At 32.7% G+C, this 142,379-nt stretch overlaps 8 protein-coding genes, 1 long non-coding RNA gene and 1 pseudogene across 9 annotated transcripts; 6 read left to right on the top strand and 4 right to left on the bottom strand.

Annotated features, from left to right (window-relative positions):
* Positions 1-6,014: 6,014 nt before the first annotated feature.
* LOC134695597 (lipopolysaccharide-induced tumor necrosis factor-alpha factor homolog) lies at positions 6,015-11,229 on the bottom strand. The gene is made up of 3 exons (XM_063556875.1): positions 10,993-11,229; positions 6,980-7,172; positions 6,015-6,396 (listed from the first exon to the last, which is right to left on the bottom strand). The coding sequence occupies exons 1-3, from the start codon at positions 11,057-11,059 to the stop codon at positions 6,285-6,287; spliced, it is 372 nt and encodes a 123-aa protein (XP_063412945.1). The 5' UTR covers positions 11,060-11,229; the 3' UTR covers positions 6,015-6,284.
* Positions 11,230-13,532: 2,303 nt separating this feature from the next.
* On the bottom strand, positions 13,533-17,812 carry LOC134695596 (LITAF domain-containing protein-like). The gene is made up of 3 exons (XM_063556874.1): positions 17,595-17,812; positions 15,619-15,814; positions 13,533-14,559 (listed from the first exon to the last, which is right to left on the bottom strand). Exons 1-3 carry the CDS (start codon positions 17,659-17,661, stop codon positions 14,448-14,450), a joined length of 375 nt encoding a protein of 124 aa, XP_063412944.1. The 5' UTR covers positions 17,662-17,812; the 3' UTR covers positions 13,533-14,447.
* Positions 17,813-24,402: 6,590 nt separating this feature from the next.
* On the bottom strand, positions 24,403-32,804 carry LOC134695929 (cell death-inducing p53-target protein 1 homolog). Its single transcript, XM_063557421.1, has 3 exons — positions 32,526-32,804; positions 27,590-27,785; positions 24,403-24,647 (listed from the first exon to the last, which is right to left on the bottom strand). The coding sequence occupies exons 1-3, from the start codon at positions 32,689-32,691 to the stop codon at positions 24,539-24,541; spliced, it is 471 nt and encodes a 156-aa protein (XP_063413491.1). The 5' UTR covers positions 32,692-32,804; the 3' UTR covers positions 24,403-24,538.
* Positions 32,805-34,368: 1,564 nt separating this feature from the next.
* On the bottom strand, positions 34,369-42,041 carry LOC134695928 (cell death-inducing p53-target protein 1 homolog). Its single transcript, XM_063557420.1, has 3 exons — positions 41,650-42,041; positions 36,068-36,263; positions 34,369-34,620 (listed from the first exon to the last, which is right to left on the bottom strand). Exons 1-3 carry the CDS (start codon positions 41,921-41,923, stop codon positions 34,515-34,517), a joined length of 576 nt encoding a protein of 191 aa, XP_063413490.1. The 5' UTR covers positions 41,924-42,041; the 3' UTR covers positions 34,369-34,514.
* A 5,204-nt stretch (positions 42,042-47,245) lies between these two features.
* Positions 47,246-70,085, top strand: LOC134696234 (replication factor C subunit 3-like). Its single transcript, XM_063557918.1, has 8 exons — positions 47,246-47,407; positions 56,829-57,034; positions 61,627-61,724; positions 62,445-62,626; positions 63,260-63,396; positions 66,369-66,467; positions 68,374-68,443; positions 69,823-70,085. Exons 1-8 carry the CDS (start codon positions 47,321-47,323, stop codon positions 70,009-70,011), a joined length of 1,068 nt encoding a protein of 355 aa, XP_063413988.1. The 5' UTR covers positions 47,246-47,320; the 3' UTR covers positions 70,012-70,085.
* Positions 52,152-54,569, top strand: LOC134696443 (uncharacterized). Its single transcript, XR_010102948.1, has 3 exons — positions 52,152-52,684; positions 53,436-53,504; positions 54,265-54,569. It is a non-coding gene; the product is annotated as an uncharacterized LOC134696443 (long non-coding RNA).
* Positions 70,086-83,527: 13,442 nt separating the features above from the next.
* On the top strand, positions 83,528-84,696 carry LOC134697749 (cerebellin-2-like; annotated as a pseudogene).
* A 5,296-nt stretch (positions 84,697-89,992) lies between these two features.
* On the top strand, positions 89,993-101,339 carry LOC134696781 (uncharacterized). Its single transcript, XM_063558729.1, has 3 exons — positions 89,993-90,339; positions 94,348-94,488; positions 100,939-101,339. Exons 1-3 carry the CDS (start codon positions 90,099-90,101, stop codon positions 101,265-101,267), a joined length of 711 nt encoding a protein of 236 aa, XP_063414799.1. The 5' UTR covers positions 89,993-90,098; the 3' UTR covers positions 101,268-101,339.
* Positions 101,340-114,286: 12,947 nt separating this feature from the next.
* Positions 114,287-121,919, top strand: LOC134696496 (uncharacterized). The gene is made up of 3 exons (XM_063558327.1): positions 114,287-114,598; positions 119,197-119,337; positions 120,754-121,919. Exons 1-3 carry the CDS (start codon positions 114,349-114,351, stop codon positions 121,107-121,109), a joined length of 747 nt encoding a protein of 248 aa, XP_063414397.1. The 5' UTR covers positions 114,287-114,348; the 3' UTR covers positions 121,110-121,919.
* A 7,051-nt stretch (positions 121,920-128,970) lies between these two features.
* On the top strand, positions 128,971-139,768 carry LOC134696176 (uncharacterized). The gene is made up of 11 exons (XM_063557836.1): positions 128,971-129,091; positions 129,670-129,857; positions 130,979-131,113; positions 132,477-132,526; positions 133,630-133,734; positions 134,111-134,215; positions 135,817-135,921; positions 136,718-136,919; positions 137,411-137,500; positions 138,435-138,539; positions 139,439-139,768. Exons 1-11 carry the CDS (start codon positions 129,070-129,072, stop codon positions 139,712-139,714), a joined length of 1,383 nt encoding a protein of 460 aa, XP_063413906.1. The 5' UTR covers positions 128,971-129,069; the 3' UTR covers positions 139,715-139,768.
* Positions 139,769-142,379: the final 2,611 nt, after the last annotated feature.

The raw sequence follows: 142,379 nt of genomic DNA, 5'->3' as shown, positions 1-142,379 counted from the left end.
TACTTTTTGAATACCGATGGAGCGTGACAGAAACATGTGTATTCAGGTATACGAAGTTAACCATAAGTAAATAGTTGCTCATTTGTATGCATTGATGATGGTACACGTATACAATTTACAAGCCGTATGTTCTATTTCCAAACTTGTTTAACTAATGTTTTCTATAAATGCGGGAAAAAATAATAAGACCTTGACCTAAAAAGAATATTATTTGCGTATCTGTATTAAGAATGATTGGTATTGTTTTTATGGAACTATATGGGATAATGGTCAATCCCATGGAATTTTGCCCTGTCCCATGGGATATTGAAAATTAGATGTTTATATAAATCAAATTGCAGAAAAAATAGATTGGAAACAGAAAACCAATGAAATTATTAAATCCCATGTCATTCCGCACATTTTGGTTATATACACGACACTGTAGCTTTAATTTGAGGCGGCGCGGAAGAATTTGGAAATGAGTGTTTTGCAAATAAAAAGTTCCAGTGTTAATAGTTAACGACTCGGTCGGACTCATAAACTATGTGAGGAAAAGTTCATAGAAGCAACTTTGTCAAGTTTGTAGTATAAATTTAAATTGCAAAGACATATCGGTTTCAACGAAAAAACTATCTTTAGGTTTTAAAAAAATTAAGGATTTACAGTATAAACGATCAAGACGTGCAAACTCTTTCTATACAATTTGCATTTATTAAAAAAAAAAGTTCAAACACTTAATGTATAAATATTAGTGACGCATTTTCATGTGTTGTTCAATCTGTTCAACGGAATCAGGTATTATGCCTTTTGTGTTTCCTTGTTTTATTAGTCTTTTGTGCCTCTTTCTGTCATTGCCATTGATTATACCATGCTGCAGACAACTTTTTATAGCAGAACCGTTGAAAATTACAAAGTATTGACGTAACTTAACGAACGGAAAACCCCACACTGTAAAAAAAAAAAAAATAACTGAAAAAATCGCTCAGATGCACATAAGAGAGCGGCACGATCTTTGTACGTTACTGGAAAAGGTAGCCATATGATAACATTGGGAGGAACAGGGGTAGTAGGTCTTCTAGGGATATTTTTAAAAGAAACGCCCAAGACCCTGCCTACCAAGCCATCGTGTCAAATGACAGACCACATACCTTCCCTCCAAAAGAAACAAATTCTGCAGAACCTACCTAATTGATTGATTGCTTGAATTGTTCTTAAAATATGCATGAAATACTTGCTACTGAACGCCTAATCAAACGGCAACAATATAATCACCTTGGAACATTGTTTACTATTAAAGTAATGACATCAAAATTACCGTCCTCTTTGTTAAATGTTCATTAACACACACTTCCTTTTTGTTTGATTTGTAGCCACTTTTAATTTAATAAAATTTTGCAATATTTCAAGTATTTAAATACAAGGGAGGTTACAAATTGTGACTTTATTAGATATGTAATTTTTTTCATGGTTATCTCCCTTTCTACAAAAACGTCCCTTTACACGTTATCTTAACTTTATTTACATTGTAGGTGTTTTCAAGTTGTCTGACCTTTCAAACAAGTATTTATCTTGTATTAACAAACCTTTTATCTGTCGATTTCTGATTTTGATAACCAAATACTTCTTTTATTCAAATAGTTTTCATTTTCAGATGTTAAACGGGTGAACATACTTTTTTCATAAATTCGTGAAAAAAAGACAACAGAAAACTTGTTATCATTAAACATGTGGATCCTCATGACTAATTTAAGATTAAATTCCATTTACAGAAATGTAAATTTTCAATACGAGACGGATGCTGGTCTTCGTCGAAGGAAACATTGTTATATTCCGTTTAAACCTTATTTATCATTTTGAAATAAAATATGCTCTACGTTGTCATTTAAATTTCAATTCACTGCGTCCAACGTTTTTCACTGACCAATATATAAATGTCACTCTCAACAAAACAGTGCAAACATTTTTGAAAGCATGAAGACACTAGTTGGGCAGATAAGACGCGAAAATGTCCCTTTTAGTATAAAAGTTTTTTTTCACTGCGAGATGTGCTTATATGAAGAAATTACAAAGAAATTCCATATACTATAGTACTACCTCGTTGACAAGAATTTACAAATTATGGTATGGTGGTCAAATCAATATGGGATTTTTTTTTTAAATTGGGGTGAGTTAGTATACCAGCTGTGTTGTGTGTATGTATCCACACCCCTCCCTAATTTTTCACAATAAAAGAGTAATAGAAACATGTTGTCATTACAGGTCTTCTTCCGACCGGCAGTTAAACCCATGTAATTCGAATTTCAATTTTGGACCGAAATTTTGCCTTTCAACAGGCCAAAATTGTACCTCCTCCTCAACCATCCAAGTGTTGTTGTTGGTATTCTTGACATGCAGACAGCGTGGAACCTTTCTGCACAAGACATCGGATTTAACGTCCCTATTCTGAGAGCGCGTGGCTGCGTATTTGTACATCCAACACAGTCAAAATGAACGTACGTCAAATTTCACCGACCTTCAACCCAGACATCCCCTACTGCAGGTCCTATGTATTGTATTTTTTATTAGGTTTTTTTTCTGTTCCTGAACATGATGAAACAATTCTCAATGGAAGTTAAGATACGACCAATCAATCTATCTCGACCTCGAGGTCTTTTTTCAATTGTTATGATTCAATCTAATTTAAATTCATATCTAATAATCTAATAATAATGATCTATATTTTAATTAAATTGGCTAAGGATGGTCATATTGCTGTCTAATTGACATATAACCCATGCACAACCTTTTTAATGAGAAAATAAAATGTTTAAATAAACCCTAACTATGTATATGCAGGCTAGAAAAGCCAAATGTTGAAGTATTTTTAAAAATCCCAGTGTAAAAGATATTAGGTGCTGTGTCCTGATTATGCGCACCAAACCATGGCAGTATAATCAGTCCGTTGATTGTGGCCATTACTTGGCAGAAGCAGAAGCAGAATTAATGAAAATACACTTACTGAAGAATAAATAATGAGAAGATGATAAAATACTTTATTATAATCACATATAATTTTTTTTAATAAACAGTAAAAACATAAAAGAATAAAACTAATCAGATAACTTAGTACACAATAATAAAAGAAAATGAAAGATAAAAATAAATGGTAAAAGGCTTGATAACAACAAAACAAATAGTTTCAAGGCACTTACTATATTTCAACATCAAACCAAAGTCCATTGTATAGTTTAAAAATAGAATTCTAAATTTGATTAAAAGTAGGTTATAAGATCTTATAATTAAAAAGTGGGAAGAGAATTTAAAAATAAAATATTTTTCATTTTTGTTTCAGTTATAATTCACCAGATCCCCGTTTTGACTAAAATAGATTTATTTTTTACTACAACATATTTTGCTCAGATAATTTATATAAAATTTCGACAAATATTTTCCTTGAGATGTTGACAAAAACATGAAAATTTCAAGCAATTTGAACCACACAAATACTGGTATAATTTTATTGAACGTTTATCTGGTTTCAGTACATCAACAAAAACCTCATCCTTATGGCGTTCTAGTAAAATTTCTGGATCAATGAATAGAATGGGACTTTCAAAATGAGATTAAAGTGAACAATGAATTATATAATGTATATAACATTTAATTGCACATTAGTTATAAGGCATATATAGGTTAACAACAAAAGTTAAAAAATAGGCGTCCTCCTAGTATATCTTCCAAAAAATCTTGTTGTTTTGCTGGAGTTACTTCCACTTGTCAAGGATTTTTTTCCAAAGTATGAAATGTTTACAACTAAGGCAGCAACCATTTGATTTTCTTGGGGGGGGGGGGGGGGGGCTATGTTTTTTTTGGGGGAAAAAAGTTTGTTTCCAGTTTTTGGAGTAAAAAATAATTTGTTTGATTCTGAGAACAAAAAATTGTTTGTTTCACCCTCAGCTGCCACTATATGTAATGCTTAAATTGAAAGAAAAAAATTGTTTTCGACTTGTCGCGAAAAAAAAAGATTGTTTTTCAAATTTGTCCAGAAAAAAACAACATAGCCCCCCCCCCCCCCCCCCCCCCCAAAATCAAATGGTTTATACGACCGCAGAGGTTGAACCCTGAACGGTTGGGGCAAGTATGGACACAACATTCAAGCTGGATTCCACTCTAAATTTGGATTGTGATTAAATAGTTGACACAGCATAGGTTTCTGACACAGAATGAATGTATTCAAATGAACTTAAAATTTTTGTTTTCTCTTAGAGCAATTCACTATGCTGTTGAATATTAATCCTCTCAAAAAAATGTTTGAAGAAATTTTCTTTTTATTTATGAAATTTCAAATGAGAAAAATTGAACCCAATTTTTTATTCACATCCCCCTTTCCCTTATTCCAAAAATAAATTTCAATTAAAATATTCTAATGGAGTTTGCAACAATTACTACTCATTTAAATACATCATAAAATATTAAGATGTAAAAAAAACTGCTTGTTATCACTGAATGGTAAAGATTATTTAAATTTACCAGTTGGTAGTAAAAAGTGAATATACATTGTATATTGTATATAACAAAGATTTAAGTTGATTCTGGACAAAGAAAGATAACTCCAATTAAAAAAAATTATTGCAGATATTTCTTTCTTACTATACTGGACAAAGAAAGATAACTCTTAATTAAAAAAAAATTTGCTATTTCACAATATTGTGAAATTAGATATTTCCTGCCATTGCACAATACTGTGCAATTGAAATGACTTGCTATTGCACAATACTTAATATAATAATTTTAGATCCTGATTTTGACCAACTTGAAAACTGGGCCCATAATCAAAAATCTAAGTACATGTTTAGATTCAGCATATCAAAGAGGCCCAAGAATTTGAATTTTGTTAAAATCAAACTTAGTTTAATTTTGGACCCTTTGCACTTTAATTTAGACCAATTTTAAAACTGGGCCAAAAATTAAGAATCTACATACACAGTTAGATTTGGCATATCAAAGAACCCCAATTATTCAATTTTTGATGAAATCAAACAATGTTTAATTTTGGACCTCGATTTGGGCCAACTTGAAAACTGGGCCAATAATCAAAAATCTAAGTACATTTTTAGATTCAGCATATCAAAGAACCCCAAGGTTTCAATTTTTGTTAAAATCAAACTAAGTTTAATTTTGGACCCTTTGGACCTTAATGTAGACCAATTTGAAAACGGGACCAAAAATTAAGAATCTACATACACAGTTAGATTCGGCATATTAAAGAACCCCAATTATTCAATTTTGATGAAATCAAACAAAGTTTAATTTTGGACCCTTTGGGCCCCTTTTTCCTTAACTGTTGGGACCAAAACTCCCAAAATCAATACCAACCTTCCTTTTATAGTCATAAACCTTATGTTTAAATTTCATAGATTTCTATTTACTTATACTAACGCTATGGTTCGAAAACCAACAAAAATGCTTATTTGGGTCCCTTTTTGGCCCCTAATTCCTAAACTGTTGGGACCGAAACTCCCAAAATCAATACCAACCTTCCTTTTGTGGTCATAAACATTGTGTTTAAATTTCATTGATTTCTATTCACTTTAACTAAAGTTATTGTGCGAAAACCAAGAATAATGCTTATTTGGGCCCTTTTTTGGCCCCTAATTCCTAAACTGTTGAAACCAAAACTCCCAAAATCAATCCCAACCTTTCTTTTGTGGTCATAAACCTTGTGTCAAAATTTCATAGATTTCTATTAACTTAAACTAAAGTTATAGTGCGAAACCCAAGAAAATGCTTATTTGGGCCCTTTTTGGCCCCTTATTCCTAAAATGTTGGGACCAAAACTCCCAAAATCAATACCAGCCTTCCTTTTATGGTCATAAACCTTGTGTTAAAATTTCATAGATTTCTATTCACTTTTACTAAAGTTAGAGTGCGAAAACTAAAAGTATTCGGACGACGACGACGACGACGACGACGTGATAGCAATATACGACGAAAATTTTTTCAAAATTTGCGGTCGTATAAAAACTAAGTTCAAAGAACATTAAGGAGTAATATTTTTCATATGTCTGTTGATGGTTAAACTAATTCGTCTAGTTTATATTCTCAAAGTTGAAATTTTCAGACTGTCTTGCAGTATTTCCATAATCATCTTTATGCCCTTAAAATAAAATGTGTTAATAAAATAATTGCATATGTAGGTTTAAACTAACATCAATACGAAAAATTGTTAAAACATTATTGAAACTTTCATAATAACTTTTGTAAAATTTTAAAACATTTAAAATAGTAAGTTTGATCTCCAGCCACTTCCGGTTCTTCTGTCTCTACGACAATCTGTTGTACTTCCCCACCATTTGTTTACAGTTTGGACAAGTATGGACGACATCCTTGCAGGCGTCAATACAGAATGGAATCAGACAACATCCGAGCCATCCTCTGTAAAGATCAATAACAAATTTAAAAGTTGCCAACTTACCACACACATATAAAGAGACTTGTATATACTAAAAAAAAATATACTGCTGGAATTTATATTTCAGGTGCAGATACAAGAACTGTTATGTTACATATTTCGTTAATAACATGCATGAAATATTTTCCACTGGACGTTAAACAATCAACAATCAATATATGTTACATAATATTTATGTATAAATGTCAAAATTACAAATAAACTTCGATCAGATGGTGACACAGTTTTAAGTGGTGCTCAGTTTGTACAGAGATCTACTGTTGATTGTCGGAAAGAAAATTATTCTAAAATCCAACAATTTTAGCAAGTATCCTGTTTACGCAATCTATTACTTTAATTTGCTACTGGACCTAATCACTTTTTGCTCACAATTGCTCGCCCCTTTCACTAACACTAGATACAGTATGTCATACTCTCGCCGCTTCCTCCACTTTCGGAGCAGGTGCAAAAATAAAACCACTCTTGCTGGTATTGCGCATAAGACTGCATTACAGATCGAATGCAGTTGATTTATGACACTTACCTAAAGAAAAGACAATAACTTACCCAAACAGGCAGATAATGCCGACCGCCATCCACGTTAACATTCCAGTTTCATAATTGGTTGCTGTCATGATGTCCGCTTGACATGACTGACAATTCAGTCGTACTGGAACTTCCCGGAATGTCTGGCGAAGCAATACATGTGGTTGTTGTATTACAACGGTGGCTGCGGTCTGTTGACCGGGAGGTGCATAGGCTAAAACAATAAGAGATAGACTTGATTAATTACACAGGGCTTCCATCAAAATCTGCAAGATCAATGATCGACATGATCGAGGGTTTGGATGGGGTTAAATGATTAAAGAATAATGCCCTTAAAATGAAGATTAGAGAATAACGGTAAAAAAAATGAAGATTATAGAAATGCGTGGTCTTATTTTTTTAAGATTAGCGTACAAAGGGTTTAATTTTTTGAAGATTAGAGAAAAAAGGGGTGAAAATTAAATGTTTAAAGAATAACACCGAATAACACCCTCCCTTCCATCCAGACCCTCATCAATGGGATGTAATAAAGCTATACATAGAGCCTATATAGCTAGAGGACTCAAGTGCAGAATTCTTACAGTTTATATTTCGGTAATGATTTGAAGTGTATTTAAGGAATCCGATAAATCAGTGATTATTGAAACAGTATGATAGTCATTGCTTCTTTCAAGTGCTTAAAACTATACTTAAAAGAATGCATTGAAGTATGCCCTACTTCCACTAAAGGCATGGTCAATTTCTAGTCCGGTGACCCATTTTGACGGTCACTTCTAGCTATTGGGGACCTGAGCAAGCTCGTGGCATTTTGTTTTATTTGAAGAATCCGTGCAGTGTCAACCAAACTTCACTTTCCCATCTTTATTAATATCTTGTTGAAGCAAATAAATGACAGCAAAATAAAGGAACATAATTCCCATGAAACCATGGAGCATAGACGGCGGACAAACAGAGGCAATATCAAAGCCATTCAAATATATTCCCATAGGCCTGTGTGCAAACTACTTTTCAATCACATTTTGCATGTATTGGTCCAGGTTAACATTACATATATATGCAATTCGTAGTTCCAATTGTCACTCACATGGAAAACGTCAAATAAAAAGTCCAACCATCATTCTATAATGTAAATTCATTCCGATGATAAAACTGAACTTCGACAAATTAAATTTAATATCTCTCCTATACTCTTCATTGAGCTGTGACATTTCAGTCTCTCGAATAAACATGGGGTAGAAGATCCTTAAATGTAATCACCGGAGTCAAAATTTGGCCTTCATCAACGATCTGTACTAGTCACCGTGCCGTCTGTGCAAGACAAAAATCAGTAAGGCCAGTAAGCACGCAAAAAAATAGCATAAAGACATGAAAACACAAAAAAAGACCAAATTTCAACTAATAAATGAATCATGATTTTTCCAGACTATTACATTTTTCTATACACATCAAACCGATTTTACGTAAAGACGTCATAAACAGTATACCCGAAAATAAAATTTGGAATGTAAATGGGGAATGTGACAAAGAGACAACAACCTGACCATGCAAAAAAACAGAAAACAGTCAAAGCCCCCCACCCCACCCTCCCGCAAATAGGTTTTCAACTCAGCGAGAAAATTCCGCACCGAAAAGCATGACCTCCGGCTGTTGATTTCCTTCATTTTGGTGTTTTATGCCTATATCAACATGATCAAAATGTCAGCTACACCACTCCAGGGTTTTCATTGGTAGTATTTTAAATTTTCGGGGGCACTTTTCTCTAGCCTTATTATTGTTGCACTATATATATAGTTATCAAAGGTACCAGGATTATAATTTAGTACGCCAGACGCGCGTTTCGTCTTCATAAGACTCATCAGTGACGCTCATATCAAAATATTTATAAAGCCAAACTAGTACAAAGTTAAAGAGCATTGAGGATCCGAAATTCCAAAAAGTTGTGCACAATACTTTTTATAGTATTCTTTATATATCTCAGCACCCAATTTATATCTCTTATTAATATATTTGGCTCATTTATTCATTTCTCCAATCTTGGTAACTGTATCTCTCAAGTTTCTATAAACCCCATGACGTTTAAAAATCCTCATCAATTAACCCCTCAAATTATTGCGAGTCGAAGGTTATTAAACGAGCTTTAGTTTGCTTACTATAATAATGATGAAACTACGTGTAAAACTGTGTGACTTCATTATTTTGCGTGTTTCTTACTTCCTGACTTAGGTTTATATGACGCAGATAGACACGGTCTAATGATTTTTTATTTATTTTTTTCATTTTTAAAATTATCATGTTTATGTTTACGGGTGTGCCAAATTGGACATTTATAGGCGATTTAATTTCCCATTTTACCAAAATAGTTGACATTTAGGCCTATATATACACTTATATTTGTATTTATTAAAAAAGAAATTCCTTAATTTGGGACAATTCCACATAACAGTATAATAAAATCTGATTTTATAAAGGGTCCATAAAGGTACTACATGTACCGAGACCTCGACCGAGACGTAGGCCGTGTTCACATTGACCTAAATTCCGTGTTGTGTTAGTGTAACTCACACGTAAACTAAACACAATTGCGTTCCCATTGATAAAACTCAATGTTTACATGTAGTTTAAATCATGTTTTATCTACACACAGTCGATAGTCAATGTAGGCCTTGTGTAGGTTAAGTGTACACAAAACTAGACATTTAGGACATAATTTAAGTTTTACCGTGTATATATTTAAGGAGGAAACTATTTTGGAGTAAAATTGATATTTTTGATAATTATTAGTATTATAGTTCTTTACAGAAATTGTTGTCTAAATTTTACAGATTTTTTTTTGAAAAAAAAAATTAACGTACTTTATTAACCCCTGATCAAGACTCAAAGCAGCTTCATTGCAGAACCCATAAGGCAGCAACCAATTGATTTTCAAAATCAAGGGGGGGGGGGGGGGGGGGCTATTATAGTTGAGTATAAAACATAAAGGCAAAGGGGTTGGGGTAGTGAGCTATGGATTTTGTTTTTGAAACAAAAAATGTTTCCAGTGTATGGCCCTGAAAAAAAACATTTGTTTGTTTCACCCTCAGCTGCCACTATATATAATGCTTAAATTGATTTCGACTTGTCACCAAAATGTGTCCTGATAAAAATCAAAAGCCCACGCCAGCTACCCCCCCCCCCCCCCCCCCCCCCCCCCGCTCCGTCCCCAAAAAATGAAGTAAATAGTTGCTGCCTAATTTATTTGAAAAGGTCCTCCCGAATCGACTTGGCGAACACAGAAACATTCGCCACTGTTCTTTACTCAACCAACGATTCACGCATAAATGCATGACTAAAAAAGTGTGCGGTAAATGATATGTTTTTCTAGTATCTCAGATCCGTTAAATAACACTTAAAATAAATAAAAAAAAAACGTTGCCGTATTCCTTTACAAAATACTCCTTGGAGGAGAAGAAATACCATTTGCAACAATATTCAACACTATAATGTATGGGGAAACTCTTGATTCAGAATATTTTATTTTATCATCTGTATGACCATTTTTTTTTTTTATATAAAATTTGGGATCGGAATATTTCCATCCCCCCCTTTTGAAGTCAAATGGTTGTTTCCTTACCGCTAGAAAAATTGTCCAAAAATTTTGAATTCAGTTTTACGTAATGAACTTTTAAACGACATATAGTTTACAAGTGGGAACAAATCTTATGTACAGGTAGCTAAACAAGGTGTATAGATTTGAACAAATGTAATGTGAAACCAGTGTACACTTCACTAAACTAATTGTAAACATGTTTACTCTACACGGCGTTTGGTGTGAACACGGCCGTACACACAAATTGACAAAATGTCTACATTTAGTAGGTTTGTGTGGTTCTTTACATAATAAAGTTTCATACAGGTTTATATATAAATTTAAATGTTCCAAACAAACACACTTCGAATTCCTTTATCAGTGTGTTTACACAAAGAACCAAGGGCAGTAATCGATCCATATATCTTTAAATGTAAACAAATAACAAAAACTATTCAGTTAGACTTACCTGGTGGAGGTTGATTGTACTGAGGGGGTGGGGGTTGTTGTGCAGGGTATGGTGATCCTTTCTCCATGTCTTCTTCTAATCCGCTCTTTAAATATTTCAAAATGTAAATAAACGGGTGTTTCGCAACACTGTGACTGTAACGTAAAAGCAATATGTCGATTACCTGGAGTCAAGAACTAGGTCGCTACAGTTGAGACCTGTTGTCACTGCATCCTTGGCGCGTGTTAACATTTACGTTTTGTGTCTTGAATTTTGTGTGGCGAGCTTATGAATAGTACATTGAGGCTTCATACATGTGGGTTTATTCATGGATATTTACTCTGTGAAGTATTTGATGTTGAATTTTCCTTCCTTTGTATTTTACAATCAGTATGGCAATGCGGGATGTATAAATTAAGCGGTACGTAGCCACGTCTAATTAGACTGCACCTGTGCACACATCCCGAGGCACACATTTAAAGGAATGCCAAACATGAAAGAAACCTTGCAAAGACTCTTCAAAGGTTCGTGGTCCGATGGTCTATTGCAAGGCCAAATGATCATATCAAGTTATCAACCCTATTCGATCATGCACCAATAGTTAATTCACAATGCGGAGTCATGCTCTGAGAAGCCAGGATTTTGAAACGGAGAGGGTCAACACACAAGACATTTTAGCACTAGTAGGGAGTAGAACAAGTAAAAACCTGGATTAGCCATAAATGTTGCTGACACCTCAGTCCCCTATATATTTTGGATCAACAGACCTGGAATATCTGTCACTGAACATTGAACAGACAACAATTTGCCGATCTGTACTTTTATCTATGCGATTCTGTTGAGTATCATCAGACCATTGAACTGAACAAAGGCCGGAGTGGAATTCGACAAAACTTACATGCAATAAAATTGAGAATGGAAATTAAGAATGTGTCAAAAATGACCATAGAATAAAAAGCAGTTCAAGGTCACCATGAGTCTTCAACACAATGAGAAACACGTGCATGGGGCTTCAGTCAGACTCTATTACTAAAATGTGTACTAGCACAGTCAATGAATATGGACGTCGATCAGTGCTTTATTGCACATAATCGTTCCTGAGATGTGCAAGACCGGACCGATTTTCAATTTAATCGTTTTAACTAATTTGTTGAGAGAAGTCATTGCATTTAATGGACGTCAAGTTGATTACTTATTCCCTATTCGTTACCTATTCCCTATTCCCTATTCCCTATTCGTTACCTATTCCCTATTCCCTATTCGTTACCTATTCGTTACCTATTCCCTATTCGTAACCAATTCGTTACTTATTCCCTATTCCCTATCGTTACCCATTCGTTACTTATTCCCTATTCCTTATTCGTAACTTATTCGATTTTTAATATCCTTCCCCCTTTTTAATTGTTTATACTCTTATATCTGGTAATAATTCTAAATTTGTTGAGGTAAAATGATCTTTTTATGACCTATTTATATGTGTTTGTGCTCAACCGATCCTTTTACTTTATGTTCGATACTCATTTGTTCCTTATTTGATTTTTATACGTTCTACCTTTTAACTGCTTTATGTCCGTATGTTTGAAGATGGATCTTGGTTCGAAGGGATGAACTCACCGTGTTAGCGCTTGTATAAAAAAAGAAGATGTGGTATGATTGCCAATGAGACAACACCCCACAATAAACCAAAATGACACAGAAATTACCAACTATAGGTCACTGTACGGCCTTCAACAATGAGATGACATCCCTTCGAACCAACATCCATCTTCAAACATACGAACATAAAGCAGTTAAAAGGTGGAACGTATAAAAATCAAATAAGGAACAAATGAGTATCGAACATAAAGTAGAAGGATCGGTTGAGTACAAACACATATAAATAGGTCATAAAAAGATCATTTTACCTCAACAAATTTGGAACTATTACCAGATATAAAAGTATAAACAATTAAAAAGGGGGAAGGATATTAAAAATCGAATAAGTAACGAATAAGTTATAGGGAATAAGTAACGAATAGGTAACGATAGGGAATAATTAATGAATAGGTAACGAAAAGGGAATAGGGAATAAGTAACGAATAGGTAATAGCGAATAGGGAATAGGTAACGAATAGGGAATAGGGAATAAGTAACCAACTTGACGTCCATTTGCATTTATACATTCACTTTGTTCGTTAAAAAAATGGTATTATGTTAATTCTGTTTGTATTTGTGTATGTTTCCAGTGGCGGATCCAGGGGAGGGTTCCAGGGGTTGGAACCCCTTTTTTGGAGACGATCAATGCATTTGAATGGGGACATATAGTTGGACAGGGTCGGATCTAGTCATTTTAAAAAGGGGGTTCCTAACCCAGGACAAAAAGGGGGGGGGTCCAATTACATGTTCCCATCCAAATGCATTGATCGTCCAAACAAAAGGGGAGTTCAAACACCCCCCCTCTGGATCCGCGCCTGTTGGAATCCCCCTTTTGTCTTGGGTTGGGACACCCCCCCCCTTTTCAAATGGTTGGATCCGCCACTGTATTCACTTGACGAAACATTTTTGGTGTTGAAAAAATCCAATTCTGTCAATGATTTTTTATTTCCATTTATAATGCCTCTAGAACAAATAATACAAGCATAAGCCTGATAATATATATATAAAAAAACATCCATTGTTATTTAACACTTGAATTTTTAAATACAAATCTGAACATACAATTTTGTAAAAATAAATCATGTTTAATTGGGTAAGGCACATACAGGACTTTCGTTTGATTTTTCAGGAGGGTGAAAATGAATGCTCTGGCCTGGTTAGAGCTGAAATGAAATATGTTTTCCCACTCAAGATAAAAAAAAGAAATACTTGCAACACATAATATAGGATACAGTTGTATACAAAAATGTAAATAAGTTTTAAAAAAGGGCAGCAAAGTTCTTACATTTCACATGCACATTATCATATTACGAGTTTGTATCGAAATCATTTAAGAAATGAGAATGAAAATATATTTCATGATTTGAACACGTCGATTTGAAAGAACAAATAGAGAAATTTTCATAAAAACATTTACGAGAAAATAAAAATATTAATTGTAGAAGTTCTCGGAATGTTTGAAAATTAACCACAAAAGGGTCTGTTCGGCAAATACCTACCAATCAAATATTCTTAACTGATGTGATATGTTTTATTCAACATTCCGGCTTAATTCTCTCTCTATATACCACCCTCTCATATAAAAGAGAACTGAGAATAACATTAAGCAACTTATATAAACGTTACATTCCATGTTATATATAGTATATACACAATATAAAAAAATCCATGGAAGACCATGGGTTAAAAGCCTTTCTAACACTTTCTTAAAGTGTTAATGGTCATGGTCAATACACACTTGAGGAGGGCTACAAAATAAATATTTACATAAAGTTATATATATGTGATATGTAATGACAAGGTATTGAACCTCCAACACCGTTATTTGAACTTTGTATGTCTCATGACAATTTGCTATACTTTCCAACCACGTGGTTACAATTTGGACATGTGTGGACGACATCTTTACAGGCGTCTAAACAAAATGGAATCAGACAACATCCAAGCCATAACCTGAAAGAAAAAAAGAGAAATTTGACGTCATCATTTGTTCATACATTTAAGGTAGATTGATGGTATACCGCCATCTTGGATTGTACAATCACAGTACAAAATCGGTCTAGTTATTTGCCTAAATCTGCAAATTTGGAGACAGATTTGCAATTTAATTGTTAGAAGTTTTTTCTATTTAAAGAAAACTTGTTAATTAATTGTATTATACAAAATATTTTAACAAAATATCATTTTCTTTGGGTTTAAAATCATTTTTTTCAAATGAGCCATTAAAGGGGAGAAAACTCTTTTAGTACAAAACTTATACTGGGCTAATAGGGAAATTTTTTATATTTATTTGTATCAAGAAAACAAGTTCGGTGACACCATTTTTTCTTTTTATTTTCATGAACAAACTAACCAAATTTTGGCAATTTTCAACGACTCATAGCTTGAAAAATAGCACGGTGACCCATACTTTTTATTAAATTTTTGAAAAGAGCATAGTAAAATCTTCATTTTGGCAAATTATAAAAAAATTCGGTCTCAAAAAATATATACTGGTGATCTACCTTAAATCATTTGACACATAATTAACAGATTTTTTTCATTGTCTGCTATAAATAAGTCAACAGAAAACTGGTCTAAATGTTCCTGCAGGAACATTATTGCGTTTGGCTGGTCAATATACATGTATGTACGATTCTATTGCATTGGATATACCGTAGTCTCTGAACATGTATGAGTCATTTACTATAGTTTGATATAAAAAAAAAAAAAAAAGTTAATATCAAAAACACGCATGAAAAGTTGACTAATGGTACTGAGATTTCTTTGGAAGATAAACGATTCATACAAATTTACTTCAATCAACGCTTTTTACACCCAAATAAAGTTACAAAAAGAAGCATTCAAATCATAATTGAATTACGGTAAATAGAGCCCAAAATAAGAGAAAATATAACACCCAAACAAAAATAAAAATAATTAAAAATCAATAGACATATTAACAAGAAAACTTCAACCCAAATCGACCCCTAATTTATATGAATAATTGACTGTAAAATACAGTGTTCTTACCCGAACAGGCATATCATACCAGCCGCTAACCAGGTCAGCATTCCGATTTCAAATTGCGTTGCGGTCATGATATCAGCGCTACATGATGGACAAGTCACACGCACTGGTACCTCACGAAAGTTCTGCCGGAGCAAAACATTTGGCTGCTGTGTAACCACGACTGTGGCTTGAGACTGCTGACCAGGCGGTGCATAGGCTGAAAGCAAAATTATTCAATCTAATTAAAATATTGATCTCTGATTACGCTCTACTACAAAAAAAATTATACATGTAAAGTTATTTATAAAGATTAACACATAAGACTCCAAGGGTTGATTGGGGTATATAGAAATTTAATCATCACTTCCAACCGGAAAACAAACCTTCGCCCAAGTTATTCATCCGTCTGACTGCAAAATCTTGCAGTCATGTTCGGTTAGAATGGGAAAGTTACATCAGAGGACCCTTGCAAACACTGTTTGGGGTCAATGATGGCCCGTTGTAAGGTTATTTTTTTGGTCCCTCGCCAATTTACCCTAATTTTACAGTGACATACTAACTTTCGCACCAATGATCCACCTCGAAACTCTATTGTGACTTTTGTAACCAAGAAACCTTATTTCAAACAGTAAACAGCATTCCTATATATAGTATTTATTTTTTGCTTCTTTTAAGTTAACAGTTCCTTGTATTTGGCTTCACATTTAGACCATGTTTTATATTTAGCAAGGAATGACGTTTCTGTTTAAACAAATTCCAATTAATTTTTCATTTTGTATATGAACTCAATTTCAAAGGATTTATTTCCCTGAGACAGACTTGTTCCACAGGAGATTGTTTGTGATTGTTCTAGTACATTTATGAGTATATGGACTTGCTTACTATACCTAGAAACACATTTTACTTCTGGACTACTATTGTAATTTTGTTTATAGAAAATATTAAGGATCTCGTTAAAGCCTTATTATGCTTATTAACATACGAGTTAAAGTATTATGATTTTGAAGCAAAATCAGTCAACAGAACTATTTCGAACAGTAGCTTTTTTTTCAATTTCGGTTTTCAGGCTTTATAGAAGAATTTACTTTAAAAACAAACAAAAAAATATCAATAAAGAATAAGTACAAGGATTCACTCTTTTTGTGTTTTTTTTTTAATCTGTTTTGAGTGTGAGAACAGAATATTAAAGATAAACCATCTTATTAATAAATTCTTTTACACTGTATTAAAGTGTACAGTTACTTATAATATGTGTTACTCAATATTTCTTGATTCTACTTTTTAACTCTGTATATTATAGCTACTGACACACATAACATAACAGGTAACATGAGGTCGTACGCAAACAACCATTACAAAATACCTACATTCCAAGTAATAGTACATTTGCTACTTTCAGTTTTTCCTAATTGTTTATGATCAATATCCTACCATTTATAATTTATTCACTTTTGCTTAAAAGTTTAATAGATACAAAGTTTCAAGGACCAAAAAACACAGAATCAATAAACGGCTTTAATAAAGTTACAGAAAAAAAGTCACACCTTGTAAAATTAAAATAGATTTGCAATACATCCAGAAATAACCATGAAATTGATACTTGTTTTTGAAATACGATTTTTTTACAGAAAACACAAATATCATTCAATTTCGTCTTATTCAGACAAAGGCATGTACAAATGTATTAAGTGACATGCATAGCCCCGGACCATTTTTAAATTAACCATTGTACGGGTGTTAACGATATCGCCTCCAAATATGACAGTTTGATCAATATATATTTATACTTTTCTATGAGCTACGTAATACTATAATTAATTGTTAAAAAACACATGTCACTCAACTTTGAAGTTAAAATTCTTTTAAGACGGGTACGAATGCCTAGCCACGGACCCTTTAAAAACATTACATTATACGGGTGTTAAAGACATCACTTCAAAATATGACAGTTTGATCTATATATATTTATACTTTTCTATGTATTATTAACACCTTACCTGGTGGAGGTTGATTGTACTGTTGGGGTGGTGGCTGCTGTTGCGGGTACGGTGATCCTTTCTCCATATTTGAAGCTTTAATCCTAACTGTGATTCCCTTTTTTCCCGTCCTTTCAGTTTAAACAATAAAGCTTATCTTATCTCGACCGAGTTAGATGGTTACGTAGGTGCTACAGTAAAGGTCTGTTTAAAGTTCACGTATTAAATGTTTTGAAATGTTTGAGTGATTCACTTGATATGATTTTCACATGATTCCCCTTGAAAATACCCTCCTTTGTAGACATTTAAATTTAATATGTTTGTTGTTGATGATAAACTCCATTCTTAGAGTTGACTATTCATTTGTTGTGGGGGCATATAGGTTTTGTCTCGGAACAAACATTTCTGTATTATTTATTTCCAGATACTTTTTTTTAATCAAATGTAGGAACATTTCGAAATTTAATTCTAGTACATGTAATTATTTAAACCTTAGTTTTCAGTGGAAACAAAGTATCTTTTTATTTCCTTTTTGTAACAAATTTACCGTTAATAAGACCAGGGTATACTGACGGTTAGTTTTATCTGTTTTGTCTGTTGGTTTTGTCTATATACTGATAGTTAATTCTGTCTATATTCTGATAGTTGGTTCTGTCTATATACTGATAGTTGGTTCTGTCTATATACTGACCAGTGGCGGATCCAAAAGGGGGGGGGGGGTCCGGGGGTTGGAACTCCCCTTTTTTCTGGCTGATCAATGCATTTGAATGGGAGCATAATGTTGGACCCCCCCCCCTTTACTCTGGGTTGGGACCCCCCCCCCCTTTTTAAATGGCTGGATCCGCGCCTGCTGACTGTTTGTTCTATCTAAACACTGATAGTTGGTTATTTCTATATACTGATAGTTGGTTATTTCTTTATACTGATAGTTGGTTATTTCTATATACTGATAGTTGGTTATTTCTATATACTGACTGTTGGTTCTGTCTATATACTGACAGTTGGTTCTGTCTTTATACTAATAATTGGTTCTGTCTTTATACTACATGTTTGTTCTGTCTATGTACTGACTGTTGTTTCTGTCTATATACTGCCTGTTGGTTCTATATGTGCTGACTGTTGGTTCTGTCTATAAACTAACTGTTGGATCTGTCTATGTACTGACAATTTGTTTCATCTATATATACTGACTGTTTGGTTATGTTTTTAAACTAACTGTTTGTTTTGTCTATGTACTGAAAGTAAGTTCTGTTTGTATAGTGACTGTTGGTTCTGTCCATATACTGATAATTGTTTCTGTCTATGACAATTTGTTATATCTATATATACTGACTGTTGTATCTGTCTATTTACTGACAGTTGGTTCTGTCTGTATACTGACTGTTTGTTCTGTCTATATACTGACAGTTGGTTCTGTCTATATACTGACAATTGGTTCCTTCTATACTGACTGCTGCATCTTCTATATACTGACAGTTGGTTCTGTCTATATACTGGCTGTAAGTTCTGTCTATATTCTGACAGTTGGTTCTATCTGTATTCTGACTGTTGGTTCTTTCTATACGGATAATTAGTTCTGTCTATACTGATAGTTGGTGTTGTCTATACTGACAGTTGGTTCTGTCTTTACTGACAAATAAAGCTATGGAATGTTTAACTTCGTTCAGAATAGTCCTTTATTATTTGTCACTGTTTGTTTAGGCAAAAAAAGTCGTTCATTTATATATTGTTTTTTTTAGATACACTAATTAAGAAAAAGGTAAAATCTTATTTAAAACAAAATGTAACTATATTTACAGTTGGTTCTGTCTATACTAACAGTTGGTTCTGTTTATACAAACAGTAAGTTTTGTCAATACTGATTGTTTGTTCTATCTGTACTGATTGTTTGTTCTATCTATACCGATAGTTTGTTCTACCTGTACTAACTGTTGGGTCTATCTTGACTGACTTAGTTTTGTCTATATACTGACTGTTTGTTCTGTCTATATACTGAACTTGGTTCCATACGTGCTAACTGATGGTTCTATATACATAAAGACACATGGTTCTTTTTTACTTACTGTTGAATCTTCTATATATTGACAATTGTTTCTGTCTACATACTGACTTTTAGTTCAGTCTGTATACTGACTATTGGTTCTGTCTATTCTGATAGTTAGTTCTGTCTATTCTGATAGTTAGTTCTGTCTATTCTGATAGTTAGTTCTGTCTATTCTCATAGTTGGTTCTGTCTATTCTGATAATCGGTTCTGTCTATTCTGACAGTTAGTTCTGTCTATTCTGATAGTTAGTTCTGTCTATTCTGACAGTTAGTTCTGTCTTTTCTGACAGTTAGTTCTGTCTATTCTGACAGTTAGTTCTGTCTTTTCTGACAGTTAGTTCTGTCTATTCTGACAGTTGGTTTTGTCTATACTGTAGGTTAATTCTGTCTATACTAATAAAGCATTGAAATGTTTAATTTCGTTCCGAATAGTCCTTAAATATTGGCCACAACAAAGTCGTTCATTCATAAATTGGTTTTTTTTCAGAAACACCCATTAAGAAAAAGTATAAATCTTATTTTAAATAGAATGTAAAATGGTTCTGTCTATATTTACGGGTGGTTCTGTCTATACTAACAGTTAGTTCTGTCAATATTAACAGTTTGGGAACCTATACTGACTGTTGGGTCTAGTTTTACTGACTGTTTGGTATGTCTATATATATATATATATATATACAACTCGTCTAAACATCAACCCAACAATGTTAGATCTGTAAATTTGCTTTCGCAAATTATTGGTTCTTCCCTCGCCGGGATTCGAACCCATGCTACTGTGATATCGTGACACCAAATCGCCTGCACTGCAGCCGTCCCGCTAGACCGCACGACCACCTGGGCTCTCAAAAAAAGAGCATTCGGTGGGCATGTGTTACCTTTCCACGTCAGTTTTAATCTAGCGGCGTACTACAGTACATGATATATAAGGCATGAAGATGTTATTGTTACAGATCAGCTAAATTATCTATAGTAAAGGATCCTACAAATTAATGTAAGATACAGTCACAGAAAATAATTATATGCATAAGTACGTCTGAGTAAGTGACAACTCTACAACAGATGTATCCATCGGATCGCCATCAATGATGGTGATACATGGCTGTGTACATAATGTATATACAACTCGTCTAAACATCAACCCAACAATGTTAGATCTGTAAATTTGCTTTCGCAATATATATATATATATATATACAACTCGTCTAAACATCAACCCAACAATGTTAGATCTGTAAATTTGCTTTCGCAAATTTTTGGTTCTTCCCTCGCCGGGATTCGAACCCATGCTACTGTGATATAGTGACACCAAATCGCCTGCACTGCAGCCGTCCCGCTAGACCACACGACCACCTAGGCTCTCAAAAAAAAGAGCTCTCGGTGGGCATGTGTTACCTTTCCACGTCAGTTTTAATCTAGCGGCGTACTACAGTACATGATATATAAGGCATGAAGATGTTATTGTTACAGATCAGCTAAATTATCATATATATATATATATATATATATAGACCTGTAGGTGACCTTCTGCTGGTTTTTTTTCTATGGTCGGGCTGTTGTCTCTTTGATACATTCTCAATTTTATGTACAGCTGATTCAGTCTATACTTACAGTTCGATCTGTCTATACTTACAGTTCGATCTGTCTACATACTGATTGTTGGTTCTGTCTACTTACTTACTGTTGGTTCTGTCTATTTTCTGACTGTTGGTTCTGTCTATGTACTGACTTGGTTCTGTCTATGCTGACAGTTTTTTCTATATGTACTGACTTTTGGTTCTGTCTTTATACTGACAGTTTGTACTGTCTATGTACTGATAGTTGGTTCTGTCTATGTACTGATAGTTGGTTCTGTCTATGTACTGATAGTTGGTTCTGTCGATGTACTGATAGTTGGTGCTGTCCATTTACTGGCTGATGGTTCTGTCTATATACTGGCTATTGGTTCTATTTATATAATGACTGTAAGTTCAGTCTATATACTGACAGTTGATTCTATCTGTACTAACTGTTGGTTCCATCTCCGTCTATACTGAGAGTTGGTTCTGTCTATACTGACAGTTAATTCTGTCTTTACTGACCGTTAGTTCTGTCTATACTGATAGTTCGTTCGTCTATATACTGATACTTGGTTCTGTCAATAAACTTTGTTATACTATACTCATAGTTGGTTATGTATATGTACTGACAGTAGGTTCTGTCTATATACTGATAGTTGGTTATATCTGTAATGACAGTTGGATATGTCTCTATACTTACAGGTAGTTCTGTCTTTATACTGACTGTTGGTTCTGTCTATATACTTACTGTTGGTTCTGTCTATATACTGACTGTTGGTTCTGTCTATATACTGCCTGTTGGTTCTGTCTATATACTGCCTGTTGGTTCTGTCTTTATACTGACTGTTGGTTCTGTCTTTATACTGACTGTTGGTTCTGTCTTTATCCTGACTGTTGGTTCTGTCTATATACTGACTGTTGGTTCTGTCTATATACTGACTGTTGGTTCTGTCTATATATTGACTGTTGGTTCTGTCTATATACTGACTGTTGGTTCTGTCTATATACTGACTGTTGGTTCTGTCTTCATACTGACTGTTGGTTCTGTCTATATACTGACTGTTGGTTCTGTCTATATACTGACTGTTGGTTCTGTCTTTATACTGACTGTTGGTTCTGTCTATATACTGACTGTTGGTTCTGTCTATATACTGACTGTTGGTTCTGTCTATATATTGACTGTTGGTTCTGTCTTTATACTGACTGTTGGTTCTGTCTATATACTGACTGTTGGTTCTGTCTATATACTGACTGTTGGTTCTGTCTTTATACTGACAGTTGGTTCTGTCTATATACTTATACTGCTAGTTCTGTCTTTATACTGACAGTTGATTCTATCTATACTGACTGTTGGTTCTGTCTATGTACTGATTGTTTGTTCTGTCTATATACTGACAATTGGTTCTATCTATATATACTGACTGTTGGTTCTGTCTTTATACTGACAGTTGGTTCTGTCTTTATACTGATAGTTGGTTCTGTCTTTATACTGATAGTTGGTTCTATCTCTATAAAGACTGTTGGTTATGTCTATGTACTGACCACTGGTTATTTCTATATACTAACTGATGGTTCTGTCTATACTAATGTTTGGTTATGTTTATACTGACAAATTTAGCATTGAAATGTTTAACTTTGTTCCGAAAAGGCTTTAAATATTGGCCACTTGGTGTGTTAGCAAATAAAGTCGTTCATTCGTGTATTGTTTTACAGATACAAAAAAAAATAGGAAACGGTTAAGATACAAAAAAATAGGAAAATGTTAAGATACAAAAATTAAAATAAGAAAAGGTTAAGATACAAAAAAAAAGGAAAAGGTTAAATTTTATCAAAATGAAAGGTGACATGAAGTCAAAATTAAAATTGTTAAATAAACTGGTCTGCATGGATAAGTTTGTATATGCTAGTTTCAAATTTGTTTGCATTCATCTTCAGACTATATTATGCAGTGAACATGTTTTGTCAAATTTCTACGTTAGATGATAAGTTTGCAATGTTCTTCATCAACTTCGTACTTTATATGGCAATTTTAACGGTGTTGATGTTAGCGTTCCTGATAAGTCTTCTTTAGACGAAGTGCGCGTCTAGCGTACAGCTTACAAAATTTTTAGTTTTCTGGTTTTATATGATACAAGTTTATGATGAACCAAATAGCCTTTTATATAGGGGTTATTTTATACCTAATCATAACAAAATTATAATTAAAAAATAAATAATATTAAAATCAACAAAATATCATTTTATACCAAATAATAACACACAATAAAGAAGTACATAAAGAAATAAAAGGAGATAGAAACAAAAAGGGGTAAAATTATGCTTAGAAATTACATACTATGGACGTAAGGATACCATGTATTCAATCAATAAGTCTTAATTTAAATATTCATTTACATTTTAAAGTTGATAATTTTTGAATTGGTTGAACAAATACCTTTGTCGTCAACCTTATAATCATGGAAAATTGCCCAATTATTTAAAGTTATATTTTGTCAATGATATCTCTTTGTCTTATCTCAACCTCTTATGAACAAAAATAACAAAATGTAGATTTGAACTTAAAAAAACGTTTAATCTGACATGACATGCGGCATTTTATCACATGATGATTGAATAAGAAAAAGAACATTTAATGATCCAATTAAGAGCCATTTATAAGGCTTGATGTGCAGCATATGTATTATATTAACACACAAAACAATGCACTTTGATTTGTAAATTCAGCAAAAAGAAAAATATTTTTTCAACGTTGATATGAAATATTATTAAAATGATATGAACGGGTTTTACACTCTATAGCGTTATTTTTTTTCTTCCACTTTCAATATGGTAGTCTTACTAAGTTAGTGTAAAGACAGTATAAACTGAATGTACCATTGCATGTTCATCATTACATTAAATATCAGAAACTGCATTGCCATTATTTTTAACAACTCCTTCACATTGTCAGTAATAGAGCTACTTTATTTCTCAGTGGCGGATCTGGGGGGGTTATATATGATAAAATTTCGGTGCTATATTTTTACTGCTTGTATCACTGATGAATTGTTAATATATTGCTTAATATGTGCTTGATCAATTAAATTATGGATAGTAATCATCAGATATAATACAAATAGTATTACAGAGAAAATCAATAGGTACATATAAAAATAAGAAGATGTGGTATTGTCGCCACTGAGACAACTCTCCACAAGAGATACCAGTATATCTGATAGAAAATGCTACAAAATTATAATGCTTTTATTTATAGAAATGTCCATATACGTTAATATAAAAGCTTGTTAGCGGTCTTAATGTATGCTGTTCATTCATAATATATATAAATGCTCTGGTGTTGTTTTTAAGAAAAAATTTTTTTTTTATCACATTCTGCTGAACCTTCCCACCATATGATTACAGTTTGGACAAGTGTGAACAACATCCTTACAGCCGTCAACACAGAATGGAATCAGACAACATCCGAGCCATAACCTACAAGAAAAGACAGACAAATGATTGATTGTACAATGTTCATGCGCGGATTCAGGCAGGGGCGTGGCAGCTATCCGCCTTCCTAAAATTTGCAATACATGTGTTGTCCTCTGATTAATAAAGAACATTTCTATAAATTTACTTCAAATTTTGTTTTTGACTCGCTCAGCTCGTCGAAAATATAAGTTTGCATCCCCTAACTTGCTATTGTTAAGGTGTTACATATATAAAACTTAGTCTATATTGATAAATTTCAAAACAATTATTAATGTAAATTGAAATAATTTCCATACCTAAGGTACACAAACAGACTGTGTGCGGCCAATCTCAGTTTAATATTTTAATTCTCATTATGTGAGTATTGTTGGGGTTTTTTTGTTGGTTTTTTTTTTTCTTTTTTTTTCAGTTTTTCTCTCGCTTCAGACAAAATCGCAGAGTGCAAGACATAGCGATGATAATCCGGTGGCGGTAAATTTCGTCTGGCGTTTTATCGTCACCTAATTGTCATGGTTCAATTGTCAATACTATATTTTTGTGATTTATAACAAAAGAAGATGTGGTATGATTCCCAATGAGGCAACTGTCTACAAGAGATCAAAATGACACATACATTAACAACTATAGGTAACCGTACGGCCTTCAACAATGAGCAAATCCAAAACCGCATAGTCAGCTATAAAAGGCCCCAATATGACAGTGTAAAACAATTTAAAGGAGAAAACTTACGGCCTTATTTATATAAAAATTGAACGAAAAACAAATATGTAACACATTAACAAACGACAACCACTGAATTACAGGCGCCTGACTTGGGACAGGCACATATATAAACCCTCCCCTAACCTGGTACAGTGGTATAACAGTCGAACTATAAAAAGCAGCTGAAAAAGGCTTAACTCATCAGATGGACAAATTTTCGGGTCCGGTTAACAACACTTCCGTAAAAATGAGGATGTGCTATCCCGTTTGAAAAAAGTATTTTACAGGTACAACCAAACTTCAAAACCTAATCTTTATATCTATGGAAAAATTTCGTAAAGGTTTTAAGTTATCTATGGTAACGATATCCCTGGTTTAATAATTTACCAGTAATACATAGATTGCGTTCGTTAAAATCAAAAACGTCACAAGACACGGGCATAGCGAACGCGCTGTGAAATATAAACACCGTAAGATTGTGCCAAAGGCACCTCACCATCTAAAAATGGAAAATTAACAATAGGGAACGAAAAAACGTCCCTTTTGTCGTAAATTTTAGTATGGAGTTTCCCGTTTAAAACCTAAATATCTAAATCCAGGAAAGGACAGTTATTACCGTATAAATTTGATTCATTTAAAGTAAGTTCCTTGGGGTAAATTTCAGCAGTATATTGAGAAAATTCTTGATTATTTAACGAAAAAATATCATCAAGATAACGGTAAATGTTGTTGAATTTATCAATTAAATGCAATTTCGACGAGTCTTTACTGAGTTTAGTCACAAACTGATTCGTAACAGTACAAAAACAAATCTGCTATTAAAGGGCACAATTAGTGCACATGGGGATACCTACAACCTGTCGAATAACTTTGTTGCCGAAACGTACATAAATATTATCAAGAAGAAAATTAACAGCTTAAATGATCTCATCACACCTCCAGTAAGTATATCTAGCGTATTTACCTTTCTCATTAGAGGAGAAGGGTTTAAATGAGTTGCAGAAAATATATTTGCATTCAGCTTAACTAACCAAACGACCATTTCATTAAATAGGAAACCTTTGTTTAATAAGATAGTGTGGAAGTGTAGTGTAAAGAGTAGAAAAATCAAAACTGTCCACGGAATCAAAAGGACCATCAAAAGCACGTACTTTATCTAAAACATCCAAAGAATTTCTTACACTCCAAATATAGTTTATATACCACTATGTTCATATATTTTATTACAATAGTGTATGATAAGTTCTTTAATAGTAGTTAATGAACTTGTTAAAAGCACTGAAAGATTAGTTGTAGAACACTTACTAGAAGCCGAGATAAAACGATATTTAATTGGTTGCTTGTGTACATGTAGTTAAGGTAGCCAATACATAGTAGTGACCTTCAAATGTTCACAAGAAGCTTTGATGTGGTTGTGATATGTTTATGTACTATATGACTCTCTGTGGAGCGGATGGACTTGAATGTAGTTAAATTTTAGTCCACTATTGTGTGCAATGGCCAATAGTTCAATATGTCAAGGTGTATAGAATGAATGGAAGATGTACATATTTGTCTGACAGAGCTCATTTATCGTTCATTTGTCAATAAAATTGAGAATGGAAATGGGGAATGTGTCAAAGAGACAACAACCGACCAAAGAGCAGGCATGTTTAGTTTTCATTTTAAGTTATGTTTCTTGGATTTTATCCACAAAATAGTCCACTTTATATTTTGTGTATTGGTATAGTGTACATTTACATTTATAAGTCTGGCATGTATACATCTGGACCCTTTTTTGCAAAAGTGATCTTTGATTTTTTTTGGCTAGGTCTTGTGTCGATATCATCACAGATATATAGCTGATACAACACGATTGCCAGTGCTCATCACAGAGTATATAGCTGATACAACACGATTGCCAGTGATATATTAATACACATAGGCTCCGTGTACTTTTGAAAAATTGTGACCTGGAAGGAGATCGAGTTGTCTATAATTGGCAATCATACCACATCTTCTTATATCTATTTACTTTGAAAATTTCCTGTTGAAGTATTTTGATTACAGAACATATCTTACAAGACGAATCAGTGGCGTATCCAGAACTTTTCATAAAGGGGGGAGCGCTGACTGACCTAAAGGGGGGAAGGTGCTCCAGTCATGCTAAGTGATTCCCTATATACTAATAATCAACCAATTTCCCCATTTTCCCTGGATCCGCCGATGCGAATATGGTGCGTTATTCATTCAATATAGCATACCCAAATATACAGAGACAACCAGCCACTACCCAAGCCATCGTTCCTACTTCAAATGAAATGGCTGTCATTATATCTGCATTGCATGATGGACACGTCGTACGTACTGGCGAGTCTCTGTATGTTTGTTGTAACACTAAAGTCTGCGGCTGTCCAATCACAACTGTTGACGACTGTTGCTGCTGTCCACCACCATAAGCTGTGAATATATTAAAATGTACAAAACATGATTCTTAAAAATCTGTAATATTTAGGACTTTGTGTCGTGTCGTGTGTTTGTGTGTACAGTTAACCAATAACACATAATGAAAGCTCAATATAAAATTAGGAGATGTGATTTGATTGTCAATAAGCAATTATCAAAAGTTACCAAACCAAAGGCTGGTGAGGGTTTACACAACTATAGGTCACCATGTGGATTTCGACAATGACCAATATAACTATGCAACAGTGTCCAAAGAACGGTTAGAATGTACCCAACTATAGGTCACAATAAGGCCTTCGACAATGAACAATAACCAACAGTAAAAAGATGGCGAGGATGCACATAGCTATTGGTAACCATTAGGTCTTCAACAATGAGCAATGATGTACACACATATAGGTCACAGCGAGGCCTTCGACAACGATCAAACCCTATACCGTATACATTTAGGAGTATTGTTAAAACTTGTGACACAAGAAGAAGGCCATTTGTTGAGCCGAAATATTTGTCAACACGATTTTATAACAACATTTTCGTTTAATAACACCTTATATCAGTACCGTTGTGCAAATCTTTAGACTGATATATTTTTTTCCTTATCTGCATGCATAGTATCGCCTATTCTAGACGATCCGGTACATAGTAAATTACTAAATTTGCTGGTTGGTCCTTTTTATAGACTTTTATATATATATATATATATATACGAGTCTAAATTGAAAACTACGTTCAAACCTATGACTGCGTTGGATAAAAACCGCAATTTTTATACGTGTGCATGTCAAACAAATTTCGTTGTAGAAGGGTCTAAAAACAGCACAAACAACATTTTCCAAAAGACCAAAAGAGTGAAAAAGTATATTTAAACAAAACGCATTTGACTAACAGGTCGAACAACTGATGTTCTTTAACCCTGCTGACTGCCATTGGCGATTGCCAAATAAAATTGATCACAGGTTGTAACAAAATGGATCTTATTATAAATTTAATACGTCACAGAAAGAAAAAAAAAAATTGTTAACTTGTGGACAGGATGTTGTGCCACAAACATTCGGTGTCAATATTTCTTTAGTACACCATATCCGGATTTCGACAATAAATGTCTCTTCAGTGATGTTAGGGATCGAAACGGTATTTGGAAGGCCATATAAAAAGCACCCTCATTTTTAGAGAAAGTACCCTCATTTTTAGATTAACTCTTGAATTTTAAGAGTCAATATATAGGATGAACGGATCATATAAACCGGAGGGAAAATATGATACATGCCCAAACAAAAAATATAAACGAGTCTAAATTGAAAACTACGTTCAAACCTATGACTGCGTTGGATAAAAACCGCAATTTTTATACGTGTGCATGTCAAACAAATTTCGTTGTAGAAGGGTCTAAAAACAGCACAAACAACATTTTCCAAAAGACCAAAAGAGTGAAAAAGTATATTTAAACAAAACGCATTTGACTAACAGGTCGAACAACTGATGTTCTTTAACCCTGCTGACTGCCATTGGCGATTGCCAAATAAAATTGATCACAGGTTGTAACAAAATGGATCTTATTATAAATTTAATACGTCACAGAAAGAAAAAAAAAATTGTTAACTTGTGGACAGGATGTTGTGCCACAAACATTCGGTGTCAATATTTCTTTAGTACACCATATCCGGATTTCGACAATAAATGTCTCTTCAGTGATGTTAGGGATCGAAACGGTATTTGGAAGGCCATATAAAAAGCACCCTCATTTTTAGAGAAAGTACCCTCATTTTTAGATTAACTCTTGAATTTTAAGAGTCAATATATAGGATGAACGGATCATATAAACCGGAGGGAAAATATGATACATGCCCAAACAAAAAATATAAACGAGTCTAAATTGAAAACTACGTTCAAACCTATGACTGCGTTGGATAAAAACCGCAATTTTTATACGTGTGCATGTCAAACAAATTTCGTTGTAGAAGGGTCTAAAAACAGCACAAACAACATTTTCCAAAAGACCAAAAGAGTGAAAAAGTATATTTAAACAAAACGCATTTGACTAACAGGTCGAACAACTGATGTTCTTTAACCCTGCTGACTGCCATTGGCGATTGCCAAATAAAATTGATCACAGGTTGTAACAAAATGGATCTTATTATAAATTTAATACGTCACAGAAAGAAAAAAAAAATTGTTAACTTGTGGACAGGATGTTGTGCCACAAACATTCGGTGTCAATATTTCTTTAGTACACCATATCCGGATTTCGACAATAAATGTCTCTTCAGTGATGTTAGGGATTGAAACGGTATTTGGAAGGCCATATAAAAAGCACCCTCATTTTTAGAGAAAGTACCCTCATTTTTAGATTAACTCTTGAATTTTAAGAGTCAATATATAGGATGAACGGATCATATAAACCGGAGGGAAAATATGATACATGCCCAAACAAAAAATATAAACGAGTCTAAATTGAAAACTACGTTCAAACCTATGACTGCGTTGGATAAAAACCGCAATTTTTATACGTGTGCATGTCAAACAAATTTCGTTGTAGAAGGGTCTAAAAACAGCACAAACAACATTTTCCAAAAGACCAAAAGAGTGAAAAAGTATATTTAAACAAAACGCATTTGACTAACAGGTCGAACAACTGATGTTCTTTAACCCTGCTGACTGCCATTGGCGATTGCCAAATAAAATTGATCACAGGTTGTAACAAAATGGATCTTATTATAAATTTAATACGTCACAGAAAGAAAAAAAAAATTGTTAACTTGTGGACAGGATGTTGTGCCACAAACATTCGGTGTCAATATTTCTTTAGTACACCATATCCGGATTTCGACAATAAATGTCTCTTCAGTGATGTTAGGGATCGAAACGGTATTTGGAAGGCCATATAAAAAGCACCCTCATTTTTAGAGAAAGTACCCTCATTTTTAGATTAACTCTTGAATTTTAAGAGTCAATATATAGGATGAACGGATCATATAAACCGGAGGGAAAATATGATACATGCCCAAACAAAAAATATAAACGAGTCTAAATTGAAAACTACGTTCAAACCTATGACTGCGTTGGATAAAAACCGCAATTTTTATACGTGTGCATGTCAAACAAATTTCGTTGTAGAAGGGTCTAAAAACAGCACAAACAACATTTTCCAAAAGACCAAAAGAGTGAAAAAGTATATTTAAACAAAACGCATTTGACTAACAGGTCGAACAACTGATGTTCTTTAACCCTGCTGACTGCCATTGGCGATTGCCAAATAAAATTGATCACAGGTTGTAACAAAATGGATCTTATTATAAATTTAATACGTCACAGAAAGAAAAAAAAAATTGTTAACTTGTGGACAGGATGTTGTGCCACAAACATTCGGTGTCAATATTTCTTTAGTACACCATATCCGGATTTCGACAATAAATGTCTCTTCAGTGATGTTAGGGATCGAAACGGTATTTGGAAGGCCATATAAAAAGCACCCTCATTTTTAGAGAAAGTACCCTCATTTTTAGATTAACTCTTGAATTTTAAGAGTCAATATATAGGATGAACGGATCATATAAACCGGAGGGAAAATATGATACATGCCCAAACAAAAAATATAAACGAGTCTAAATTGAAAACTACGTTCAAACCTATGACTGCGTTGGATAAAAACCGCAATTTTTATACGTGTGCATGTCAAACAAATTTCGTTGTAGAAGGGTCTAAAAACAGCACAAACAACATTTTCCAAAAGACCAAAAGAGTGAAAAAGTATATTTAAACAAAACGCATTTGACTAACGGGTCGAACAACTGATGTTCTTTAACCCTGCTGACTGCCATTGGCGATTGCCAAATAAAATTGATCACAGGTTGTAACAAAATGGATCTTATTATAAATTTAATACGTCACAGAAAGAAAAAAAAAATTGTTAACTTGTGGACAGGATGTTGTGCGAATATATAGTGAATGACCATTTATTGCTTCTTGTTCAACAAGTAATGTGTCATTATGTAAAGTAATTGATTTTAAAGTTATAACACAGTCTTCATATAATTTCCTTTCTATATCGCATTAAATTTTTAATTCTTATGTAGCCATAATATATCATAATTATACTGTCAGCAATGGTGGTTAATTTTGGAGGTTTAAACTCATTATCATATGACGTACATTGTTCAGTTAGTTTTCCCCCATTGAATAAAGGAATAAGTTTAAGTTGGTCGGTATGGATCTCAAACGCACTTTTGCTTTTGAGTTCTTTTTATTTTTACAATGACACACTGTATTGCTTGATATCATATCTGTGTTTCGTTCATTGTTTTATGCATAAATCAGGCAGTTAGTTTTCTCATTTGAACTGTTTGAAATTTATTTGATTGCTGACGAGTATAAATGCGGTAAAGGTCTTGCTCATTGTTGAAAGAGGAACACAATTGTTCCATTCAATATATTGCATTAAACAGTGTCATATTTAATATTTTCATCTGAATGGTTGGGATGAACAGTATTTAAAACTTGAATATTTGATAAATTTCATGTCGACGAACCGACATAATACCTTTAATAAAGTGTATACAAGTAGATAAAAACAAATCCATGTCCCTATTTTTCACCTCTCAACATTTTTCTGTTGTTATAGTAGTACAAGTTTAATAAAACGGAAAACGAAACAATATACAATTCTAATTCAACATAACTGTACAAAATGGTTCAAAATATAAAAAAAAAAACAATATATAAAAGCTGACTTCTTACCTGGTGGCTGGCCATACTGTTGGGGCGGTTGACCATACTGTTGGGGCGGTTGACCATACTGCTGTGGTGGTTGACCATACTGTTGTGGAGGCTGACCATACTGCTGTGGAGGTTGACCGTACTGTTGTTGAGGCTGCGACTGTGGATATGGTGATCCCTTATCCATATTTATCAAGCCGGTTTAGATATAGATTGGGTCAAAGGAAATATGTCCGATTTAAAAACCAATGATTTGAAGTTGAAATGCTATCAACCGAGACTATACTATCATATTGTTCAAACAGAGTTTATTTGAATATAAATATAAGTCTGTTAGACTGTGACACAGCATTACGCAATAGACATATATGCAATACTGACAGGGGAGGATCCAGCAAGTTTTGAAAAACGGCTTTCAACCCAAGATAACTGTGTGTGCGTGCGCGGTTTTATTTTTATTGGGGGGGGGGGGGGTGCAACCATGCATATGTTTCTATTCAAAAGCAGTAATTCGAGTCGTTAAAATGTGGTTTAAACCTCTGGACCCTAGAACCGCCACTGCATACTGAGTTTTTACAATTTGACAAAACTATTGAAAGCAGCATGGTGAACTGTGCTTAATGAAAGAGTCACAATGTGTCTACTATAACACAGTGTTATACTAGTTTCGGATAGACATGCTAACAATATTAAAAAAACACAGCATGCATGGTTTCATTCAGTCTGATTGCAATACAGATTCATTTGACGTGAAGACTGGGACTATCATACCGTATATATGATGTCTCAGAATTGACTAAAAGAGCAGTTTCTAACACAACCATTTTTTGCGTATACTGATTTATATTTTTTTACCCTTGAAATTCAATTGTATAGATAATTTGAGATGATATAAATTCCAGTCAATTTATTCTTTGTTATAGATTTTGAATAATAAAAAAATTTAACAAACAAAGCACATTATATCATATTATTTTCATACGATGAATGCGGAGGATCATTTGTGCCATAGGCACTTTGAGATAGGACATTTTTTCCCCACCCCCTCCTTTTTTCGATGTTTTTGTTTGTATTTTAATTATATTGCATTTCTCTGTATTATGGATCTGTTTTCTGTTTTAACAAATTTATTTATTATAATATTGTATTTTTGAAATATATACACATGGAAAAAAGTATTGCAACACCAAATTGAAATTCAAAGAAAAAAAACACTCTTTACTTATTTGTGATATAATTTGTTGAAATAGAACTAGTTAAACATTATTTTAATATCACCTGAGTTTAATCAATAAATGTCGACTCGATAAGTTCTTATCTGAACATGCAGCTACTGTACTCGTAAACAGCAAAACAGATGTCTAATCTATATAAAAAAAAACGAGAAACGAGAAACACGTATAAATTACATAAACAATTGACAACTAGTGTACATCAAATTCCTGCAGAGGGATTAAACGTTTTAATGGATCCAAACTTCTCCCTTATTTTGAAACAATAGCATAACATCACAACTATGACAGCGTTTGCTGCACAACCAATCAACATGTGACTCAACAGAACAAATACAGAAACAGAAGACGCGAGTTTTTCTAAAAAAAAGTTCATTACAGTCTCTTTTTATACTCGGAATCTTATTACATGATAACATTTCGGTGCTATATTTAAACTGCTTGTGTCACTGATGAATTGTAAATAAATTGATTATGTGCTTGAGCAATTAAATTATGGGTAGTAATCATCAGACATAATACAAATGTTTTAACAGAGAAAATCAATAGGTTGTATATAAACTACTGAGTAGATGTGGCATGATAGACTGACAACTCTACACAAGAGATATATGTACAGGAAAACGTCTACAAAATTATAATTGCTTTTATTTAAAGAAATGTCCATATACGTTAATACAATTGTCTAAAAGCTTGCTAGCGCTCTTAATTTATACTGTTCATTCATATTATAAAATATAAATGCTCTGGTGCTGTGTTTTAAAACATTGTCATTTTATCACATTCTGTTGAACCTTCCCACCATATGGTTACAGTTTGGACAAGTGTGAACAACATCCTTACAGCCGTCAACACAGAATGGAATAAAACAACAAAGCCAAAATCTACAAAAAAAAAACAGGCAAATAAATGATTATACAATGTTAAGGGGTGGATTAAGACGGGGCCTGGTATGTGTGACGTTGTGCCCTCCTTAATTTTGAAAAAGGTATATGGGTTGTTCTTTGCTTAATAAAGAATATTTCTATAATTTTTCTTCAAAACTTTTGTATTTACTTTCTTCGCTCGGGGGAAATATACGGAAATATACGCTTTAGTCCCCTAATTTAAAATCCTTGATTAGACCCCAATGTTCAACCATGATATATGGTAAATCGGGTACATTTAACCAAATGCACTTTAGAAGTATGCAATGGTATTTAGATAGATTGGATACGATGTACCTTGAACGGCAAAGTAATTTATTTCAATGATTTTAATAATTGATTGAATAACTTCAATAAATGATTGAATAATTTTAATAATTGATTGAAAACAATTTATAGACAAATTTATTTTTCTCAATACTAAGATCTAAAACCACCTACCATTCATATATAAGTGAAGGACATAAATATATAAATATATAATAAGAATTAAAATATAAAACTGAGATAAGGCGCACACAGTCTGTTTGTGTACCTTGGGTATAGAATATATATATTTAACGGGGGTTTGAATTTCTGAGTTCAAAACATTTATCAATTTAAATTCAAATAATTTTCTATACCCAAGGTACACAAACAGACTGTGTGCGCCTTATCTCAGTTTTATATTTTAATTCTTATTATGTGAGTGCATGTTTTTGTTGTTGTTTTTTTTTTTTTTTTTAGTTTTTCAGTTTCTCTCTCGCTTCAGACAAACTCGCAGAAAGCGAGACTTAGCGATGATAATCCGGTGGCAGTGGTTTTCGTTTGGCGTTTTATCATGACCGAATTTTCATGGTTCAATTGTCAATACTATATTTTTGAGATCTAGTCCACTCTTATGTACTATGGCCAATACTTCAATATGCCAAGTGTATGATATGATTGGAAGATGTAAATATTTGTCTGACAGAGCTCATTAATCATGGTTCCTTTGTCAAGAAAATTGAGAATGGAAATGGGGAATGTGGCAAAGAGACAACAACCCGACAAAAGAGCAGACATGTTTAGTTTTCATGATACGTTCTGTTTCTCGGATACTATTCGGCACAAATAGTCCACTATACTTAGTGTATTGGAATGATGGTATGGTGTACATATAAGTCTGGCATGTTCATCTGGACCCCTTTTTTCAAAATGGATCTTTGAATTTTATTGTCGATACCATCACAGATATATAGCTGAAAGAGGCTTCGTGTATACTTTTGACAAATTGTGACTTTGATGAAGATCGAGTAAAATTGGCACTCATACCACATCTTTTTATATCTATTTACTTTGAAAATTTAATGCTGTAGCATTTTGTTGGTTGAACTTGTCTGACTAGTCGAATATGGTGTTTTATTATTCATTCAATATAGCATACCCAAATATACAGAGACATCCCGCCACTATCCAAGCCATCGTTCCTACTTCAAATGAAATGGCTGTCATTACATCTGCATTGCATGATGAACACGTCGTACGTACTGGTGAATCTCTGTATGTTTGTTGTAACACTAAAGTCTGCGGCTGTCCAACCACAACTGTTGACGTCTGTTGCTGCTGCCCACCACCGTAAGCTGTGAATATATTAAAATGTACAAAACATGAATCTGTAATATTTAGGATATTGTGTTGTATGTGTGCTTGTAATGGGGGTGATAGGAAATGAATTTCATTATCTGCTAGTATGTTGTAACCCTAATATTGCAAGAATTAGAAAAATGCATATACCAAGATATTATTTTTTTAATCCAACAGAGGACAAGCTCTTTGGTTTGCTATACTATTGTAATATAAAAGTACTCAATAATGTCGCATTATTTTTGCAAAAAATCATGAAGTATTTTTGATCAAAGAAACTGTCTAGTACTTACCTAATTCAAGTTGTGTGTTATAATCCAATTAATCATATTAATTAATTAAATATATATATATGTATGTATGTCATGCTATGTGAATTTGTTTTGATCGTTTAAATCACGTGTCAAACAACCGTATGTTACGGTGTGTTTGATGACCTATATTCAATTGACCTGTATATATGTTTATTTCAATTTTATTCTGTTATTATACAAATCTTATACCACTTCTGTCAAGCTGTATATTATGTATATCTGCCTCTTGTAACCGTGTAAACTGTCAGAGTGTACAATAAAATCTTGAAATCTTGAAATCTTGTAATGAAACAATGAAAGTTCAATATAAAAATAAGGAAATGTGGTATAATTGTCAATGAGCAGTAATCAACAGATACTAATAATGACAATGATGTACGCAACTATAGGTCACCATGAGGCCTTCGACAATGAGCAATAACCAACAGTTACCAAAGGATGGCAAGCATGTACATAAAATGTATGTCACAATGAGGTCTTCGACTATGAGGGATGATGAACACAATTATAGTTAATCATGACGCTACGGCAATGAGCAAATCCCATACCGTACAATCAGCTTCTCGTCTTTTGGTTTGTGATGCATTATTTTCTCATTTGCCATTATACCATCTCCTTATTTAAAAAATATATTTTATCTATAATGTTATAACGGAATATGTGCATATGTTTTTCCAATTCTGAGGTATATGGCATTTGGGATATTTAGTTCTATTTTAGAAATACAGTGTTTGCATTTTCGTACCTTTTTTTCGGTAAAAAATATCAATTAAGAAGATGACCAGGCCACACTTAAAAATGATGTAGGTTTGCTCAATTCCTTATCAAAGTTAAAGACAGTGGTTGGGTAGGTAGGTAGGTAGGCATTTTCTTTTTCTTATTTGAGCAGAGTAAAAGTGAACTGTTCTTTATTGTTTAGTCTAAATGTCCATCTAATTAAAACAAGAATGTGTCCCGATTTAACGATTTAACGATTTATTAGAAAACACTCAGACACATATAAACGTGTAACATGAGGTCAAATATATAATACAATATATGCAAACAACATGACAGAAGAACGATTAAACATATTTAAATCAATATATACAGCTCATTAGAACCAAACAGAGAGAATGATTATAAAGAAAAAGATATACAATATATATGGATCGATATGACATAAATCAAAGAAATACATTAACTTTTCTGATGAACAATGATAGCTTTTTGTATAGTTCAGTATTACAATAAGAGAGTAAACCTTCAAACTTGATAATGCTCGGGTGAGCTGTGTAGTACATAGGTATGTACTTGTTTCTTAATAAAACAATATTTTCATTTTTACATATAAACATAATATGGAATTCATCTCCAATACCATTTGTACATAAGTTACATGTTCTTTCTTCCCTTGGGATATTGAACCAACGACCAGTTTCTATAGGTAAATGTAAATTAGATGTACGCAGTTTGGTTAACCACGTTCGATTAAACTCACTAAGTCTCAATAAGTAATTTTCCAAACAAAACTGTTTTTTGAACATCGAATAAAAGAGGCCACGGGAGGAACTTTGTATATCACTATACCACTTTTGTATAAACTGATCACATAAAATTTGCTTCACAACAATTTTATCACAAAATGCATACTGGTTTTTAACAAGAGGCTCTCAAGAGCCTGAATCGCTCACCTTAATTTTTTTGGTTAAATCTCTCATCAGTGATTATTTTGGCTTTTCAATTTATTTAAATGTTCAGTTGATCTGTATCTATAATAGTATTCAAGATAATAACCAAAAACTGCAAAATTTCTTTAAAATCATCAATTCAGGGGCATTATACCTGAAAAACCAGTTACCCAATTCATCTGAAAATTACAGGACAGGTAGACCTTGAGCTAATAAATACTTTAACATATTGTCTTATTTGCTCTAAATGCTGGAGTTTTTGAGATATAAGCCAAAAACTGCATTTTACCCTGTGATCTTTTTTTAGCCATGACGGCCATGTTTTTTGACGAAATAGAAAATAAAGCACAAACTTTATTTTATACACCCTACTGATCATTCAGTTGAAGTTTGGTTGAATTTAGTTGAGTAGTTTTAGAGGAGAAGATTTTTTAAAGTTAGCAAATATGATGAACAAATTGTGAAAAATTGTCATTAAAGGACAATAACCCCTCAAGGGGTCAATTGACAATTTTGGTCATATTAACTTATTTGTAGATCTTACTTTGCTGATCATTTTTGGTGTTTACAGTTTATCTTTATCTATAATAATATTCAAGATAATGACCAAAAACTGCAAAATTTCCTTAAAATTACCAATTAAGTGGCAGCAACCCAACAATTGGTTGTTTGATTCATCTGAAAATTTCAGGGCTGATAGATATTGACCTAATGAACATTTTTACCACATGTCAGATTTGCTCTAAATGCTTTTGTTTTTGAGATATAAGCCAAAACTGCATTTGACCCCTATGTTCTATTTTAAGTAACGGCGGCCATGTTTTTTGACGGATCATAAATCAAAGCACACACTTTGTGCAGGATAATCTAAGGAACAATCATGCTAAGTTTCATTCAAATCCATTCAGTAGTTTCAGAGGAGAAGATGTTTGAAAAATTGTTAACGACGACAGACGACGACGACGACGGACGCCAAGTGATGAGAAAAGCTCACATGGCCTTTTAGGCCAGGTGAGCTAAAAATGTAACTCATCCCAACTTCATCAAAAATAGTTTCTACATATTTAATCCATTTGAAGGTATTTTTAGTTTTACTTTGTAAGGATAACATCAGTTGATATAAAATACTACTTAGTTTAGTATCATTTTGTACAAGTCTTGTCCAGAATGATACCATTCTAAGTTTAACTTTAATTTCGAGGGGAAATCTCCCAAGCTCACCTAAAACCATAAAATTTGGCGTAGTGTTCCTTACTTTGAGTACTCTTTTACAAAACTTCAAATGGATTTGCTCAATAGTTTTGAGGTTTTCGTACTATCCCCAGATTTCTGAACCATACAATAAAATTGGTTCTATCATCGAATCAAAAAGCTTTAATTGGATATCAACAGGTATAGACTCATTTCTGATAAGTTTATAAACACAAAACATTGCCTTTTCTGCTTGTTCTACAAGGTTTTTTTTTGTCTCAATAAATGTACCATTATATTTAAATATAACACCTAGGTAAGGGTATGTATCTACAATATCAAGAATATGACCTTGTAATGTAAAACTTAAATTGTGGTTTACTTTTCTTTTAGAAAAGATGATAACCTTGGTTTTATTTACATTTACTTGTAGTTTCCACAATGAACAATAAGACTGAAATACATCAAGTGCTTTTTGTAAACTATCTTTACTCTCTGCTAAGATAACTGTGTCATCAGCATATAATACAATGAAAATTTTATAAAAAATATGTAATTCACTTTCAAGTTTCTCTTTAACTAATTCTAAGGGAAGTCCATCAAGCTGACAAAAATAGTCTTCAAGATCATTTAAAAAGATCGAGAAGAGAAAAGGTGATAAATTCTCCCCCTGTCTAACAGGTCCCCTGTCTAACACCTGTTAGACATGGAAAGAATTCTGACTGAGAGTCATTAAATTGAACACAAGACTTAATGCCACTGTACATATTATACACAACTTTAAAACATTTCCCTTTGATTTCACTTTTTTGTAATTTTTTCCACAGCCCTGTACGCCAAACAGTATCGAATGCCTTTCTAAAATCCACAAATGTACAAAAGAGTTTCTTCCCAAAAGAAAAATACAGTTCAATAAGTGCATGTAATACAAAAATATTATCTTGTGTAGAATATCCCTTACGGAATCCAGTCTGGTTCTCAGATATAATATTCAGTTCATTAGAAAAAATATTCAGTCTAGTATTTAAAATGCATGTGAAAAGTTTCCCAAGGCAACTGATGAGCGTAATTGCTCTATAGTTATCAGGATCAATTTTACAACCCTTGTTTTTGAAAACTGGTTTAATAATACCAGAAGTCCAATTTTCAGGTATAATACCTGTATTCAAAATATGTCCCAAGTACACGGATGCACCCACACTATAATTTTCTATGTCCAGTGAACCGTGAAATTTGGGTAAAATCTCCGCTAATTTGGCATTAAAATTAGAAAGATCATCAATCTAATTAAAATATTGATCTCTGATTAGATCAATATTTTAATAACGTAATCAGAGATCAATATTTTAATTAGATTGGAAAGATCATATATCATAGGGAACATGTGTACTAAGTTTAGCCAATTAGTGCTTCTTGTTTGACTTCTTGTTCGACAAACATTTTTTCCTAATGCAAAGTAATGGATTTAAAAAATATAACTCATACAATTTCATTTCTTTGTAGTCAGAAATTTTACATTCTTTTATAACCATATATCATAATTATTGTTATCAATGGTGGTTTACTTAATTTGAAGGTTTAACTCATTATGACGTTCGCTGTTCAGTCATTTGTGTTCTCTTTAAATATTGTAAAGACAAAAGTTTAAGTTTGGTCAGTGTGGATCTCAATCGCGCTTTAGCTTTTGTGTGGTTGTTTTTTTCGTTAAAGAGACACAGTTTATTCACTTTGATTCTTTATATCATATTATTTTTTTTGTTCATTGTTTTGTATACAAATGAAGCCGTTAGTTTTCTCTTTTAAAATGTTTAACATTTGGTTTTTTTCGGGGCATTGTATCGCTGGCTATGTGGTACAGGTTTTGGGTCATTATTGAAGGAAGAACGACCTGGAACCATATGATATATTGTTTTGTGTACAGTGTCAACTATAATATTTTCATATAAAAGTCTTGGGTGAACAGTTATTTAAAATTTTAACATTTAACTAAACTTCATGTCGACCGACTTAATACCTTTAATAAAGCGTATACTAGTAGATAAAATTCTAAATTCATGTCCTTTTTCCACCTTTCAACAATTTACTGTCGTTATAGTAGTACACGTTTAATAAAACGGAAAACGAACCAATATACAATTCTATTGACATTAATGTAGAAAATTGTTCGAAAATTAAACAAAAATAACATATAAAAGCTGACTGTTTACCTGGTGGAGGCTGGCCGTACTGGTTTGGAGGTTGGACATGCTGTTGGGGTTGTTGACCATACTGCTGTGGCGGTTGGCCATGCTGCTGTGGCGGTTGACCATACTGCTGTGGAGGTTGACCATGCTGCTGTGGCGGTTGACCATACTGCTGTGGAGGCTGACCATACTGTTGTGGAGGCTGACCATACTGTTGTGGAGGCTGACCATACTGCTGTGGAGGTTGGCCGTACTGTTGTTGAGGCTGCGACTGTGGATTTGGTGATCCCTTATCCATATTTATTAAGTCGGTTTAGATATAGATTGTGTCAAACGAAATATATGTCCGATTTAAAAACCAATGATTTAAAGTTGTAATGCTATCAACCGAGACTATATACTATCATATTATTAATTCGTATATTTTAACAAATTTGATTCGTTTAAGGATAGTCACATGTTAAACTATATTTTCGAAGGTAGAGAGAAAACGGCGGATAGCAAAAAACATATTGACCTGCAAAACGCATATCGCACGGTTATTTTTAGAATATCTAAAAACCGATATACTTTGTGACGTCATGTAATGAATTTCAGGATATTGTTTAACGTTTTGAAACACATAATATCTGTGATCGATTATTTGACGAAAAAAATCTTCGAATATATAAGATATAAAAAAAGTAGTAAATGAAATAACAACTAATATGTTGTTATTGTCAAGGAGAAAATGTAATATCTATAAAATTCCAACAAAACTAAATGACGATTTTGATACAAATATGGTCGGAAATTAATATGTTTTAACAATATTATACAAATATAGCCTTTGTATGAGGTCGATACAAGGATATATCGACCCAAAGAAGTATATCGACCTCGGACTTCGTCCTCAGTCAATATACTTCTTTCAGGTCAATATATCCTTGTATCGACCTCATACAAAGGCTATATTTGTATAATATTGTTAAAACATAGTTTCTTTAAATATACGTCTGTTAGACTGTGACACAGTATAATGCAATACTGACAGGGGAGGATCCAGGCCATTTTTTTTTAAAAAACGGCTTCCAATCCGGGATAGCTGTGTGTGTGTGTGTGGTGAGGGACACAGGCACTTATCTCAGAAAAAAAAATCCTAGTGTTATATTATTGTATATATAAGTTTTTTTTCAGAGACAAATGTGCCTGTGGGGAGGGGGCAACCATATGTTCCTATTCAAAAGCAGTAATCGAAAAAAAAGGTGGCTCAAACCTCTGAACCCCTGGAACCGCAACTGCATACTGAGTCACAATGTGACTACTATAAAACAGTGTTAAAGTAGTCTCAGACTCGCATAGACATGACACTATTGGAAAACACAGCTTGGTTTCATTCAGTCGGATCTAATGCGATACGGATACATTTGTTTCTGTTTCTGTCTTATAGTCTGTGGTAAGTATGATGTCTTGTGTGCATCAATACGTGAGTGCGGTACTTGGTATGCCTTAGAATGTATATTTATCCCTTTTCTTACTGATGGTGTGATTCGTCCTTCTTTCTCTATTGATACCATATTATTCTCTATTTTATAGAACATCGCTAGTCTGGTTTCCTTTCTTCGTTGTTGCAGTGGTTTCCATTTTAGGTGGTCTATCATTTCTGTGACACTTGCAGTAGGTTTGTACTTATTTGTCACGTATCCTGCAGCTCTTCTTTGTATCTGTTCTATTTTGTAGATTGATTCTTTTGTTGCTGGGTCCCAAACAGATGCGGCATATTCTAATTGTGGTCTTACTAGTCCAATATTAGCTTGGCTTTTTAATTTTGTTGATGATATTCTGATGTTTCTCCTCAGGAATCCGAGTGTTTTATTTGCTTTGTCAGTTATCTGTTGTATGCATGTGTTGATCCCATTTTAGGTTGTTTTGAATGGTGAGACCAAAATATTTGACTGCCTGCACTTCTTCCAAATTATGACCATGGAGGTTGTATGAAGTTTGAATTGGTGTTTTCTTGTTTGTTACCCTCAATATGTTACATTTGTCGGGGTGGAATTTCATGCACCATAATTGTTCCCATTCAGCTAATTTATCAAGGTCTTCTTGTAAAAATGTTCCACTGTCTTTTGATGTTATTGTCAGGTAGACGATGGTATCATCTGCAAACAGGCGAACTGTAGCATTTAAATCTTCTTGCAGATCGTTGATGTAGTATAGAAGGACTGAGCCCCGTGGTACTCCTAAGTCAACAGGGACTGATGTTGAATTGCATCCTTCTAGTACAACAGTTTGTGTTCTTCCACTCAGCATGTTTTTTATCCACCTGTTTGTGTTGCCTTTTATTCCGTAAGTATGTAGTTTGTTTACTAGTAAACTGTGGTTGACCTTATCAAAGGCCTTAGCAAAGTACATTATCAGCACATCTGTTTGTTGTCCCATGTTCATGTTATTAGCTAGGTCGTCAATAAATTCGATGAGCTGAGTTTCACAGGACCTGCCTTTCCTGAAACCATGTTGAAATTTGTAAAGAATTTTGTTGTTTTCACCATGGGTCATAATTGATGATACAATTATATGTTCCAATACTTTACAGCAAATTGAGTGAGATTGGTCTGTAGTTTGAAGCAGTATACTTTTGGCCCTTCTTGTAGACCGGAGACACGTTAGCTGAACGCCAGTCATCTGGAACCACTCCAGTATCTAGGGATTTTGAAAACAATAACTATAGGAGAGGTGCTGTCTCACTGTGTAGTTTTTTGAGGATTCTAGGTGATATTCCATCCGGACCTGGTGATTTGTTTGGGTTCAAGTTTTTCAGTAGTTTGTCTATGCCCTCTGTTGTTATGGTTATGTTTTTCATAGTTGGTGATGTATTCTTAGTTTTCATTCGCTTAGATGATATACATTGATCTTTTGTGAAAGTGTCAGAGAATGCAGATTGAAATTGTGCATTAAGGATGTTGTTAACTTTTTCCGCTGGTTCAGTGAACAGTTTCCTTCTTTCATAAGTACTGTTATGCCAATCATTTCTTTCCCTATATGTTTAACAAAAGACCAGAATTTCTTCGATCCCTCAAATGGTTTCTCATCGTTTTGAGGAGTGATAATATCTTCGATGTATTGCCAATACGCATTACGTTGTTTTCTGTGTACATCTTTCTTTAGGGCTTTATATTCTTCTTTGACTTTAGGATCTTGTGATTTCTTCATTCTTTTGTAGAGTCGTTGTTGTCTTTTTGTCAGCTTTTTTTAGATTACTATTTATCCATGGGTGTTTATTTTTCTTCTTGGATTTTTTGTGGCATATGATCTTTTATTCCTTTGAGCAGAGCATTTTTTATTCTATATATACCCACATGTCATTTGCATTTATGATTTTAGATTTATACATTTGACTCAGTTGTTTATGTAGTGCTGTAAGGTCTTCTTTGAAACCTTCCCAATTTGCTTTCTTATAATGTGGTATGGGTCTTAAATTTCTTGTTCCTTAAATTTGATGGTATTCATGCCCATTCATGTCAAACTCTGTGAAGACCATATGTCATGGTCTGATATACCCGGGAGGACATCTACCCTCTGAACTAGACTTGGTGAATTAGTGAGAAAGAGATCTAGTGTATTTTTCATACGATGAATGTAGATGCTCATTTGTGTCATAGGCATATGCACTTTGGGAAAGGGCATTTTTAACCCCCTTTTCTTCAAACTAATTTTGTTTGTATCTTCAAGGATTTGTATAGTTAGATCTAACTATACAAATCCTTGGTATCTTTAATTATATCAATTTATTTGCAAAAATACACCCATATGGGTCAAGCAAACACAAATACAACATTTAATACAGACAGTGAAGAATTCCAAATATAAACATAAAAAAAACATAGTTATAAATGGTAATTAATGTAGCCTTTGATGGACATGGACCTCATTTTCGCAATTTTAATGATTGCTTTATAAAGTCACCAATTTCTGTCAAAAGCTCAGATTTAGGATTTAAAAGTTGTTTTAGCTTTAAAAGTGGTTGATAATTTGTAAAATCAGGATTTAAATTATTAATCTTTAAAAAATAAGTAATCTCTTAAAGTTGAGTTTAGTTTGCAGTATAGTAAAAAATGGTATTCATCATCAATTTTATTACAAAGTTTACATAACCTTTGATCTCTGGGTACATTTTTATATGGCAGTGGCTATTTGACCGGCACCGGCTAAATAGTAGATTTGCTATTTGACCGGCACCGGCAAAATAGCAAATTTGCTATTTAGCCGGCACTGAATAAAACTGTTCATTGATGTGATTTAGTAGAGAGTAAAAAAGCTTAATAATAATTTAAAATCATTTTATCACAATATCAAGCATTAAACATACAGAACAATCAAAAATAAAATATTGAAGATGTTTATAAATAAATAATTTATAACTTTATAATATTAGTTCAAAGCATGAAAACGCATTTGTATATGCATTACTAAATATAATTTTTTCTAAAATATTTATGAAAAAGATGTCCAAATCTGTGTAAAATCTATGGTCTAAATATCCTGCCACGCTATAAAAATAGTGTTATGTAAAACTATGTTCATCATAAAAAAGACAATATTAAAAGTTGCGAATGTGTTGGGTACCACCTTAAATACCAAAAAGACATTAGAACTTCAAGAACCATAGAGGTCGGGACTCCAAAAATTTGAAATGCTCTGAATAACATCTAATCTCTTTTTGGTATTCACCACCAGTAGCTTCGGATGAAAGACTAGCCATTTGCTGTGACATAATTTGTGTCTCCCTGTATTTCGTGCTTTAAGAAATTTCCTCACTCAGTGTAATGTGTTTAGTTCCTGTTTGCAGTGGCAACTTTTATCTTGTGCTAGACTGAAACAATTTCCAAAGGCAAAGATTTGGTTTTGTATCAATTGCAAATGTGAAATCATGTGTCTTTTTGAAATTCGTAGAAAACAACTTTTAATATTGTCTTTTTTATGATGTACGTAGTTTTACATAGTACTATTTTTATAGCGTAGCAGGATCTTTAAACCATAGATTTTACACAGATGTGCATCTTTTTAATAAATATTTTAGAAAAAAATATATTTAGTAATGTATATACAAATGTGATTTCATGCTTTTAATTAATGTTATAAAGTTATGAATTATTTATTTATGAACATCTTCAATATTTTATTTTTGATTGTACAGTATTTTAAATGCTTGATATTGTGAATAAGTTATTTTAAATTATTATTAAGCTTTTTTATTCTCTGCTATAAATCACATAAATGAACAGTTTTATTCAGTGCCGGCTAAATAGCAAATTTGCTATTTTGCCGGTGCCGGTCAAATAGCCACTGCCTTTTTATATCTTCCCATTTCAACTTCTAGGTTATGGTCACTAACCTATATTGCGTTTCGCTGTTTTATGACTCTGTTTTCTGTGTTAACAAATTTATTTAATATCATATTTTTTTAATTTATTTATTCGACAAATGCTAAAACCTGGGAACAGTATATCCTGCTAAACATTGACAGGAGATCCTCTATTATCCGGAATACTTTCATATTTATTCGGACATTGTTTTATGTTTACAGTTATTTCTTGAGATCGCTTATGCGTTTTTAAAATCATACAACTTACGTTTGCTCAAATTAATCTTTTACACCCAGAATATTGCGCGGGTTAAACTTGAAAAAGAAAACAGAAATCTAAGAGGTTTAAAAATGAGTCTTTGGGTTGACAAACACCGTCCAACTTCTCTGCATAAGCTTGACTTTCACAAAGAGCAAGCTGCTCATTTGAAGAAATTGGTAAGATTTATGAATTGATGGAATATGGGTTACACTAATGTCCTGACAATGTCCTGACAATGACCTGACAATGTCCTGACAGAAATGAAAATGCTTAATACTTTTTTTATTATTGGAAGGATTTACTTGAAATTTGGAATCAAGCAAGATGAGAACTTATATTTAATAAATAAAATTTTAAAAAAATAAAAAAATATTTTTAAGAGTTAGAAAACTTGACCTGACCAACTTGACTTTGAAACTACAAATGTCCTGACCGATATGAAACGGCTAAAAAATGTTTTATTATTGACAGGATAGACTTCAAATTCGATACCAAGGAAGATTAATACATTTGGTACAAAAATATAAGAAAAAATAAGAAAATAAATATTTTCAAGAGTTAGAAAACTTGACCTGACCAACTACGTACTCCCGTGACTAATGTCCTGACCGATGTAAAATGCTAATTACTTTTCTGTTATTTGAAGGTTCGACTTCAAATTTGATGTCAGGGGGAAGATTCTATCATTGAATACAGAGATATAAGAAAAAATATTAAAAAAACTTATTTTAAGTGTTAGAAAACTTGACCTGACCAGCGTCGACTCTGCACTGACTAATGTCCTGATCAATGTAGAAAATGTTAATTGCTTTTTTGTTATTGAAAGAATTGACTTAATTATAGATCCTTACCAAGGGAAATTATAATATTCATAATTAAAGTTTATGAAAAAAATGTTTGTTATTTTTTTAAATGTAAGAAAACTTGACCTGACCAGCTTGACCTTTATATCATGACGAATGTCCTGACCGTTCAATAACTTTTTTGTTATTGAAAGGGATATTATTAAATTTAATATCACTGAGAAAAGTGATATGTGATTAGAGATGCTGTAGATACTAAGTAAATGCACCTTTTCTACATTTAATATGAAAGGATTTTAAAGATGAACAGAATGCAATTAAGTCCAAAGACAGTGACATGAATAATTAAAATTTATTCACACATACATTAATTAAAATTAACACAAATTGTAGTGTTTACATAACTATATTATCTTATTTATTTCACTCATTTTTTGTTGTTTAGTTAAGGAGGGATTAAACATGTCAAATAACATAAACATACAAAAAAAAGGACAGGAAATGGGCTTCTTTTGATGTCAATATATTGTTTTTACAAGCATTCAAAGTAAAATTATGTTAGAATCACACAGAAATATAATTTTATCATGTCACTGTCTTTTACCTTTCTTATACACATATATTACGAATAATAAAAAGTGCATCCAAGTTCTTTCTCTACTATGTTTAAATAAAAAAAAGATCAATCTCATTTAAAGAATTTAGTATATTCTGTCTTTAGCGGCCTGTCTTTAGATAGAGAAATAAAAACCAGTAATATAATATTTGTCTTTTCTTCATAGTCAGAACATTGCAGGACAAGGTAAACATTGGTGAGGTCAAGTTTAAAATATTTTTTTTACATGCTTATACTAAGTGTTGTAATCTTCCCTGATACCTAACTTGGTAATATCCCAATAAATAACAAAAAGGTTATTGATATCTTTATAACGGTCAGGACATTCATCATGACAATTATCAAGTTGGTCAGGTCAAGTTTTCTAACATTTCAAAAAAATAAAAAAATAAAAAATTTCAGCGTTTTTTTTCTCTCATAAATTCCTATATTTATTGCTATCATCTTCCTTGGTAAGGAACTTGAGTCATTTTTTTTAATAATAAAAAGTTTTCTGCATCGGTCAGGACATTAGTCAGAGCAGTGTCAACGTTGGTCAGGTCAACTTTTTAACTCTTTAAATTATCTTTTTTAATCTTTTTTTTGCATCAATATATTTAGTATTATAATCTACCTTGACATCAAATTTGAAATCCATACATTAAAGAATAAAAAAGTTTTAGGCATTTTCTACATTGGTCAGGACATTAGTCATGGGAAATACGTAGTTGGTCAGGTCAAGTTTTCTAACACTTAAAATTAGTTTTTTAAATATTTTTTCTTATATCTCTGTATTCAATGTTAGAATCTTCCCTGACATCAAATTTGAAGTCGAACCTTCAAATTACAAAAAAGTAATTAGCATTTTACATCGGTCAGGACAATAGTCACGGGAGTACGTAGTTGGTCAGGTCAAGTTTTCTAACTCTTAAATATTTATTTTCTTATTTTTTCTTATATTTTTGTATCAAATGTATTAATCTTCCTTGATATCGAATTTGAAGTCTATCCTGTCAATAATAAAACATTTTTAGCCGTTTCATATTGGTCAGGACATTAGTAGTTTCAAAGTCAAGTTGGTCAGGTCAAGTTTTCTAACTCTTAAAAATATTTTTTTATTTTTTTTAAATTTTATTTATTAAATATAAGTTCTCATCTTGCTTGATTCCAAATTTCAAGTAAATCCTTCCAATAATAAAAAAGTATTAAGCATTTTCATTTCTGTCAGGACATTGTCAGGTCATTGTCAGGACATTGTCAGGACATTAGTGTAACCCATGGAATATTGCTTCTGGATATTGACAATTACATCTCGATCCCTACTCCCCCTCAATTTCTCATGTTCGTTGCCAACCCGTCCCTCAACAGCTAAAGGTTGCAATGTACATGTACTGTGTATACCAACCTATTTACATCATTATTCTATGATTACAAAAAAAATGTCCGAGATGACTCTGACGTCCAACGACTGTTTTGCCAGACAAACTGGGGTCATATTGAGGGCCCAAGCTTGTCCTATAAAACACCCACTGGATGTCAGAGTAATCTTGGACTCACAAAAATTATGCCTAAAAACATTATTTTACTATCTACTTTACGCACCATGAGCATGTGATGAGAGATTTTGAAGCCAGCAGGCTGTTAAAGATCTATTTCGTTTCCATCTTCACCATCAGATGTAGAAAATGTTGGCTTCTTTATCCAGTTACCGATTAGGGCACCAGCAATCCTCTGGCTCTGACTTACAGGTTCATACATGTATGATTGTACTGGCATAGTTTAACCTTGGGAATGTCTATCTGTTCACTTTCATCGTCTGTGAATCTATAGTCCGTAGCTGTGTATCACTGTATTGTCGTTCACATATTCAAGGCCGTGCTTGTTTGTTTACATAATGAGAGGACACGAATGACGTCACCAGCATTCCAGAACAAAGGGAGACAATCATGTTGCACTTTCCCCAATTAACCATGAAGTTACCTGTTTTATACATGTAGGTATTACGAGGACACACATACGACTACCAATATATTTTTTAGTATTTATTTTAAACAATTTATTAAAATATGAAACAAAGAAAGTTTTTAAAAACCTTTGCATTTCACCTTTAATTGACATGATTGACATCGACAAAATCTATAAATACGTATTCAAATGAGGTCCCGATTAAAATTCCAAGGCCCTGATCGAGTGTAATGTTTTGGGGTATACACGACGGAGAGACACGACTGGCATGACAAATAACATCAGCTTGCATTAAATAATTAAATAAAATACATATCTTCACCTATAAAGATTAAGATCAGAAATGAAATAATCAAGTATTCTCACAAATTAAACTTATACAGACAGGAAGCAAGACAATGCTTTTAAATATATACCTGTTTATTAAGATGGAATCCACCCAATTCAACGGCGTCACTGATAGCCGCAAAATAATATCCATGCGCCATTTGGCAACTTTTAATGCCTTCATTACAAACATTTTCTGCAATGAAATTATTCTTATAATAGTTCACTTACATCTCCATCAAAAGCACAGACGATAAAAAGCTATGCTTAACTTTTTAATCGGCACTTTTTCAAATGGGGAACATCAATTGTTTTGGGAAAATCGACGATCATTTAAGGTAATCTTCTTTATAATTATTGTTTTACATAACAAAAAGTGTGAAAAAAATGTCTAATTAATTAGTTATAAAGAATCTACCAGACCTGCCAGATCAGAGCAATGGCACTTTTTCAAAAAATCCCAGGGGGGGACCCAAATCCAGGGTGCTCACATAAGGCAGCTTAACTGCCTAAAAATCACGTAGAAATTAGAAATTTTCGTTTGCAAAATCTAATACATTTTGTTCTAGTGTTGGTAAGGTGAGCTGTTGTTATCTGTCTTGTTTCACTATGTTCCGTTGGTCCGCCCGTCCATCTGTCAATTCTTCACATTTCCATCGTCTTTACCAAGTTTGTCGGGGCTGGTGTTATGGAGTGTTAACATGGTTAAAGTCATTCTTAAGTGAACCAGATTTATTTCACATTATATATTGAAACCATGTACATTGGCTTAGACACATTGACGATCTACAAAAAAGGGTTATTTATTTTTGTGATGTTTTTGTATTTCTTTTTGTCACAACTACCAGCACAATGTCTTTCAAGGATTTGTTGAGATATTTATTACCTGATATTGCTATACATATGTACAATGTACATGTAGATCATTTTACAAAAAGTGCTGGTGTTTTGATTGTAGATTGGTTTGCATAGGAACATAGAATAAAATAAAATGTTCACATGATCTTCAGCTTCTGTTTTTAAGGCTGCAGCTTTGAAACTTTAGATTTATAAACTCATATTATATATGCAATATGAATTTCTTAGTGCGTAAGTTAGGGGTGTTAGGAGATTGTTGTGGATTTTTCTAATTTGTAGGAGACCTTGCCATCATAACTTGAAGGTTCTTCGCAGAACAGGAACATATTGTTTGACCTTTGTCTGTACATCCTTCAGTCGGGACAACATCCCTAATGCGCCTTGAAATGAGGAACTCAAAAGTCATGTGTAAAGAAAAAATCTCTGTGTAGTGATATTGGACATGTTTCTATTTTTAACAAATGACTGAACTTAATTATTTGTGGTGATTAAGAAAGTAGAGGAACATAGAATAAATGTGTAAAAACTATGGAGCTATTGAATGTGTTCAAAGTATCAAATTTTCAAAGAACTTATTGTGTTAAAAAGGGGATATTTTACCACAAGGAGCCGCATCACAAAAGGATGTTCGGGGTTTGCTAATTTACGGAAAAAGTAATCTCACTTCGTACCCCGAAAATTTAATCACATATGTGAAAATGTCACAGCTTCGAAACGAGCTATCATACATGTACATATCCAAGTTTACGATATGGACTGAGCTACAGGAAAAAACGTTACCATTATCGCCTATGGAAAAACAATTAAAGATATTGAGCCAATTTACAAAAAGATAAATCAGAAGTTTCCAGAGTGATCTATGGATGATTTCACCTTGTACACCCGGGAAAATTGTGAAAATGATGGTAAGTATTTTTTTATTTATACCTAGATATCCCAGATGATTTCAGATAACCATTATAGATAAATACCAGCAGATACTCAATGAATTTTTCGCTTTTAGAAAGCATTGCAGGCACGGGGCTGAACACTTTTTTTAGGCACAACTCTAACTTTGTTTACACCCCTGAGAGATCCGAAAGGAATTTGTTTATGAATTGAAAAAGGCATGAACTAACATAATAGTTTTATCTGTAAGTAAACATGACACAATACAGTCTTTGTTATGTAATTATCACTCCGGTTTACAGGAATAACTGATAATCAAGGGAGATAACACACTCCATACGAGTAAAGTGAAATACATCATCATCATGTGCTTTTATCCAATAATTTGACCCATGGTCAGTCAGTAGATATCATATGCAGTTAATAAACAGACAAACATGTACATGTATTAAAGAAATCATGAATTATTATTTGTAATGCACACTAGCAAATCACAAGATATTGTCTTTTCTCAGTGAAAAAGGGGGAGGGTCAACAAACCTTTCGAAAACAATATTGCTGCACCTTTTCAACTATTAAGTTAGTTAGCTACCACTCGTTGCTTCTAATATAAAAGATTTAAATGAAGGTTGATAAGCCACAAGGGAGAAGCATTTTTCTTTCTTTGCGATATAACGTTCAAGAATTTGATTTTTGCTCTCTCAATAATACTTATGTATTTAAACCAAATAATAACACAGCCTGAGTAATTTTTTTGTCTTATTTCAGTTCCAGACATATCATTACTTTTTAACCTGAGATGACAAACTAGAGGTTTTAAAAGGTCCTGAATAACTGGTAGGCATTTTGTTTTATTTGGCAAGCTCTAAATTGTTTATTTATGGTATTTATGCAATTCAAATTACAGTCGGTATGTTAAAAATATACTGATATGAAAACTGTTGCTATGGTCTTGGCATTAAATGAAAATGCTTGGTTACTGATCTTTTCGACTCCATATTTCAAGTTAAACCTTGCGGCAACTGTTCCTCATGTAACACTGCAAACTATAATTAGCATTATTTTGATATGTCGTTATTTAATGACGCCATATTACGTGTGATGTCACAACGTTTCCTTTAAAACCTCTTGCCGATATCTCACTGATAAAAGATTTTCACTGAAATACATGTAAAAAACATTTTTTCTCAAATACAATTATGTGAAAGAACAAGTTTTGAAAATTTGCACTTCATTGCACTCTAATTATATGATTCAAATGACTTTTACAGTAGTTTATAGTGGTTTCTACAGTATAAAATACCAGGTTTCCACTGGCTAGAATAATTTAGTATTTTGGTGTTTTTTTTATGAAATCTTCATTTTTGCATAATTTCTCTGTCAAATGCACTTTTAGGCACCAGAAAATTTTATTGAATGCCAACAGGGTCTGTGTGTTGTAATTTAAGGTTACATTCAGATGTTTTGTCCTTCTTTTGACTAGTGAAGGTATACTGTAAGAAATTAATTATGCATACACTTTGTATTCAAAATAAATAAATATAGCGATAAAAGTGTCATTGTCTTATAGTGCTGAAACAACTTTATTTTTTTTCAGAAATGGACAAAAATACACAGATTTATTCAGAATGTCATACCGATGAAGATCACATAAAAATATTTGGAAAAATCAGAACTATGGATTGCAATATGGGACAACATCCTAATGCGCCTTGAAATGAGGAACTCAAAAGTCACGTGTAAAGAAAAAATCTCTGTGTAGTGATATTGGACATGTTTCTATTTTTAACAAATGACTGAACTTAATTATTTGTGGTGATTAAGAAAGTAGAGGAACATAGAATAAATGTGTAAAAACTATGGAGCTATTGAATGTGTTCAAAGTATTAAATTTTCAAAGAACTTATTGTGTTAAAAAGGGGATATTTTACCACAAGGAGCCGCATCACAAAAGGATGTTCGGGGTTTGCTAATTTACGGAAAAAGTAATCTCACTTCGTACCCCGAAAATTTAATCACATATGTGAAAATGTCACAGCTTCGAAACGAGCTATCATACATATCCAAGTTTACGATATGGACTGAGCTACAGGAAAAAACGTTACCATTATCGCCTATGGAAAAACAATTAAAGATATTGAGCCAGTCAGTCACTAGTAATTGTAGATTGTTGTCAGGGTGAATTTAGTAGGTTTCTGTTTGAAACTTTAATTCTCGCTAATTTTCTAATTTTACCCAACAATAGTTCGAAATATGCTGGGAAGCGCTGAATTCTAGCTAGGGTACATATACAATGTAAGTGTTGTAAGTGTCAGGCCAAAATAAAAAACATGATTGTTTCCCCTCGCCCCCACCAGGTAAAAAATAAGCCCCCGAGTCAAAAAATTATTTGCCCCCAAAAAATCGGATTTTTTTTTATTCCTGAAAATAGTTCGTTTCCATTCCGACATTGGTTTTGATATTACCGGAAGTCTTCCCGGAACTCTCTCAAGTTATCTATCAATTTAGCGGAATGTATCGAGGGTAAACTGTCTGCTTGAAAAATGGGGGACAAGATCGCATTGTCGTCTTCTGTACGAATTAAGTACAAGGACGGGTCAAAGGTGTTACCCATTGTGGTAAATAAATTATACAGCTTTTCAAAAAGGTGCACATGGAACAACGTGTTGAACGATTTAACTACAGATGATGGTCACAACATAAATAAATGAGATGAAGTGACAGTTTCTGTGTCTGATAAGATGGCTAACGGTGTGACTTTTGAGCCCGATTTTGCTGAAGAAATATGAGTTGTTCATGATTTTGACAAGAGACTCAAATACGTCCAATTTGACATTATAAGGGACGCACCACCTTCAAATGACAATTCAATAATCAGACTACAGTAATCATGGTAATAGTAATGCACAAAATGCATTTGACGTCCTAATAATGAGAAAAGCTAATACTCAGGCAAACTGGAAAGTGCCTTCCAAACTTGATGAAACAGCAGCAAGATTTACTGGTAAATACATGTATGTTAAAATTATTTAAGGTAAGAATTTTCTTTATTTTCTTGAAGGCTTGAGATGGTGTATGGTTCATGTCATTATAAATAAACCTGCCCCACACCAACTCAATTTCTATCTACATCCCAAACTTTTGGCCTGGAAAATGGTGTTGAGTTTGGTGTGGGGCAGGTTAATTTATAATGACATGAACCATACACCATCTCAAGCCTTCAAGAAAATAAAAGAAAATTTTTACCTTATATAATTTTAACATACATGTATTTACCAGTAAATCTTGCTGCTGTTTCATCAAGTTTGGAAGGCACTTTCGAGTTTGCCTGAGTATTAGCTTTTCTCATTAGGATGTCAAATGCATTTTGTGCATTACTATTAGTCTGATTATTGTTTTTGTCATTTGAAGGTGGTGCATCCCTTATAATGTCAAATTTTACATGTATTAATATGTTATTAATAAAAGCTTTAATAACTGTCAAAACAGAAAGCAGTAAATATACACTTTAATGCTACATTAGTTTTATGCACTTAATGTGCATATTTTGAATAGTGCTTGAAAGCAAAAGGATTGATAATCTAAATAAATACACTCAAATTGAGCACTTACATGTACAACTGATACATGTACGTGGCCTCCAGTGGACAAGTCCAACCATCCATGACATCCAGTTGGAAAAAAAAATTACCTGCCTGCCTGGTCTGTTTACAAAGGGTAGACCCTAGGAGGGGAAACAGACATTCTTTTAAATGTGGCCTCATAATGGTATGATTACTCTTGAGGTTGGGGAAGTGTGACCTGATTGCTTCCCTTAGAAAATGTGGTAGATACTTAGTCAGCACTTAATACTGCCTTGTAACACAGAGGTCCAGAGTTTGAATCCAAGTAAACACAAAGTTGATATGGTCAATAAGTTAGTAGAAGAATGACTTGCTCTTCCAGGTAGGATCAACTTACAAATGTATAATGTATGTAAAGAAAAGAGTGCATAAACTAATAAAAGAAAGGCAGGGCAGAATAGGGTGAAATATATATAGAGATGACTACTAAAAAAAATACTAGACACATTACTTCATCCTACATGTAGCATCGCGCCCCACCAAAAAACAAATGTTGGTACATGAAGTTTTTAATTCCAAATACTATCTCTTTTTTCAGGTACAAGGAGGAGATTTTCCTCATTTATTGGTATATGGACCATCTGGTGCAGGGAAAAAGACCAGAATCATGTGTCTCCTGAGAGAGATGTATGGCTCTGGGGTGGAGAAACTGAGGATAGAAAACCACACCTTCACTACACCATCAAATAAAAAGATTGAAATATCAACTATCTCTAGTAACTACCATATAGAGGTCAACCCTAGGTAATATTACAGTAAAAGTTCTGCTGAACAGTACATAGATATAGGAAGATGTGGTGTGAGTGCCAATGAGACAACTCTCCATCCAAGTAACAATTTAAAAAGTAAACAATTATAGGTTAAAGTACGGCCTTCAACACGGAGCCTTGGCTCACACCGAACAACAAGCTATAAAGGGCCCCAAAATTACTAGTGTAAAACCATTCAAACGGGAAAACCAACAGTACATTTCAATTAAAAAAGAACAAAGAAAAGCAGAAATGTTGTGTCATTTTCCATATTAAATAAATGCATTTTTTTTAAATTTTGTCATATCTCAAGTAGATGTAGACAAACTATTACTGTAAATTCAGAAATTATTGCATGCATTTATTATTGCAATTTTGTAATATTTGACTAAAAGGCGATTTTTATTTTTGCGATATTGAGAAATATCCTGTTTTATTCATATAAAACAATTCATTTTAACCATGTCGCTTTTTCTCAATAATAAAAACATTGCAACAATTTCTAAATTTACAGTTTTCCCTTCATACATGATAAATTCAACAGATAGGTAAGGCACTTCAGCATGAAAATCTAAAAACATCTCCATACTTGGACAAGGTTTGACATTGTGAAGTTAAAAGTATTGAAGAAAAACTTTATAAAAGTAGCTACCTTCCACTATTGTGTGAAACTAACAACAAGAAGTACGGAACAAGTACCAAAATTGAATTCAGAATACTGTAAAATATAATATTAAAGGGAAAATAGAAGTATAAATCATCAATCCTTTAGGCCATAATAAAAAATAGGTTTGTTTGCCCAAATGCTACCTACCCAGAAAAAAGCTGCCTACGCAAATTCTTTTATTGTCCTGATTTGAAGAAGTTTTTTTTTAATCAGATAGGCATGAAGACTAATAAACACCCGATACTTCAATTTCCCTTTTTGAAAAAAAAATAAAAAATGCCTACCTACCTACCCACTGTCTCAACCTTTGGGTAGGGTTTGGGCAAACCAATTTTTTTTTTAATTGTGGCCTTACTCATAATTCTTTGAGAACTTCATTCTAATGATTGATATCACTTGTTTATACATTTTTTGGGATACGATTGCTGTCAAGCAATCTGTAGACTTTTACCGTTGACCCTATGATACACTCCCTCACGTCATTCGTTTTATTCTAAACATTCAGCAACATCTCAGATTCTTATGATTGTCTTGCTTTAAAAGGTAAAAACAAGCAAAACAATTGAACATAAACAACTTTCTTGTAATGTTTTACTCATAATCTTCATGTGTGATATTTTCCTTGACTTATATGCGTGTTTGTAACAATACGGAAAATCAGAATTAAACAGTATTTATATTTAGTGTTTTTATAAATTTAGAAACACGTCAGAGGGAATTCCCAAATTTTGATAACTGCGAGAGTTCTCTGAAAGCCGATCGATAATTCTATTTCTGTCACAAGAACTGAAGAGGAGTATTTCTATATTTTACCGTTATGAAACTGATATTTAATACTGTACTCTCATAAAGAAATGCAGAACCATCATATCATTTAATAAACGTTCTTGTCCCAAATCGCAAGTCGCGGATTGTTTATGTATTAATGCCCATGCGTGGTCTCACTAATTAGAGACAAAAAGAATTGTAGAGACAAAAAGCGTCAAGAAGCGACAAGAATAATAATACAAATGTATTAGCAACAAGAAACTATTTAGCGACAAGAAAACATTTTTTTATTTATATTACTTATTCGAAATAAATATTAAAAAAATATGCAAAAGAAAACAATTTCAACGACAGGAAAGTTAATTTTGATAGGGGAAAAATAAAATTCAGTTGCTACATTTATTTACATGATATTTTATAAGGTATCAAAGGAAGTATTACCTTTACCCTGTCGTTTTATGGTATTACTTTTACTTGTGTTTTAGAACAATAATATATTTTGTCTTTTTATTTGTTTTTAAAACTATTTTTGTACAATATATACTTCACTTGCAAAATGCATTATTTGTGCATAATTGTCCAGAAAATACATACACAAATTGTGAAATACAAATTAAGAACTGGAATCAAACAAGAGGAAAACATAATTAAAATGTGAATATTTTTCATCATTTTTATAGTGTATTGTCTCATTTATCATGTTTATGCATATAGATTGAAGATTAAAGGAAACTGATGACAATCTTGAGTTTTCAACAGGTGTTCACTATTCGGTACAATAATTGTATATTCTGGTAATTGATGAAGGTGTTAATGGATGTTATTGTAGCAATAAAACAAAGGACACGCACCTAGTTAATCTCATTTGTTGCTCTTAATTGTGTATTACCTTAGAGTGAAGCCACAGCTAATGTTGGTCCTATCAGAAAAAAAAATTGTACAGTTAGGAAGGAAATAATATGTCATGTTTTTGTTTTATTAAATCCTTCAAAAGGAAGGTGACAAATCTTTGTTTTTATTTTCATTTTATAGCGTTTACATTTCCTTTGCTCTTACACATGTTTAATTTCTTCATCTATCAATATGATAATAAAAAGTACACAATCTCTTCCTCAAAATTTTTTTTATTTCTTCATCTTTCAATGTAATCCTAAAAAAATATTTTGATGTATGTGATGACAAAATGTATTCTTGTCGCTAAATAGCTTCTTGTTGCTTTTTGTCACTTATATTATTTTTCTTCTTGTCCCTTCTTGACGCTTTTTGTCGCTAATTAGTGAGACCCCACATGCGTATAGTTTTCCTGATTTCAAGGGGTATCAGATTGAGTGTTTCCCCGCTTCATTGATTAATTTGAAACTCATGAGATTCTTTCTATGTCTGTCTGCGTATGGAGGGCTATTGTTGTTGCATAATTTTAAATCATATGCATAATTTAAATTAAAATAAATGTTTCATTGTAAAAATTACCTATAACCACCCTTCAGCAGAAATGGAATCTTCCATATTATCGTTTGGAGTTGTCTCCCTTTTCGAAGTATTCGTCAAGAAGAATTAACTCGTAAATGCCGATAAACGTCGTATTATATTAAGAACGATCTCAATGTAAACAGAGGAGTGTGTACGGAAAGGAGTCATGCCCTCTGACCCAAAGGAACTTCAATAATTAAAGAGTAAGAAATGGGGTTCCTCCTAAACTGGTCCGCCGTTCTATATATAGCTTCGCACCGAAGGTCAGTGTAGCGATAAGTGAACACAACAGGGGTCCAGTTTAGGGTTCCTCCTAGAATTACGGTGATAAGATATGGAAGCAAGTTAACTCGTACCACGGCATTGGAACCAAAAAAGTTAACTTGTACTACTGGGAAGTAGTACCATTCAGAAAAATATATTAAAAAATATGATGTTTTATGGGTTTCTGTTTGTAAACTTAATAGAAATAAAGTTGAATTACTTGAATATTACACAGGAGTTTAATGAAAACTTAGACAAAAATAAAGAATGTTTTAAAGCATTAATGTTTTAACTGATCTTTCAAACTAGAACATATGCGGATCCAGGCCCCCTCCCCCCCCCCCTTTTCGTGGAAAAAATTTGGTTGATTATAAAGGGAATCATTGAAGCATGACTGGAGCGGGCCCCCTCTTAGGTTAGTCAGCAGGCTCCCCCTTAGGAAAAGTTCTGGATCCGCCACTGTAGAACTTAATCCAGAGGAAAGTTAAAACATTGCTTTAACTGTACCTTATTAAAATTGAACATGTTGAATATATATATATCCAATTTAAGTTAATTAAAGCTGTAATCCATGATCACAAATTGAATGCTATGTTTACAATTGTTGAAAGCCATGTGCTTTTTTTGCGGGGGAAAATGCGGACCCCCTTAACAGGAATCACTTACATTTCATTGTTACATTTATTTATAGACAGTAAAAATAATTTTGGCAATCATTTGGACTAACTGCTAAGACTGAATCATTCATGAAAAATTTTCTTCGGGTGAAACTGTTTATACTTTAATTATCTACATCTGCCACAGTATTTTCTATCCAATATACAAGGAACATTAGCTACAAATTGGTCATTGTACTTTCAAATTATATACATTTTACAGACTTAAGAGGTATTGGGTGAAAGTAACGTATATCATGTATATTCATCATTTAACATCATTTGAATGCATTTAAATAAGTTGGTACGAGTGAGCAATGGTACGAGTTTGCATTGGTACAAGTTTTTTTTAGTGGTACGAGTTTACAATGGTACAGGATAACTATAATTTGATAAAACACAATAAGTACATGGCTCATACACTTGTAACGGGGATTGGCTATTCTTTAAGTTGAGTGACTATTCAGATTGTTACATTTTGCATGTGCAGTTGAATTAGTTTAGAGAATAATACTATCCAGCTGTACCAGAGTTACCAGCCAAAAATGCTTGAGACTCACGCATGTTCATGCTTTTTTGCGGCAGTATTCTTGGATCTATTTTTTTCCTCTTTGATCTTTTCAATTTTGGCCAAATCTCCTGCATTTGTTTAATGAAAATTTGGCAGAACTGCTATACATGTGTCAATGAAAACTATGGCAATCGTATCCCTCAGAGCATTCTGCTCTTTGATTAATGACATTTTGTTTGTTTGAATTCTAGTGATGTGGGAAACCAAGACAGAGTTGTTATACAGGAGTTGATCAAGACTGTTGCCCAAGTTAATCAACTAGAAACATCGACACAAAAAGATTTCAAAGGTTTGGAACAGGGCTGAAAAAAATCACTACTTACTTTGATTTATACCTTTCCAATTTCATGTTGTCATTTAAACATTCAAGATACAATAGATAGCATTTTAAGATAATTTGTGTGTTTTGTATGGAATGACGATAAGTATAAGGAGCTCTTTGGTCAAATATTTCGACAGAAATAAAGTTATTAAAAAAACAATCACAAAAAAAAACACTCAATGCAAGTAAACATTGAAAAAAGAAAATAAATTTAGTTGTCTGAGTTTTTTGCATTTAAAATGAGTTTAAATGGAAGGCATGAATATTACAATCAACTTGTATTACTTTATAAAAATGATGTGGAATGATTGCCAATGAGACAACTATTCACACAGGGTTCAAATGACATAGAATTCCGAAGTAAGCAAATATTGGTACCATACCGACTTCAATAATAAGCAAAACCCATACAGCACAGCAAGCTATAAAAATCACAAATATTTGTAAAGTATTTAATGGAAGTATTTATTAATGCATATTTTCTAGTTTTTGATGCAATTTAATAGTTTCTTTTCGTGAATACATGTATGGACTTTGATTTATAACTAAATCTTAATTACATCAAAAATCCTTCAAAACAAAAAAAGACTAAAAAAACTCACTGCTTCAGGAACAAGTATTTGTAGGTTACGAAATTTTATATTTGATTATTTTTCTGATGTTTTCTAAAATCTTTATTTTGAACAGTGGTCATATTGACAGAAGTTGACAGGTTGACTAAAGATGCCCAGCATGCATTGCGGCGAACCATGGAGAAGTACATGGCTACCTGTCGTCTGATACTATGTTGTAATTCTACCAGTAAAGTGATCCCAGCTATCCGTAGCAGATGTCTGGGAGTAAGAGTACCAGCTCCATCAATAGAGGAGGTACATTTTATTTAAAAACTGGGTTCAGAGAATGCACAAAAAATATTATGAAATATAAAAATCTATGGTAAATTCAAAAAGGGGAATCAGTTAAACTTGACAATACCAAACACTCACCTATATAAATGAACAGAACAAATGGAAAACAACTTTCAAATTATTGCCTTAGTACAGACATTTACAAAGAAAAATTTAGGGTTATAACTTAAACCTGATTTTCTAGCTAGCTTAAACTCCCTACAATGTATGCGTAAACAAACAAACGGCTTTTTCTAAAAATTTACCGCAATGATACAATGAATAACAACAAAAATGATAAGCCTCTATACCAATCCATTATCCATCCATAACTCTAATTCCGTACATACACAGCAAAAAACATGAAAAGCAAAGGAGCAGTGCTTTCATTGCTGTTCTTCGTCTTATACATTGTTATAGTCGTCACAGAGCAAAAACAAAAATTCTTAACACACTGCAAGTTTATACAATAACAGTTTCATATAGACTAAGATGTCACACTACCAAATTGGGCCTGGTAAAAAAAGTATGTACATATTTAAAACAAAACAGTTCCTAGTCATTGGTGTAACTATGTAGTATATAATTTATTAATTTATTGTTTTCTAATTTTAGATCTGCCAAGTTCTTCAAAATATTTGCAAAAAGGAGTCGTTAAATTTGCCCTCAGAACTGGCTAGAAGAATAGCAGAAAAGAGTAACAGAAATCTACGACGTGCAGTACTAATGTGTGAAGCTTGCAGAGTACAACAGTATATATCAAATAGAATTTTAAGTTTTCAGCTCAATTTGTTCAATTGATCATTATGTGTTTTTGATGTCACTGACCATCTAGCCTGATAACATGATTAATACTGATCAATTTATAGCCAAATTAACAAAAATCCTACATGCAATTTCTCAGTAACATTTTCAGCTTACCTGGCCCGAAGGGCCATGTGAGCTTTTCTCATCACTTGACGTCCGGGGTCGTCGTCGTTAACATTTTAAATTTTGAACTTCTTCTAGAGACCCACTTAATGGAATGAAAGCAAACATGGCATGAATGACTTAGTTTAACATAGGACCCTATGGGAAATGCATACAAATGATTTCCTTTAGAGAACCACTGAGTGGAATGAAAACAAACATGGCATGAACGTTCTTGATGAAGTGATGACAAAGGGTTGTTACTTTGTAGCCGATCCATCATCCAAGATGGCTGCCAGCGGGGGACTTAGTTTAACATAGTACCCTATGGGAACTGCATACAAATGACTTCTTTTAGAGAAACACTGAATGGAATGAAACCAAACATGGCATGAATGTTTCTTATGAGGTGCTGACCAAGTGTTGTTACTTTGTAGCATATCTATGATTCAAGATTGCCGCCAGCGGGGGACTTAGTTTAACATAGGACCCTATGGGAAATACATACAAATGCCTTCTTTTAGAGAACCACCGAATTGAATAAAACCAAACATAGCATAACTGTTCCTTTTTTAATGAGGTGCTGGCCAAGTGTTGTTACTTTGTAGCCAAATTTTATCCTTTTTTTATATGATTTCAAAAACCCAGGTAGAATCAGGTGAGCGATACAGGCTCTTGAGAGCTTTTAGTTTCAGTGAAGCCATGTTTTTCTTGCAAATTATATCATTATTATATAATACTTCATCAGCGAAAACTAAAAAATGAACAATTTATGTCTAATTGACGCTTATTCAATTTAACTGATTTTGACATACATATTTTTGACCTTTCTCAACTGGACCAAATTAATGCATTAAAATTCATGACCCAAATGATTTTTAACATTGTTTTTTATGCATAAAACATTAAGAAAGGTATTGAGAAGGATAAACAAAAATGTGGAAGAAATCCACTGTCCAAACTAAGGATATATTTGTAGATAACAGAAATGAAAGGCAACAATTGATATTGATCCTTACATTTTCTACTTAAATTTCATTAAAATAAAAGCCATTTGCCAATTTATTACAAAGAAAAACTTATATTAAGATTTAAATATCAATTATTCAACTTGTGGCTAAAGAACACTAATAATTATCATGCATTTTTGAATTAATTGTGTTTTTAGGTCACTCAGTGAATATTTTTTCTCTATTTGAATTCTTCAACTCTTATACAATTACTGTCTTTTGATGAGGTAAATATGTGGTATTATTGACTTTTGAAAAACTGGTATTAATATCAGTTTTTCAAAGGTCAATTAAACCCCATATTTACCGAAACAAAAGACAGTAATTGTTTTATTCCATATTCCGAGAGAAGAAAATATATTTAATGACAAACGTATACCAAAACAAATTTTACATGAAAAATTTAACCATAATGTTGTGTGTGACACTTTCTCAGGTGAATATGCTTTTTGTCGAGCCTTCGACTTTAGTCAAAAAAGCGAGACTAAGCGATCCTACATTCTGTCCTCGGCGGCGTCCACAAATATTCACTCTGTGGTTAAAGTTTTTGAAATTTTAATAACTTTCTTAAACTATACTGGGTTAATACCAAACTTTGCTAGAAGCTTGTTTATAATCATAAGATAGTATCCAGAAGTACATTTTGTAAAAATAAAATTCCATTTTTTCCATATTTTACTTGTAAATGGACTTAGTTTTTCTGCGGGGAAACATTACATTCACTCTAGTTACAGTTTTCAAAATTTTAATAACTTTCTTAAACTATTCTGGATTTCTTCCAAACTTGGACAGAAGCTTGTTAATAATCATGAGATAGTATCCAGAAGTAAATTTTGTGAAAAAAATAAATCAATTTTTTCCATATTTTACTTTTTAATGGACTTAAAATTTTAATAACTTTCTTAAACTATCCGGGGTTTGTACCAAAATTGAACAGAAGCTTATGTATGATCATAAGATAGTATCCAGAAGTAAATTTTGAAAGAAAAAAAACCCCACTTTTTGCATATTTGACTTTTAAATGGACTTAGATTTTCTTCCAGTTAACATTACATATGTGTAAAGTCTGCATTTAAAGTTTTGAAAGCATTTGTTAGATTCATTAACTATGCTGGGTTTTTACCAAACTTGGAAAGTAGCTTCTTAAAATCAAAAGATTGTATCAAGAGGAATATTTTTATTGATTTTTTTTCTCATTTTTGTTGAGCCTGCGATTTACAGCAAAAGTAGGCGAGACACTGGGTTCCGCGGAACCCTTACAAATTTTTTATTCAAAATCCAATTCAAATAGAGAAACCTACTAAAGTAATACCAATATGGAATAAATTTAAATATCCACCACCACCACCACCACCACCACCACCTACATTGCATAAAAAAGTTTGCAGTTGTAACTTGTATGTATGAATTTTGATATCAATGACTGCCACTAAAAAATGGTGATGGACAAGGGGAGGTAATTCAGGAATAAATTTCAGAAGTTTGAATTTTAGCCAGTTAACAAAAGTTTTTTTTTTTGTAATAATGTAAATGCTTCATTGTGTTATTTTGGTCTCAGCATCAAAACTAAATAACAAGAAAAATTATCGATTGATTGATAGAGAGAAAATTTTGATTCACAAATAGTGGTAAAAGTTTTTCTACCAACATTAATCATTAAACTACTAATATACATCTTTTAAAAGTCAGAAGTTTAGCAAATTAATTTAAGATATCATAATATCTGAAAACAAATCAGAAAGTGGGGAAAATAGTCTACTTCATTTTCTGATTTATATTTATTTTACAAACTTTATCCATTTCAGACAAAATTTCACTGCAGATCAGGAAGTGACAGAACCAGACTGGGAATTGTATCTGAAAGAAACAGCTCAGTTGATAGCTCAGCAACAAAGTCCTAAGAGGTGATAATTTCTTGTATTCTTTTATATAAAAGTTGCTACTTTTTGTTAGCATCTGATATATGTTATGTTATCAATTCTGAATGCAAAATGCAATGTTTTTTGTTGTAAATAGTTTTAAAAAATATGCAAAAATAGTTACTACATTCCATAATATTTATATGTTAATCTAAATTAGTCACATATGCTAGTTGATTAGAAATAGATGGAGTTCTGAAATGGACTGGCATTTATAAAACAAAGTAAAACATTTCTTAAAGTTTTAAGATTTTATGAAAAATGTATCCCATTCTGTGAATTCATTTTATTCAAGGAAATTATTGTGGATTTTGTGATTATAAATAATTTTTTTATTAAAGTGTGAGTAGTCTTATCAGCTGGAATGTAGTTTTTGGGGAAGACGGCTTCAAGCCGTCAATCCCCAATGGGGTTGACCAGAGTGACATTCCCTCACATCATTCATATTGTTTTTATAGTGTGGAAAACCCCCATACAAATCTTACTGAGAATGATGAGATGGGGAGACACAAATGAATAAATTGACTTTAAACACTGTTTTACACATTTCCCTTGTGTTTCTCTCGAAATTATCGTATATTGAGCTCTCCTTTACACTATTTACGTTTATTTTACATTCCGGAAAAATCAGTATGACGAGATATTCTAAATATATCCAACCTACATTATATTTTATAGTGACGTCATTGTTGGAATGCCACACTACGCATAAGCAGGGATATCCTTCACTGGTTATTTAAATCATTCTCAAAGATTGTGCTCTTATTAAAAAATAGTATTTGTTAAATTTAAAAATAACGATGGTTGCTGTAGATGATTCAAACATCAACATGCAATACTTTAATTTGTAGGTCAACAACTTTCAAAGTAACCAAAAGTCCGAGGGGCTACATGAGATTGTGGAGAGAAACGATCTTTTCCATTTTTTTCTGTAAAACTCTGTTTTGAGAATCTTCTACCAATTCAGGAGCACCTCAATTTATGAGCTAATTATCCACTAAAATAAACACTTAAAATGTGACATTTAGTATATGATAAGTAGACTTCCATTAAAACTAAATTTTGTGTACCAACATAATCATTGTAATAGTAACAAAACAAAAAAATACAAATGTTGCATTTTGTAGTTTAAACCTCTTTATTCATGAAATTTTACAAATATTTCAAAATGTAGGATTTGGAAACAAGCTTCACACAGTTTACATCAATCATATTGTTATTTTTATTAGTACCTGTATCCCTGTGATGAGAGATGTAACTGGGAACTTTATCAATGGAAATTTAAAACTGAATACTAGATTTTTCATTCCTAACTTTCTTAAGAAAAAAAATAAAAATCACTGTCACAAAAAGTGGAAAATGGTCCTAGCCTGCAGTTCAGTCATACACTATTAAGATTTCAAAAATAATTGTAGTTGTTGTTAAATGACAGAATTCAACTAGTTAAATTTTAAATAATTAACTATCAACTTTAATTGAATGTTTAGATTTAGAAGATGCAGATCTCTTCCATTGGTCTAAATTGAATCCTAAACTAAAGAAACGAAATTACATGAAACAACAATTGATTCCAATAGTGCCAACCTTCCACATGTTCTAGCTGTTCTTTTTTTTCATTCTTTATATGAAGACTATCAAAAGATACCACCACCCCCCCCTAAAAAAATGAAATAGAAACAAGGGCCGTCTTTCCCATCAGAGCTTTTCAGCTCTTTGATTCCCCAAACCATGAAATCGAATTTTGACAAAAGTGCAATATTCCCTCAATTCACAAAAATTAATGAATCCATTGTATGTGACATTTATGATAACTACTATATGTATATTATAAGATTTTGTGGACTTATTTTTTTATTTTATTTATTTTATGTCAAGTTTTATATTGTTACAGGTTATTAGAAGTAAGAGGAAGACTTTATGAACTGTTAACACATTGTATACCACCAGATGTTATCATAAAGGTAACTCTTGCACCCTTGATCTAGAATAGGGATTTATGGCTATTTTACGAAATTTATGAATAAGGGGCAGGTGCCAGTTGTCAAATGAAATTAACAATGTCGTCATAGGTAAAATAGCTATAAACAGATTATCATTGGTCATTTCAACTCAATTATTTCTCACTTTCTCCATTCCAGCTCAAGCCAAACAAGAATGTGTCCATAGTACACGGGTGCCCAACTCGCACTATCATTTTCTATGTTCAGTAGACCGTGAATTTGGGGTCACACATGTTCCTTATGATATGATCTTTCTAATTTTAAAGCCAAATTAAACTTTTGACCCCAATTTCACGGTCCACTGAACATAGAAAATGAAAGTGCATGTGTCAGGTTAAAGTTTTTGGTCAAGGTAGTTTTTGATGAAGTTGAAGTCCAATCAACTTGAAACTTAGTACACATGTTCCTTATGATATTATCTTTCTAATTTTAATGCCTAATTATATTTTTTATCCAATTTCATGGCCCATTGAACATGGAAAATGATAGTGTGAGTGGGGCATCCGTGTACTATGGACACATTCTTGTTGGCTTATATCTCAAAAACGAAAGCATTTAGAGCAAATCTGACAAGAAGTTATAGTATTTATTAGGTTAAGGTCTACCTGTCCTGAAATTTTCAGCCAAATTGGGTAACTGGTTTTTCAGGTATAATGCCCATGAATTTTAAAGAAATTTTGCAGTTTTTGGTTATTATCTTGAATATTATTATAGATACAGATAAACTGTTAATAGCAAAAATGTTAAGCATTCAGTAAGATCTACAAATAAGTAAATCTGACCAAAATTGTCAATTGACCCCTTAAGGAGTTATTGCCCTTTAAAGACTTTTTTCACAATTTGTTCATCATGTTGACTTACTTTAAAAAATCTTCTCCTTTGAAACTGCTGTATCAATTTCAGCCAAACTTAGGCTAAATGAGTTTCAGAGTATCTAGTATACATTTTATATTTTATTTCCTTGTATGTCAAGAAACATAGCTCCTTTGGCTAAAATAGAACATAGGAGAAAATGATTTTTTTTGTTGCTTTTGATGAAAATAGGACGATTCAAAGAACATTTAAATGAATTGAAAAGCCAAGATAATCATTGATAAGAGATTTAACCAAAAAAATTAAGGTGAGCAATTCAGGCTCTTGAGAGCCTGTTTTTCCAATATCACAATAATAAATGCAAGCAAAAATGTCTGAATTGAGAGTAGTTGCAATATGAACAAAAGGAAACTTTAAAAACTAACTTAATTTTTTAATAACAAGACCATTAATCTGAATACTGCAACAAGAAAAAATATCTATATGTATAAACGGCCAATTGTCCATTGTACACTTTCTATTTACAGGGATTACTACAAGAGTTGATATCTAATTGTGATGGCCAGTTGAAGACAGAAGTTGTCCAGACTGCAGCGTATTATGAACACAGACTACAGATGGGACAGAAAGCTATTTATCATCTGGAAGCTTTTGTTGCTAAATTTATGGCAATTTATAAGAGATTCTTAGAGGAGGGCATTGCTGATTTATTCTAACTGACCAGGGACAACATAAACTATTGACTATTACATTTATATGATATTTAATAAAACACATTTTCCCAATAATTGAAATGTTTTCAGATCAGTTTTAATGAAAACAAGATGTTGAGTTTTAAAACTTATTTTGTGGGTTGGTAAATATAAAAAATCCTGAATCCAGATACTAGACAGATTTTTTAAAAGTGATAGCGAAAATAAAAAAGAACAAATCAGAAAGCAGATGAAAGGGAAAAAAAGAAATTTTTGGTTTAATTTAAAAATAAGAAAATGTGGTATGATTGTCAATAGACAATTCCACCTATTCTGCCAAATGACAGAGAAATTGATAACTCTCGGATATTGTACAGCCTTCAAAAATGCGTGAAACCAATGCTGAATATTCAGCTATTGAAGTATTTAAAATGACAAATGTCCAATAATTTAAACAAGAAAACTAACGCCCTGAATATATGTACAAAATCAGATGTTTACACATGGAAATCTTTTAAAGTCATCCAAATTGCTTAATTTTGTCTATCTGAAAATACTTATTAGGATGTAGTCTTCTGACTTTTCAGTCTCGTTCAGTCTAGTTGAAATCTCATTCTTGAATTATTTTCAAAACATGTAATACAAGTGGAAAATATCAATGAATTTTTATACGCCCGTCAAAATTTTGAGGAGATGTATTATGGTATACAAATGTCCAGTGTCCGTCCATCCATCCGTCTGTCTGTCCAGCGTGAACATGTCGCACCATAACTTGAGAATGACTTATCCAAATTTAACATTACAAAAAATCTTTAATTTTTTTTTCAAGAAGTCACTGAACCATGAAAATGAGGTCAAGGACATTGGACATGTGACTGACGGAAACTTCGTAACATGAGGCATCCATATACAATGTATGAAGCATCCAGGTCTCCCACCTTCTAAAATATAAAGCTTTTAAGAAGTGAGCTAACACTGCTGCTGCCGGATCACTATCCCTATGTCGAGCTTTCTGTGACAAAAGTCGCAGGCTCGACAAAAAAAGTATACAGATCATTTGACCGTCTTTGACCTCATTTTCATGGTTCAGTGACTTCTTGAAAAAAAAATTAAGATTTTTTGTAATGTTAAATTCTCTCTTATTATAAGTATTAGGATAACTATATTTGGTATGTGCGTACCTTGCAAGGTCCTCTTGCCCGTCAGACAGTTTTCACTTGACCTCGACCTCATTTCATGGATCAGTGAGCAAGGTTAAGTTTTGGTGGTCAAGTCCATATCTGAGATACTATAAGCAATAGGTCTAGTATATTCGGTGTATGGAAGAACTGTAAGGTGTACATGTCCAACTGGCAGGTGTCATCTGACCTTGACCTTATTTTCACAGTTCAGTGGTTATAGTTAAGGTTTTGTGTTTTGGTCTGTTTTTCTTATACTGTATGCAATAAGTCTTCTATATTTTGTGTATGGAATGGTTGTAAGGTGTACAGGTCTACCTGGCAGGTGCCATATGACCATGACCTCATTTTCATGGTTCAGTGGTCAAAGTTAAGTTTTTGAGTTTTGGCCTTTTTTTCTAATACTATATGCAATAGGTCAACTATATTTGGTGTATGGAAATATTTCATGATCTACATGTCAGTCACACAGGTTTTATTTGACCTTGACCTAATTTTTAACGGTTCATTGCTCAGTGTTAAGCTTTTGTGTTTTGGTCTGTTTTTCATAAACTAAGAGCAATAAGTCAATTTTATTTGTTGTATGGAAGAATTGTTAGCTGTACATGCCTACCTGGCATGGTTCATCTGACCTAGACCTCATTTTCATGGTTCAAAGGTAAATGTTTAGTTTTCTTGGTTTATGTTAATCAAATTGAGTAAGGAAATGATGTATATGTCAAAGCAACAACCACCCGACCATAGAGCAGACAACAGCCGAAGGCAACCAATGAGTCTTCAATGTAGCGAGAAATTCTCGCACCCGGAGGAGTCCTTCAGCTGGCCCCTAAACAAATATTTACTAGTTTAGTGATAATGAACGCCATACTAATTTCCAAATTGTACACAATAAACTAAAATTAAAATATTACAAGACTAACAAAGGCCAGAGGCTCCTGACTTAGGACAGGCGCAAAAATGCGGCGGGGTTAAACATGTTTGTGAGATCTCAACCCTCCCCCTATACCTCTAGCCAATGTAGAAAAGTAAACTCATAACAATACGCACATTAAAATTCAGTTCAAGAGAAGTCCAATTCCGATGTCAAAAGATGTAACAAAGGAAAATAAATAAAATTACAATAATACATAAATAACAGACTACTAGCAGTTCACTGACATGCCAGCTCCAGACCTCACTTAAACTGATTGAAAGATTATCTCTTCATCATATGAATATCAGGCACAATCCCTCCCGTTAGGGGTTTAGTATCATACTATCATAAAATATATGAGAAGAACATAACCCGTGTCATGCCAACAACTGTTTTTTAGAAATAAATGTGTTTAGTTCCGATGCAAAGACCCTATAAGTGAATCAATATTAAAGCCAAAATAGCAATCTTTAATGACCTGACAACAGTATCGTAACTATATCCCCTTTTAATAAGTCTATTTAAAGGTTTTGTTAGTTTTGAGTTAAGTTTATGTGACAGTTGTAATGAAGCTTTATTATTAGGACTATCAACATAATATCAACGATTAGTAAAGAAGGCGAGACATTTCAGTGTGTGCACTATTGTGTGAAAATAAGATTAAAACTTTGAGTTACGGCACTTTGTAACTAAAACAGGGGTGGTTTTTTTCACATGTCGCACCGTATCTCAAAAACGATTCTTGATTATGGCTTAAAACTTTACACATGTCTTTGTTATATTAATCTAAAGATCTGTATATTTTTGGGTGATGATTCAAAATGTCATTTTTGAGTTATTGAGTATTTTGTAAAAAAGGGGGAGGTTTTTTTTTACATGTTGTGCCGTATCTCAAAAACAATTTATGATTATTGCTTAAAACTTTACACACTTTTTTGTTATATTAATCTTAAGATCTGTATACCTTTGGGGATGATTGAAAACTTTTTTTTGGAGTTATTGAGTATTTTGTTAAACAGGGGAGGTTTTTTTTTCATGTCGCGCCGTATCTCAAAAATAATTTATGATTATTGCTTAAAACTTTACACACTTTTTTGTTATAATAATCTCAAGATCTGTATACTTTTTGGTTTTGATTCAAAATTTTATTTTAGTGATATTTAGTTTTTTGTAAAAAAAAAACAGGGTTGGGGGTTTCACATGTCCCGCCGTGTCTCAAAAACAATATATGGTTATTGCTTAAAACGTTCTCAGAAACTTTTTATGATTATTGCATAAAACTTCCACACAAGACGTCGGGCGTATCATGTGCTTATGGCGCAGCTGTTTATTAAAATATTATAATCAAACATAACTCTGTGAAAAAATTGTGAATTTGCAATGAATGGTTTGTGAGTAATCCAGTTTTCAAATTTTACGACCAATCAAGTCAGTATTTTAAGCCAAAATTTTGAGAAAATGGATTAGGGATACAAAAAATTATTTTACATGAATCATATACATCCCATATCATTTTTGTCTTTTCAAATTTCTTAGATATGTATCTTTTCATTCATTTATAACAAAAAAGTTGAAATAATATGCATATTGTTCTTATAACTGAGAAAAATCACAAAAATACAAAATTAACAGCATGGTAAATTTTACACAAAAAAGAGTCAAAATATGATTAAACTTTCTTATATTAACAGCTACCTATAGTTTTTTTTAGTAAAATTTATTCAGATTGGCCCACTTCATATTTAGAGAAAGAATGAAAAAAGTTTAATTGTGGAACTGTGATTTTTTTTCACGATAATAGCCCAAAAACTGGTAAAAATCGATGAAACAAGAAAAATTGGGCATTTTCAAAGAGCAGTAGCAAAAAAAGAAATGCACCACCATATGAATTTTTCTTCACCAATTATTTTGTTACAGTCTTATAAACCAAAAAATCAGGTGAAGAAAAAAAGTTTAATTCTAGAAATTTTTGGCTCCTAAGAGGTGTACATCCTTAAGGATGCATAGAAAAATGTTGTGTGAAAAACAACTTTTCCACCTCCATAATAAAACAATACTATCCCATACCTCTCCTGTTGTCTATTTGTCAATTCCTTAATTGAAAACGTAATTTCAGATCCATTTAGTGAGTTATTTCCCTTTGGAAGGACATATTTTTAGCTCACCTGGCCCAAAGGGCCAAGTGAGCTTTTCTCACCACTTGGCGTCCGTCGTCCAACGTCATCGTTAACTTTTTACATTTTGAACTTCTTCTGGAGAACCACTGAATGGAATGAAACCAAACATGGCATGAATGTTCCTTATGAAGTGCTGACCAAGTGTTGTTACTTTGTAGCCGATCCATCATCCGAGATGGCCGCCAGCGGGGGACTTAGTTTAACAGAGGACCCTATGGGAAATACATACAAATGACTTCTTTAAGAGAACCACTGAATGGAATGAAACCACACATGGCATGAATGTTCCTTATGAGGTGCTGACCAAGTGTTGTTACTTTGTAGCCGATCCATCATCCAAGATGGCCGCCAACGGGGGACTAAAGTTTAACATAGGACCCTATGGGAAATGCATACAAATGACTTCTTTTAGAGAACCACTGATTTGAATGAAACAAAACATGGCATGAATGTTCATTATGAGGTGCTGACCAAGTGTTGTTACTTTGTAGCCGATCCATCATCCAAGATGGCCGCCAGCAGGGGACTTAGTTTAACAGAGGACCCTATGGGAAATGCATACAAATGACTTTTTTTGAGAACCACTGAATGAAATGAAACAAAACATGGCATGAATGTTCCTGATGAAGTGCTGACCAAGTGCTACTACTTTGTAGCCAATCCATTATCCAAGATGGCCGCCAGCGGGGAACTTAGTTTAACATAGGACACTATGAAAAATGCATACAAATGACTTCTTTTAGAGAACCACTGAATGGAATGAAACCAAACACGGCACAAATATTCCTTATGAGGTGCTGACCAAGTGTTGTTACTTTGTAGTCTATCCATCATCCAAGATGGCTGCAAGCGTGGGACTTAGTTTAACATAGGACCCTATGAGAAATGCATACAAATGACTTTTAGAGAACCACTAAATGGAATGAAACCAAACATGGCATGAATGTTCCTTATGAGGTGCTGACCAAGTGTTGTTACTTTGTAGCCGATCCCTCATCCAAGATTGCTGCCCCCGGGGGACTTAGTTTAACATAGGACCCTATGGGAAATATATATAAATGTCTTCTTTTAGAGAACCACTGAATGGAATGAAACCAAACATGAACATAAAATTGAGAATGGAAATGAGGAATGTGTCAAAGAGACAACAACCGGTCCATAGAAAAAACAACAGTAGAAGGTCACCAACAGGTCTTCAATGTAGCGAGAAATTCTCGCACCCGGAGGAGTCCTTCAGCTGGCCCCTAAACAAATATTTACTAGTTCAGTGATAATGAACGCCATACTAATTTCCAAATTGTACACAATAAACTAAAATTAAAATATTACAAGACTAACAAAGGCCAGAGGCTCCTGACTTGGTACAGGCGCAAAAATGCGGCGGGGTTAAACATGTTTGTGAGATCTCAACCCTCCCCCTATACCTCTAGCCAATGTAGAAAAGTAAACTCATAACAATACGCACATTAAAATTCAGTTCAAGAGAAGTCCGAGTCTGATGTCAGAAGATGTAACCAAAGAAAATAAACAGAATGACAATAATACATAAATAACAACAGACTACTAGCAGTTCACTGACATGCCAGCTCCAGACTTCAATTAAACTGATCGAAAGATTATGATGTCATCAGATGTAATTCAGGCACAATCCTTCCTGTTAGGGGTTTAGTATCATACCATTATAACATATATGAGAACATAACCCGTGTCATGCCAACAACTGTTTTTTGAATAAATGTGTTTAGTTCCGATGCAAAGACCCTATAAGTGAATCAATATTAACGCCAAAATATGCAATCTTTAATGACCTGACAACAATATCGTAACTATATCCCTTCTTAATAAGTCTATTCAAAGGTCTAATCAAATGGCATGAATATTCCTTATGAGGTGCTGACCAAGTGTTGTTACTTTGTAGTCTATCCATCATCCAAGATGGCTGCAAGCGTGGGACTTAGTTTAACATAGGACCCTATGAGAAATGCATACAAATGACTTTTAGAGAACCACTAAATGGAATGAAACCAAACATGGCATGAATGTTCCTTATGAGGTGCTGACCAAGTGTTGTTACTTTGTAGCCGATCCCTCATCCAAGATTGCTGCCCCCGGGGGACTTAGTTTAACATAGGACCCTATGGGAAATATATATAAATGTCTTCTTTTAGAGAACCACTGAATGGAATGAAACCAAACATGAACATAAAATTGAGAATGGAAATGAGGAATGTGTCAAAGAGACAACAACCGGTCCATAGAAAAAACAACAGTAGAAGGTCACCAACAGGTCTTCAATGTAGCGAGAAATTCTCGCACCCGGAGGAGTCCTTCAGCTGGCCCCTAAACAAATATTTACTAGTTCAGTGATAATGAACGCCATACTAATTTCCAAATTGTACACAATAAACTAAAATTAAAATATTACAAGACTAACAAAGGCCAGAGGCTCCTGACTTGGTACAGGCGCAAAAATGTGGCGGGGTTAAACATGTTTGTGAGATCTCAACCCTCCCCCTATACCTCTAGCCAATGTAGAAAAGTAAACTCATAACAATACGCACATTAAAATTCAGTTCAAGAGAAGTCCGAGTCTGATGTCAGAAGATGTAACCAAAGAAAATAAACAGAATGACAATAATACATAAATAACAACAGACTACTAGCAGTTCACTGACATGCCAGCTCCAGACTTCAATTAAACTGATCGAAAGATTATGATGTCATCAGATGTAATTCAGGCACAATCCTTCCTGTTAGGGGTTAAGTATCATACCATTATAACATATATGAGAACATAACCCGTGTCATGCCAACAACTGTTTTTTGAATAAATGTGTTTAGTTCCGATGCAAAGACCCTATAAGTGAATCAATATTAACGCCAAAATATGCAATCTTTAATGACCTGACAACAATATCGTAACTATATCCCTTCTTAATAAGTCTATTCAAAGGTCTAATCAAATGGCATGAATGTTCCTTATGAGGTGCTGACCAAGTGTTGTTACTTTGTAGCTGATCCATCATCAAAGATGGCCGCAGCAGGGGACTTATTTTAACATAGGACCCTATGGGAAATGCATACAATTGATTTCTTTTAGAGAACCACTGAATAGAATGAAACCAAACATGGCATGAATGTTCCTTATGAGGTGCTGACCAAGTGTTGTTACTTTGTAGCCGATCCATCATCCAAGATGGCCACCAGTGGGGGGACTTAGTTAACAAAGGACCCTATGGGAAATGCATACAAAAGTCTTCTTCTAGAGAACCACTGAATTGAATAAAATTAAACATAGCCTGAATGTTCCTTTCCTTATGAGGTTGTGTTGTTACTTTTAGCTAAATTTTATATTTTTTTTATATGATTTCAACTTGAAACCCAAGTAAAATCAGATGAGCGATACAGGCTCTTGAGAGCCTCTAGTTTTATTGCCAATGAAGAGATAGATGAAAAAGAGAAAATTTATCTGGGTAATGTGTGTACAGTTAATGAAATGAGTAAAACCAATACTGTAGTCAATGTCAACCTAAAGTACCGGGGGTTATTATAAAAACTTTTAGTAGCATTGTAAAAAAATTGGTCAAAACTCTCATTTACAACTGATCATGCTCTAGATGTGCAGCAACCCATTATAGAATTAGTCTTACAATTGGCAAAGGGGAAATTCCTGAGGTAAAAGTATCACTACATCATAGTACATGCAAACTAAACCATGCTTTAATTGATCTTTGCAATCAAAACTTCTGCCACTGGGTTATATAAATGTATTAACAAATTATATAATGGTATGTCTGGCAAAGAAAAATTACATATAGTGTCAGTTATTGTCAGATAATCTTTAATAATCTAATATACAGAAATACTTTTAGACAACTAATGGGTGCATACAGATAAATGTTGAATATTTCCGCAGGAAATTATCCAAGGAAAGAGCAAACAAATGTTTAGAGACACTTGAATGCTTCTAAAATTCTAAAAATTTTGATCAAAAGCAAAATCTTAAGTACCACAAATGCAAGGAGTTATCTGAAGAAACTGAAGGTCTTAACTGCTGTTATATTCTGATATATTCTGTATAGCCTTGTCATAGCATTAAAGGCATTATTAAGTGCTAGTCTTTGTAAAATCTTGATAATGTAAAACCTTCTGACCTAACCATCCAATTTTGAAGTTACCGTCATCCTAAGTTTAAAAGTTAAGCCTTTTCTTTCTGTGAGTCTTGATATCTTTAGTTTAATTGATAGCATATTTTGGAGTTAGCTCCCCTTAATTGTAAATTTTCAACGCATTTCAACTAAATTATAACTTAAATACCAAAACATGACTTGGGAAAACAATTGATATATTGGTGCAACATTATGTAGTCTGAATTTTAATGTAAAATAAAGCATGTATATTTGTTATTCTCGTGATGTATTGTCTGTTGCTTGGTCCGTTTCTGTGTGCTGTTGCGTTTCGGTGTTGTGTCGTTGTTCTCCTCTTATATTTAATGCGTTTCCCTCGGTTTTGGTTTGTTGCCCCGATTTTGTTTTTTGTCCATGGATTTATGAGTTTTGAACAGCGGTATACTACTGTTGCCTTTATTTATTTCTTCAAATTTTCTTGATTCTTACGACTGGTACACAAATGGAAGATCTGATAAGCATATCTTCACATAAAATCTGTTTTAACATTAAAAAGTGAAACGACAGAACTTTTATTGATAATTATCATGTTGGAATCACAGTCAATCACAATTAAATACAGCAATGCTTGCCAGTTCTAGCAGATTAAACAGTTTTGGTATACTGACACTGGACTTAAATTTGTTATATATTCATCTGTATGAGGTCTATGACAATCTAATTTTCATGGATCATTCGATCCTGTCTAGTTTTCCTGGTAAGTTAAGATTTTCAGATACTATAATCAATTGGTATATGGCGCTATTGAAATGTATACATGTAACGACCTTAACCTCGTTATAAGGGTTCATTGGTCAAAAGTAAAATCACAAAAATACTGAACTCAACGAAAGTCCCAAAGCAAATAGCAAAATCAAAGCTCAAACACGTCAAACGAATGGATAACAACTGACATTTCCAATGTTTTCTTCCATCATGAAGTCGGTGTTTATGGTACTTATGTATGTATAGTTCAATAATGATCTGAAATTCGTTTTATGAATTGTTCTGTCCATCCATTGTCCAGCAAGCCCTATAAATTCCTTCATAATTGTAATATAAGTTAGAGCAATCAAGGACTATATATACATACATAGTTTTTAATTTGCTATTTCTGAAAGTCTCATGACTAGAGTTATTACAATGGTACTCAGTTATATTCCTGTTTAGGAAAATGCTTGCAGATTGCTTCGACGTGAGATTTGAATGAAAACATTATTCAGTCTATTTTTGGACTACACAGGCAAAGTTTGCTCACATGAATCTCACATGAAAGTGAAAGTTTTTATGTGAATTTCACATGAATTTGACGTGAAATTTACAACAAAAACTGATTTCAGATGAGTTTCACGTATAAGCTCGTTTGAAATTTGCCTGTGTATAATACTAACAATGTGTTCCAGGTTCGAGGGCGACTTCACTTTCTTCGTTGCATCATAACATCGTGTAAGTTTTATGATAAAGTCACTCTTTGAGATCTTTAAAATGATGAATTAAGAGATTTACTTTTCTTTTAACTTAATAGATATAGGAAGATGTGGTGTGAGTGCCAATGAGACAACTCTCCATCCAAATAACAATTTAAAAAGTAAACCAAATTTAGGTTAAAGTACGGCCTTCAACACGGAGCCTTGGCTCACACCGAACAACAAACTATAAAGGGCCCCAAAATTACTAGTGTAAAACAATTCAAACGGGAAAACCAACGGTCTAATCTATATAAACAAAACGAGAAACGAGAAACACGTATATATTACATAAACAAACGACAACTACTGTACATCAGATTCCTGACTTAGGACAGGCGCAAACATTTGCAGCGGGATTAAACGTTTTAATGGATCCAAACCTTCTCCCTTTTTCTGAAACAATAGTATAACATCACAACATAGAAAAACATACGATAAAATATCAATTGGCAGACTTAACTTAAGACTGTTACGCTAGCTGTATGCTTATTTCAAATAAAATGACGATACGTGGACCAAATAAATTTTTATAAGTTAGCTACAAGAAGATGTGGTGTAAGTGCCAATAAGACAATTCTCCATCCAAGTCGCATTTTGTAAAAGTAAACTATTATAGTTCAAAGTACAGATTATAACATGATTGGACATATATCAACAGGAAGTCTCTTCAATACGTCTCCTCATATGGTTGCACATTGATTTGTTTGTAAGAAAGGACTTAAAACGTGCATAGACACTCCAAAAGGCCCACATCAAGTAAGTTTTAGAAAAAGGAAAATAATTAACCAATGTCGAGCTTGACTGATTTTTTCTTTGGTTCATCTCAGGCTAAAATCGAGAACCTCGTAAATAATTTTTGACATTTTAGACCCAGATTGTCTTATTTTTCGACCGTCTGCTTCCTTGTTATTCATGGTATTAATTAAAGTAACTTTTCAAAAATGATCAGTTTGCGTGTTAATGAAAACTCTCTTGATACTTTGCCCAAATCAGAGACATATTTACATATACGTCTCTGCTCTGCTCAAATGTAAACACAACGGTTGAACAGGTCCAGAAAGGCAACTTAACAGACATCGAAATGAGGTATGTTTTTTGTTTTAAATTATTTTGATAAATATTTTCGTTCAGCTTTCGGAATTCTATAGATACAAGGAACTGAATATTTTCATTTGACTAAATCTATAAATAAAAAAAGCTGTAAAATTTATTATCTTTGATTATATGTCACAGTGTCTCTACTAAAGTAACTAACTACTAGTATTTTGTAATCATACAATGCCTATAAAATTTCTTCATATTTGTACTAGTACCCCATTTTTTAAAATTAAGTTTCTGGTCAGTAAAGATAAATCCATAAAAATGCTTCGGATGCTTATCATAGCACTAAAGGCATAATTAAGTGCTAGTCTTTGTAAGAATCTGGCAATTGTAAAACATTCTGACCTAACCATCCAATTTTGAAGTTACCCTCATCCTGAGTTAAGAAGGTAGGTCTTTCCTTTCTGTGTTTCTGGATATCCAGATAACTTTGTTTAATTGAAAGCAAATTTTGGAGTTAGCTCCCCTTAATTGTAAATTTTGAATGCATTTCAACTAAATTATAACTTAAATAACAAAACATGACTTAGGAAAACAATTGATATACTGGTGCAACATTATGTAGTCTGAATTCAAATGTAAAATAAAGCATGTTTTTATTTCGTTAAATTTTAACTAATGTCTTGATCCTTAGGAGGACTGGTACATAAATGGGAAAAAAGATCTGATTAGCATAAACATAACATCTCTTAACATGAAAAAGTGAAATGACAAGATTTTAATTGATATGCATCATGTTGGAATCACACTCAATCACAATCAAATACAGCAATGCTTACTAATTCCAACTGATTAAACAGTTTTGGTACAGAAACTGAACTTAAGGGGGCTCGCGGGTCTAAATCATTTTTTTTAAATTTAATATAGGATTTCGCTATATTTTTCTATAACTGAACCTTATCTTATACTTAATAGAAAAATGAAATTAAAAAAATGGGGTCATCGTTCATTTACGCTCACAATCTGTCTTCGAAAGAAGCATACACATTTGTTAATGTACTTTTTTGTTGTTGAACTAATAGGAGAAATACTAGTGGTGGTAATATCGAAACAAAAAAAAAAAGAACAAAATTACAGAAATCGCTTAATTTTTATTTTTAGTTTATGTACAGTTTATGTATATTCGAAAAAAAGAATAAAAAATATAGGTCACCGTTGAGTTAAAAACTCTCCATCCAAGTCACATTTTGTAGTTCAAAGTACAGTTTTCAACATGATTGCACATATATACAGGCAATCTCTTTTTAAAATACGTCTCCTCGTATGGTTGCACATTGATTTGTTTGTTAGAAAGGACTTAAAACGTGCATAGACAGTCCAAAAGGCCCACATCAAGTAAGTTTTAGAAAAAGGAAAATAATTAACCAATGTCGAGCTTAACTGATTTTTTCTTTGGTTGTTCTCGGGCTAAAATCGAGAACCTTGTAAATAATTTTTGACATTTTAGACCCAGATTGTCTTATTTTTCGACCGTCTGCTTCCTTGTTATTCATGGTATTAATTAAAGTAACTTTTCAAAAATGATCAGTTTGCGTGTTAATGAAAACTCTCTTGATACTTTGCCCAAATCAGAGACATATTTACATATACGTCTCTGCTCTGCTCAAATGTAAACACAACGGTTGAACAGGTCCAGAAAGGCAACTTAACAGACATTGAAATGAGGTATGTTTTTGTTTTAAATTATTTTGATAAAGGTTTTCGTTCAGCTTTCGGAATTCTATAGATATAAGGAACTGAATAGTTTCATTTGACTAAATCTATAGATAAAAAAAGCTGTAAAATTTATTATCTTTGATTATATGTGGCTCTACTAAAGTAACAAACTACTAGTATTTTGTAATCATACAATGCCTATAACATTTGTTCATATTTGTACTAGCCCCCCATTTTTTAAAATTAAGTTTCTGGTCAGTAAAGATAAATCCATAAAAGTGCTTCGGATACTTGACAAACCTTTAAGAATTAATTGAACGCTTCTTCTTGTAGTAAAGGTTGATTGAAGCATAGTTTATGTGAAGGGTGCAATCATATGTACATGTAGAATCACTGTAAATTTGTTCATAACAGAAGGTAATGTGGTGCATGCATACGTTGTCAAAAAATAAAGCATAACTATTTATTGTTGGTCCTATAAGTATACTTAGAATGTCAGAGAATTGACAGAAGATATATTCATGTTGTTTCTTTAAAAATTTAAAATCGATAGCAGACCGAGTCGTTTAGCTTATTTGAACATTTACGTTGTACCTCTTTTCCGGCGAATAATCTTCAATAGTTGAAGGATCGCTAGAAACTTTAACAAAGAAGAAGACTTGATTTTAATAACGTTCGTTTGGTTGCAATGTTTTGCCCATAGTAAAAAGTAAAATAACAAAAAATAACAAACATCACTGTTAATTCTAAACGGAAAGTCTTTTATAAAATGGCAAAATCAAAAGCTCAAACACATGCATCAAACGAATGGAAAACAAATGTCACATTCCTGACTTGGTACTGCTATTTTCTCATTTAGCTAGTTAAACCTCTCATTTGCATGGCAACTGTGAACGACACTTGTACTAGTAATTATTGTATGGGACCCAAATTAACGTTGTACCTCTTTTCAAGTTTATTCCAGTTTATCTTACTGTCATACGTATCGACACTCATCGTGACAGGACACAAATCCTGCTCCAGAAATGCTGGTCTCATGAAGAGTATACACTACCAGCTAAAACTCGTGGAGGAAAATGATGGAAAGTGTGATTGTACAGGGAGAAGTTCAGGTATTACTTTTTTACAGTGCGTTGAAAAATAGCCTGGAATGTTCTTAGAATCGGATTGAAAGATCGATCGGAGTTTCGTACCTCATTTTCATGGAACGATTGTAGGAATTTTTGTTATCTAGTAATAAATCATTAATGTTATTTTGTTTAATTTGTTGTTTTCTTGAAAGAAAAAGGGAGGTTGGTCTTTATCGTGTGGTTTGTACGGTTGATTTTCATTGCGTGTTATAATCCACACAACCTTTTTATCAATACTTTAATTAAAAACTTATGATAGAAACTTTTTATTTAACGAAATAAGTGATCAAACAAAAACAAACATGCGTAAAAAATGTGAAATATAAACGTGTAAGTGTTTTAAAAAGGATACTTGTTCGATTTTAAACAGCCCGGGTTCGAGTATTGAAGGAATCAGTTTTTATTTTTATTTCTATTTCGATTTTAATTTAAACAAGTAAAACTTAATTCCAGTACATTTGTATTTGCCATGTCTGTTAAAAATATCACATATTTTTTAATTTCCCTCAGGACCAGATAAAGTTGCGTTCATGGCAAAAACGTCATTAGCTTTGCAAAACATTCCTTCAAAAGCTGTTGTGGTATACGAGACAGTTGTAACGAATTTAGAAAATGGATACGACTCGTCCAATGGGATTTTTACAGCTCCTTCAAATGGTGTGTACATATTTTCATGAAACGTTCTATGTCATCATGGCAAAAACTTTTACACTTACATATCTCTGAATGAAAACCTTATAGTTAGGAACTATGCATCGGTCATGGGTGTAGCAGACCACGCCTCGGGAAGTCAGAACGTCATTCTTGAAATTAAAAGGAACGACAAAGATCTGTACGGAACCAATCTGGACACACTGGACAGTACATGTATGGTGATAGCTGGTCAACTTTCAGCGGATATAAACTATATAACATGTAAGATGATAGTTGCGAGTTATTTTGTGTCTTAATTAAAATCCTGCAGATTGTATGTTTTTATTATTTTATGATTGTCCATAATTTGCGGTATAATTAAAGATTCAAATGACCTGCCCAAAGAAACCGTTATGAAAATACAAAAAATCAAAACATAAAAGGAATATATAATAGAAATAGCAAAAACAAACCATAAAACTGACCACACTAACCATGAACAATATGACTAAACTAATAAAACGGTCATATACGGTTGCCTAAATTAAAGTTGTTTACTTCCATTTCATAATGATAAATTTCTATAAATTGTGAACAAAAGCAAAAAAATAAGTAGCACAACTGCAAGGAGTAATCTGATGAAAATGTATGTCTTAACTGCTGATTTCTATTTGTGGCCTTATCATAGCACTAAAGGCATTATTAAGTGCTAGTCTTTGTAAGAATATGGCTATTGTAAAACATTCTGACTTAACCATCCAATTTTGAAGTTACCCTCATCCTGAGTTAAGAAGGTAGGTCTTTCCTTTTTGTGTTTCTGGATATCAAGATAACTTTGTTTAATTGATAGCATATTTTGGAGTTAGCTCCCCTTATAATTCATTATCAATTTTGAATGCATTTCAACTAAATTATAACTTAAATAACAAAACATGACTTAGGAAAACAATTGATATATTGGTGCAACATTATATAGTCTGAATTCTAATGTAAAATAAAGCAGGTTTTTATTTCGTTAAATTTTTACTAATGTCTTGATTCTTAGGAGGACTGGTACTTAAATGGGAAAAAAAGATCTGATTAACATAAAAATAACATCTCTTAACATGAAAAAGTGAAATGACAGGATTTTTATTGATATGCATCATGTTGGAATCACAGTCAATCACAATCAAATACAGCAATGCTTGCTAATTCCAACTGATTAAACAGTTTTGGTACAGAAACTGGACTTAAGGGGGCTCGCGGGTCTAAATCAATTTTTTTTTAATTTAATATAGGATTTCGCTATATTTTTCTAAAACTGAACTTTATCTTATACAAAAATGGGGTCATCGTAGATTTACGCTCACAATCTGTCTTCGAAAGAAGCATACACATTTGTTAATGTACTTTTTTTTTGTTGAACTAATAGGAGAAATAGTGGTAATATCGAAACAAAAAAAGAACAAAATTACAGAAATCGTTTAATTTTTATTTTTAGTTTATGTACAGCTTATTCGAAAAATAAATAAAAAAATATAGGTCACCGTTCAGTTAAAAACTCTCCATCCAAGTCACATTTTGTAGTTCAAAGTACAGTTTTCAACATGATTGCACATATATACAGGCAATCTCTTCAATACGTCTTCTCGTATGGTTGCACATTGATTTGTTTGTTAGAAAGGACTTAAAACGTGCATAGACAGTTCAAAAGGCCCACATCTAGTAAGTTTGAGAAAAAGGAAAATAATTAAACGATGTCGAGCTTGACTGATTTTTTCTTTGGTTCATCTCAGGCTAAAATCGAGAACCTTGTAAATAATTTTTGACATTTTAGACCCAGTTTGTTTTATTTTTCGACCGTCTGCTTCCTCGTTATTCATGGTATTGATTAAAGTAACCTTTCAAAAATGATCAGTTTGCTTGTTAATGAAAACTCTCTTGATACATTGCCCAAATCAGAGACAGATATACATATAGGTCTCTGCTCTTCTCAAATGTAAACACAACGGTTGAACAGGTCCAGAAAGTCAACTTAACAGACATCGAAATGAGGTATGTTTTTGTTTTAAATTATTTTGATAACTATTTTCGTTTAGTTTCAGTCAGGAATATCATATTTTATAAGAACTGCATTTGGTCTCTTGTGGAAAGTGGTCTTATTGGCAATCATACAACATCTTCTTTTTTGAATGCATATCTGGTTATAACTTTTTTTTCTAAATCTAGATAAGAAAGCTTTAAAATGTATTATGTAGATAATATGGGGATCTACTAGACTATGTTTTTGTAATCATATAGTGCCTATAACATTTCTTCGTATTTGTACTGGCATCCCATGCCTTTAAAGATCTTTAAATTATGTTTCTGGCGAAGATAAATCAAGAAAAGCGCTTCGGATGCTCGACCAAATTATCCAAGAGTTGCATGCTTCTTTTTGTTGTTTTATTCTTGTGTAAAAGCGTTGAACGAAGCATGTATTATATGATGAACACAGACATTCAGACATGAGTCGTATGTAGAATCTCTGCACATTTGTTCACCACGAAGGAAAATTTGTTGTTGCATATATAGTAAAATGTAAAGCTTAACTATTTATTTTTGGTGCTAGCTAATTATAATAAGAATGTCATTGAACAAATGGTCATGCTATACTATTTAAAACCACAATCGTTTGCATCATCGATAGTCAGTTGGTTTAGATTAATTGACTTTAATGTTGGTTGCAGTGTTTTGCCTCAAGTGAAAATTAAATAATTTTCGTTATGATTTGAATAATAATCGAAGTTTTAACTTGAATTATTTGAAAAAAAACTGTGGTATTTTATATTGATACATCTAAATACCTCAGGTAAACATGATTATACACAACATCAAAGTGTACAACACAAAGTTGTCAAAAATAAATAATCAAATGATTAAAGAAGGAGACAAAAAAAGTGTGTATTATATATACAATATTGAATAATATAATAATATATTTTTTTTAACATGTGTTAGATGTTAAAGTACATTATTGTCACCTGACACGCTCAAGTCATGTGACTTAATACTTGGGTCATGTACGTGTTTTCAGTGATATTTGTTATTATTTATGATCATTTATGAAGTTAAGGGTTTTTATGATTACATTACTGTTTTTTTCTTTTAATTACAATATTGATTTCAACAATATATTTTATTTCTTCCTTGAATATTTTGAAGATATCTATTTTTGTTCTCTTTGAGTCAGAAATGTAATATGATACCATCCTTATAAATAGATGAATGTTCTGGAAATCGTCAACTGCTTGTTGCAAACGTAGTGGAACCTTATGTTTAAAATAGTACATTTTTTATGTAATGTGTTAGTGGCATATTTGTTATGGTAGGATAACAGTTGTGTAGCTGTTTTTTTAATTTGTAAAAGGAAGCAACATGAGTGCCCGGTACAAACCAACGACCTTCTGCCAATCGTAGAAAAATAAGATTGGAGTAGAATACACCAGCCACTAACGAGGCTTTAATTCACAACCTTACAGTGGCCAGTTGTATAGAAGAAAAACTTTTGAGATTACCTGGCCAAACATAGCATGCATAGTTGGAACTCAGAATAATTTTGAATAGTTTACTCATTTAGGGCTATAGGATTCTGACCTATAATGGTTTACTTTTATAAATTGTTATTTGGATGGAGGGTTGTCTCATTGACACTCACACCACATCTTCCTATATCTATATATAGGTACAATGATAGCATAGTTTATCTATTTAAAAATCTAAAATATATCTCCAAAAAATCAAATTAGGGTATGCGGTTCCAGATCTCACCACTTTATAATTAGCCTTAGATTTGCAGTTTTGTTGTGGACCGTTCAATTTTTTATTATTTTAATGATGGAACCACATTTCCAAATGTAATTGTTCGGAAATACACCAAAAAAAAACACCCCGTAACGACATATCGACGATGTCATGTCGGGCAATGACCCACAGTTCCTTGTGAGTTTGCATTTCATTTATCAAAGAAGGGCTGTATCAATCTTAAACTTATTCACGAAAGGTTAATTGGTCTTAAATTGTTTCAATTGGTCGATCAATACGATGTGCCTGTGTCTCAGTGTAATTTTTAACCGTCGTAGATGTAAAAAAAAATCTATGATAGTTGTTTCGTATTTAAAACTAAAAAAATAAATGTTTGGGTTTTTGGTGTTTTTGATGACTGTAAACAAAGAATTTCATTTTGGTTGCAAGAGCTGTTTTATAATCTTTTGTTGATAATATTCTTTTCCCTATCATACTATTTTGAATGAGCATATTTTCTCATGAAAGATGAGGCATACATATCACGACTAAAACATAGTAAATGCTATATCAGAGTATTCTTTAAAATAAAAGGATTTCTTCTGACCCTTCTGACATTAGCTGTAAAATGTATGTACATCGATTTTACTCTAATTTTCATATTGGATTTATAACCTCCTAAAGCGTATACCAAACTTACAAAAAGTCTAAAATTTAAATTAAACAATGCATGTACTCGATAATATACCCGTATTTCATGTGTAATTTAGTCTAAATGCCATCTAAATAGCCGTCGATTGGACCTCCGAATACTGCCTGCGGTGACTGAACCCGATATAAACATAAATATAGATATAAATAGGTAGTGAACACTTTGATGTTTGATTTCATGTTATAAGTTAAGCAAATTTGTTAATCATCATTTGTACATATGTTCCTGTATAATAATGAGTTTATGAGGATCAAATAATCAACCAATGATTTCCCCATGTTAAACTTTCAATGTTGACATTCTTTTCCTTTAAATAGCTCAACGCGCCTAGTTCATGCGTATCCCCATTTTATTCAAATAAGTAAGGATTCAATAAGGTAGAATTATTCACTTGCAAGTTAATTAATCCTCAAATGTTGTTTTCTGACTAACATTTACAAATTTGAATGAAAATGCCTGTATAAAGCGAATAACTTTTACATTATTTTCATTTTATGATAAAAAAAAGTTTTTTACTGGTTTGTTTTATATCTTGTAGCAAATGTTTCTTTACAAGTTTACTAAAATAGATATATCCAGCGAAGAGCATTTAATTTTGAAACTTCTTTATGACAGGTTATATTTATTTAAGTATTGAACAGTCAAACGAAACCGAGACTTGTACAGATTCGACTATAGGGTTAAAGAAGCCCATGTAATCAAATGTCTCGTCTTTGTATTCCATGAAATAAAACATAACCGTTAAGTCACAAAGGACTGAACAGCGAGTTAAATTTTAAAAAGTCCCTAAGCAAATGGCAAAATTAAAAGCTAAAACACATCAAACGAATGAATAACAACTTTCAAAGTCCTGTTCGGTAGAAGCCCAAAAAGACACCCATACCATCATGAGTCCATCTTGCAGAAATGATAAGTCAATGTTGCCAAATGCCTAGAAATCTCCGAGTTGGATTCCATGAATCACAAGGAGTACATAGAACTTCTTTTTCCAAGGGATAAACAACATTAAAGATATATATATAACTTTGACCTATTTACATTAAATGTAAACCATTTAAAACAATTCCTTGTCTATTGATATGAACCGTTCCGGAAGAATGGTGATTTTATAAAAGGAAGAATAAACCCTTTTTGATCTCATGAAATAACCGTGTTTACAAACACAGTTAAAAGCTGATGGCTAATTCATTATAAATTCACAGTAAAATAAAATGGAAAAACAGTTTCCTGCAGTTTTTGGATTAATTACATTAGTTTTATTGTGTACTGGAGCTTTCTCTCCGTGGTGGTTTGCCTTTGACACTTGTAAAGTAGGTGCTAAAATGAGTGGAGAACGCCATTATACTTCAGACAGTATTGAAGTACATATGGGATTATTTTATTGTGTTATTGTAGGGGAAGATTTTAGAAAAGTTGTGGGGTATGGAGAGTGTATTGGATCAAAAACTATACGTATGTACTTTTGTTTTTATATTGATTTGATAAAAGCATTCATGACTATATTTATTTTATGAAATGAAAAAAATATGTACGGGGAATACAAATGAGACATAAAATAAACATGAAATTTAATCAAAATGATCATAAGCATCTACAGGTGACTTTTTGCATGACATGAATTCATGAATTTTAATTTTATCCCCTTGAAAAACGCAGTGTGCTTATGTAGACATTGATAGGGAGTTTATTTGTCATCAAATGTGTTATATAGAAGTACAGAAATAATTAGTTCATAAATGTACAAAGAGATCCGCCCTAACAGTATATTTCTACCTACATGTTCAGTTCAAATAATTTACGTAATATAAAATTCAAATTTATCATTAAATATAAAAAAATCTTTTAACATTGATGAAAATGATAGAATGGTATTTTAAAGTAAAACAGCAACTTTAAACCATTTATGTATTCTGTAATTTGTTGTGCTGTTTTTCTCTATTCTTTATACTTTTGCGAAATATTTTCTATTCTTTATTTTTGTCGCTGTGTCTTTCTCTATTCTTTATATTTTATACCCATTACTCTAGTCTGTAAACCCAATTCATACCCTCTTCAAAGCTGTGACAGTTGAGAATTCCTGTCTCTCTCTTTTTTATTTCTATATTCGATAGGATACAAATGACATATACTCCAACATATCGAGAGTAAATTCCTGCCTGTTGAACTTGACAAATGGTATCCAGCACTTAATCAATATTTCTGGCATACAAAATAAACTTGAGGAAAAAAGATAATTGCAAGCAATGTTTTTGCAAATATTGCCCAACTGCAACTAATGTCATTTTCATCAAAGTCATAAGAAACCTCAAAGTAAAAAAAAATAATGCATATGTTTTTTATAACTCATTGGATAGTTTCCATTATAAAACTTATATACATATACTTTTTTCTGACAAAAATTCTTTAATTTATTTATATTAAGAAGAAGTTTACTTTATTTGAATTGCTTCCTTCCCCCCGATATATTTTCGGTATGCAAAGTGACCTCAGTGTGACCAATCTCGTAACAATCCGGTGATCGCAATACGCATGGATGTCCTTAAAATAACCTATCATCTGAATTTAAATGTTAAACACGTGCTCAATTTCCATGCTTTTTGTTGATTGTTCGTCGATTGTTGACAAATAGGTGACAATCGTTAAACTTTGGCTTCAAAACACAAACTTTAATTACCTGCCATATTTTTACAATAACACTGACCGATTGAAAAAAAATTGACGATTATACGAAATTTTCACGAAAAAAATGATAAATTCGTGTACAGAAGACTAAGTTTATGATGTTTGAATGCATTGGTTCAAAAATTGGAAGAAACTTATTTTTCACTGGTCACTCGTTTCTTATGAATTTAAGATATGATTAGTTTTTGAACGTCGAACAGGTTCCCTCGTAAAAAAAGTTCAAAAGCTTTAAAGATTTTATTCATTGGCGAATTAATGAATCATTTCGGTACATTGGTCAATTATACCCTAATCTTTAGAATATTTCAAAATATTTATCAAGTACATTCTAATAGAAATAACCATTTTAATGTTTACATGTATTGAAATAATTATAATTCGACTTATCAAATAAGCAACAAATTCAAGATGAGAGTTTTTAACATGTCAGAAATCTTCAAGTAAGGATCGAAACTTCGGCGAGTAGCGGTTGAATTGATCGGGAAAGGATCGTGAGGAGATCGAGTTTGGTCGGAATACAAATATTTCACCGATCAGTACTCGATCTTTATCCGATCATTTCCTGATCAACGCCAAACTGTTTGATATGTGGTTCAGATTAACAAGACCAATGGCCGATCGCTTCATGATAACTTCGAATTTTACATGTTCAATATTTTTCTTTTCCCAGACCAACTTGACCAATACCCGCTATCTACGCGACAACATTCGATCACACTTCGAATTCTACTCGGCCATATACGAGTACATATGACAGCTACACGATTTTCTAAGCGGGTGTGCTGATCTGATTAACTCTCATAATTTTCTTCCGCAAAAAAAATATTCTTATTATTTTTAACTGTACAGGGATTCCTCAATGTACATTACAAAAGAGGAGTAAAATTTTAAAAGAGAGACAAAAGATACCAAAGTAACAATCAAATTCAAAGGTCGAAAACAAACCGACACAACCATAGCGAAAAACGAAAACTGATGAGAAGACATACAAATGTCCACATAACATTACACAGCAAACTAAAAACTTAGCAACATGAACCCAAATTAAACCTGGGATGATCTTAGGTTTTGGAAGGGTAGTAGATCCTACATTTTGGCCCTAGAGTTTTTTTTCATATATGAAAGTTATTGTGCATAAAAAAATATTATTAAACCTGTGGTATAATTGCTAACGGGACAACTCTCCACAGGACACCAAATGACACAGAAATTAACAACTATATGTCACCGTACGGTCGAATGTTTACAAAGACTTTCTTTACACAAACTTTTTGACGGAATTTTAAACCCGACGAAAACATTATTTTTATTTGATCTCTTGATAGATATATGTCACCAGTCCTGGGAATTGAAATTCTATTCAAAGCCACACTTTGGAGAAAGATGTGACATACTTATACCGTTGTTGTAATATTTTTTATAAAAAAAAACCCGGTTGTTGCCATGGATACACCATAAAGAAAGACATTTAACCATTCAGATACTAGATATCAATTCTATGGAGACAAGAAAACCTAATTACATACATATGCACACGATATGACACAAACAACAGGTTTGCTTTGTTGGAAAGCAAGGAAAAGGAGATGGTAAACTTTACGTATATTGCTATCTAACTTTAATACTAATCTCGTTGTCTGGTGTCATTTTCAAGAAAAGAGCGGTGCATGTAAAACTATAACATATTACCGTCGTTCACTCTTCGGAAGTTGTTATAACTATTTGGTCCTCTTTGTTGCGCTCCTGCACGTCTCTCATAATTTTGATTTTGCTATTTGATTAGGGACTGATGTATGAATTTTCCACAAATCAGTTTTTGTATGATTTTGTTTCATACTGCCCAAACTGTGGCCCCTGTTTCAGCCATAGCCTCACTTTCTCGGCGGCCGTTGATGTCTATGCCTTCTTGTTGGTCTGCTACGCTCAAAGCAAGCTCCGTTACAGCTATTTACATGTCTCTCTGAGCTCTAACCACCTTGCCCACTAATCAAACTGCTTTATTTCCATGTAGATATTTACTGAGAACTTCGTTGTTGTACTGAATCCAACCATATAAACGGTAATGTGTTATGGGACACAGATAATGCACCAGCCTGCATGTAACGTTATTTAGAGTCATTTCCTAAGAACGGCGAATGTGACGTCACCCAACTGCAAACTCGATCTGTGTTTTATGATAATAAGCATTGTGTATACGTTTCATAAATTTGGTTAAGACAACATAAGATTAGAGAACGGAAACTAATGGTGTTAACGTTCATACGTACTTATGGACAGACAAGGGCAACATTTGTAAATGCTCTCTCCGGTGCAGCGGGTCATATAAAAATAAACAGACTTTTTTTATAATGAAATTGTACATACCGGATCAATTTCCGACTATTCCTACAACCCATTTACGTCGATTAGGTCGATCTGGTCTAGTTGAGATCAGGCTGAGATTGATTTTAGTTCATTTTGTCTAGCTAGTCGAGTAAAGATAGTTTTAATATCGCGAATTGTTCGGAATTCATATTCGATTTGTGGTCGTGAAAGAGCGAGTTAAGGTCGTGTACAGTCGGGTAGATTTCGTAAACATGCCCGATGGAAAATTTGATATCGCTTGGTCGTGAAAATTTGAACAATCGTGATCATCGAGATGATCTGATCGGCAGTGTGAACCTAGCTATATAACGAGTTACAGAAACCGTGTCTATAACAAAACACAGGCACACGCGTTTTATAATAATTTACAATCATCTTTGTATTATGATTAACATACATTTCTCTAATTTGCAGCAATTGTTTTGCTTGAATACCAGGCAGAAGTTATCATTGGAGTTGTATTATGTTTAATATCAGTCATACTGACTTTTACCTATAAAAAAGACGGAACAAATGGAGTTTTGGTTGCTATTTTCATAATGTACAATATAGCAGGTCAGTAGTCAAGTGTTTTGTCACAAAAAAAAAGAGAGGGAGGGGGGGGGGGGGGGGGTGTCGGGTGTCGAATGTGATTAATTCAACGCAGTGTATCCCAAACTCTGTCTGAGAGACAAACAATCATTCTGTCAGACAGAACTATCAATATTGTTTGGTTGAATCGATAGTAGAAAAGTTAGAATTCTCTTTCGGTCAGTCAAACCCTAAACTATATAGACGTTGGCAAGCAAACACACCTTTTCCTGGTATTAAAAAAAGCTCGTTACTGTCGGATAGAAATCAATCCATTAAATGTCATTTGGTAAGCGCTGTACGGTGCCAAAAAATTGACAAAATATTCAAAATCAGCCTTTATTACCGACAGCAATAATATTATAAGTAGACGATTTAAATTTATATATATTCAAGTTACAGCTGGATTTTACAATTTTACAATTTTATATTGTGAGTGAAATACACACTGGTTAAATATTTTAGTAAAAAGTTTTTTAAAAGAATAAGCAGGAAGTGCTACCTGTGTTAAGAAGCGTCACCTGTTTTAATTTTATTCAGTACTATGTTTTTTCTCGTTACTTTTAAAGAATCTTTATAAAGAGGACAATAAAACTGATCTTGGTCGGTTTATTTTCTACTTCCTCCATAGCGTAATTTTCCACATTCATAATGACGGTTTCTCTATTTAAAAAAAATAACTGACAAAGGTATTGAAGCTTGACGTACATGTACAGTTTTTAAAAGGCCTGATGACAATAAAATGGGACCAATCCATTCTATTTTACAGCAGAGAATGTTTTTTACTAGATAACTTGTTCGCTTTGGAGATTCCGTATATCGTCAGGTTATCATAATTCCAATGGGGACTAAGTGTGCACCACTTATTGCGGACCTGTTTTTGTATTGCTATGCGTTACAATTTATGACAAAAATCAGCAAAGACCCATCGAAACAACATCTCGTAAACAAATTTAATAATACTTTTAGATATTTGGATGATATTTTGGCTCTCAATAATGACGACTTCAGTATGTATACTAAAGAAAGTTATCCTGTTGAACTTACTTTAAATAAAGCTAACACTAACAATGACTACTGCCCTTTCCTCGATCTTGATATATATATCACTAACGGAAAGCCTAATACTAAAATGTATGATAAAAGAGATGATTTTTCATTTCCTATTGTTAATTATCCATTTTTAGATGATGACATTCCCTTGTCACCATCTAAAGGTGTTTATATATATCAACTTGTACGATTCACTCGTGTATGTAACAATGTTTTAGATTTTAACGAGAGAAATTTATGTGTATTACTGAAAAATTATAACACCAGGGTTTTCGATATCACAAACTAGTCAAAACATTTACTAAATTTTATCATCGGTATAAGGACATCATTCGTAAATATGGCTAAACATGCAGACTTCTTATACGTTCAGGTATTTCACATTCAATTTTTTTTATGGAAAAATTCTTTATAAAGCACAAAAATGTCAGTATTCACCCCAGAAACTAACAAAACCTTAAAATCGACTTATCAAAAAGGGATATAGTTACGATACTGTTGTCAGGTCATTAAAACTTGCTTATTTTGGCGTTAATATTGATTAACTTAGCATCGGAACTATACACATTTACTAAAAAAAACAGTTGATGGCTTGACACGGGTTATGTTCTCCTCATATATGTTATGCTGGTATGATACTAAACCCCTAACAGGAAGGATTGTGTCTGATATTCATATGATGATGACATAATCTTTCAATCAGTTTAACTGAAGTCTGGAGCTGGCATGTCAGCTAACTGCTAGTAGTCTGTTGTTATTTATGTATTATTGTCACTTTGTTTATTTTCTTTGGTTACATCTTCTGACATCAGACTCGGACTTCTCTTGAATTGAATTTTATATGTGAGTATTGTTATGCATTTACTTTTCTACATTGGCTAGAGGTATAGGGGGAGGGTTGAGATCTCATAAACATGTTTAGCCCCGCCGCATTTTTGCGCCTGTCCCAAGTCAGGAGCCTCTGGCCTTTGTTAGTCTTTAAATTTTTAAATTTTTGTTTCTTGTGTACAATTTGGAAATTGGTATGGAGTTCATTATCACTGAACTAGTATATATTTGTTTGGGGCCATCTGAGGGACGCCTCCGGGTGCGGGAATTTCTCGCTACATTGAAGACCTGTTGGTGACCTTCTGCTGTTGTTTTTTATATGGTCGGGTTGTTGTCTCTTTGACACATTCCCTATATTTCCATTCTCAATTTTATACAGTATGGGTGATTCTAACTGTGTTAACTTCTGTTTTCTTTTTGTGTCTGAATATGCACACTTTTTTACATCCGAACTATGCAGATTTGTTGAGGGCTTTATGAATTACACATTTTTTAATAAACGTTCGTTTCTACACCAATACATAACATGAATTTATAAAGTCTAAACTAAATCGGTTGAAAAAGGATATCAAATGAAAAACAATAGGGAGTAAAAATGAATAGAAGTGTCTAATTCTGTCGAATTGAGGTTTACATTGCTTTATTATAGATCAAGGCATGCATTGATAATTGGAACACATCAAACAGTTAATAAAAATACTGATTCTGGATAAAAAAAAACTAAACTTTTATGAGCGAGTAATGATATAAATAAACTCTTGAGCGCTTATTGATGATAAATTTAGCTTAAAAAAATCTGGATTCGAGAGTTACAGAATTTTCAGACAACTGAGATCGGGTAAGCCGATAATTGTGCAGGATTCTCAAATAGAAAAATATCTGTTATCATTCCTCAAATAGAAAGATAAGGACGAAATTTTATGTAAATACCCAAATCTTAGCATCAATTTAAAACAGATCTCTAGTATCTCATGATTGTTGACATATTAAATGTTCAAATTGCGATTCTCTCTAGTGAAACTTTTATAATCAATCAAAAACAAAACCAAATTTTAGAAAATTGAAGACACAACTCTATTAATGTAAATGCAAAAAACGCCAAATCGAACTTTATAATTCAAAGTGCATGTCATAAATTTTGTGGTGACCGAATTTCAATTTCAAGTATTGTAAGCCACATGAAAGTATCATGTTCTATACTAATCAGTTTACATACTAACACTCATAAATCGAGTATCTGTTCCCTGGAGCACCTCAGTTTTTGTGTTTTATATAATTCCTCTCTTAAGTTTTAACATATGTGTAGTAAACGGCTTCCTTTATATATAAACTCATAATAGATACCAGGATTTAAATTTTATATTTACGCCAGACGCGCGTTTCGTCTGCAAAAGAATCATCAGTGACGCTCGAATAAAAAAATGTAAAAAATGCCAAATTAAGTACGAAGTTGAAGAGCATTGATGATTAAAAAATCCTAAAAGTTTTGCCAAATACAGCTTATTAGGCAATCTATTCCTGAGGTAGGAAAGCCTAAGTATTTCAAAAATTCATAGTTTTGTTAGCAGTTAAGCCTCGGTCACACCTTACCGGATAGCACGAACGGACGGATGAAAATAAAAGTTGTTCCTTGACAAATTTGTTATCCTTTGGGAGTCCGTTCATGTACTGATCGAATAAAACGAACGTGTAACGGTGGAATTTTTAAGACCAAACCAAAACCAGTTACACAGAAACATTTTGAATATTTATGCGATTTACATGTATTATTATTGTCGCCTTTGATTTTTTCGCACATCTTGTTCATCCGTTTAATCCGGTACGCTTCCGTTAAGTGTCCGTTTTAAGCGGTATTCGTCCATTAAATGTACGTTCGACATCCGTTCTGTCCGGTACGTTTCCGTTTCTCGTACGTTGCATATTTGCTGTGAGCCCGTTATCCATCCGTTGTATTCGGTCAGTACATCAACGGACGCCCAACAGATAACAAGTTTTTCAACGTACAACTTTTATTTTCATCCGTTAGGCTTCCGTTCATGCTATCCGGTAAGGTGTGACAGAGGATTGAGGGACACGTAATGGAAACGAAACGGATAAGTACCGTACAAAACGGACATTTTATCCGTTGGACGTACGTTCACAATTTTGAACATGCTCAACATTTTCCACCGGACAGAACGGACGTTGACGAATAAAACGTACGCTTAACGGACATTCAACGAATATGGACGGACGTCTAACGGACATGAACAGATTGAAAAAAAGTTATCCGTTAGGCGTCCGTTCGAACTATCCGTTAATGTGTGACCGAGGCTTTAATTTACAATTATGAACGTATCAATGATAACTCAAGTCAACACTGAAGTGCTGACTGTATTTGTTTGTTACTGTGCTATTTTTTGTAACTAACAGCTTTCCATAGTTTTTAATTTTGAACGAGCGTCTTCTAGCTCGAGTTAGTTTTTACCAGTGTAAATGCATATTTCTTTTGATATGTATCCAAGAATGATTTTTTTTTATCTAAGCGTCACTGATGAGTCTTATGTAGACAAAAAGCGCATCTGACGTATCAAACTATAAGCCTAGAAACTTTGATAACTATTAAACTCTAAAACCTTTGATTTAACTTTTGTTTTAACATTTGGTATGTTGACGAGACGAGCTCATGTATTATATCCTTGCTTGGCCCCTCAACCTAGCTGCTAAAACAGCAGTTTTCGTTGATATTGTCATATTTATAAATTAACTTTTTACATGACATTTGTATTTTTTAAATACTAAGACTTTCTTACATCAGGAATAGATTACCTTAGCTGTTTTTGGCAAAACCTTTAGGAATGTTGGTCCTCAATTCTCTCCAACATAGTACTTAATTTGGCCTTTTAAACTTTTTTGGATTCGAGCGTCACTGATGAGTCCTTTGTAGACAAAACGCGCGTCTGCGCAAATATAAAAATTAGTCCTGGTATCTATGATGAGTTTATTTGTACGATTTTCCCATTGTTCCAATTCAGCTTAGTCCTCAAAATGCGATAGGTATTCTTCCCAACAATTCTTCACAGAGAACGGTTTAAGTTTAGGTTTTACCTTTGGTTGGCCAATTGGTTGCATGTTAAGATTATCTCTATCATTCCAATCGTCAAAATCATGTTTCTGATATTCATACCGCCCTTTAGCGACCTTGTAAAATAGATTCAGATTCGTCATTGTCATCAGTATGTATTTGATCCTCCTTTCTTAGTCATCAAAATCTGTTTTCATACGTAAATTTATTTCAGGGTCTGGGGAGTTCCTACCAACATCAGCCATATTCAAAATAAAGAATTTTACTATCATATATTGTTTAATTTTTTATAGTTTTAATTAACCACATTGTTTGGTTGACACAGGTAATTCCAAAGTTCGTATCTTGGATGCTAATTAGAATCTTAGCATACTACTTCTGACACCGAATCGAAAGCCAACCGAGAGTATCCTGTCCTATACTCGACAATTTACAACACTCATACAATGCAGTATATGCTTCCAGGAGCACCTCAATTATGGTGTTTAATATAGTTCCTCTGTTCGGTTAATACATGTGCAATAAACGGCTTCCTTTGTATTTCACTGTTAATGTGCTACTTTTGTAACTAACGGCTTTTCATAGTTTTTAATTTTGAATAAGCCTCCTCGCGCTCAAAGTAGTTTAACCACTGTAAATGTATATTCCTGTTTTTTTTGTATAAAAAAAAATCACAAAAATACTGAACCCAGAGGAAAGTCTAATCGGAAAGTCCATAATCACATGGCAAATTCAAATGACAAAACACATAAAAAACGAATGGACAAGAACTGATCAGAACTATCATATTCCTGACTTGGTACAGGCATTTTCAAATGTAGAAAATGGTGAATGAAACCTGGTTTTATTGCGCTAAACCTCTCCCTTTGATGACAGTCTTATCAAATGCCGTTATATTTACAATGATGCGTGAACTAAACAGGCATAATAAATTAAATAGTCAAAATATGGGTACATCAGTCATCATAAGAGTAGCAATTTTGTGTTCACCCGGTTATTCTAAAGCACAAAAGCCATGAAAAGTAGATGTTTGGTTTCAAGAAATACTTTTTGATATGTTCAGTATTAATTCATACAGAAAAGGTATGAGAAATTACACACAGCTGTACAACAAATGAAAACATATGAAAAACAACTAATTTCACTTCCAGTGTTTTACACATTAAACATTTGATTTACTGGATAAGTATCATCATAATCTCGAACCTATGTACAAACATGACCTAGAAATTTACATAATAGCTGATGAAATGCCCCCACCCCTTGTTTTTGGTATGACTTGAATTTTGACTTGTGAGAGTTATCAGAATAGTTGATCACTGCAACAATCAGTATACAATATTTGCCAAACATGTTACGAATAAAGTATGCACTTATGAAAACTCGTATTTGTTTCAATATTCCTTTTCCTGTATCTTATTAGTATAATTGCAGCAAAAAATTGTTAACCGTAAACAAGTGCATCTTTAAAGGATTCATCTCTTTTTCAGGAATATCTACATGTTTAGCAGTCGGGCGTTGGGTTACCCGCATGATTCATGTATCTTTTTATATGTACTCAAACATAGTACCCTTGGGCGTACCTTACTCTTTAATTTTGAGTGGTATTGGAGCCTTTTTTTGTGGGATCCTAATGATATATGTAAGCCGCATGTACTGCCAGCACACCACTGCTAGACTAGCCCAAGAGGGGCAGATATATTCTGGTGTTGCAATGACCGAATATCAACAAACGCAGCCGTATACGGAAGGGCCACTGCCATATAGACAAGGGCCACCGCCATATGAACAACACCAGGAGAAACAAAGCAGCGTATAGAACTATGGTAATTGTGGAAGCATACCTCATAATGAATAATAACAAAAATGATTTGTGCGTCAACCAATCAATGAAATTTGTATAAGAAAATATAAAATTTAATTTACATTCTATATATGATATTCAAAAGCACACACGTATATATCATCATGTTGTAAAGTTAAAAGAAAATAAATGGTATAAAAATGCATTTGTTTGTTGGCCTCTGTATTTCCTTCAATATCATGCAATTTGCGCAAGTTGCATGTATTTTCAGTTGGTCGGTATACATGTGAGGTTGTCACTTTCTTTGTCGTGTGCAGTTATAAAGCGTCTCTTTAACTAAAAGGATCCGAAGTTAACAATACTGTACGGTTGTTTAATGATTGATGGGTTATAGCTTGCATTATTTCCAGTGACAATCAATTCATGTATATTATGGACGAGAAAATTATAACTTTCATTTGAAAAACATTAAACAATTACGTTACATTTTACGTATCCGTAATTTTATAAGCAGACAACAATCGTAATGCACTTTAATATGAATTTTCATTTCCAAATAAAGTACAACAGTTATTGATGCACTTGCTGTCGTCTATAAAATTAAAGCATTGCATGAAGGACGCACAAAAGCCAGATGAAGGTCTTATTGTCAAGTTGTACCATAAAAAAAGTAATTAAAAAAATCAAATTCTTCTTTTTATAATTTCATGGGTTTGTCAAACCGTTGATTGTTCGCGCAAGCAATATAAAATATGCCTCTATTAAGACTTCCCTCAGTGGAAGATCCAGGATTTCAAAAAACGTGAGGCCCTTAAGAGCCTGTGTCGCTCACCTTGGTCTATGTGCATACTAACCAAAGGAAACAGATGGATTCATGACAAAAATGTGTTTTGGAGATGTGTTCGTAGATCATACTCTACTGATCATTCTTGCTACTTACAATTTTCTCTATCTGTAATGTACTTGACCCTTTAGTTACAGAGGAAAACATTTTGTTAAAACTTACCAAAATTTACCAAATTAATGAAAATTGTTAAAAATTTACTATAAAGAGCAACATTCCTTAAGGGGTCAACTGACCATTTTGGTCCTGTTGACTTATTTGTAGATCTTCATTTGCTGAACATTATTGCTGTTTACAGTTTATCTCTGTCTATAATAGTTTTTCAAGATAATAACCAAAAACGGACAAACTTTCCTTGATATACCAATTCAGGGGCAGCAAACCAACAACCCATTGTCCGATTCATCTGAAAATTTCAGGGCAAATAGATCTTGACTTAATAAACAATTTTGACCCGTCAGATTTGCTCTAAATGATTTGGTTTCAGAGTTATAGCAAAAATATACATTTAATCCCTATGTTCTATTTTTAGCCATGGCGGCCATCTTGGTTGGTTTTGCGGGTGACCGGATGATGATTGTGGCCAAGTTTGGATTAATTTGGTTCAGTAGTTTCAGAGGAGAAGATTTTCCTTATGATATGACCCTTCTAATTACAATGCCAAATTAGAGTTTAGTCTCCACATTGTTACGATCCACTTAACATAGAAGGTGATAGTGCGATAGGAGCATCCGTGTAATATGGACACAAAGTCATTTTTGTTTACAAAATATTAAACAACGATATTTGTTCTTCATCTGTTATTTTAGATTGACATGTGACAACGGGTAAATACGTTTTACAGTTATTCCCTCCAAACACTACTCTTTTTCTCATATTCAGTGAAAAAAATAAAAGCAACAAATTATAAATTCAAGAACGCTCAAAATCGAATGTGCTTAAACCGAGGGTGTATACGAACAGGAACAGTTGACGAGCTATGATCAAAAATTGATTAAAACAAAACATAATACCACTATGGTCGAATAGGCCATAGGAGTTGAATCCCTAGTTTCTTTATAATTTTAAAATATCTGGTTCTATATACTTTTATATTAATAAAGTACCAAAGATAGCTACTTCTGGTTTACACAAGGTCACTTCCGGTTCTTTTTTTCCAGGTTAAATGGTTTGATACCTTTTGCCAACGTTTCAAGGCTTTATCATGTATACATGTGAGGAAAAAGCAAAGGTCAAAATCTAAAACGTCAAATTAAGCTATGACCGTGAGATCAATTTCAAGGTCATAAACCAAGGACCTCAAATAAAAAGACCATAGGTCTTAATTATATATTTGGTTAATGATTTAATGTATATAGCCATACAAGTATTTTTAAATACAAGAGGGGAAAAAACTCACATTTACGTTCAGGTACCATTTCAATCAAAATTTACGTGTTACGACATGTCGCAACTCACAATTTAGAGAAAAATAATTTGTCGATATCTTAAACAGTTTCTGGAAATGAGTGGAAATAAGCCAAATGCTAATTAGAATATGACCTTGACCTAATTTTCATTTTTTTGGACCAAGGACCTCAAATCAAAAGATCCTAGGTCTCTATCTCTTATGGTTTACAAGATAGAAATGCATATCACTTATATCAAATACATAAGGGGAAACAACTCTCATATGGAGCGTTCATATCGCTTCGGTCAAAATAGAACAAATCATGCGAAGGATATAACGAGCAATTTTGTAAAATAAATTTGTCGTAATCTTTTTCGTTTGCGAAGGAGTCGTGGACACAAGGAAAACAGTGTTTGGGGAAATAACTCCTACAAAAAGAAGTATTCAGTTACGCAGGGTAAATTTCAAAAGCGCACAAACTGTTCGATATCATATACCGAATATATAAGCGACATATTGCGAAACAAATAGTTATCGCAAGAACAAAATTAGGGGAAAAAAATAATCAGAAGAAAAACAATAGGTCTTTCCACAGAAAAGTGGAAAGACCTAATAAATTGTTATCTGCATTCACTAGCACTGGTTCATAACGATACTGGTTGACTGTAAAGTCGATAAGATGATCGATGAACCCTGAGTGTATTGTGACGAAAGGCTATGGGACGACTATGCATTAAAAAGGGCGAAGTCAGTAGTTACTGTCCCCTTTCTTATTTGAACCCTAAGCAACGCAACATTGGAATTAAAAGGTACAGTTACAATTTCTTTATCTGTCTTAACACTTACCTTAAACTTCATCATATTAATAAGTTACATTTTATTAAAGTTACAATGAGGTTGATCATTTGATAACTTGCATTATTTCGGACTACATTCTACTTTCCAATTCAAGTAGTTATGCATATCGCCGACTATTTCATAAACTGGCAAATGAGTTAACTTGTATGAAGAATCTTCAGCGTGAGACGTAATAACAATATAAATGGTATTTTTATGGTCATCGGGTACTGTAATGTCTTCCTTGGGATTGTCTTCCTTGGGATAAGATATTATCGTTTCATTACTTGACATCCCTTGTTACTATGATATGCTCAACTTGGCACAGTCCAATAAAGGTAGACTCATCCAGGGTTGATACACCCTCGTAACTAGGCAATATTAGATAATGGTATTGTCCAAAAGTGGTATATCCCAATCATCCAGGGGTATGTAAACAGCCGTCAGCAGTCAGTCTGGGTCGGTATTACGATCAGATCACAAGTATAAGTGATAAGATAAATACCTGCTTATAGTTCAAACATTGGATTCACTGCTCTAGTCTTTCCAATAACTGAAATTTGCAGAAGTATTACCTTTAGCTATAAGTGAGCTGTATCGAGAGAAACGAAAGAGCTAGAGAGCTAAGAGAGCTTCGTTGGTGAAGATATAGCGAAAAGAGCAACAGTATTGTGAGCCAGTTGAGCTGCAGCGCTAGTGAGTCTGTTGAGCTTAGAGCTACAGAGCTAGTGAGCAAGTAGATCTTGCTATTTAATTGACCGATAGAGTCAGTAAGCCAGTAGGCTGAATAATATATTGAGCTGGAGGAGTTTTGATGAGCCGAGAGAGTTAGAGAGGAATTATAAATAGAAGACAATTATATATACAAGTCTCAGATCTCGAGAATCAACTCGGGTACGGACCCCAGACACGTTACAGACACGTTACAGTATCACAGTAGTCTGTGCGTCGTAACGGGACTGATTTAAAACACACTTTTAAAAAAAATCTTTGACTCCCTCAGAAAAAGTTGACCATAGCCTTTTGGTATAAATATTAGAGACAAACATTCATGACCAACAATTTAAGCTAACAAACAAATTCAAACAAAGCCATGGCAGGACATCACTGAGAAATATTTAACCAATCAAAATTCACTTTAGAAAAAAACCGGTTTAAAAAAAAAAATATAATCTTGAAGTTTATACCGTGAAATGGAGTAGGAATAGGTTTGCGTTTGCGCGGACGATATCCACGTTTGCTCGAAAAAAAATATTACGTTTGCGCAAATTTTACCTGTTGAAAAGTTACTGAATTTGCGCAGATTCATACAAAATTATATGGAAAATATTAAATTTCAAAAATGGTGATATTTACCGTCAATGATTTCTCAAATCGCTAGGACCTGCATAGATATCATCTGCATGTTTATTGCGTTTTATTTATGAGTATATACTTTGAATGTTCTTTTCCATGATAGTCGCTGTATTTTATTCAAAATGTTTATTTTATATAAATGTAGTGCTTTTTAATGTTCATATAAATTAATACTTGTATTATATTTATAAGAAAAAAATGTAAATTATCTACCTATTTGACCTTTATATATTTAAAAAAAAGCATATGACTCAATAAATATAGTATTGTTGTTTAACCAATTAGAAAATTTAGGAATAAGTTTAAAATTTATGTATGCCCTTAATTCAAATGTAACATGCAGTGTACGCCTTAATGGTAATATGACTGAATGGTTTAATGTAGATACTTGTTTAAAGCAAGGTTGTGTATTATCGTCTGCTATGTTTAATATTTATATAAACACTCTCATTGATGATATAAATGCTCTAGATATTGGTATAAATATTGATGATGAAAAATCAAGGCAACAGTAGTATACCGCTGTTCAAAACTCATAAATCCAGCGACAAAAAACAAAATCGGGGTAACAAACTAAAACCGAGGGAAACGCATTAAATATAAGAGAACAACGACACAACACCGAAACGCAACACACACAGAAACGGACCAAGCAACAGACAAAACATCACGAGAATAACAAACATAACATCAAAACCAAAACACATGCATTTGGGATAGACAAGTACCGTGCCACGTCTTATCTCAATATCTCAAAAATAAGAGAAAAACACAAACGACTCAACGTTAAAATGCAACACACACAGAAACGAACAACAATATAACAATGGCCATCCTCCTGACTTGGCACAGGACACTTTTAAAGGGGAATAAAAGTGGTGTGTTGAACCTGGTTTTATTGCATGCCAAACCTCGCACTTTAGTGGCAAAGTTAAATATAACATTGAAATGACAACATAATATTACAGGACCACAATACAAATAAATAGGAGAACCTATAAGACAAAGAAAAACATGATTAGTAGATAACAAATAGCATCAGGTTTAAAATTCAATACGCCAAAAACGCGCCTTGTCCACACAAGACTCACCAGTGACGCCCAGATATAAAAGATAGAAAGTGAAAAAAGTACAAAGTTGTACAGCACGAAAGATCAAAAGTTGAAAAGGTTTTGCCAAATACGGCATTGTTTTTATGCCCGGGATAAGAACTCCATTATTATATAGAACGACTCATGCTATTGCAAACAGTAAATTTTAACAAATGAATATGAAAGATATATACATAATGAAACTGAAGTATCAACTCATTACAGAAAACTAAACCCGAATACATGATGCTAAGTTCAATACAGTATAGACACACCCGAATCAGTCCAGGCGTCAACGCAATTAAAAAAAATGACGTCACATACGATGGCGAAAAGGCACAAACGTTATGCCACATTTGAATTTATGAAATTTAGAAACAGCATGACGTCACATAGCAATTGTATTGTATGCTGATGATACGGTATTAATGGCGGAAAATGAAAAAGTTTTACAGAAAATGTTAGACATTCTTAACAATTAGCTAATGGACTTAATGTCAATATTAATAAGTCCAAAATTATGCATTGAAGAAGTCCATCTGTACCTAGAACTGAATGTAATTTTACAATTGTTACCAAGACAATGGAATGTATTAGTAACTATCAATATCTGGTAAAATAAGTACCAAAAAAAAGATTATGTGCATCAAGTAGTTTAAAAATATGTGGGAAAAGTATATTGTTAAGGTGTTTTTTTTATGAAGGGGCGGAATAGTTATTTCAGATTTTAACCAGTTATCATTGTTATACCTCGAACCATATTTGTTTTTGAAATAAAGAAGAAACAGTACAAAGTTTCAGATTTAAACAGGCTTATAGATAAAACTTCCTTCCAGAAAGCCAAGATTTAACGTGAATCTACGAAAGCATTTTAATTGTATTTGTTATACGTAATAAGTTGTTGAATTTCTTTCCCGATAAATGAATAATAACCAAGTTATGTTTAATAGTACCCTACATCTTGCTTAAATATAAAAAGCGTAAATTATTCACAAATGGTGGTTTCCAACACGATATATTTTCTAAATTTTCTAAATTATACAACACTATGGTCTGGTCAGTTATTGAGTACAGGTGGTGTATTTGGGGTACACGTAATTACTGGTGTATCAATGCTGACCAAAATAGAGCCATAATATTTTTTATGGGTGTCGGTAAATATACCCCAAATGATGCCATACATGGAGATATGGGTTGGAAACCGCCATCTGTAAAACAATGGACAAGTGTATTTAGACACTGGAAAAGATGTTCAAATATGACTCATGATAGATATTTTAAGGTTTTCAAATGGTCAATTAAAAAAGCTAGAGGTAGAATTAAGAATTGGAGCCATATAGTAATAGAAATGTTTAAAATATCATAATTTTGATAATTATGAAACTAATGTATTAAATAAGAGTATTATTGTACAATTAGAAACAATAATGTTTGATAAATATAAATTAGAATGGAGTAATAGAGTATCTGCGTATACTCAAGGTAATAAATTAAGAACTTATAAGTTATTTAAACATGATTATTGTACTGAACCTTACTTAAAATATAAAATGCCACTTACATTTAGAAATTCGTTTGCTAAGTTTAGATGTGAAGTTGCTCCCCCTAGAATAGAAACGGGTAGATATGAAAGAAAAGAAATATTTCAAATTTTAATGCGGATTTTAACATTTTATCAGATAATGATTTTTTTTATTTTTTTATTCAATAATGATTAAGTTTTTGAAAGTGTCGCCAGAACCTGCTATAGCATTTTAATCAGAAGGAAATGTTCTTTTTATATAATTGATTATGCTGTATTTTTATGATATTCATAAGCAAATATATATTATATACAATATGTACAATATTTTATTGTTTTTTTTAATAATAATGATTATACAGTCTCTCATAAATCCTTTAAGATTGGCAAATACTATGTTAAGTTTATTAAAGTGTCGCCAGAACCTTCTATAGCATTTTAATCAGAAGGAATGGGTTTTTGATATAATTGATTATGCTGTTAATTGTATTACTACCATTGGGTCGATGCCTCTGCTGGTGGACTATTAGTCCCCGAGGGTATCACCAGCCCAGTAGCCAGTACTTCGGTTCTGGCATGAAAATACGGATTTTTTGTTTTATTAAAATTTGCTTTTACAAAATATTATAGATTATTATAAATTAAGGAATGTATCTCCCTCATGCAAAGCTCTGATTCTGTTCACAGATTTGGCTATACTTTTTTGGACATTTTGGATTATAGCTCTTCATCTTTTATATAAGCTTTGGATTTTCAAATATTTTGGCCACGAGCATCACTGAAGAGACATGTATTGTCGAAATGCGCATCTGGTGCAAGAAAATTGGTACCGTTAATTGTATTAATGATATGCATAAGCAAATATATATTATATACAATATGTACAATATGTTATTGTTTTATTAATCATCTTGATTATACAGTCTCTCATAAATCTTTTAAGATTGGCACATACAATGTGAATTTAAAGTTTGTTGTTAAACATGTCTGTTTTATGAACCTGTACGAATATTTTGTTGTGTAAATATATGTAATTGTAGGGGTAAGACTTTAAAAAAATATTGAATCTGAATCTATATAAATATACTTATCAATTAGATGTGACATAATAACAAATTTAATCGAAAAGCAAATTACAGGTAAAAAAAACCTCAGGTAAACTACAGGTAAATTCGCGCTAATGTAATGCGTGTCAATTTAAAATCCGCACAAATGTAGGTCGCCCAAAATAATTGTATCAAAATATTGATATGTCAATAATTTATTAATTTACATAGTAAATATGACTATGAATTACGAATTTTGAAAATATTCGTTAAATCAAGTTAAACATTTTTCATATTGAATCTTAAATCAGAATATAAAGTCATGATAAATCCCGTTATAAATGTTACCAAGGATTTGTATAGTATAGCATTTAAAAAGTTAAAAAAATAAGTTGGTTTTTACGTGGCGCCAAGACACAAACATTGAGTCCATATTTTCACGAAGTCTTTGGGCATCATTGCATCAGTCCGGAATTATTTCATGTTCATAATAATGAACCGTTTTATGATGCACATCCATGTATGTTTGTGTTTCTTGACACTATTCTTGTGCATGACGGACTTATCCTGCTAAAATTCCCACCTCCACCTCCTTGTTATTTAAGTATTTCTAAAATGTTGTGGTTCTACCTCAGGTAAAGATTTTCTTAGCTGTATTTGGCAAAACTTTTAGGAATTTCGGTTCTCAATGCTCTTCAACTTCGTACTTTATTTGGCCTATTTTTTTTTTTATTCGAGCGTCACTGATGAGTCTTTTGTAGACTAAACGCGCGTCTGGCGTATATACAAAATTTAGTCCTGGTATCTATGTTGAGTTTATCCATGTTATTTGATTAAAATAGGTGCATGAAATTATTTCTAAAATGTTGTGTTTTTATGTTTTATGATTTTTAAAATTATTTCTTAGATGTGTTTTCATTTTACATGATTTGATTCGTTAAAATCGTAACTTTTGTTAAGGTCATGTTTTATGTGCATGTAAAAGAAATATCATACACCCCAACAAAAGTTATAGCATTTTTTCCCTCTTGATAAGTTCTGGCCCATCCACTAAACATATTAAAAAAAGATTTCACTCATCCAAAAATTTGCACAAATAAAAAAAAAATTGCATCGCCCAATTTTACACTAGCCCATCCTTCTGATAAATATTGAACGGTTCGTTAGGTCATATAGCTCTACGCGTGTTAAAGCCTCATATATCTCCTTTTTTCAAAGTAGTTCAGTTTAAGCGTTACTGGTGACTTTAAATTAAAAAAAAAACACTTTGGACGCATAAATTACTTAATTGTTACTTTAATTTATGATTGGCTATATCCAACTATCTGTAGCTATTTGTGACTACAGTTCTGTTCATAGCGTATAGATACAGCAAGATATTCAAATGAGTGAAATTTATATCGTAAGTCAAACAGACCCCGGCATGATAAAATGTGAATAAGTTTATATTCGATTATTAGTTTTATTAAAATCCTAAATGATTATTTCAGATTCTACTTGGATTCCCAAAATTTGTATTATGTTAATTTCGTCTAACTAGCCTCGTTAGATGCTTATAGCTTTTCAGGTCACATCAGATAAAAGATAAATCATTTACTATTGTATCATATTCTTTAGTATACAATTGCATTTGAATAACATTATTTCTGTACTGATATTAAATTGCATCTTTTTGTGTTTAAAATTTATTTATCCTCATTTCATTCTTATAGTTATACTTTCTTTTTCAGATCTCATTACTTAGTATGCACATTTTCTTTTTAATTTTGTTTACAACAATATAAGCCATTATACATTTAAATCTTGTAATTTCGTCTTTTTTATGTTATAAATTGAATTATCTCATTTCATTGTTGTATTCATGATTTTTTTTTTAGATTTTCATTACTAAGTATGAACATTTACTGCTTAGTTTTATAACACTACAAGCCATTAAGGTTCATCATAACCTTTTGGCTAATAAGTCCGTATTTACACCTCAAATTTTACTGTGAGTACAGACAAACCTATTAACCTGCAAAAGTTTTAAGGGCTGGTTTGAACTAGATATATAAATTGTAACTGCATTTTTTGTTTTAGAAAATTATAAACTCTACTAGATTTTGCTTTCCAGTTTTTTCGTTCCTGCAGAAGGTGCCAAAATAAACTAAGTCGGGAAAGAGGTTTGAGAATCTCCCCTTATATAATACATGTTGTGAGTAGTAATGGTTTAAATGGACAATAGCTGGACAATTGACATCTGCAGACATCAGGTTATTTAAAATGTGTAAATGAGTGGACCGTATCAAACGATACTTATGTGTTTGTTTATTTTGCTATTTTCTGCAGACTGGAAAAAACTTGACATCAAAATCAAGGTATTTTTTTAATTTTCTGGAACGTATACTTCATACAACTTTTATATATCTAGTTCCTGTCATGCCTTACTCTGTACTCATAGTAAATTTTGAGGGGTAAACACGGCCATATTTTTAAATTCCTTGTGACGAACCTTAAACATTCAAATGAAGTTGCTAGATAATATTTTAATTCCAGTATAATATTCAAAATTAGGGGATGTAGTTTTATTGAGTGCCAGCTACACTTTTCACAATATGAAAAACATAGATAAGGACTTTTGTGTATTAAACAGATATACGAAGCAATATATTTTATATTAAAGTTCAAAACTAAATATGACATATTTAGCGGTAGAAAATCTTGATTTTATTTGCTAAACTCGTACAAGGATCGTAACAACAACATCTTGTAATCTAGGTGAGCAGTAAACCCATGTTATATCATACTTAAAAAGGAACCAAATTTCTGCACATGAATTTCAATCAAAAACAAATTTCATTAAAAAAAATAAAAAAATAATCATTTTCAACGTTTTGACCCGAAAATAAATCACTAATAAGGCTGTGTACTTTCAAGTTGACCTATGTATCAAAATACAGCATATGACCTTGCGACCTGAAATAAACAAAGTTTTAAGATAAAAAAGGGTAATTTGTATACATCTACATTCATCAATAGCTCTATTGATGTTAAGTGGACCGAAGGAGATCCGTCCATTTCCGGTTTAGCATCAATATCACTCTCTGTACCTCCCTATCCAAAATACCTTCATTTTAAGTGGCAGTCGAAATGCATGTCCTTTATCAAGTGCAATCCACTGCCGAAATAACCGATATTAATAATAATCGAATTGTTCTCGTCTTTAAAATACTCAAACTATTTGAAACGAAAGCAAACATACAGCAATCAGTCAATTAAAATCAGCCTTCTTTAATTTTCTGCTTCATTTGTGTTACTTAACTGTTTTGAATCTTCACTACCTACAAAATGTATACAGTCGTTTGTAAGTTCTATTGAAAGATCAATTTGTCCGATCATATTGACAAAAGAATCATAAATTAACTACCTGAAATACACTGCGAGTACACACTTAACGGAGAACATATCATATGATACATACACATTTCACATCGTTGTCGAAACAAGTAAGTGGTTTAGCTAGATATAAAACCAGGTTTAATCCACGATTTTCTACATAAGAAAATGCCTTAACCAAGTCAGGAATATGACAATTTTCCTCGAAGTTCAGTAATTTTGTGATTTCACTTTTTTCCAAGTGGTTTCAAAAGAATAAATTATTTATACCGAACTATAGTTTATTTCAGTTGCACGATGTTGTGTTATTGTCCACTTTTTGTCATATGCATCTCGATGATATCCCCTTTCTAAAAATTGCCGGAAACTAAACAGGCAAGTTGTTTGATATAAACGTTTAGTATTTTACAAAAAAAGTAAATAATATAAATCTCTTATACCAAAACTCTTATCCCTCATCAACAATAAAGACGCGGAATATACGAATGGCACTATCCAAAAAGAAGAAGAAATCAGAAGCAAAACGCTTTTCAATGCTGAGAAACACGAACTAAAGAAAAACCACAGAGTAAAACCTACCAAGGGTCTTTCTTCGTAGAGAAATTCCGTGTTCTTACATTTCTTTTTCAAAGATCTTGAAAAAAGTTTGCTAAGTTAATTGTTACATATTCTGTAATCGGACTCGGACTTCGTTTTTGTGTTTATTAATTGTGTATTAGCTGGATGTATAACGGAAGGGGTCACATCTCACAATTTATGTGTATCCCTGTCGCATTTTTATGCCTGGCCCAATTTAGGAGGCTCTGTCCTATATGTCTTGAATGTTATTCTAATTTTGATTCATAATATCAATTTTTGAGTTTAGTGTGACGTCCATTTTCACTGAACTACGTGATATTTTGAGCCGAAGCCAGACTCCGGCTAAGGGATTTTCTCGCTGTGTTGAATTGGTGGCCTTTGGTTTTCCTTTGGTCGGGTTGTTGCCACTTTTACTCAATCCTCATTTCCATTTTAAATTTTATGTACATATTATCACAAAAAGATGTAAAAACAAACTTTTATAGAAGATGTATTTCATGTTCACATTATATATACAGTATGTTTTTTTTTACCAATCCCTGGTCTGTCGACTTGATAGCATCTACTACAATGTACGCATCACGTGCTTTAAGAGGGTGGTAAAGGGTTATTTTCGTGCAACGTGATTTGCCATTTTTATTTCACGTGCAGCCGTGAAAAAGGTTTGTTAATCTCCGTGTTTTGAAAAATCATGAAAAAGATCAACGTGCTGGTAATCTTTAATTGCTTGTTTTTCGTGAAATGGCAATTTTATTTCGCGTTCGACCGTGCAGATATCCCTTTTTCGCCCCTTATTTAAAAATGTCAGAATCGGGAATAAAACACAATTGGTAAAAATACAGGTCAAACGACTATACTGATAACTTAAAACATTTAAATTTAATGTAACTTACAACTATCAATTTACACGAAAATATTTTAAAAGTATCGTTTATCCATTGAAATGACTTCATCCGAAGAGAATACAATTACATTTTCGCGGTCTAACCTATTTTTTACTAATCAAAATATCTTGAAAAGTTGGAAAAAAACAACACTCTAGTCGTTGACCCAAACATGCCGAAGTCCACAGCAAACAAAATGGAAAAATTGTGTCCGGCAATTTTTGGAATAGTTGCATTAGTTTTATTGTGTTCAGGAGCATTCTCTCCTGGGTGGTTAGTAATGGATTTGTCTGAACTTCAGGGATATAGTGGAGGAAGTTCACTAACAGTACATCTGGGATTGTATTATGCTGTTATTTCAGGGAATGGTATCAGAGTTACAATAACATATGGTGAAGCCCCAGAATTGGAAAAATATATAAGTATGCTCATATATTTAAAGTATAACTATAGCTATTTCAATTTAAGAAGATGTTAAATAAATATAGATTAGACATACATCAAACACTTAGCAAGGAATCGAGGTATAAATGCATTAAACAATGAGAAATAATAACTATAAATTACTGATTGTTTGATATATTTTTGCCACTTTCAGTATTGATGGCCATTTCGTTGCGTCAAGTTTTTATTGGAGAAGGAATGAAAAGAGAACCACCAACCTTCGGTGGGAAAAAATGGCAATTCTTGTTAATTAAGGGTCGAAAGCACCTGCCACGTGTAGGCTCAATCAAACAAACATAGATTTGACAGGTTAATGATACAAGTAATTGAACTTCTCGGACCATTCGGAAAACGAGGTCACCATAGACATACACCATTTTAAGTGCTGCATTTACTTCAGGAGTAAGGTTGTAGTTAACTCACATTTGCTTATTGATTTTGACTTTTGCACAATTCGTATTATTCATCTATAAAAATACAATAATTCATCTTGAACTCCAATCAGTGTATATGATCTAATAAGTCGCATGTGTATAAGCCGTACCTTAAGATTTGAAGCTTTGTTTTTGACAATAATATCAAACCTTTTCACAATAAAAATGTTCAGATATGTAATGTATTGCACGTAAAGATATATTGATACCGAGGGAATAATCAGCTGATTAAATTAATTGACATACATTTTGTTTACAAAACTCTATATTAACAATTAAAAAAAATATTGATTATGTTTCTTTTAATTGAAAGTAACATTGGACTTATTGTCTTATGTCCATTGATATTTGTATCTACTCTATTGGTGTGTTCATCAATAAAAATTCTGAATACGTCTATGTTTTTTGTTTTCTGTTCAGATACATATCAAGACTTATATATTGAAAAACTAATAATTGTAATAAAAAAAAAAATTGGGTAATACTTACTGTCTGTAATTTTGTAACCAAATATCATGTGTTTTAATTTTATTCAAAAATGTAAATTACTCTTTTAAAAGAGATCCTTTATTTGTTGCCAAAATCTTGTTAAATAAGAGCAATTGAAAAAATAATGAGCATAGTCTTCTTCTATGTTACAAAAATTACACAAACTGTTATTAGTTATTTTCCATTGTAATAAATGGATAATTGGTTGGTACAATAAACTGTAGTAGTTTCCATCTGTATATTTTTAATTCATTTTCCGTTAAGTATTTGAAAATAAACTTATATAATAAATTCATATTTGAAGCTTCTTGCAATGGTAAAATTTTGAGCGACCTGGTTATCACTACTGACGTTTCTTTTTACTATTCACTAGAGAGTCATATACCATTTTATTTTAAAAAAAAATGTAGTCTCAAAAACACGATCTTTCCAATTATATTCATTGCAGGCATGAAAATACGGAGTTTTTGTGTTATTATAATTTTCTGTTACAAAATGATAAATTAAGGAATGTATCTCCCTCATGCAAAGCTCTGATTCCTAAACAGATTTGGCTATACTTTATGGACCTTTTGGATTATAGCTCGTCATCTTGTATGTAAGATTTGGATTTCAAATATTTTGGCCACGAGCATCACTGAAGAGACATGTATTGTCGAAATGCGCCTCTGGTGCAAGAAAATTGGTACGTTAATTTTATTACTACCACTGGGTCGATGCCTCTGCTGGTGGACTATTAGTCCCCGAGGGTTTCACCAGCCCAGTAGCCAGTACTTTGGTACTGGCATGAAAATACGGATTTTTTTGTGTTATTGAAATTTTCTGTTACAACATGATAAAAAATATTATAAATTCAGGAATGTGTCTCAATCATGCAAAGCTCTGATTCCTTTCACGGATTTAGCTATTCTTTTTGGACCTTTTGGATTATAGCTCGTCATCTTTTATATAAGCTTTGGATTTCAAATATTTTTGCCACGAGCATCACTGAAGAGACATGTATTGTCGAAATGCGCATCTGGTGCAAGAAAACTTGTACCGTTAATTTTATTACATCGTTTTCATCTTTACAAAATAATGTTGTGTCATTTGCTAGTTGTGAAATGAATACCAGTTTTAAACATCTGTCATACTACACCATTTTGTTCGGAAAAACATGTACAAGTCCAGAATATGATTGTATTCTAATATTACCGTTAGTTTCTGGTTGATTTACATTGAACTTGGATTCATTAATTTTCGTTAAATACTTATTGTCGTGGTTACATGCGAACCACGAAAATAAATATTCCACGATCTTCACATTTTCTAAAGGAATATATGCAAACTTTTCCAAAACCACGAATTTAAATATAACTGAATGTGCAATTTTTCCTCAATCCACGAAAATTGGTGTCAACGACAATAAATGAAGCCACCGTAATCAGTTTTTTCCCGTACTAAATATTTTTGTTTTCTTTTGAAACGTAACGTGCACCATTTATTCACATTCTGAAAAACTGAAGATGAGTTTAAAGCAAACAGAAACCAGATTGTTTTTATGCTCATACACAAACATTTTTAAGCCCTGACCATGCTAATTTGTGTTTCGATTTTTAATATCCTTATAGAATAAAACTCATCATAAATACCAGGATTAAAATTTTATATTTTCGCCAGACGCGCATTCCGTCTACATAAGACTCGTCAGTGACGCTCGAAACAAAAAGTGTTAATACGGTAAATTTTAGTACGAAGTTGAAAATATAGAGCGAAAATTCCTAAATGTTTTTACAAATACAGCTAAGGTAATCTATTCCTTAGGTAGACAAGTATTGGGCTTGTGGTGCCCTCTTGGAATAAAAACTCCACCAACAGTTGCATCGACCCAGTGATTGTATACCATTTATATGGTCTATATTACATTTTTTGTAAACAGTTCACAGTTTAAAACCGTTGAACACTTATTGTTTTCTAATATTAATTAAAAATACGAGTCAAGATTTGTTGTTTTCTAATATTAAATAACATTACGAGTCAAGATTCGTTGTTTTCTAATATTAAATAAAAATACGAGTCAGGATTCGTTGTATCAAAATTGTTATGCGATATTATCTTATGGCGTACAGGCTCAACATTAATGTATAAATGTATGATATAATAAGTAGGATTCATGTTCAGTCCTGGAGCACCTGAAATCACCCCCGGGTTTTGGTGGAGTTTTTGTTAGTTTGTTTTTAAGATGTGTTTTGTAGAATGCTATTTATCTCCTTGCGTCGTATGTCGTTAACCGCAGTGTTGTGAGTTTGTCTTTGACATATTAGTTTGTATATCGCTTTGGTCCGCCTCTCTTTTGATACTATTTGCTAATTTACTTTTTTGGGTAAAAACATAGTTAAAAGATAGAAATTCAAGTGATGCAAAAAAATGATTAATCTGAATCATCAATTTTAATTATATTACCACCTAACTTATCCTTCTTTTGATGTAAATTATATCGTAACATTTAGATAGAAGCATTTAACTAATACGAAGGAAGCGGAAAACTTTTTAAAAAATCAACTAAATCATTCAACCGATAAAACTTTAAAGATTGAAGGTGAAATTGACTATGCACGCAGCAAATACGGCCTAATCGACTTTTCCCCCGATTGTATAAGTGTTTGTTGTTTGGAAGTCTTTCTGTTGGTGACCTTCTGCTGTTGTTTTTTCTATGGTCGGGTTGTTGTCTCTTTGACACATTCCCTACTTCCATTCTCAGTTTTATTTCCATTGCATATAATTCGTCTTTCCCCTTAGTATTGGATGAACCGTTCGTATAAATGAATCGGGTCTAAGTTTTGTTCTGAAGTAATGTATCCTTTTTTTATTATTTTAAAAGAGTTTTCGAAATTTGTTTTTGTATAACATGTGAATTTGGAAATTGATGCACAGCTGCGTTAAACATGACAATGGCTTAACAGTTAATATCGCCAAAATCAATTCCTGACTAGAGTGGAACTAAATACATATACGAGTTTTGATGTCCGACCATTTTTTTTTCGAAATGATCATAGAGTGGAGATGACAGCCTTAATGGTCTGAACTGTCGTACTTCACATAGTTTAAAGTCTGCATCGGGTTTGTCCTCCCTTGTAGCTTCATCTACATAATTGTCAATACCTATAAAAGGTCACCTACGTTTTGATAAAGGGCGAAACTAATTCGAACGATAAAATCAAATTACTTTGGACTAACCATTTTATAGATATCATCTGACGGGCATAACAAAAGTTAATTGGAAATTGTTTTCTGCATTTCTGATGTACATTAGTTCATGCTATCGACTTGTCACATCATTGGTATTAAAGACGAGAATACAGGCCATTCGTTTCGATAGGCTGAATTCCAAACCGTTCATGAAAGTACTTCACCAATCATTATTAAACCTTATTATAAGGTAACTACGGAATTATGTGTTGTATTCTTAGAGGTTATGATATCTGCTAATGTGACAGTGGATATCCTTGTACACCACTTTAATAAAATACTGCATAATACAGCCCACTCGTAGTAATACTTTGTTCTTTTTCTTTATGAAAATCACACTTTTTTGTCTTTACCCCTACTGACTTCATGTATTGTTCAAAGTAATAAAGAATAAATTTAATACTTACACTTTTTTTCTTTTTCAGCAACTCACCTTCTTGAATACCAGATAGAAACTATCATTGGGTTTGTCCTATGTTTAATATCAATTATAATAACTTTTGCTTACAGCAAAACAGGATCAATTGGTGTTTTGATTGCTCCTATCATATTGTACATGTTAGCAGGTCAGTATCAAATTGTTATATCAATCTCTGTTACTAAAATGTATGAGCCAATTCGTGTTATTGGATTTTTTCATTCCAAAATATACAGAATTAAGCAATCAGTTGTCTTGTTATTATACAATGCTACAAAACATAAACAAAGTATCCTATATGCCCCAATAAAACTGCAAGGGTTTTAACCTCATTTTACACTGATAAATGGTAGGAATCTTCCTTAACTGGACATTTTGCTTAAGGAATTCATACACGGTGCAAAATATATCAAAACTATCGCATGAAATATAGCATGTATAGACAATGATTTGCTTCATCCGGTCTACGTAATATAACTACCGGATTTTATGATAGATTACTTCAAACTGATTAAAACATATATGGTTTGTAAGTAAATAATTATTTAAGGTGCCAGCATTGTAATCTAATACGTCAGACGCGCGTTTCGTCTTTATACGTCTCATCAGTGAAGCTCAGATCAAAAAAGTTATAAAACTAAACAAGAGGCTGTGAGAGCGACCGCAAGATCGATTCGAAATGACAGGAAAAAAACAATGAAATATACAAATACATAAAATCAACATCAACGACTCGTCACGTTTGATAATGTGCTCTTTGGTATATGCCTATGATTTGTTTAACTTGCAATTCATGAGAAGTACTAGATTTGAAATTTGTCATAGGTCACAGTCTTTACAATTCTATTGTATAGATATAGGAAGATGTGGTGTGAGTGCCAATGAAACAACTCTCCATCCAAATAACAATTTAAAAAGTAAACCATTATATGTTAAAGTACGACCTTCAACACGGAGCCTTGGCTCACACCGAACAACAAGCTATAAAGGGCCCCAAAATTACTAGTGTAAAACCATTTAAACGGGAAAACCAACGGTCTAACCTATATAAACGAAACGAGAAACGAGAAACGAGAAACACGTATATATTACATAAACAAACGACAACTACTGTACATCAGATTCCTGACTTAGGACAGGTGCAAACATTTGCAGCGGGATTAAACGTTTTATGGATCCAAACCTTCTCCCTTTTTCTGAAACAATAGCATAGCATCACAACATAGAAAAAGTTAGTAGTCTATTAAGATACTAGTACTCTAAAAATAGGCATCTTCCCCACTGTTGTAAAAACGTATTTCTGCCAGATTTGGATTAAACATTTTACTATTTTAGTATTCATTTAGCCGACCGGTGCGAATTTAACTCTTTCAGACAAGTTTTACCTTATATGACAGTTGTTGGCCATTCGTTTGATGTGTTTTATCATTTGATGATGCCGTTTGAGTAGGCACTTTCCGTTTGGAATTTCCCTCGGAATTCAGTATTTTTGTGATTTTATTTTTAACTTAAAAAAATAATACTTGGACATTTTTTAAATATACCTTTTTTTTACAAAATGTAGGAATGATAACTTTAATGGCAGTTGGGCGTTGGCTGACCAAAGTGCTGTTGGAAGCGAGAGAAAACAACGTAACATTAACCGTACCTTACTCTATAATTTTTAGTGGTCTTGGTGCTGTTTTCTGTGTGGTCACCATGATTATTATTAGCCGCATGCTATGCAAATACAACGCAGTGGGCCAACCTCAAGATGATCAGGAGTCATCAGAAATTTCAGAAGAAAGTTACCAACAAGTACAGCCGAAAACGAAAGTCACAGCTTCAATGGGGCAAACACAGGATATTGATTTGACCACTGTTTTGGCATACCTAACAAACCTTAAAAATCGAGATGAGATGTACGCGTACGCCAACTAATTTGTATGGATCACAACGTATACTATATAACGTATAGCAAATTAGTAATTATACTTATTACTAAGTTATATATTTCCACAATATAATAATCAAAATGATGCATTTTACCAATAACATTGATACAGTCGATTGCTTACTAACATTTATTCTACTGCATTTCATTTTTGTCCTTATTTTCAATGTTACAAACAAAGAACATCAAATCGAAAGACCCTAGGTCTTTGTTATATATGGTGTATGATTATATCGCTTTACCTATAGCTATACATGTACATTAAGAGGGGCCAAAATCCGTATGTTATGTCTACGCACGCTTCCAATTAAAATTGATGAGTTACGAATGAATACAAATAATTATTCACTAAAACAAAATATTTTAATATCTTATATATGGTTTTTGAAAAGTAATTAAAAATAAGCCTAAATAAAAAAAGGAATTTGACCTTGACCATTAACCTTGACCTATTTGTTTGTTATTGTTTTACATAGGACCTCAAATCAAAAGACCGTAGGTCTCAATCACTAATGGTTTACCAATAATAAATTCATATCACTGATATCAAATGTATAAGAGGAAATTTATTGTCATATGAAATATCTATACCGCTTCAGTCAACATGAACAAAACATTGTTAGGATTTAACAAGCAATTTGGTAAAATAAATTAGTCAAAATCTTTTACCGTTGCAAATTAGTAGTGCACACAAGCAAAATAGTGTTCGAGGACATAACTCTTACAAAATAAAATATTTGGTTAGGTAGTGTCAGTTTCAAAAGCGTTGAAATAGTTATCAAAGGTACATGGATTATAATTTAGTACGGCAGACGCACAGGACGTTTGCGCTTTTTTACCTGTAAAACGATAGGACATTTGCGCTTCAAATACTATGGACATTTGCGCTTTTAATTTTGATTCACCTGTATTAAATTGACCGGACATTTGCGCTTTTTACCTATAGTCGACTACCTGTAATCTTCATGAGAAGTAACCATTACGTAATATAAATTTAACTTAAATTTGCTATTAGTTAGTTCACATTTACACAGTCTTGAACATGGAGTTTTTAAAAAGTTATAGAGACTAGTAAAGGAAAAAAATGTATGATGGATTTTTATATCGTTTCGACAAAACCATAAACATTGGAGACCTTTCATAGAGGTGTACCGTTAAACATTGTAATGCAAGAATTAAAACGGACAATGAGACTTCTAATATTCAGATGTTGAAGACCCAGTTGTTGAAGATATGATGGCTGAAGCACCTTAAAAGAACCGAGATATTCCAAATTTGCAGACTACCTGACAGAAATTATGTTACAGTTGAATCGAGATTTTCACACAATGCACAGTTTTACACGACTCATCCTGTAATTTTTATATTTTTGAATAGCATTATTGAACAACAGTCAGTAAATTATATTTAGATTCGGTACATTGATGAACAGGCTCCCCAATCAAGAATTGAGAAGGAGAAACTCGATCTTTTAGCTGTACATAAACTTTTATACATATATCAACAATGTGTCCCAAGCCCAGATAAAAGAGGAGGAAAGTCATAGATATATATATAAAAAAAGCGCAAATGTCCTAAGTAAAAAGCGCAAATGTCCATTTTTAAAAAGCGCAAATGTCCTATGTTTTGAAGCGCAAGTGTCCACAAAAAAAAAGCGCAAATGTCCTATGAAAAAGCGCAAACGTCCCGTGCCGGTTTCGTCTACATAAAGACTCATCAGTGACGCTCATATCAAAATATTCATAAAGCTATGGTAATCTGATTGATTTCACATAAAAAAATAATCTGGGCGAAATATTTTTTGAAAGAAAAAAATTAGGCGGAAGAAAAGAAGAACAAAACATTAGAACCAAAACAAAAGGTCTTTCCACGGAAAAGTCGAAAGACCTTATGATACAAAGGAATTATTGTTGTCATTGACTTGTCATTTTTACAAACAAGTATTATTATATAAACTAGTGGTTATTGATGAATGTACTAAGAGCTATTGTTTTATTCATCGTTTGTGTGCATCCTTATATTTACATCTTTTCCTTGTAAAAATAAGTAAATGTAAAATAAAATTGATATAAATAGAAAATATATATTGGGTGTGCTTATTATAAACCAGGAGTCAGTTGTTTTTCTTTTCTACCATGTTTTTTTTAATAGTTTTATGGTGTTAGCAAGCATTCAATATTTTCGTATCATGAAGTATATCACATAAATGTAACAGTATTATAACACTGTTCAAAAGTAAACTGTCGATTGCAAAAATCAAGTCAGGGTGACAACTAAAACCGGGGAAAACACATCAATTATAAGAGGAAAATACGGAACAACAGAAACATTGAAGTGCAACATATTAGTAACGAGCTATTTTATAACAACTGCCATATTCCTGACTTTGGAAATTCTAAAAAACAATGGTGGTTTTATGGCTAACTACACCTCGCACTTAATGGAAAGGTTGAAAATACTGCTAAAATTACATTACATGACAAGAATACATTACAAATAAAAAAATCACTCAGAACAGAGAAATACATAAATAAATAATATAATAGTACATTTCGACATGTTTACCACAAAATATAACGAACACCAAATTTTAATTTTCGACAGTACACAAAAATAGCATAATAGAATTATGAACTATGTGTCACAAGAATGTATCAACACCACAAAAAGTGACGTCACAGTTATGTTTCCTACAAATTGAAAATAAATTAAGATGAGTTTGTAGAGGTGTTATTTGATGTATTTTATCACAATTACAAAAATACAAATTAAGACATGTGTTAGTAAATGTATAATTATTTGTATTCTCTAGCTATGTTGGTTTTTCTTTTCAATCAAATTGTGTAAAACAAATAAATCCTGTGCATATAGTTGCTTTAATCTGAACTAGGTGATTGATTATCTTCACTTTTACATAGAATTAAAACTACAAACAATAAGACATATAAAAATATCCAATCAGAATTGCATATAAAAGATCATAACTGAATTAATGAAAGTTTGATATACACCATTTCACTTTTTAGTTGCGTACATATAGTCACTGGCAATCAAACATTTTATTTATATACGTATATTGTGTTCCACACTATGACGACCAGTAAATACCTCAAAGGAACATATATGTCGCTCTTATTGGTATATAAATGTATGCATATTCATGAAAGGACACTCTCGAACAATGTAGACAATAATAGAATTCATGACTAAAAACTAACTTGTATTGCTAATCATTTAGCCTGTTTAGTTTCTCTCATTTTAAAGTGTTTGCCTCAAACTCAAAAGAGGATAAATAATCCTTATTTTAATACAATCCCTTTTTTAATGATTCAGTGTACTGTACTATATCGACAGGCGGCGTGGGGACGTCGGACTATTTTTTTAAACTAGATACCCAATAATCATAATGAACAATATAAAAAAAGAAGATGTGAATTGCCAATGAAACTCTCCACAAGAGACCAAAATGACACAGAAATTATCAACTATAGGTCATTGTACGGACTTCAACAATGAGCAAAACCCATACTGCATAGTCAGCTATAAAAGGCCCCCAAATGACAATGTAAAACAATTCAAACGCGAAAACTAACGGCCTTATTTGTGTAGCAGTAGTATACTTAAATTTTGCATAGTAGTTTCAGAGAAGTCGATTCTTGTATTAGTTAACGGATGACATCGACGGCAGACGCCAAGTGGTGAGAAAAGCTCATTTGGCCCATCGGGCCAGGTAAGGTAAAATAATAAAATTGAGAAAGGAAATGGGGAATGTGTCAAAGCAACAACAACCTGACCATAGAGCAGACAACAGCCGAAGGCCACCAATGTGTCTTCAATGTAGCGAGAAACTTCCGCAGAAGGTGTTTTGTGATTCAAGCGAGAAACAAACGGTCAAATGTATGAATAAAATAAATAACGAAAATAAATGTTACACATAAATAAACAACAATATATTACAGGCGTCTGATTTGGGTCAGACACACACATAATGTGGCTGGTTTATACTTGGGTCAGTGGTGCAATATTACAACATAAGAACAATCTATTAAAATCAGTTGAAAAAGTGTGTTATAATGTCAAAGCGTTTATTTTTATAAAGTATGAAAGGATAAAGGTGTTCTGTATTCAATATATAAAATATTCAAATAAATTACCGTGACAAATTATCCTCAGGATAAAATATCACAGAGGAAGAAATAAACCGTTACAAATACGTGTTCCAATTAAAAAAAATGAAAACAATACAAGGATTTATGTATATTGATATAGTACATTTCTTTCATTTTAACTTTTTACATTGTAAAATTATTAAACTGATACTACGAGAGAAACAGAATATATTCATTTTTGTTCCAGGTGACAGCTTTGACCCCGAGCTAATTTTAACATCGACGTATTATATTTTGAAATTTATACTAATAAAAGACTTCTTTAATTTCGCCTTAACTTACATCAACACAAAAAAACGATACTTGTTATTGTTAGTGTGAATTTACTTTGCCTTTCGCTTAAACAGCATTAGAGTTGTATACTTGTGGTAGAGTACTCGCCTTGACTGAAGAAGATCGTAGATAAGAATGATAAGTTACTACATTGCAGTATAACAAATACCGTAAAGTTGGTTATTGGCTAAGATAGAACTAAGAGCAAACTTAGTTGAAAATGTTATCAGTATACTGTTAAGGATGTATAAGTACTTAGCCGCGTCGGGGTAAAAGAATGCCATCAGTTTTTTGGTTACAACAGTCGAAATAAACAACCCATCGTCTTGGTCGATCAGTCAATATTATAAAAACTAGTCGAGTATATATATATATAGCGGCGTTTTGCATTTGCGCCGATCTGCACTTCATTTGCGCCGATTTTTTCTTTCATTTGCGCCGATATTTTCTTTCATTTGCGCCGATTTTTTTACAGGTAAATTACAGGTGAATAGATATAAGAAGATGTGATATGAGTGCCAATGAGAGAACTCTCCATCGAAGTCATGTTATTTTTCATTTAACATTATAGACCTCTTCCATTAGCCACTTGTACAAATTTATGAATTGTCAATCATAACATGTATGTAACTGTTGTCCCCTGCTCACAGTGGGGAGGTGGAAGAAGGCCTACAAGATACATCTCCAGACATTTTCCCTGACCGTAGTTCTTTAGCCTCTGTCTTTCGGACATATGCCACATATTTATGCTCGATCTGTGTTTTGACAATAAAATCCGTGGTGACTCTGGCTTTACACAGTTTTGTAGTACATTAGTAAGATATGTTGTTATATTTCAGGACACTTATCTTCCGATATGTATGGCCCTTGATGATTAAAGAATTGTCTCCTCGGCTCGTTTCGTGTGCAATATGTCTATCATGTTACAATGAAGTTGCAGAAAAAGTATGAATCAAAATTATCTTAAACATAAATGAAAAGCCAAATGAGAACCAAATTTTACCAATGGTATAGTACATGTACAAGTATTAATTTACCTGTAAATCTAATTAGGAGCAAATAAAAAATCGGCGCAAATGAAAAAAAGAAATCGGCGCAAATGAAAGAATGAAAAATTTCAAAATCGGCGCAAATGTCATACGCCCATATATGGAGACAGAAAGACAAACATGTGACCTTGAGAAAAAAGATGGAATGAAATACACATGGAGTTATAAATTCATGGTTCTTTAATTTATTGAGTGAAACGATATAGTTGGAAACTAGTGCACACACAACTCGGATGTACACAACCATAATTATATTAAAATAAAATCAATTTAGAATGAGCGTTTTAACATGTGTCAAGAAAATCAAACAAACACACTTAAATCAGGTAATTTATGGTTGGTCCTGTTGCCAAAAAGTATTAATTAAATTAAAATTGTTAATTCAAACAGGCAATAACTCGATCCAAGTTAGGGGAAAGTGTCGTATATTTGAATATTTGCTACTGTTGAAAAACTGTATTGATTCAATCTTTTTTGGTGGAACAAAGAGCTACATTGTAACATATCTAGTTACTTTTGATGGTTCAAACTTTAGTAAAGGGCAAGTTTCAGTTGACAAATGATATGTTTGAGATTGTTGAAATATTAATTTGATGTATTTAAAATTTTCTAAATAAATATGTAGTTCACTTGATTACGTCTTGTTAATTTAGATACACTAAAACATACCCGCAAAATATACTTTGCTCGGCTCTGATACCCCCTGCATTAAATTCTGGAGCCGCACCTGATTTCTTTGCTCAGAACCAACCTTTTATATTAATGAACTGAAAATTTTTATGCATTAATATATGAATGGGGACAAGTCACATTCCAGCCACACTTCTGTACCAAACCGGAGTAACCCCCCTCCCCTAACCTTAAGGCTATACGTTTTGCTGACCAGACCATAATACTTGTAGGCAAAACGTACATTGTAAATGAAGAATGCACGTAATATTTTGGTAATTTACCACAAAATATTTTGCAACATCATGCTTCACTCGGGAAAACAAAATTTTTGCATCCCGGGGGCCCCCCTTAAAACTAAATCCTGGATCCGCACCTGATTTCTAGTGTTTCCATGCTCAGAACCACCACCATATATCAGTGGGCTGAAAATGTTATGCATTAATATATAATGATTGGGGGTGGGTCACATACCCGCCACATTTCGGTACCGATTTTTAACCGAAAACCGAAGTAATCCCTCCACCTTTTTTATGTTGCATTGATGTAGTTTCCCGGAAGTAACAGCAGTTGACGTGTAAAAATCTGTTGTTAAATTGCCGAGAGCTTCAAGGGAATATTTACCACAAGGCGTTTCAGTTTAAGGTCAATATTTACAGTATCTGCCTCAAAATAAAATTTAATTATATGACGGGCAGAGGTACATGTACAATGTCAGAAATGATGACGGCAAGTAAATTTCAGAGCCGAACGTCGTGCAGGACGGACGATCCGAACTGGTTTTATTTCGATTGTAACCCAAACCCCCTCCTCATTTCACCCCAAAAAATCTTGAAATGAACACATAACTAACTGCGCTGGTCTTTACTCCCTTTTGGAATAAAACAATATTCAATAGATTTTATGCGAGAGAAGAAAACGCGACACCCAATTTAAAATTTTATTTAGTCATAAAGATGTCATTGATTTTGACCAACATAAATTTGCAAGAGTGTATTAACTACTAGACTGTTTACAATAATAATAAAAAAAAAAGAAAAAAGAAACATATTAATTGAAAATAATTGAGTAATTACGAGAAAACAATTTTTTTTTTCCATTCAGAATTCTAGATCTATTCACGACAGACTTTAAAATAATTACGTATGACTTGAACATGCATTACTAACAAAATACCATAGTAACCATCTTTTTCAAAATCAATCATTAAAATTATGGCATCGAGTAAACAAGATATATTAATATAGATTACATTCCATACTTGCAATATAAAACTTTTGTAAATATAACTTTCTGTACAACAATTGAAGTTACCTGAATGGATGCAAGCATGTGTACCGGTACGGCAAATTATGGCTATTGATTTAAACTTCAAGCCTTTCAATACACAATAAATTTGTTAGTATATAGATCAAACGACCTTATTGACAAACTAATAACGCATATATCGTAAAAGTTAAAATCTCACTAGTTCTTCCCTTTAAAACCAATATTTAGCTCCTGTTCATTTTCAAAATTGGATATAATCTCCACTAATAAACCCTGACTTCAACATGTAGATAAACAAATGTATATTCTTTCGAGTGATACTTTACAAATATTTAAAAGTTTTAATTTAAAGTAGTGAAAGTCAATTGATAAAAAGTTAAATAGCTATGTTTCTATTAGGAATGCGATAGCGTTGTTTATGGTTATTTATGCGTAGACACGTTATGTATACATATAATATGTAATATTTTAAGAGTATATTTGTTTTGATCGCACGGATATTTTGATATTTTTCAAAAATGACATCTACAGCACATTTAAGTAAGTTACTTTATAAATTTATATTTTATATCTGGCATTTACCTATATTTTAATCTAAAGAGTTGAATAAAAGTCCAGATAAAAATCGAATGAATATCAATTGAGGTTGTTTCATGTTTATTCTAGCTGTATATAGGGATAAAATGCATGCATATAGTAAAACTTTAATTTTCATTTATCTTTAAACTATACTATCTATTTATCTGAAAGATGAATCTGAAACATATTACTGTTGTATTATTAAACACGTTATTCCAAGAGCATATTTGGTTTGTTCAGATGAGTAGTTTTAATTGACATATACAGCACATAGAAAAACAGCGAACAGAAAAAAATGCAAAAATATGCGAAGCGAACAGTTCCAACATAATTTACAATAATATGTTTATTTAACAATCTTGTATCATTATAGAAGAGTTTTTGAAATTTTAAAGACAATCGAGTCAATGGAGAAATTGAGTTATTGGTGTAATTTACGAAAGACAAAAAAATATAAAATGATTACAAATGACTAAAACTTTGCACTTTAAATAAAAACAATGTGATTACGAGTAATCTATAAACTTTATGATTTACAGACAATCAGCAGCTTAAAAAGCGGAATAAATGGATGTTTAAATTGCATGTTTTGACGAATGAACTATTAGATTGGGCAAGTCGTGTATATTCCATGTACAGTAAAGGACAGGCTCACAAACCTGAGTACCTAGAACAGATCTTTATACAGTTGAATGCTGATATGATTGGTCATTTGCGGAAGAAATTGGTATGCTTTTAAAAAGCTAATACGATTCCCGTCCGCTCTAAACGTGTTTATGCTCGAAACCAAAAGTCTAATGCAGCGTTATTACGACTATCATAAAAATAATTCTTGATGTATTCCAGTATAGCATTAAATACTGCTGGCGCCACCTACTTTTTACATCCAAGATAAAAGATGGCAGTCCATTTTTTTTCTGCTGTCCTTTAGTTGGAAAAAAAACATAGAAATAGCGTGAAATTGGTGTTGGTTTTTTGGTGTAGATATATCGAGAAATTCGGAGGAGACTCTGTGATTAACAAACTTTTCTGTGCAAATTAAGCAAGGGTATTAAAACATTTCTCTATCATATAATATCCCTAAAAATCCGTTTTTCTATATATAAAAAAATCAACGGCACCATATGTGTTTTGCACGTTAATTCACACCCAAAGGTGTTGAAATTCAAAATTTTACAGTGTTTTCAACGGATTTATCAGAGTGAAAATGCAGAATCACAAAAGGCTTCTAGTGTCACATTTTTAAACCTATTGTTTGATCTTATTTTTCGGTCTGTTTGCTTCATTCTTTTCCGGTCTTTGAAAGCATGTGGTTTCGTTTTTTGTTTTAACACAACCCCAGAGATATTCAAATTTTTCATTTTAAGAGTTTACACAACTAAAAAGTTTTAAAAATTGTTCACGCGTTAATAAATTTTTATTGCTCAATACAGTTATCTTACATCGGATGTCTTTAAGAAAAATAAGCTTCCAGCTCATATTATTTGATGATAAAAGTAAACAAATCCCCGTATACTGTTTTGTCGTCACAATGAGTTAAGCAAGAATAAAATTGAGAATGGAAATGGGGAATGTGTCAAAGAGACAACATCCCGACCAAGATTAGACAACAGCTGAAGCGTACCAATGAGTCAATAAGGTTTTTCTATAGACAAAATTATTAAAAATGAAACGAAATTAGTGAAATACATTTAAATTAGAGAAGAATATTTAGTATATATTAAGATATAGATCAGTAGAGCCTATCAGATACATGAAATACCGATGGACACGAATACACACCAAGGAAGGGATAATCAGTCATTGATTCAGACATCATTCTCAAATGTTTGCATCTTTTAATTGAAGGAAGCCGAGGGTTATTCTGTTTGGAATGCAATAACATATCGCCATCACCAACAGTTTGTAGATGATTTAGCCTTTAACAACAGAAAAATGAAAGAAGACATAGCGTTCAGAGAGCAAGATAGTGATGCTAAACAGGTAATTAAGTATTCAACTGTTCTATCATAACATTAAATACAAACATGTATCTTTAAATTTCTAGGGTTCTATTTTTTCATTTATCTAAAGAGGTACATGTAAAGTTCTAGCGTACTATCATTCCATTAAACCTTAACAGGTACATATAAAGTTCTAGATTTCTATCGTTATTTTACAGTTAAACATATACAAATTAAAATTGATGATTTGCTTCGAAATATTATTTCATTTTGGTTTAATCCTGGTTGCAGCAAAATTTAATGTTCTATGCTGGTATACATACATGTTAAAATATGTATATAAATCAAAATTACTTATCACATTTGAATGCACTTATGTTTTCTAATAACAAACAAACAAAAGAAAACGAAAAAGATAAAATTGAGAATGGAAATGGGTAAAGTGTCAACCCGACCATAGAAAAAAAACAACAGCGGAAGGTCACAAACAGGTCTTCAATGTAGTGAGAATTTCCTGCACGTGGAAGCGTCCTTCAGCTGGCCCCTGAACAAATATATAATAGTTCAGTGATAATAAACGCCATACTAATTTCCAAATTGTACACAAGAAACTAAAATCTCAACCATCCCCCTATACCTCTCGCCAATGTAGAAAAGTAAACGCATAACAATATGTACATTAAAAATTCAGTTCAAGAGAAGTCCGAGTCTGATGTCAGAAGATGAAACCAAAGAAAATAAGCAAAATGACAATAATACATAAATAACAACAGACTACTAGCAGTTAACTGACATGCCAGCTCCAGACTTGATTGAAAGATTATGATTTCATCATATAAATATCAGGCACAATCCTTCCCGTTAGGGGTTTAGTATCATACCATCATAAACGAAAAAGAAAAAGAGACTAGATTAGCTTTGGTAGATAATCTCAATTAGATTATAATAACATATTTAAATTTAAAAGGAAAAGTTTACATTTGTACCTTAAACATTTTGGTTTTCATAATAGTTTGTCATGCTTGCTTTATTGCAAATAATGCATTTCCATTTGATCCTCAAAATCATCAACGTTGGTTAAGGCTCATCAAGACTATATGTAATCTTGGTATAATGAATCTTAAGGAAAGACCAGAATGATGTACATTGTTCAATGAGTTGTAAGAATTTTCATAGTCATTGTTCCATGTTTGATTGTAATTCATCGTTGATATTGCTTTATCTTTTGTGTTGATTTTGGTGTAATGAATTCGTAAACACCTGTCAGACTTTTGTATCATCTATGGGGATAAATTTAAATCCATATTAAATTAACGTATTCCGTAAATGAAAGCACAGTTTCGGCCACATATTTTATCTTTTTAATTTCGTACTACCTAAACATAATGCTTGTATTTTTACAGACACAGATTAACAATCTACTTACTCAGCTGAAAGAGGAACAAAGACAAAGGTAAAACTTACGGAGATCAATACGATATTGTAAAATGTAAATTAAATTCATAGCAAAGTGAAGTTACAAATGATTAACTGGATATAGGAAGATGTGGTGTGAGTGCCAATGAGACAACTTATAAACATGTGAAAGCTCTCTCACAGGCAAACAACCAATAACTGAAATATATAAGGGCATAAACTACAAGCACGGGGACACATTCTACTGCATCCACACAGCACGAGTAACAAACCCTGCAGTAAATAGATATAGGAAGATGTGGTGTGAGTGCAACTGACATGAATTGTCAGCTGTCGTTAAAACTTTCATCTTCTCACCCGCTACCAGTGTTATTATTTAAACAATTAGAATCATATTCAAAACAGTGTGGTCCTGGCCATTGATTGACGACCTAAATTATCCCATTGACTGTGACAGATAAGGTGAACGTTTGTCTGTAACGACCATTGCTCACTTCTTACTTATCATAGAATTTAAACTGTGGGGTCACCAAGGGTTCTTAACGCCTTTAATAATAAAATAATTCGAAAAATTATTCAGGAATAACCTTTATGTTTTGATTTATATAATTGATATAAATCAACACATCGTATTATTCTGGATTCGTTTTTCGAATTGCTTTATTTAAGTGTTGAGAACCTTTGGTGACCCCACAGATTCAGTGTCTTTAAAAAGTACATAGTGAGCAGTGATTGTTACCGACAAACGTTCACCTAACCTGTCCAAGTCAATGGGATAATTTAGGTCGTCAATCAATGGCCAGGGCCACACTGTTTTGAATATGATTCTATATATAAAAAGATAAAGTTTAACGCATATGTACTGTATACTATATCTTTTGAACGGGGTAACCATTGGTGCTTAGGCCGTCTTAAACTCAGTCAGGTGAGAGTTTATTGCTGTTGTTTTATTTTGCTCGGTGTTGAAGACCTCACTGTGATTTTGAGAAGAGAAAAAAAAATACCAATATTCTTCGTTTTTCTATGATAATAAACAGCAATAATTGCAGAACTACAAAATACAGATATTTAGGAAGACGGATTTTGTCCTTAAGATAAGTATAAAACGTTTACTTAAAAATGAAATATTGTTTTTTGCAGAGTTAGGGAAGTATCTCAAACTAAGGGTGAACTCGAATCACAGGTAGAGGCTCTAAAGGATGATGTTGCTCGTTTGAAAAAGGAAAAAGATGGTCTCCTCAATAGGTAAAACTTTCCTCAGGAAAGAAAAATGCGCAATCAATATAAATGTAATTCTGCAAATAACGTCGATGAATTGCTAAAAGTTTTATTAATTAATTACATATTACTAATTAAAAGTGATAACTGCATACATAACACATCTTCGTCATAATTTTAAAATTATTTGGCAGTTTCATTTCAATGAATTAATAGTGATCTTTAAAATTTATTTATCAAGTTATATTTACATCTTGTATCTGAATTTATCAAATATAATTTCTATCAGACAGATAAAAAAAAATTGTTACAGATGATTTTAAGATAGTTTAAAAATGAATTCAATTTTATTTAGTTAAACTTTGTAAAAGTCATAAATAATGGCATTATTTGGTTTTTGTAGATATATAATTGAAACTAACACAACTCAAAGATACAGTAACAAAGTAGAAAAGCTTGAAAATGAAGTTGAGGAATTGGGTTCTAATTTAGAAGTAGTAATGAATAGGTAATATGGTGTTTTCAATTATGAATTTTGTTTAATATATAGACTAGACCGTTGGTTTTCCCGTTTGAATGGTTTTACACTAGTAATTTTGGGGCCCTTTATAGCTTGTTGTTCGGTGTGAGCCAATGCTCCGTGTTGAAGGCCGTACTTTAACCTATAATGGTTTACTTTTTAAATTGTTATTTGGATGGAGAGTTGTCTCATTGGCACTCACACCACATCTTCCTATATCTATAGGTTTGATGATGAATGTTGACAAAAACTCCCGTCAGAGTATGAGGGTCTATTTACGGTCATTCATTTCTATTCTTTATCTCTTATTTTACCGATATTCTCTATTGTTCATACTTGACCACCCCATACTAGTTCTCCATTCGTTAATTGTGGTTGCCCCTTCTTCTCTATTGTTTATTTATTTTCTCTTGATTCTGCACCTTTCGTCCATTTTTCTATTCTATGAACCATAACAAGACCCCGTGTATGTCTGGATATGTCTTTTATCAGTACTTCTCATTTCTTAATCAAATTTGCAAAGTAAAACAACCAAATTAAACACAAGTTTTAAAACGTAAAGTAAGTTAAAAGCAGAACAAGATTTCCATTTGAACTTTACCTTCGTACTGTCATGTATACTTAATATACCGGCAACAGAAGTAGGAGGAGATTAAATGGAAGTCATTCCGTACGCAGACTCAAATAAATAAAGCAACACAATTAATAGTGATGCACCTGGTAAAGGATACCAGGTAGGTGGTAAAGCAATGTCTAGAGGAATACTAACCTAGTTTTATTTTAAACCGTAGATTGTTAGCTTTAGAATAAAGGTATTTCAGATTTATGCAATAAGCGACTTACACTTTTGGACATTTGGTTTGAAAATCAAAAATATACTAAACAAAGTTGGGACTGGAAATCGGTGGAGGTGTGTACGTGAAATGCTTTTCAGAAAAACAAACATAAGACCAAAAGCAATGATTGAAACCAGTAGATCAATGAATCATACTTGGATCAAAGATCAAGATATCAGTCGAAGGCCAGTTAGTCGAAAGTCGTTAAGCAGAGACAGCGAACTTCCAAATGTAAAACATAGAACAGGCACACTTAAATCTGGTCGAGGCACACGCTCTATAAAATCTGCATTTATAAGTGAAGTGAATGACTCAGAAACGACTAGCACAGGAGAAAGGTATGTTTAGACGACCTGAAAAGTCACTTATTAAAAGATATATTTTACAAGGTCTGTATTTATAAGATATTTAATGCTTTTGTGGCCACTCCGTCTCGGAAGCTGCTCATTAATGTTTTACATGTTGGCCTTTAAGAAAAGTAGAAAACATACTTCTAAAACAAACCATACTGAACGCAAGTTCAACTAACATGGAGTCAAACTAAAACAATGTATACGGTAGGTATTCCCTACCCGAAATATCTAGTTTTCGACTGTTCATAAACACTTCTAAACCGATAGCATCTGCATATTTCTTATTAAAATGATGAGATATTCCATGATTCTCATTAAACCCTGATGAATATTACTATTATTTTGTCTAAATCAGAATACCGTATTGCCGAATAAAATATTATATCATTACTTTAAACAGATATCCGCCAGTATCAAGTAGAAGTCGAGAAGCTGTTACCAGAGAAATGTTGTTGGAAACCCGTATAGCAAGGCTTCAGAAAGAAAATGATACCTTGCTTAACAGGTATGTCAAAGAGCTTTGTTTTTGTTTGGACGGTTTAACAAAAAAAATCAATCCTGGTATCTATGATGAGTTTATTTATTTATTAACACTAGTTATTTTTGGGCACTTTGTAGCTTGCTGTTTGATGTGAGCCAAGGCTCCGTGTTGAAGGCCGTACTTTGACCTACATTTGTTAACTTTTACAAATTGTGACTTGGATGGAGAGTTTGTCTCATTGGCATTCATACCACACATTCTTGTATCTATATATGTCAGACTATCTTACGGTCCTTTGTTTGGTTTTGTTGTCTCATTGACGTGCATCAGACATAATCTTATTCCCCATACATTTCTATGAATATCATTGGTAAAAGCGACCACGTGGAGACCGTGCATATTGAATATGGGGTTGATAGGCGTGATCTATATTTATACTCTGTTGGTACATGTAGTGGTGATATGTACCTTTCAAAAAGAAAACACGATTACAATTACCAAAAATCACAAACGTTTCGCCTGAAAGCCAAAGATACGATAATTAACGATTGTCATAAATGCAAAACACGTGTTGATTAGCTAACACATTGTTAAAACGCATATTTGATGCATCAAATAAGCTTTTAGTAATGTACTTTTATATTATATCAACAATTTTCACAAAACATCGTACAAATTTCTACTAAAAAAGAAGAAACATTTAAAATTGTATTGTAATACACCGATGACTTGATCAACTTCATATACATCATGTACATACTATTGATATTTGTAAACATGCATATACAATACATTTATTTCATTTCATACATTTAACTAGATTAACTGAGGCGGAGACGAAAAATATTAGACATGGTTTCCCAGAACTTGAACCCTATGTCGACATGAAGGAAGAGCAGGGTCCATTGTTCCCTCAACGATTGAACTCCTTATATGTTGATGATTGGACTAACGCATATGAAGTTGTGAAAAATGTTTATGGTGAAAGAAAAAGTATTGTTGTTTTGTTGGAATGGTTAGAGGTAATATACGAACGCAGAGTAAATGAAAATTTTTTAAACATTATATTCATGATCAGTTAAGATAATTTTCAATCCACTTAACAATGCGTTTTTTTTTTCGACATATATATAGACAAATAGGACGGAATACGTGAGAGTAAAATATAGTTTGTGTCAGACTTTCTGAAACGTATACGTGTTGTTTTGAGTGGGTTGTCTTTGTTTTGACCACTCTTTTTCAGGAGGCGATTGGCTTGGTATTGTATACTAAAGATATCACCGCTAACAACGACTGTAACAACACATATTTTGATTGATTTTGAATAACATATTGGAACAAACACAATTTTGTTGTTTTTCATATACACGACAAATTAATGAAAGTTTAAAATTTGCTAATAAACTGATATTTAAAACCAAAAATACACCAAATCTACTTTATATATGTTCTGCTACCAATTTTTATTATTCATACAAATAAGAATATTACTGTCATTGGAATTTATTTGTAGACTTGCCAGAAAATGGGTCGTGATCTCTTTGATGAACAGAGAGAAATGCTTAAATGTGAAACTGTAGGTTTCCTGAGAAAATACCAAAAAGTATGTATATTATATTGTTTTTTTAAAGAAAGATTAGGTACAAGTTCGAGAAAGATACATATTATATAACTCGTACACCGGATACATATTATATAGTCTATAATGTGTCTAAATGATGAAAAATCTCAAAATTTTTGAACTTAACAGCGATTTTATGTTTGATTTTCGATCAAAATACCAATAATCAAAATTGATTTTTTAAAAGTTTCAATAATTGAAAATAACACTGAAAATAATAACCTCTCATGTAAAGATAAGCTGAATACATTTCATTTGGTAGGGCTTTCGAAAACAATGACGTGTATATGTATGTCATATCTTGCATTTTGTTTTATTATATTTTGGAAAATAAGGAGTTTTTGACAAATGGTTAATAGTTTCTGTTAAATTTATTTGAAGCTTTTATAGACTCGGGACGATTTGGTGTTTTATTTGTGAAATCGTCCTGACTGAACTCTAGAAATAGTTGACACTTGACTTTAAGCAAACTCCAATAAATCATTAAATTATATTCAACATCTCCATTTATTCATACCTATTTACACAAAATTTGTGTAAGAACGAAGAGAATCATGAATTTTTATATAGTATTTTCTAAGTCTTCCAGCACTCTCCAAATATAGTACCATGTACCCCTCAAAATCCCATTGCGTCTGTACGTCCGTCCACAATTCTCTTACATATTTCACAGTATCTATACTAAATAAATGATTAAAATCGGATTTATGCTTTGAATTGTATCATACTTACGTTTATGGTATAGTGTCTTCAAAAAAAATGTATACCTTGTATACGTATATATACATATAAGGCAATACTTAGTTAGCGTGACATTCTTAGTTTCAGTGTTTAAAATATTCTTCAAATGATGACTTTTTGTATATGGGTACAATATAGAAAAGTTTTGTTTTTTGTTTCTTTTTATTGTATTTAGAATGAGAGAAAAGATCTTGCATTACCTGTATCTAAAAACGGTGTTGTCCACATTAAAGATTTCCAAAGAAAGATGGCAGCTGATACCATTCCCGCTTTTAAAGAGGTAGTATTGACATATTTTTTATTATAAATAAAAATATCGCAAACATTTTGTCTATTTTTGCAATCGCACTTTACACTTACTTGTAAAAAAAATTGTCGTCGTCTTTGTTTTGGCATGGTAATGAAACTCTGCATCACACATGAGCGTGTTTGTTATATGATATGATCTATAAAGGCTAACATTGTGTCCGTTTGTATGAGTTTTTTTTAAACCACGAAACAAGTACAATCCACAGGTGCAGCTTTGGAAGAAATTCGCCAAGCATCGTTGATTATTACATCAAAAGAGGAGATAATATATATATATGGAAAAAAACAGATGTGGTATGATTGGCAATATGATAATCCTCCACAAGAGACCAAAATGACACAGAAATTAACAACTATTTGTCACCATACGATCTTCAACAATGAGCAAAGCTTATTCCGCAGAGTCTGCTATAAAAGGCCCCAAAATGACAATGTTAAATAGTCCATAGTCCTTTTTGGAATACCAAATCACAGAAATAATAAGTCTTCTCTTTTGATCCCAAATTGTTATTTTACGGTGGAAAAGGCGAGACGCTCTCAACAGTCAGGGGCTATTTGCCCCTTCGCTCCCTTTCAATAAACACTAATTTGTTAATATCAAATGTTGTGTAATGGCCTGTGAAAATCAAAAAATATACTGTTTACGTATTGTCATTATTGTGTAACATTTGCATTAGCAAAAGATATTATAAGATACAAAATCGGTTTGATTCCGGCAACCGTGAAAAAAATGTAAATATATATCTTATAATATAGGATTGTAGCTGTTCCTTGATACGACTTCCAAGTAATAGTACGCGCTGATTTACCATTATTTTATTGTTTATATGATATCTGAAATAAAGCATTTAATTTATTATTTCAATTTAGGTCTGTAGACTGAACACTATTAAAAGTATAAGATTCAAAGGTAGAAACGCTGCCCTGGATTACATCAACAAGTGTGCTGAACTGTGCTGGATGATGAACTTTGAAGACCCTCCAGTTGGCATGGATTTTGAATTCAAAGAAGGCGGGAAAATTAACCCAAACCGATTCACCACTTATTTTAAGAAAGGAAAATTGATTGACTATTTGGTGTGGCCTGTGCTGATGTCTTTGTCTGACAATACACTTTTAACAAAAGGCATTGTTCAAAGTAAATAGACAACGCCAATGTGTAAGAGTTCGGAATATACTTGTAAACATGCTTCTTTTCACAAGATATTAAACATGTGTAAAGTTAATGAATTCTATTTTAATTTTTCCTCATGTCTGTTAAGATTTACATAATGTGTAAGAAATAAAAGAGGCCTGTCATTAATGTAAATTCGTTTTACCTGACAAAGCGTTCAAAATTTTGAATTTACAAAATGAAATTAAAAAAAATGACACATGGAAACTTTTTGAATGCTTTATTTAAATTTAATTATTTAAATTATTCAGAATGTTTAGCTAGCTTTGAAATAAACACATTCATTAAAGAGGGAAATCAATATCTACGGTATAAAAAAAATATTGCTTTTTTATCTGTCAAGAATACAGTAGATTTTGTACATAACTTACTATAATAGATGGAAGGTATTTTAGTGCAAATTTTAGCGTTCTTTTCCCCGATGTTGGTGATTAAAACACGCCTTTGAAAATTCGACCATATATATAAACCGTCGAATAACCCAACAAATACGAATGCGCAATTTTGACTTTAAAAGCAAACTAAATATTATTATCTTGTTATATAAACATACACATACACATTCATGAATCTACAATCTGCATTTCACAAAGCCACGTCTTTCTCTGACTGTTTATGCCGTCTTTACACTAAATCCATTGGAGGTTGGATGTATACGGATTGATGATTTAGTCTAAGATACAAGATTTGTTTTATTAGTTGTTAGTGGATTAGAACTAGCTGTCAGTAACTCTCAGATCTGTACTTGGTGTTTTTTTGTTGTTAGGATGTACAAGTACGCGGCCACGTCTACTTGTCTTTTTAGTATTTATACTTTAAAATTATCCATCTAATGAGTTAAGTCTTTTCAACTGATTCTAATAGTTCGTTCTTACATTGTACTGTCAAACCACTGTTCAATGTTATGGAAGGGTTGGGATCCCGCTAAAATATTTAACCCCGCCATATTCTGTATGTATGTGTCTGTCCGAAGTCGAGAGCCTGTTATACAGGGGTTGTCGATTTTTTTATAAGTTACATAATTGTTTCGTTCATTTTTATGCCCCACCTACGACAGTGTCGTAGAGGGGCATTATGTTTTCTGGTCTGTGCCTCCGTTCGTCTGTCTGCGTCCGTGCGTCCGTTCGCTTTAGGTTAAAGTTTTTGGTCAAGGTAGATTTTAAAGAAGTACACATGTTCCCCATGATATGATCTTTCTAATTTTAATGCCAAATAATAGTTTTGACCCCAATTTTATGGTCCACTGAACATAGAAAATGATAGTGTGAAGTTCAGGTTAAAGTTTTTCGTCAAGGTAGTTTTTGATGAAGTTAAAGTCCAATCAACTTGAAACTTAGTACACATGTTTCCTATGATATGATCTTTCTAATTTTAATTCAAAATTAAAGTTTTGACCCCAATTTCACAGTCTACTGACCATAGAAAATGATAGTGCGAGTGGGGCATCCGTGTACTATGGACACATTCTTGTTTGTACATAAATTAGGCCGTTAGTTTTCTCGTTTGAATTGATTTACATTGTCATTTCGGGCTCTTTTATTGCTGACTATGCGGTACGGGCTTTGCTCATTGTTGTAGGCCGTACGGTGACCTATAGTTGTCAATTTCTGTGTCATTTGGTCTCTCGTGAGAGAGTGTCTCATTGGCAATCATACCACATCTTTTTTTTAAATTTTTACAATATTTATAATTGTTCTGATAAGTTTTCCTATTTAACGTTTCCTTGTATATAGATATGTACATTTGTTATAGTTTTAAAATGACAAATATTTCTTGCACAAGTTGAGACTTAAGCAATGAAAAGTTTAACAGATATAAGACAAAGAAAGAAAAAGACAAACTGCAGCCAATATATTGAACTCTAGATCTTACGCGAACCCAAGAAAAACAGATAAAAATAAACAATGGACATTAGAACAAGATACTTACTAAGAATCTTTATAGTAATAGAAAAACAAAGTATATAGGATAACCGTCCATGACACATAATAAGTACATGCACAGCTAAAAACACACAAATTATTTTTTCTTATTATTCTTTATAAACCGAAAAATATGTTACATTTGAGTTTTTCATTAAGAGAAGCGTTAAATCTATTGGAGTCTACAAGTTTCATCTCACAATGAATTATAAATTAATAATATATCTTTATACATTGTATATATAAAACTTTATCTAAAGAAACATAAATATGTCTGTATATGCGCAGCACATCAAAACATTTCCAGATACAAAATGTAACCGGGTTTATTAAAACTCTTGAACTAATTATAAACTATAACAAATTTAATTTTTTTTTTACTATGGATAGGTAAATGTAGGCACTTGCTTCAAATTACAAAAACGGTTTTAACAGTCTAAGGGTTTCTTTCAACAATTGTCCAGGTTTTTGAATTTTCAACTGGGCATGTTTGTCCCCGCTACGTTCTTTATAATAGTATGTCCAAGATCGGAATTTCTATTTCAGTGGTTGTTGATGGTTGCTTTGTTTCAAATTTGTAAAAAAAAAATGTAGGCATATGCATTAACAATGTGGCGGGGTTAAGTGTGTTTGTTGTTAACAGAAGCGCTTAAATACCATGGAACGGAGAACTGTATCCCTGCCTACATAATTCATGGAACAATAATTGTATATT

Source organism: Mytilus trossulus, chromosome 14 (assembly GCF_036588685.1).
Source record: "Mytilus trossulus isolate FHL-02 chromosome 14, PNRI_Mtr1.1.1.hap1, whole genome shotgun sequence".
Taxonomy (NCBI): Eukaryota; Metazoa; Mollusca; class Bivalvia; order Mytilida; family Mytilidae; genus Mytilus; species Mytilus trossulus.
The sequence above is the reverse complement of the archived record's forward strand: the minus strand, read 5'-3'. Positions and strand labels throughout refer to the sequence as shown.

Coding starts and splice junctions, on each gene's coding strand:
- LOC134695597 (XM_063556875.1), bottom strand. CDS start 11,059: ATGGAGAAAGGATCACCATACCCTGCACAACAACCCCCACCCCCTCAG. Junction 7,173..10,992: donor GTACAATCAACCTCCACCAG/GTAAGTCTAACT, acceptor TTATTGTTTTAG/CCTATGCACCTCCCGGTCAA. Junction 6,397..6,979: donor GGCATTATCTGCCTGTTTGG/GTAAGTTATTGT, acceptor TGATCTTTACAG/AGGATGGCTCGGATGTTGTC.
- LOC134695596 (XM_063556874.1), bottom strand. CDS start 17,661: ATGGAGAAAGGATCACCGTACCCGCAACAGCAGCCACCACCCCAACAG. Junction 15,815..17,594: donor GTACAATCAACCTCCACCAG/GTAAGGTGTTAA, acceptor TTTTGCTTTCAG/CCTATGCACCGCCTGGTCAG. Junction 14,560..15,618: donor GGTATGATATGCCTGTTCGG/GTAAGAACACTG, acceptor TTTTTCTTTCAG/GTTATGGCTTGGATGTTGTC.
- LOC134695929 (XM_063557421.1), bottom strand. CDS start 32,691: ATGGATAAGGGATCACCATATCCACAGTCGCAGCCTCAACAACAGTAC. Junction 27,786..32,525: donor ACAGTATGGCCAGCCACCAG/GTAAGAAGTCAG, acceptor ATATATTCACAG/CTTATGGTGGTGGACAGCAG. Junction 24,648..27,589: donor GGTTGTCTCTGTATATTTGG/GTATGCTATATT, acceptor CTTTTCTTGTAG/GTTATGGCTCGGATGTTGTC.
- LOC134695928 (XM_063557420.1), bottom strand. CDS start 41,923: ATGGATAAGGGATCACCAAATCCACAGTCGCAGCCTCAACAACAGTAC. Junction 36,264..41,649: donor GTACGGCCAGCCTCCACCAG/GTAAACAGTCAG, acceptor ATATATTCACAG/CTTACGGTGGTGGGCAGCAG. Junction 34,621..36,067: donor GGATGTCTCTGTATATTTGG/GTATGCTATATT, acceptor TTTTTTTTGTAG/ATTTTGGCTTTGTTGTTTTA.
- LOC134696234 (XM_063557918.1), top strand. CDS start 47,321: ATGAGTCTTTGGGTTGACAAACACCGTCCAACTTCTCTGCATAAGCTT. Junction 57,035..61,626: donor CATATAGAGGTCAACCCTAG/GTAATATTACAG, acceptor TTTGAATTCTAG/TGATGTGGGAAACCAAGACA. Junction 62,627..63,259: donor CAGCTCCATCAATAGAGGAG/GTACATTTTATT, acceptor TTCTAATTTTAG/ATCTGCCAAGTTCTTCAAAA.
- LOC134696781 (XM_063558729.1), top strand. CDS start 90,099: ATGGAAAAACAGTTTCCTGCAGTTTTTGGATTAATTACATTAGTTTTA. Junction 90,340..94,347: donor TATTGGATCAAAAACTATAC/GTATGTACTTTT, acceptor TCTAATTTGCAG/CAATTGTTTTGCTTGAATAC. Junction 94,489..100,938: donor CATAATGTACAATATAGCAG/GTCAGTAGTCAA, acceptor TCTCTTTTTCAG/GAATATCTACATGTTTAGCA.
- LOC134696496 (XM_063558327.1), top strand. CDS start 114,349: ATGCCGAAGTCCACAGCAAACAAAATGGAAAAATTGTGTCCGGCAATT. Junction 114,599..119,196: donor AGAATTGGAAAAATATATAA/GTATGCTCATAT, acceptor TTTCTTTTTCAG/CAACTCACCTTCTTGAATAC. Junction 119,338..120,753: donor CATATTGTACATGTTAGCAG/GTCAGTATCAAA, acceptor TACAAAATGTAG/GAATGATAACTTTAATGGCA.
- LOC134696176 (XM_063557836.1), top strand. CDS start 129,070: ATGACATCTACAGCACATTTAA. Junction 132,527..133,629: donor AAAGAGGAACAAAGACAAAG/GTAAAACTTACG, acceptor TGTTTTTTGCAG/AGTTAGGGAAGTATCTCAAA. Junction 135,922..136,717: donor AATGATACCTTGCTTAACAG/GTATGTCAAAGA, acceptor ACATTTAACTAG/ATTAACTGAGGCGGAGACGA.